The sequence below is a fragment of the Uloborus diversus genome, chromosome 3 (assembly GCF_026930045.1).
Source record: "Uloborus diversus isolate 005 chromosome 3, Udiv.v.3.1, whole genome shotgun sequence".
NCBI lineage: Eukaryota > Metazoa > Arthropoda > Arachnida > Araneae > Uloboridae > Uloborus > Uloborus diversus.
This window is the reverse complement of record NC_072733.1, coordinates 52,507,702-52,651,880: the sequence shown is the minus strand read 5'-3', so window position 1 is coordinate 52,651,880 and position 144,179 is coordinate 52,507,702. Positions and strand designations below refer to the sequence as shown.

The following is a 144,179-nucleotide window of genomic DNA, read 5'->3' as shown; positions in this document are numbered from 1 at the left end:
CCAGTACCCCATCAGGAAGTTTCAACGCCATCAAACGAACATTTAAGATTCTATCACATTTTTTCGGTTTTAGTAGGATCTAAGTAAAAAAAAACATGAGCAATTTCTTTTTTTTTTTTCGTCCGTCGTGGATTGTATTATTCATTTTGTTGTAGGTATCATGATTCCCTACATTTTGAAGGTTTTGTTTCTGATTTTTAATGCTGTAAAACTGTGGTCTTGTCGATGTGACTGGCTTGCAAAACCAAAATGGCGTACCTTTGTACCCAAGGACACATAACCATGTGTACCCACGGACGGCAATTTTTAGTCTCCTTCGGTCAAACCTGTGTTTTTTGGCATTGTGAAGTACCTAAAAATGGTGCCTTGTCAACAACGTCCGAAATTTGATTTTAACAATCATGATGAATTTGAAGTAAGTCTTGACGATATAGTGTTCAAGTAACCCCCACCTGTTGTAGGATCTACAGACCGTCAATCCCACCTGCTTTCATTTGAAGTCGACTTTTCTAGATTTTTGTTGATTTAATCTAAACTGAGTTTTTTGTAATGGGTTAATTTTGGTTAAAGATTTCAATTGGCATATAAATTGAAGTTATTACGTAGGTACATAGAAAGCCAAACTATCATGAATCTAGTATTTTTTTTTAGTCATATTAATTATTCATAGCATCATTAACTCTATTAAGAGCAAGAACTTTTCTAAAGAGTTCACTGATGTTAAAAAGTAAGGAAAATTCAAAAAAAGGAAAAAAAAAACCTTCGATTCATTTACAAAGTTTAATTTCTGTTGGATATTTTATTTAATGTTATTTTCAATGGATGTTTGAAGTATTTCAATTTAAAATGGCTTTTGAAAATGAATTGAGTATAATATACTTCCTCAGACATATATATATATATATATATATATATATATATATATATATATATATATATATATATATATATATATATATATATATATATATATATATATATATATAATGTTTATGGGTACAAAAGCACCTGTTCGCGAGATGAACGGGGGTGTTGTACCCACGGACAAAAAAGATGGTTTTTAAGAACATTTTTTTTTTTTGAAGTTGAAAGCTTTGAGATTTTGAAAAAAATTTGGCCTGACAAAAAATTGCCAAATTAGATGATAAGTTGTAGATTCTGCCAGAAAATTTTTCCGATCGATTATCCATTTCTCGAGACCAGCAAAAATTGAAACGTAAATTTTGTCCATGGGTACAGCAGCTTCCCCTACCTTTTGAACGTTTGTATTGTGTTTAAGTATAGATTTTAAAATATGTCTACTGACTATCTCTGTAAAATGTGGAGCTCTGGACTTCTTGTAATCTCATCATATCATAACATGTCATTACATTTCACAGGTTTTAATAAGGATATTGACACAAACAAATGAAGTAGTAAATGTTCGTGGGCAAGTAAAAATGCCTGCTTCTGTCAGAAATCTGGATGCAAAAGAACAACGACACTACGGGTAAACCTTGCGAAATTGCATAAACTTGTTTCGGGGTTACAGAAAATCCCTACATCGGTGCAAAAGTTGTGAGCCTTGGGATATAAGTATTAGGAAGATAATATTAGTTTTATTTCGATTAATTATATCTCAAAGCTAAAATTTAAAAAAATGGAGATTCTCTGTATAACCCCGAAACACTCGCACGCAATACATTTTGCAATATTGTGCTTACAACGGCAGCTTTTCTCAAACTTTTTTTTTTCCTTCAGATTCTTTGATAAGCATGGAATTCAAAATGAAGACATGAATACTAATTCTGCTTAAAGGTATTTGTGCTTTTAAACATTCCCCTAAGAATATATTGTAAATTCTTATCAGCTATTTATGTGGGGGTTTTGTGACAATAGTATTGGATCTTTCTGAAACTAATACTTAGCCGTAGGAAAAGCGGAGAAATTCCTATTATTCTTTTGCACACTCTCAGACTGTTTCTCACATCAGCAACAAAGCTTGAGGCAATTTTTAAGTGTCTTTAGCAATACTCTTTCAATGAAACTCTTTGAAGTGACCCGACAACTAGTCCCTTAAGTAGAGGGATTTCAAGCTTTCAGCATACATAGACAGTCCGCATTAAATAACGATTAAAAGCTACCAATAAAAAGGTAAGTATTGCCACAGCATCAACCAAAAAAATAGAATATTATTTAATGAGTAGAGACCTTAAATTACGTCTCAAAGATTCAGTATTTAATGCTATCAGTTTGACACACACACACGTTCCAAGACTATTGAAAGAAACAGTACCTATTTTTTCGGCATCTTTTCGTCATTGCACCAACTACTTGCAAGTTTCTAAAATGTAATACTTTAAATTTTAGAATTGTTTTTCTTTTTAAAATTATTTTTGGAAAGATTTAATCCGATATTTCACTTTTCGTGTAGGTACATTCTCCAACTGGAGAAATTGTACTTAATAATTCAGTTACTGTTTTAATTGCCATGTGAACTGGATAGCACGACTTCAAAAAATAAAAGAAAGTCAGAAAGAAAGAGAAAAAGAAAAGAAAACAGAAAAAATGTAATTTAAATGCTATTTAATTTAAAATGTAATTTAAAGGGCATTTGTATGTATAATACATATCTTCTATATTAAAAATTGATCAAGAAAAGAATGTTTTTAATTTGAAGAAAACTGATTTATGTTTTTTGAATGTTTTTTCCTCTACGTTTGAAGCATACTTTAAATTTAACCACAAATCATGAGGTAGCGTGATTGAGGAATACTATGCATACAAAATTGACTTTTTTGAATGTAACGTTTGATACTCAGTCCCAAACTTGACATATTTTCTGGACAGCCAAATCAGGAATTATATCCTGTTCAGGTGAACTTAGTTTTTATGAAGTTTTAGTTAGAATAACATAGCGCAAAAACTATGAGAAAAAAAAAGAAAAACGTGGAAAGAAAAAGACTTTCAGAACAAATTGAAGCACTTGGTAAAATTCGGAGAAGATTTGTTTTTTAAGAATGCAAACCTATTCTTAAGGATTGTAGGTGTTTAATGGTTTTGAAGGATCATACGAGCCTCATGATTAGCTTGAAAGCTTTCCTAAATATATTAAAGGGAATTGAACTTTAGAAAAATAGCTGCAAAATGATATTAACCAGTTTTATTACTTAGATAAACAAGATCTTGTCAGAAGCAATACTACAGTGGAACCTCTATTAACTGAGGAAATCGGAACTGGACCTTTCTCTGTAAATGAAATTTCCGGGTAAAGGAGAACTTAAAAATAGTTGTTAGGATATCGAAAAAACACAAAGTCTGCATTTAAACTTGTACAAAAAGTAACCACTTGTTAAAAAGTAACCACTGATGAGATTTTTATTACATTCGTTCGTGTCATCCAAGTCAGAAAATGTGTGCTGTTAAAACTGCGGGTTGAATATGGCACCTTTTAGGGTGAAACGCTGTTGCATCAGCAGTAGGTGCCATTTGGCTCCCTATGGCACCCTTTTTAACAGTAATGGTAATCTAACTAGACGTGAGACAGTAGCTTTTAACTTTATTGTGTTTAACTAACAATAAACTAATAGTTAGTATATTATTAACACAAATACATAGTTACTAAATAAAACAATAATTTCCTTTCAGATTCAACCGCTTTAGAGCCGAATAGGATTAGTTAGAAATGTTTAGTGTTTTAAAAATTTACAGATTTGGTCGGTTAAAAAAAAGAAAAGATATATAATTGCATAAATAATTTTTCGGTGCCTGCAGTGGTATTGGCTTTCCCTGATGACATTAAAATGATAGTGTCTATGAAAGCCGACGCCGACGTCAGTTAAACGCGGTTCCGGTTAAAAGCGTGTCGGATAATCGAGATTCTATTGTATTTTCAGCAAAAAGGTGAACTTATTAAGCATTGAACTCGTTTGAAAAAGTCGCTGTACATGTTGCCACGATTTCCCAAGATACTGTTAAGTGAAAGAAATCTTCCAGCGGCTTTGGATGCTTCACACTAATAAGTAAAGAGAGCCTGCTCGTTTTCACTTTTCAAATTATTCAATAATATTTTTGATTCATTAAACTGAAATTCGAGTTACAAATCTTTAGATGATATGACTCAGTTTTTGAGTTTATTCGCATCGTGTTTTTATATTCTAGTGAAAAACATTATTCATTCTTCCTTTGATTTTCCGACCAAACCATGGAGATGGAAAAGAAAGAATGAAGACGAGTTCATTTCCTAGGCATTTTTGCTTTCAAGATCAGTTGTTTATTACCAAGAGGTCAGTGTTGCATAGCTGACTGTATGCTTAAATTCCAGCTTTGTCATGTAAACTACAGTCTGAGAAACAAAACACTAGATTCCACTTTAAATGGACGAAAAAATAAAATTCAAACACACCGACTCAACTGTGTTGGCAATTTACGGAGTTCTTAATGAAATATATTCTTATTTCAAGGGAATCTGTCTAGATAAACTTAAGTTAAAAGAGGAAGTCTGCAACTTAAAAATGTATTGTCTAAATGCGCCTTTTGTGTGTGTGTGTGTGAAAACAAGGAATTCATTTTCAAAACAAATATTTCAGACGTAAATTTTTTCCTCCTCTTTCAGTCTTTTGTAGTCTAAGAATGTAAACGAATTCAAGCATCTTTAGACTTATGACTAGCTTTATTTATGTCATTTTATCTGAAATATTTCAGTTGTTGCATAAATTGTGCGTTAAAGTGGCACAAATGCAAATATGCATTGAAAAGTAGACGAAAAATTATTCTTTCAGTTAAGTAGCCTTAACAAGTACTTGAATAATTTTATGTTCAACCCAGTAACTGCTGGTGCTATATATCAATAAATAGGTTTTAATAATTCCCACTATAATATAGGTATTGTTATAAATAATCATCGCAGCACCTAATGTTTATTTTGAAATCTTCACAGGTTGGTATTTACACTTAGCATTTTGTATGTTTTTCATAAAATACAAACACTTTTGTTTTTTCAGAATATCGTGTTCTCCTACATGCATTTTTTTTTTTTTTTTTGCCCTTCAATTCGGGCAACGCAAAGGTTTTGTCAAAAATAGAATGTTTTAGTAAAATCCCTTTAACAGCCGAACTTGCTTGATTTAAATGTTCACACATTTGTTAAAATTTAAGCTATTATTGACCAAAAAAAAAAAAAGAAAACAAAATAAATGTTTTTATTTGAATTTTACCAAATATTTATTGCTGTCAACCCCGCTTAATCAAATATCGTCGATTCTAGGAACTATTATTAGATTAAGCGGGGAAATTTTCTTTACCTTTCTCAATTAAAAACTTTTTTCTTAAAACATAAGAATAATAAATCAATAGCTATATCAATAAAATAATGTTTTTCGTAAAAAGTTTTTTTTTAAACAAGCTAAAAAACAGCAAAATAGTTTAATAAATGAACATTACAAAAAAGTATGAATTTGAGTTATAAAATTTTTGTTTTGGAACCTTCCTTCAGTATACTTTTTTTTTTTTTTTTTTTTGAAAAATTTCACTATAGTGGATCTTGTTCAAGAATTTTTTGGGAACATGTTTCTAGCTCTTTTTTTTCTCTTCTCATCTGCCGTGTTTTTCATTTAATATCTAATAATTTATTATCGTCTGAAATGTGTATATTTCTTTGCGTTATTTCATTTAGTATCGACTGCATTATCTATTGTTTTTTTTTTTGTTTTTTTTTGCAATGGCAACGTCAAAAGAAATTAGATAGAATATTGAAAATGTTTGGATGGAATATGAAAGTTGTTTCCTTGCCCGTTGTTGGCGAAAAATATTATTTTATATTTTTAAGTCAATAATTGTTCTTACTTAATTTCATTCTAATTTATTCAAAACTTTTCACAGCAAAAATATTTGCGAAAGCTGATCAATAATATTCGATTGTCTGGGAAAATTATTCAATTAAGCGAGGATCTTTAACATTGCGTCTATGTGAAAATATTCGGTTCCAAGAGGTTTTAGTCGTACAAGCTGGGTATTTGTTTATCCGTTACCCGATTAAGCGGGGCCGATTACCTACATTAAAACCTTTTTTTTTTTTTTTTAAACTTTAAGGGGTTTCAATACCTTAAAAATGATGCAACGATCAAAGAATTTTTTATTGCTTATTTCAAAACTAAAAACTATTCTGAACACAGGGGAAAAGTTTCATTTCTTTAGTTCAAATATTTAAAAAGTTACGAGTGGTTTTAGGCCATGCTCGCTATGCAAAAGAAAAACTTAAAATTGCTTTTTCTCGATGATGGTTTTTTTGTGTTTTCATGTCATCAGAATCCCTAAGGATTTTTTTCTATTAAAGATAGAGCTTTAAAGTAATACTTTTCGCAATCGGGATAACATATTTGACAAAACTGTGCATTGGATAAGCATTTTATAAATTACTCAAATGTTTAGAGAATGTTAAACCTTTAAAAACCAATTTTTTTAAAAAACTTTGATTTTTTATATAATTAATCACAGAATTTTTTCTAATAAACTCATAAGCAAATGAATGCACAGCTTTTTAGAGATGATTATAGTGATCGTTTAGCAAAAAAAAATTTTTAAATTAGTGCAAAAATAAAAAAGCCTTAGGGATTTTAAAAAATTGAAATTTTTCTCAATTTTTTGAACTTTTAAAAAATGTAGGCAGTATTTTTGAATTTCGAAAATAAATTATTGATTACGAAACAAGTATGCATGTTATGGTTTCAAAAAAATATAAAATTTATTTAAATTTTAAAAAAATGCTTGAAAGGTACTGTGACCCCTTAAATAAGTAACAGTTCACTGTTCAAAAGGTATTTTTAGTAGCAAAAACAAGTATGGTGGCTAAAACTATTTTTTTTTTAATTTTCCAATTTAAATTTTCAATATGAAAAATAAAACTGAATAGTCTTACATGCAATATACCGACAGCTCGGTTATCACATCCAAAGACTGCAGTTTCGTCCTTGCTATGTGCTCATCAGTCTGGAATAGGGAATCAGCTTCAAGCAGTTGACATCTGTCTCTAGCTCTGTTATTCACGGTTCCAGACAGATGAGTTCATAACAAGGACGAAACTGCAGTTCCTGGATGTGATATCTGGGGTGTCGGTATATTGCCTTATCTCTGACTCTGCCTTATTCCTGGCTTTAGGACGGTAATTTACTGTTAAAAATGAACAGTCTTACCAAATAATTTCATAAAGTCGTCTATTTTAAGGAATTATTACAACGAAGCTTTCAAAGATATTTTTCCCCCTCAACGTAATAGTTTAACTATGAGCTTTCAAATACAATAAACTCCCGACTGTCGGTGATCGGATTACCCACAGGTCATTTCACATTCCTTTTTTTTTTACTATTCGCTTTTATAGTTACAAATATTGTTTTCATCCTATGTTAGTAGATGCAATGTAGCAATGTTTTTAGCTATAATATAAATGTATGTGTGATTGTTATTCATTATTTTTTAGCTATTGTATACACTAATATCGTTTTTATCTATTATTCGGATTATCTAAGGTTTTGCGCTTATCCGCGGTTACCATGTCACCCTATTCCGCAGCTAATTGGGAGTTTACTGTTGTATATTTTATATTTTATTTATCGCCGAAGATATGTAAATCGGACAAAAAATTACTGTTGGGCTATTTCACGGAAAAACGGAGATTTTGTCCCGCACGGCAGCTCATATATTTAACTCAAAATAATAATTTAAAATTATAAAATTATTCTTTTTCAATGAAATATATGAGCTGTCCCGTGCGGGATAAAACTGCGACTTTTCCTGAAATGGCGCGGTGGTCAAAAACTGTATTTTATCTTTACAGCTTGGGTAGTATAATGTTTAGGTCTGGTTCTTATGCTCCTTATCGTTTGGGTGATACAATTGAAAGTAATGTTCAATAGTAATAACACTATATATTTTTTGAATTATACTTAACTTATTTTGTGACAGTGCATTAATTTAAAAAAAAATGAATGAGCTTTAAGGTCAAGTGGGATAAAATGACCATAATTGTTGTTAATTTCAACACTTGCTTTGTTATACTTCTATAACTACAAAAAAAATTTGCGTTTTTTTTTTTGGGTTTTTTTTTTTTAAATATCTAACATTACACTCTCGGAGAGAAGCTACAATTTTTATTCACTTCATTTTGAACCAGAAAACTGTTTAACCTGCGCTTTTTTGACTTGCGTTCATGATAATTTTACCGTGTGAATAAATATAGATTAAGTAAATTAAATAAAAGTCAATAAAAACATCTGAAAAACAAATAACAGAAATATTGTTGAACATTTTTATGTATAAAATTGTAATTTAATTGGAACATAAGAAATTTACTAAGTTCTCATCGGTTGAATATTGGCTCATCCAGGTTAGGCTAATTTTACTTTCACTTTTATCTTCATAAACATATTCTGGAAACATATTTCTTCCCCAATGGATATTTAACGAGCTTTTTAAAGCAAAATATGTTTTTTTTTTCTTTTTTTGTTTTACAAAATTGGACACACAGAAGTTAGAAACAACTTTTCTTTATTGTACTCTACCCATATCCCATAACTAGTAGATAAATTGTCTGAAGTACATGGTGTTTACAGTTAGAATTTTTTTTCTTGAATCGTTTTCTAAACTGTAGCAGAGGTTTTTTTTTTTTTTTTTTTTTTGGCCACAACCATCAAACAACGGCATTTTTTTTCTTTCCCTTTATTTTACATACTTTTTGAAGTCTTGCAACCATAGCTCCTATCAGCGAAACCTGCACTTGTTCGTAAGCATTTATGTTTTGTTTTCAAATTCCTCAAGGCAATTTTCATTCTATGGAACTCTAGAGGAGACATTGTTAAAATAATAGCCAACTTCCATTCGGTACGTAACAAATGAACTAGTTGTTTCGGAAACAAGTCCCATTTATTGAAATTAGTTTTCACTGGCGCCTTCGCAGTTGAAGAAAAGTGTCTTAAAACACGTGCACTATTAGATTTGCTTTTATGCTTCAGCTAATGGTAGAAATTGGAGAGACTATACGTATTCAAATTCTGGTTATAACTCGACCTTGAAACCCTTTGTAGTTTTAGAGGGAAAAAGTTTCTGGTTCCGCTGGCTAGGAGGTTTCTGAGATTGGCTGCTTCGAAAACATATCCCTTAAATAACACGCCAAAATATAATCGCTGCAAATCATGGCTTCTAGGTCATCCAAGCATGGATGTTTGATTTTCCAAGCCGGGTCAAAAACTTGAAACTGCCGCCCTTACCCATCTTCCTTCAAGTTTTTATATCGAATTTCAACGAGAAAAAAGCAGAAGTAGGGTGAATTTTTCGCCCCCCAAGGGCCCTGGCTTGCTACTCTCTAGATCCAGTTGTTTTTCAAAAATAAGGTAAACAACTGAACTGCTTTGAAACACTGTGCAATAATACTATGATCAATTTACTTTACTTTACTTAAATTGGTTCAAAACAAAACATAAAATTAATTTAGCTTAGTAATATATTACATATTTATAAATATGAGAAGCTTATGGAATATGAAGTTACTTGAAATTTTGACTGAGAAAAGAGATGAAGATAAGTAAATTTCATAATATCGCAGGCAAATCAAACATAGTCATAAATATAATTATCTTATGCTAAAATATTGCCAAAAAAAAAAAAAAAACAGCTTGAAAATAAAATATTTCTTATATGACGGTAAATTAAAAAAAAAAATCATTATGCCAAAAACACAATAAATTTCAGTTACTGCTTGTTGTTTGTAGATTTCATTTTATCTCACCTGACGAAATGCAATAAGATCGTACTATATTATTTTTAATGCTATTCTTATGCGTGCGCAATCACATGTCTAATCATAGTTCAACTGCTGCTCTTCAACACGAATTTATTCTTTATAATTTAATCAATTATTTTTTTCACGCTTAAACATTTTTTAGCAACTACAATATTGTTATTGCATAGATTAAGAGCCGTTATTTTCAATTCATTACACAAGCAACATATATCAGAGTTAATTAAAGTTACGTACAATCTCTTGTAAAGTTCCGAGGTTTTTTTTATTTCTACTTAGCAGTTTTGTTTTACTATAATATCACGTGTTGTTTTGATGTAGTATGAGAACCTGAAGTTTGAAACTTTCGAAACACACGTGCAATAAAACATTAAAAAACATTGGTCTAACCAAAGGAACTGTGGCTACTAAACTAAATCAATCAGTAAGCTCAATTCCCTAGAAGATCAATTTCGCATAGCTGAATTTTTAAAGAAATAGTTCAGTTTTCAATTTATAAAAATTCTTTATCAAATAGCATCCAAAACGATATAGTTTCGTGATATTTTTTTAAACGCAGTTTTCTTTACTTAGCTTTAAATGAAAAAAAAAAGTATTTTAAACGTACTTATAGGAAAAAAAAAAAGCTATTTCAGGTTCTCCACAACATCTCCCGCAGAAATCCATTTCTTTATAATTGGCATTATTATTTCGAGGAATCTTCACAGCATAAAAACCCACTCATATAAGCACTGAAGACATCCTAAAAATGATACTCGCCTTTCCTAAATAAAACAATAACACGTTTAGATTAACTACTCCAATGCATCCCAAGACGTTGGTCCAAATTTCATGCATAAAAATGATACTGTTTGAATTCTAAAAGCTCAACCGCACAAGTCAGCAAAGTCTTTTCATTTTTATTTTCTATATCACCGCAATAAAAAGTACGCAATCAACGAACCCAACTTTTGCATTCAACAAATTTATATTCGTATATTAAAATGGTCGTAAAAACTTGATAGAATATTGGGCACCGGTGTCCATGTCTTTCTCATATAATTACATGTGAACAATTAGGCAAAAAACAGAAGTAAAATTCTGCGGAACAAAAGAATCGAAACAGGTGGAGATGAGAATTCAGTTGAGAGCTTTCTTTGTTTCGGGCTCGGCTTTGTTTATTAGATATTTTTCTTTCTTTCTTTTATTGTTCGTGCACTAAAAAAAATGATAAGCTGGTTTTTCTACAGATTTTTTCTCACAGGTTATCAGCAGAACAAAGTGTTCCCCATCACCTTGAAGATCGCTTGTATTACATATACATTATCTTCGCTTTTCGGTTTCGAGAATTTTTTCCCCACCTTTCGGCAGATAAGTTTTGTTTCTTCAAGCAGTTGAAATTGTCGTCGAAAAGGCTTCGGAGAAGTTCGATACTGGATTCATTTGTTTATATATATATATATATATATATATATATATAAATATATATATATATATATATATATATATATATATATATATATATATATATATATATATATATATATATATATATATATATATATATATATATATATATATATATATATATATATATATATATATATATATATAAATGAGTTTCTAAAATCGTATTTACTGCTGATCCTGGTCGTAAAAACAGATCCTCCAGAGAGCCTGTAGACTCTTATTTAGCTGGAGGAGAAAAAAAAAAAAAAAAACTAAAATTTTTTAAGGGGAAAAAATCTTAAGAATGTCAGCTAATGAAGATTCGTACCATATTTTCTGGTATGTAATCCACAGGAAGCATGTATTTGTAGAAAGATATTTTTAAGCATTTTCTCGACGCCAATTTGGATTTTATACGATGAATCTAATGTCAGTTTACATTGCAGACTATTTATTTTAAATTTTTAATCTGCGCCACAAATTACTGAAAAAAATTCTGCTTCTGGACTGCTGATATGAAAAAATAGAATAATCATTTCTTGACATGAAGGAAAGTATATTTTTCAATTTAAAAACATCTGGCTGATTGATTTTAGATAAGGTATTTTTGAGGAAAGGAAAGAAACAGGCCTGTCATTTTGAATTTTGCAATGGGGGGGGGGGGGGGGGGTGGCAACGCATGTACACTCATTGTAAATTTTATTGGAAAAAAAACACGTCCACTTACAAGTAAAAACTTTAATTTTTTAAATCCATGGGGGGGCAATTGATTCCCCCCTCTCGAAACGCATAAACGACGGGGATGGAGACAAATAATTAACACAGAAAAATTATGTAACAAAGAGTTAAGTAAGCAAAAACATAGGCGGAAAACATACGTCAAGCCATAGGAAGTAAGTAGTCATAATAATCTGTGCTATCAACCATTGCTTATGCAAAAACACATAGAGAGAAGAACAATACTGCTTCCTCAAATAAATGGAATAAAATAGTAAAGAACTAACTAGCACAAAATACATTTTCCTTTTAAAAAGCAGAAAATGGAATAAATAAATAGGATAAAAAATAAAGAAAAGAAAGAAAGACAATAAGTACAGAAAAAAATGAAAGTAAAAAAGAAGCTATTTAATTCATTATTCAAAAATAAATAAATAAATAAATAAAAATTAATAATAATAATAAATGATAATAATAAATAAACAAATAGATAAAAGAAATAAAAATAAAAATCAGCAGCTAAATTTGCTTTCTTTTTTTATATTCATTATTTCTACGACAAAGTTACGGTTATAGCAGATTTTCAACGTCTGTCTTTGACTTTAAACAGCGCCTATTTAGTACTATATGGTTTACAGCTTTAAATTAAAAAGAAAATTTCAATAATTTAATAATATTAGTGTAAATATATGAGTTGGAACGGAATATGTCTGAATAATATTGTAATGTGAGAATAAATCATTCATGACTAATGTTGTTCATTTTTTGATGAAAACAAAATTAACAACAAGTCTACATAGAGAGGATTCTATGACAAACACTCAAGCCCTTTCTTCTGTATCTACTCTATGTTTCAGTTCATTCTATGCCCCATTCAAAAAAAAAGAAAAGAAAAGAAAAGAAAAGAAGAAGAAAATGAAAAATAAAACGCACACTCAAACAAAAAAAGAAAAAAACCCTGGAATTTTGATATTGTTTTTTTCGCATAATATTTTAATATTATTAGTAGTAAACATAAGTTCATGCGAAATATGTCTGAATAATATGGTTTTAGAGAATAAATCATCCATTGTCAACAATGTTTAGGTTGAAAACAAAAACTGTGTCTGCATACAGCGAAATGTATGAGAAAACCCCGACAAACCAAATCATATCATATCTATTCCATGTTCTAGTGTACATATCCATCCTTTTACCTTATTTCTAAAAACAGACAGAGAAATAGGAAAAAAGCATAACTAGGGCAAAATGAGGCAGTTTTTCTTTTTTTGATGAACATTTTTAATAACGCCCCTTTTTTTTATTTGCGGCCTTTGCCTAACTTGAACATGAAACAGAAATGAAAAAATCATCCTTGAAATGAAACATTTTGCAATTATTAAATATTACCTTACTATTAGTAATTATAACATTTTTAAAATTTTAATCAGTGTATACTATTAAAAATATGTTTGCTTATACAAATAAACTACTTACAAGTTGTCAGTTAAGTTGATTTGGGACGTTATTTTAATTTTTACAAAGCTGTATCGAAAATCTTGAAAGAAAAAGTTGCAGGGAATCAAAGAGTTAATAAATATTTAACATTTTCACACATCTCAGCAACTCTAATAACGAAGATAAATAATAGGACTACAGAATCTTAGCGTATTCAATTCAATTTAATTGGAAGAAAAAAGAGGAAAAATATAATAAATCATTTATGACTACTTGCATACATTATGTTACAAAAATTTAAAATATAATCAAGAAATTGCAAATTTAAATACGAAATGAAGTTGCCGAAGATAACTAAAGAAAATAACATATGTGTGCTCATGTAGACACGCCTTCTTTACAGAACTCTAGCTATGTTATGCTGTTAAAGAAGAAAGAATTGTCTGTAATCTTTCTCTCTGTCACCAAGCAATTGTAACATTTGAACACCAATGGAGCTAATATTAGTTAATTGCATTCTTTTTAGTTTAAATGAGTTGTTTGAGCTTTGCGAACACTTTTTTCCATATCTAATTGCAGACATTTAATGAAGATTGATCTAATTCATTAGCGATACTTCTAACGTGAATTGATAGATGCGTTTTATCAATAAAGAGCGCATTTTTTTCTCATTAATTTATAAATAAAATGAAAATTCATAACAAAATCAAAAAGTTATCGCTTTCTTCCAAAGAAGACTACTCTCTACGAATTTAAGGGGTTAGAAAACTGTTGAGTGAGTGTGTGTATGAGTGCATAAACAAGACTGCATCAGACAAAATACAAAACTGAACTTTTTCCAGTCATCAAGTAAATAGTAAATTTTAAAGTTGCGACAATCTTACTTAAGCAACAAATGTTTAAAAAGGAAAATCATTATTTTTTAAATAATACGCCATAAAAAGTGTTACTTCGATGATATTTTTCAGTCATCCAAATAAGTTAAAAATAATCAGTTAAAATTTTGAAAATGATCTAAAAGTAATGGGGTTGCAAATGTCTCGTAGTCAAGGGTTTTGTCTTGAATGTACTGCACTTCAACTCAGGGGCGCCCCGAATTGAAACTTTTGGGAGGGTGGATAGTCTCAATTGTCGAATAGGACCCCGAATTTCGCCGAAAGATGATAATTTTGACAAATGAAACAACAAATTTTGCTGAATAGAACACCAAATTTTGGGGAATGGAACTCCAAATTTCGCCGAATGTTAATAGTTTTTCCGAATAGAACTGCAAATTTTGCCGAATCGTCAGATAAAATTTACCGAATAAGGACCAGTGACCTGCCGTGAAACTTCCATAGTATTATTGATGCATGATGTATGACTTTCAGGAGAAAACGTTGACCAACTGTAGAAGCAAGTTTCATGTAAAGTTGTGTTCTACCAAAATATAAGAAGATCCTGCAGCTGTTGTCCGTGAAAATGAAACTATCCTGAAGGAAAAACTGATGGCATTCTCAAATGGATGTATTCAAGGTGTGTGTATCTGATTTATTAGCTCGATCTGTGGATTTTACGGACTTCCACTCCATTCACTACTTGGCGAACCAAGTAGCCATCGTGATATTTGAAGATCTTCAGAGTCCAGACAGGCAGACTAGTTGCCCCTGGCACTGGATCTGCGTCCATCGACCGCTCTAGCAAGTTGCTGAGCATTCCTGGTTAATAACGGCCGGGGGTGGCTGCTTCCTCAGTAGCTGTTCTACCCCACCCACCCCACCGCACTATATTCACTCGCTGACGGTGCTACAACATAATTACCCCCTTAGGGGGGTTTTTCTCCTTTCTCTCTTCTCGCATTAGCTACTGCGCACGTCTGTCCTTTCTTGTTCAGCTTTCTTAGGATAGATAAGTTAAACAATTTAGCCATCTCCTCAAATCAATATTTTTTCCACGGTGGAAAGAACGTCTAAGTGTGCAAAATGAACGAAGGGAAAGAATAAACTGCAGACAAAATAAAAACAAAATCTAATTGCGTGCTCCGTAGGGGCGAGTTTTCAGAGCGCATCTGAGAGGTGCAAATGTGATTAAAATGCTTCATCTATATTTCGAAATCAACACAACAATATTGGGGAAGATACAACAATGACAAATCCTATACTAATTATACTTTTGAAGCACTATGGCAAGTTGGCAAGTCTAATTTGGTTTCCAGTTTGCGAAATTGCAACCAGTCAATTTCAAGTCGAGTCAAACACTGCCGCGGGCAGGCAAACAGTAGCTGCAAATGTTTAATTTTTCAACCTTTTTGTCATCTATTGTACGATAGCTTTATTGTACAAGGTTTCCACTGAAAAACAGGGGCAAAAAAAAAAAAAAAAAAAAAAAAAAAAAAGAACGTCAAATTCCAGCATTTCCCTATTGTTAGGATTGAATCCAAAATGCATTTCTTCAAATATCTTGAAAACTCATTTCTGCAGATACTGCCGTTTACTTGCCCACGGCAGAATAAGTCAGTAGGCTAGTACAAGGGAAAATGACGAAGTAAAGTAAAAGAAGGAAGTTTTTTACTTCTTCGAAAATAAGAGTGTAGTAAAAGTAAGATCAAGAATTTTTATTTGAAATATACAAAAAAAAAAAAAAAGGTAATTAAGATAGAGACGGAATTGTAAAGATGGAGCATTGCATGGTTGAACTCAAGTAAAACTGTTCAAGGTACAATCTTCCAATCCGACTGTTATGTTAAAGTTAATCAGTAATATACTTTCATTAATTTAAATATATGTTGGCACACGTAGGGAAGCATTAACTCATCTTTGATGAAACCAAAATAGTCCTCAACAAAGATAGTTCTTTCTTAAGTTTGTCAGCCGTACCAAATCCACATTCATCTACTTTTCTCACTTCAGAAGAAACTTTTTGTCTTCTTCTTTTGTCTTTTTTTTTTTTATTACAAAAACAGACGCAAGGTCTTTGTTTATACACTACATTTTTAGGCAAATGATTTAGAAGACTAAAGTTTTAGAACAGTTACTTCAATTTTGCCCTTTACTTAAGCGAAAACACAATGTCCCTTTGTCAAAATGCATGCTACAGTCAAATTTTGCTGTAAAGGCAGTTAAAGGCATATTAGCCGCAACCCCTAGCTAATTAAGAAATAACTGAATACGCAGACTATAAACTACATTCAAACTAAAGAGTTAAATTTTAATACTTATGAGAAATTACATCACGTTCATAACAAAAATATTACGCGATGCGTACTTGCTACGCTCTGTTGCGATTTCTGTAAAAATTATTCATCATTTATAATAAAATATTTTCAAACAAAATAAGAACCGACTTCAAAAAGCAACTAGCAACTAAAAAGTCAAAAATAACTGATTACACTACGTACAATTTCCTACCCAAACGTATATATTAAATTTTTACAATTCCAGTACAAAAATCAACTAAACTAAACATCCAATTATAAAATAAACACTTATTTTAATTACTATACGATGAATTATTTTAATACCTAACTAATTATATACGATCTCTTAATTTTTAATAAACATTTGAAGTCGGGGCCTACCTAACGTAGCTGAGTAGGTTTAGTTTTAAAAACTTTCGTGTTTTGTTAAATTAGTGTTTAACTCAGGATTTGGTGAGTTGTCAGTTACGTTTTGGTAAAGGTTTATAGGAAAAATAAATCTATATATAAATCTCCATTTATTAAATACGAAAAGCAACGCCAGTGCTGGGTGCTAAAAGGGCGAATAAAACGACAATTTTGAGAAATAAAAAAAAAGCTTGTAATGTGGGAACTATATTTTATTTAAAATGCAGACAGAATCGATTCTTATACATTCAATTGGGAAAACTCGGTGACTGTTTTCACAAATATTATGCTTTACTCTAGCTATTTGTAAAATCTACCTATTATATTTTACTTTATTTTCCCCTTTTTTCAAAATGTTAGTTTCCTACTGTCACGCACGCTGTTTACAAAACAACGTGTTTTCAAACCAAAGCGAAGCATTTAAGTCGTTATGCTGTTGTGGGCAAGTCAATGGCATTATCTCCAAAAAAAAAAAAAAAGCTTTGAGACATTCAAAGAAACGCCAGTTTGATTTAATACAAACATCAACAAAATATTGAAGTTTCTAGTTAATACGCCAGCAAAAAAAAAAGTTTTATTTTCAGTGGAAATCAAATTGGCATGTTTCCACAACAAAACTAAAGTAAGATAACTACTCTATCTCAAAATAATAGCCACAAAAAGTAAAATTAGCGTAACTCGAGAGAAAGACAATTTTTGCAATATTTATTTGAAAACTAATTGTTGTTTTCCTCTATTATTTTGCAAGGCATTTCCTCTTCTTTTGCTCAACAACCAGTGAAAGTTTCGTTTGATTTTACGTTTCAGTTTCGCGTTTCAATATCGTTTTTGTGTCATAAACACAGTTGTGTTCGTTGCTTATTTTTAAAGATAAAGTGTAGCTGAAGAAAAAAAAGAGAGAGGGAGAGAGAAAAGAAAAGTTGTAGATACTGCCATTTACTTGCCCAGGGCAGTATAGGCATAGACATCACACCTTTTTTTCAACATTCTTCACCCCTCCTCCCTTTGTCACAAAGTGTCTCACTTCGCGCTTTTTTTCATAAACATATTGTTATAAAAACCTGAGATGTCACACTTCTTACTCCCTCTCCATCCCCCTTGTCACAAACTCACAATTTCACGACCTCATCCCTAAAGCGTGATATCATTTGTAGAGGGCCCCTTATGAAAAAAGAGCAAGGTCAAAAATATTTTGTGTGGCAAAAGACACTTCGCACCATACTCAAGGAGTTTACATAACTCATGACTTATACATTTGGCCAAAAAAAGAAAAAAAAAAAAAAAGAAAAACTAGTAAGTAGTCCAAATATCACACGATGAAGAAGCATTATTAGTTCAACATATAATTAGGTTTAAAACAGAATAGAGATCTTAGGCCGTAACAGTTAGAAACTAACTCTCCATTTTTTTTCGGAATCGTACGTTGTGCTTTCCAACGACTAAATAAAAGAAGGGGAGAGCAGAACATATCTCCAGCAGGGGTGTCCACCTGGGGGGAGGGGGTTCATGGCGCAGACTGCGCCATTAAAATTGGGGGGGGGGGGTTGTTTTGGGTCTTTTTTTTTTCATTTTAGGTCGGCTCTTGCTTTTGGAATATTTAGAGGGTGTGCCATTGATCGTAGGGGGGGGGGGGGGGGGGGGGGAGGGGGTACGCCTGTCTCCAATACAGAGTCCGACTATCTAAAAGTGAGGCCCTAGGCCCACAATGCTTTAGGGGAATCCCTATCTTTTCTATCACTTCAAGTCAATGCACAATAATGTTTAATATTTACTTAAAAGAGGAATTTTTATTATTTTCACAAAAATACATGATTCTTTAATGCTATGCATAAGTTTTTTTAGAATTCGGGGCCATTAAGGAAGATGGGCCCCGAGTCTCGGGTCTAGTTGGCCTGTGCCTTAATCAGGCCCTGCTCCAGTGAGGATGTTGAGCTACTTTCTTGTACGTTTTACCCCATGCTACTTCTGCATGAGCGCTCCGGCTACTTGAATGGCAGATGTGAGCTTTTATTGCATTGAATTAAATGCATTAATCTTTAAACTGTTTAATTTGGCAATCTGCAAAAAATTTCCGGTCGTTTAATAAATTCTGCATCTTCTGAATTGTAATACACTCCTTACGCAAATATCACTACGATTGTCGGTTTTAAGTTACAAGGGACTATTTTTTAAAGCGCAAAAACTCGATTTTTAAATTTTGAGCCAGACTTTTGAAGTTCAGGGAAAATTTAGGGATTGCATACCTAGCTCTGGTCTTCCAAACATCTCCATCGGCCAAAAAGAATAATCTCCCTTTTTTATCCCTTTAGGATATTTTGATTATTCCCCCCCGCCCTTTTTCCATGAACATTCTGCTATTTTCAGTCGAAATAATACAAACAAAAAATCGCTAACATATTGCACCAGAAAACCTTCTACATTTCCACGAAAATGCCATTATTCCCGTTAATTTGACCTGCTTGTAAAGTTAACGATTCCCCAAACATTTAATGAGAAAAAGAGGTTACGCCTGCATATATCTCATTTTATATATATAATGCATTTTCAAAGTGGGGGAAAGGAGATTCGAGAACTGAATAGATTCCCCCCCTTCACCTGTTTCCCCATTTCTTTTATTCTCAATATGTGATGAAGCATGTCCAATCTTCTAGTTTCTTAACAGGGAATAGCGTTTAACAAGACCTAGCTATGATTTTAAACGTTTATTAAATTTTAAAGTATACAGTAAAGTCTCGACTTACGCGAGGGATGCGTTTCAAAACCCCTAAAGAAATTTCGCGTTGTGGAAAAGGGTATGTATACGAGTTTTTTTTTTATAAACATACCCAATTATTTTAGTATTTGTAAGCACTCCTCAAACTGTTTTAAACCATTTCTTAACAAAATAATCACATTTTTTACATAAAAAACTGAATTTTTACTGTATTTAAAAAACAAAAAGTTGTATTATTCAGCATAAAATGTTGTTACGATGCACAAAATCAATGATTAATGAGAACAAGACACATAATAAAACAGTGCAGTTCATACAGTATGTAGTTATAAAATGCTGCTCAATGATAGCACTGTATAGTGTATAGTAGATACAGTATTTATATTTATATCTTAAAACGAAGAAGATGATGCTTTATGCAGTGGGATCAGATCGTTATCAGTCTTCTTCTGGAAATCAGGGGAATCATTTACTGTCCCTATAGAAGATTCACTCATACCTGATTGCCGTAATACCTTCGACGTACTTTTTAGTTGTTCATGTACATCGATAATTTTTACCTTTTCCTTAATTGCCCGAACCCTTCTTTTTTTCTCTATCTTCACAACTTTTGATAAAACAGCGCGCTTAGGTGTCATTATATTTCATTAATTTTCACAGTGGCGGATGGGGCAACATGAACCGGCCCTGGCATTTACAGGCCAGCCGGCCCCCTTAAGACTTGCTCCTTGAAGAGGAGACGCTCCCACCGTCCTTTAGTTTTTTTTTTTTTTTTCAGATATAAAAGATAGAGCGGATATACATCTTCTAGTTTTAGTAGGGAGTCACCATTAGAATTTGAGTATTCAAATTAGGAGAACTGCGTTTACGAATGTGGAGAATAAGAATCAATAATACGAACACCTGCATAGTAAAAATTAATATTCTTGCTGATGATGGGAGGTTCAGGGGCACTCCCCCGGAAAATTTTCAAAGTTATAGCTTCAAAAACGCATTGTTAGACTTTTTAAATGATCTTGGGCGATGTTTGCGGGAGGGGGTATTTGGAGAATTCCCCCAAAACTTTTTCAAAATCAGAGCTCTAAAACGTATGCGTAAGCATTGTTTTGAAACACTAGGGGGGGGAGGCGTTCAGGAATTCTTTCAGGGCAAAATTTCTCAATTGAAGTTCCCAAAGTGCCAATTTAGGTGACAATTGACGATCTTTGGGGGGAGAGCTATTTTTTTTGAAATTGAAGTTCTTCAAAAAGTTTGTTACCTATCAATTGCCTCCCCCCCCTCTCCTAAAGTCAGTATCTGAAGGTCTTATGTGCAATAACGATTGATGAGGAACTTTTCACGCGATATCGTGTGAAAAGAGAACGTATAATTTTGATGAACGTCTTTAAACTATCTTTGACAATGTTAATGAGAGCAAAGATCCGGTGTCCTCCCCTCCCCTCCGGGAATTTTTTTTCAATTAGTTGTCTTAAAAATGCATTCTAGGTGATCTTAGGTAATGTTTGGGAGAGAAGAGACTCGAAGGTGCTCTCCAAGAATTTTTTCATAATTGAAATCTAAAGAAAGGGATTGTAGGTCTTCTTTGATAACGTAAAGGGGACCGACAATTCTGGGAAACTTAAGCTTAAAAAACGTTATTTCATCGACTTTCAATGACGTGAGGGCGAGGAATTTTAGGGACATATTTTGGAATTGAATCCCATGAAACGAAATTTGAGAGAACCTTTAGTGATGCTGGCGAGCGTGTAAGGAACAAAAAATTTTCTAAGTTAGCTTTTAAAACGCAATTTTTGTCGATCTTCGGTAATGTTAGTGGGTGAAGCTGTTCGGGGACATTCATTCGGTAATTTTTCGAAATTTGAATTCTAAAACGCAGTCGTAGATGATATTTGCTGATGTTACCAAGGGTTCAGGGGCTCTTCTCAGAAATCTTTTCGGGATTGAAGTCCTAAAAAAGAAATTTCACACTACCTTTGGTGATACAAGAGGGAGGAGAGATTCGATGACCTCTGAAAAATTTCTTAATTGTAGTCCTAAAAAGTAAATTTTAAATGATCCTTAAAGATGGGGTGGAGGCACTTCTGCAGGGGATTTGGGTGATCACTCTCCTGGAAGCTTTTCGAATTTGAAGTCCTAAATACGAATTGTAGGCCATCTTTGATAACGATAGGCGATATGAGATGGGACTGGGTTCCGATTTAGAAACTTCCCCTGCACTCTTTCAAAATAGAAGTTTTAAACACGTTTCTAATCTACCTTGGAGGTGTAAAATGAAGGGTAAAGGCTAAAGAATGTCTCTCCCTTCCGCATTCTTTGCTAAGTCTCTATCTTTTTATTAAATTATTGATACAAATGTTATGGAAAAACCTCCCCCAGTATATCTTTTCCGAGATCATTTTAGTTCTTTGATTTTTTTCATAGTGAAATTTTCAATTTCCAACCTGATGTTTGAAGTTGTTTGAAAATAAAGAGTTTGAGATTCGTTAAAATATTTTTTAACATTTTGGACCGATGTGGTTACTTTTCAGGGACACCAGATCTTCTTCCAACATAATTTTACTTTAAATATCCTCCAGCTAGAATATCTTAGTAAAGTTTTATTTTACTTTCGTCTTATACATTCAAACACTTAGTATTCATTACGTTACAATGCTTTAAACCTCCCTTACTGCATTTTAACTTTTTTTCTATTTAAAACATGCTTCGGCGGCCCCTATGAAACCGCCATTATTATCCAGCTATTTTCATTCATTGTATTTAATTAAAACTTCTCACAGGGTTTTACTATGTACTGAATACTTTTTTGGTTGATTTTTTTTTAATTTGTCAGAATGTCTCGAAAAATTTCAGCTGCCTTTAGTTAAGTAAATTATAATAAAGAACCGTGGATGTTCCTAAATAATATTTAAAGGTTTAATATTCAAGGGTTGCATTTTCTTTCAAAATTTTGTTGAGAAAATATTTTTTGTCACGGGAATTCTACTTGGTATTTTGTTACTTCTATTTAATTTTTTTTAAATACTGAGAAGGTTTTCTTTCTTTTTTACTTTGTTCATCCCTAAATTAAAATTGGCAGCCACGGTTCTACGCCACCCCTGCCCTTACGTGTTCATTGTCCCCTACGGACTATTATTACAGGCAGCTGTTAGGGCCTTAGAAGGTCCTGGACAGTTATGCAACAAAGTTATCTTATCGGCCGATCGATGAATTTACAGACACACAGTAAAGCATCTTATTTGCTCACAGCAGAGCATTTTTTAAGGAATTTTTACTAGGCGACACAAGTTTATCATAAGAGTAAAAATTATTGAGAAGGTTACAGCCTTTTTCTCAACAAATGTATGCATAATCGTCGTCTCAAAGTGGTATTTCTGTAAGTACTGTTTGTTCTGTGGCAGCTGTATAGGATTTCTGATTTAAAAGGAAGCCGATATGAACAAACCTTAAGCATAGTATTAACTCCGCCCCGGAAATTTTTCGAAATTTTTAGTTTTGAAAACGCATTTTAGACGATCTTTGGTAATGTTAGGATTGAAGAGGTTCGGTGTCGCTCACCTGTCTATTTTTCGAACTTGTAGCTCTAATGCAGTTTTAGGCGATCTTTTTGATGATGTTAGAGTGAGGAAAGATTTGACGGTCCATATCCCAGGAAATTTTTCTTGATTTGTAATCTTAGAAATGCATTCTAATTGTCTTTCGTAATACTCTGCGCTCCGGTGCGACTCCCTCCCCACGCCCGTTTTTCGAAATTGAAACGTTCAAAACGCAAACATTATGTCCAATAATGTTCAGAGGAGGGTGGTTCGGGGGTTGTCCAGCGGATTTTTTTCTGCAATTGTAGTGCTAAAAACGGAGTTCAATGCGCTCTTTTTGTGATGTGACGTGGAGGAGTGATTTTAGGGCCCGCAACAAGAAATTTTTCTAATTTGCAGTCTTAAAGATGCATTCTACTTGTCTTTGATAACGGTAGGGGAGAAGAGGTTTGGAGCACTCCCTCGGAAATTGTAGCTTAAAAAAATAAAAGATTAAAAAACTGAAACCCGACTACGGCAAAAAAAAAAAAAAAAAAAAAAAAAAAAAAAAAAAAAAAAAAAACCCCTAAAAGATAAGAAACAAGGTAGGTGCTGTCTAATATCATCGTCCTATTGAGTAAACCAGTAATTTGATAGGTTAGATACTCCTATTTATTCAGTTCTATTGAAATCCTCTGTCACTTTCACATTAATAACATTATAATTCAATTCAAATGCCGTTGTCGTGCGTTCTCAACTGCAGTGCTACTAGACCGCACGACTACGGTATATGAATTGAATTATAATGTTATTAATGCGAAAGTGACAGAGGATTTCAATAGAACTAAATAAATAGGAACATCTAACCTAGCAAATTACTGGTTTTACTCAATAGGACGATGATATTAAACAGCACCTACCTTGTTTCTTATCTTTTAGGTTTTTTTGCCGTAGTCGTGATTCAGTTTTTTAATCTTTTATTTTATTTAAATATTTTCCGTTTTAATCTAAGATGGAAAAAAATAATAGCGTGAGTAATTTACGGTAAGCATTTTAGTTTGATATACAAGAATGGTAAACTTAATTTATTGCTATTACATGAAGCTGATGGAAAATTTAAACAACAAAAGATTGATTTTACTTAATAAGACTATAATAGTAATCAACACCAAACTTGTTTCTTACCCTTTGATCCCTTAGTCGGGTTATTAATAAATTTATTTAAAACCCACGCTAAAAAAATCCTTTAAAATCGAGTTTAACAAGGTAAAATCAACTTCTCCTATTGTTGAAGTCGATTGATAGCGTACGTTACATGGGCCACAATACCGAATCAATTGACACCTTATTCATGAAAGTCGGATAAATAGTTTAGGTGCTACAGTGGAACATACACAAATACAAAGACTGCTAATTTTTTTAAAAAAGCAAATAAATCGTCTCATGCTACATTTGAAGTTGGTTAAAATATAGCCTATGTTACTCGGGCTATAATAGGGAATCGATTGACACCTTATTTATCAAAATCGGATGAATAGTTTAGGCACTACGGTGGATAATACGTAAGTACAAAAACATACATAGACTGCTAAAATTATAACCCTTCCTTTTGGCTTCGCCGTAGCCGGGTGAAAAACAGAAAAATGTTCCGCCAAAAGTCATTAACGTTTCTGAAACGGTTCTTGAAACTTTTTAAAGAATTGGGAAATCTCCTCTGTTAAAGCCAGCCATGTCTCGGGAACCTTCGAGAAGAATGTGGTAGTTGGATTTTAATTAATTAATTAGAACCTCGCCGCTCCACCAACACAGCTCCAGAAGCATTAAAGCAGACACGACAGAACTGCAAGTAAGAACTAAGCATACTCCTGGCAAAGCTGAAGCGATCCTTGACTAATTCGCTCTTACCGATACATTAGTCAGTCTGGACAGACAGTAATCATGGTAAAGTCGACACACTTAATAAACAAGCTCAGTCAGTCTTTAAACTGGTAGCGAAAAAATATATTTCACAGCAGTGAAAAGTCTACATTCGTGTAGGTTTTGGTAATTCAGGAAACTGTTTGACAAATATATTCGACTTGACAAATATATTGACAAATAGATTCAGGACTGTAAGTGTCAAAAGTAGCCTATTTTAGCCGGGTTACAATTAAAAAACAAAATAGGATGAATAGTTTTGACGCTGCGGTGAAACAACCGTAAATACAAACATACATAGACTGCTAAAATCATAACCCTTTCTTTTGACTTTGCCGTAGTCGGGTGAAAACGAATAATACAATAGTTTGAGCACTATATACCTGCAAGCAAGCATCTTAGTTTGAAACACATGAAAGATAAATTAAATTACAGTGTTATTACCTTAAACTGGTAGACAACTTAGTTTACAAAAGATTGCTCTTACTTAATAAGAATATAATAATAATCAGAAAAAAATTGAAAAAAAAAAAAAAAAAGAGTGCAAACAGGAGGGGGGGGGGGGGGGTCCGTTTTCCCGCATTTCCAAACAGTGGCGAGAAATGGGGTAAAACGGTTGTCTTATTTGGTTTTGGATCAAAAAGCCATTTTACATAAGAATCTGCAGAAATTGTGTCAGAAGCATTTTTCATGCCTCCCAATCTAATTAATTTGCTCACAATGAAAAACTTAACCTTAACATTAAACAATTCTTTAGTTTTGAGAAATATGCGAAAACCTAAATATCGCAAAGGAACAAAAGTTTTTTTTTTTTTTGATAGTTATGTTCGACTTCATTATTTACGTCAGTCAATTCAAATTGATTAAAAAAAAAAAACCCCTTTAATATAAAAAGAACATATATTCAGAAAAAGAAAGTTCTATGTAGAAAATTACAATCTTTAGACCTCGAGGTAAATAAATCCATTACAACAAGTTTTAAAAAAGTACGGAATACTAAAAAGCGAATTAAAAAATTAAAACAATAATGGTAATAAATAAAGAAAAAGTAAAATGAATAAAAACTTTACAGAAAAAAATAAGAGAAAAATAATAATAATAAAAACAAGTAGACACAGAAAAAAGAAGATAAACAACGCGCGTACTCCGCTAGTACTGAAAGGGGTTTGTTTACTGTCTCTACACAGAATCAGCTGTTAAAAAACCCTCCCACCCGCAAAATTTTCTCTCCCACTACAATCACTGACCTTCAAGTGACCTGTGCTCCTGAAAAAGCTTCATGAGGCAGCCATTCGCAACTATCCCCGCTAGCCCGCAGGGAAGATCTACGAATTCTTACAAGCATGTGCCTAAAAGCGGAAAATCAAGTGAAAATACGGGGGTCGTCTCTACGCTACATTTGTCGTAAAACACATTTTACATTAAAAAAAGGGGGACCCTAATACTTAAATTTTATTTTTCCATCATGTCAGTGTGTGTGGGGGGGGGGGGGATCTATTCAGACTCATTCTATTCACCAAATTCCAAGCCACGCTTACTCTTTTGAACACTAGGTGGCAGGGCTGCACGGGGTCACTCAAAGCTTCTGGCGGAAGTCTTATTTGTATTGCTTCTTACGACGAATTGCTCTGTTTACGTATCTGTAATTTGATTGAATTTTTTAAATTAATCATGAATTTCAAAGGCGCAAAATTTTCGTAAAAAGAGGGGATGTTGTTCTGCTTTCGGGTACAGCATGAGGACAGGAGCAAATAAGATGTCAGAAATAAAGATGTTCAAATTTCTAAAGGTCCTTATCGTCGAATCAAAGCCAATGCTTTAAAGCGAAAGGATTGAATCTTAATGAATATTATGTAGTAAACACACTTTGTGCGAGGTATTTATGAGCTGGAAACATTCACCTTAATTTCATCAGCTTTGTATTTTTACTGTAATGTGTGAAGATCTATATTGATCTATATTAAATTGATTATTAGAAAAACTCAACCTGAACAATTTTTTATTTGCTTCCTGCAAAGCTGAAAGTTTCCAGTGTTTTGACGGGTTTCAAACAATTTGATTTGTGTGATTAAAATAAAGAACCACTATTCATTACATCATGAGAAAAAAACTTCCCATAGCTCGAATTATCAATAACTCGAACCATTTAGCCCGTCTCTTGGGACTTCGAGTTATTGACGAGTTATTAGGCGCTCTAATTGTAAACAAATTTAGATATTCGACAATCGGTAAACAAACACATTAATTAAAGTTATAGTATAGTATCATAGTACAGCTATTGGTATTACATTCAAAGCAATTTTAACGCAGGAGAAAGCACTCGGAGATTAAATTTAAATTTTGTTATCTTTCAATTTTTTTTTATGCCTATCAATCTTGCTACAGAAGCAAGTTGATTAAACAAAAAAAAAAAGTGTTGAACAAATATGTAATAAAATATATTAAATATCAAACATGAGAATTAGGTAGCAACTGTAATAAGTGTGTGTGAACTGAAAAGCTACAACAGGAGAATTGATTGAATATGACACCAAAACTCCCTACTGTCATAGCCATTCTGTGTGAACACAGTGCAGAAAAGCTTCCATCTTTGAAAAAATAGCTTCAACTTAAGAATAGGAATTACAATTCACAACGTACTTGCAATCAGTAGATTTGTGATTCTTGAAAGCAGACTTTGTATCAACTTTATTTCTGTTTAGGAGGTATTCATAAATGCTTATCATTGAAATCGCGGTAATGATCGACAAACGAAGACTCTTTTTTTTTTCTTATTTCTGTATTTAAAGGATCAGGAAAATCAGATCCGTTGATCGACATTTTTTGAGAATAGCAAAGCCTATTATACTCATTTCATGCATTAAAATACGCAAAAGACATGATTCTACCTAGAACTGAAAGAAAACAAAATTGCCTGAACACTGTAAACATCAATCGTTAGCAATAGATTCGCCATCCATCTACTAAAGGATCGGTAAGGTCACAGCCATTGAAAAATAATTTTTAACAATAACTAAGTTTGTCTTTCTTATTTAATGCATTGAAATACGCAGAAGACATTATTCTGCTTTTTAAAGAAGCACAGCAAAATCGCTTTCGCTATGAACACCTATCTCTAGCAATGGAGATTGGCGCTTAACCGGAAATAAGACTCGCTACTTCCGGTCTACGTCAGTGGTTTGTTTGCTTATTTAGGATATTTGGTGAATATTAAAAACTCGTTTTTTGCTGGTGATTGCATCACATATCACACAAACACAAATATATTCAACAAAATTAGTTGAGACAAAGGAAAAACTTTAAAATCCGGACGTTTTGTCCAGCCTGCTCAGAAAACTGGACGTTATGTCCTAGCTGTCCAAAAATGTGGACGTTCTGTCCTTGGACCTTTTGTCCGTCGGACATTATGTCTGTTGGACGTTATGTCCGCTGGACGTTATGTCCGTCGGACGTTTTGTCCCTCGGATGTTTTGTCCGTTGGACGTTTTGGGCATGGATGTTATGTCCGTGGACGTTATGGATCTGGACGTTATGTCCGGTTCCCATAATGAATACCTAAATTGTTCTTTACCTAATAATGTTTTTTCCGTAGAATGGTTACAGATTTTGTTATATTTATTTGAAACCCGTGCTAAAAAGAGAAATGAATGAAATTGGTTAAAATCAGGATGCATTAGTTTAAATCAAATTTTCCTATTGCTGAAGTCTGCAAAAATCTAGCCTATGTTACCCGGGTCTCAATTACGAAACGAATGACACCTTATTTATCAAAATCGGCCAATCTTGAACGATGCTGGCGAAAAGGAGAGGTGGGGGACCCTCCCCTGGAAACTTGTACAAGTTTTTTTTAAACTCAGTTTGTAGACGATCTTTGGTAATATTAACAAGAAGAGTGGTTTGGAAGATCCCATATTAAAAAGAATAATTACATAGACTAGCATATAAAGCCAGTTTTGTTACTATTTCTAAAACATTTATGATGGCCGGATTTAGACTTAACGGGGCCTTAAGTTATTTCAGGTATGGGGCCCTTTTTGTAATCCGGACCACTTTGTCGGTGGTGAAAGAGGAAATGCTAAAGTGTTTTTTTTTTTTTTTTGTTTTTTTTTAAATGACTATTATTACTTTTTTTTGCTCTATATTTGTCTTTTCCCCTGAGACACATAAAGTTATGCATTATTTTCTTTCTTCCTTCCTTTCTTTTTTTTCTTTCTTTTTTTTTGTGTGTGTTTTTTTAATGTGTGTTTGCCCTCCTTTTTGGATTTCCCTTAAGAAGGGGAATAGCATCGAGAGAATGATGCAGGGCTCCCAATTTAGGGGTTCCCCCAGAGGGAATTTTGGAAAAAAAAATATATATAGTAAAATTCTGCAGTTTGAAGCCATATAAAGGAAGATTGGAATCAAAAATATTCGGGGGAAAAGTAGGCAAACAAAACTTTTTTAAATTATGTACTCTTGCAAGTTGAGATAAAACACAGTAAAAATTTTTTAGGGGTCGACACATCGATGAGGCAGTCGACAGAGAAATAGAGCGAGGGAGGAGAAAGGATAATGCATTGTTACTTGCGCTCATGGACTTTCGATACAGCTAGTTTTTAATCATCTCTGCAACCTATCTACAAATTGCTTTAAAATAAATAGGGTACAACACTTAGAGAATAGGTAGCAAGAGAGTAATATACTGCCCATTTGAACAATTCATAATTTATACTCTTAGTAAGAAATAAAATTGAAGCATACTTTGACGAACATACATTGAAGCACACACTGAATTTAACATATTTTGGCACTCCTCCCCCTTATCAACTCCAATTTGTTAGAAATTTTAAAATTCAAGGCTTGTAGCCACATTTTTGCAAAATTTCAAGCATTTGAAAATGAAATTGATTTTTTTCAAGTATATTTCCATTTTTTTTAGGAACGACAATACACAACTTTTCGTTATAAGCAATAGCTTTCAACTAAAATGTAAATCCGGCCCTGGAAATGATAGTATAAATAACAAAGTCTCCAAAACATTTTTACAAATTAAAAGCGGTAACGGATAACTAAAGTAAAAGTTTTAGAAATAAGTAAATTTTTTTACGAAGGGGTGCTAATCGATTGCTTAGTCTGGCGCCAATCCACAAGGCCGATCCACAAGGGAAGAAAAAGAAGGCTTTCGTCATGTACCAGTCGACAGTTTTTTTTTTTTTTTTTTTAAGAAGGCAAGGGTTTTCCTGAGATTTTTACGAAGATTTGAAATCCGTTTACAAAAATGAGTGAACCAATTTTAGATTTTCCAGTGTCGCAAAGTGGTTTGATTTCGCATCTTCTAGGCGACAGATTTTTTTCACTAGTTTTTTTTAAGGAAGAAATTTTTTTTTTTTTTTGTACTATTCAATTGAAAGATTTAATGCGGCCCAAACCGAGGCGGCCCACCGGGCATTTGCCCGGCTGCCCGCCGGCCCCATCCGCCACTGAATTTTCATATTTAGAATGAAAAAAAAAATGAATGGAAAACGCAGAGTAAGTAATTATTTGTATACACTAATAAAGCGATGTGTAGACTAGTACATTTTGGGAACTTCCACTCTCAGTGGTAAAGGGATGGAAATCCATTCATGAAACCAATACTTTTATGAGTTAGCCAATAACGAAGACAATATGTACGCCCCACGATTCCCTTCCGAAATTTTTCGTGTCGCGGGCGAAGAATTCACTTTAGGTCTGAAATTCGTTACTCCTGAAAATTTCTCGTTATAACCATTTCGCGTAAGTCGAATCGTGTGGTAGTGCGAGTCCACCGGATGATGCAGATTTAGTGCGTTAAAGGATGAAGCTAACGTAAGGATGTTAAAAAGTTAAAAATTCAAAGAGCAAGAAACAAAACATGTTGCTCTTACATGTTTATTTAGTCACCAAAGGAAGATTTATTTATCTATAGAGGAAATACGAACATAAACACATATCAAGAACTCTTGCAAAATGCAGAGCATCATGAATTCTGTACTCAAGAATAATTATTTGAAAATTGTTTTAACTAAATATATTAAGATTTTTTTGTGACCTTTTTCGGCATTTTTAATTATTTTTTTTAATGTTAATTATTTATCTTTCAAAACTATGATATTTTCTATTTAATAATTAAATAAACATATACTTTTAATCTTTAAAGCAAAAATATTTTAATACCATCAAGAGTTTTGTGTTATGTTCTGATGATTTTTGGGCACACATTCCATATTATTTGAGCTAACGACCCGTTAATTTTACCCAATATAACTACGCATCTCGAAAAATGTAAAAAGTGGCTGAGAAAAACGAGGTAACAAGGAGTGCAAAATTGGAAAAACGTATTGGAAAAGCGTCGAAGCTCTCACAGTGAAGTATTAAGAGATGTGATCTTAAGCAATTATTTTTGAGAACAGTAAATGATTGCTTAAGTGATACCGTGAAAAGAACTGATACCAATCAATTGTGAGTTTTTCAGGGAATGTTAGGAAGTTTAGAATAACTGAAAATTGAAAAAAAAAAAAAAGTAAAAGAAAGGATACGAAGAGAAAGAAAGAAAAAAAAAAGAAAAACCTTAATAACAAAAAGTATTATGTCATAATACTTTTTTTTAAAGCTTTATGTTATAAAAGTTCTAAGAGAAACTTGCAAAAATATATTGTCACTGCCAACTGTGTTAAGTCTAAAAATAATTAATGACTGCAGTTTTGCCACCTGATGTATTATCTCTTAATGTATGCTGTTCCTACAAAGTACAGCGCAATTTCATATGATAAATTAATATTTATGCATGGTTCAAGTTATTATCTAGTGCGAAACTATTTCTTTCAATATGATATGCATATCCGTCTTGGGTTGAAATGCTGAATATAATACAGGGAAACAAAAAATAGAGGGTTTATTTTGAATGGTTGAGAATTCCAAAGCGACTACTTTTAGTATTCTAACTTAGAAAGTTGGAATAATAAAATTCAGCATTCTGGGATTAGGATCATGTAAGCTTAGTAACACTGTAACAAAAATTTTAGCTATGAATTTGAATTTAAAAAAAAGCCAGGTAAAGTTTTGTTCATACTTCACGTCTTTTATTATGGGATACCACAAAAATGACATTAGAAAACAAGTGTTTGCATTTCATAAATTAACCATACTCACTTCAAACAAATAATACTCTTGTTTTAGATTATTAACAAATCTATATGAACTTATTTGAGGCATTTTTGACACCTAACTAACTGCACCCCTAGTTTATCTGAAGATGACCTTGCGCAATGAACACACACGGCACCATTTTCATCTTTATTTTCACATTTCCATATTTTGCTTTCTGAAGAAAAATAAAGTTGCTTTGTCCAATAATGCTTATTTCGCTGTATATTGTACCCTACTCCATGCTGCACATGCAATAACTGTACTTGAAATCGACTAAATACTGCAGAAAACACGCAGTTAAAGTTAATTTCATCATATAAGAACATTGCAACCTGCTTACTGCGGCACTATTAAAAAAAAATCGGCATTGTGAAACAAGCAAGCACATATCGTCGGCGTCAAGCTAAACCAACGAATATGAAAAATGACACTTTTCAGGAGAGCTAAGAAACTGAATATAATTTTAATTTTTAGAGCTAACTTTAAGAGTAAAAAAAAAAAAATATTGCTTGAAATAACCAACCAGTATTTTTTTTTTTTTTTTGAGAACTACGGCAAACATCGAATTTGAAAAACGCGATTTTTCACATTCGTTAGTTTAGCATGGGGCCGACGATATCACCTCCACAGCTGCAGCTCAAGCCAATGCTTCAGGCCATAACACAAATTATCAAATCATAGACACCTAGTTCTAACATTATCCATCGATGTCGAATGCATGAATATAGAAATACTTATTTGCCTTAGATTAGGAAGCGCCGTCATGGTGATTTTACTCTACCAGTTATTATCATCAGTGGCGGATCCAGGGGGGGGGAGGAGGCTAAGGGGGCTCTACCCCCCCCCCCCTTGAGGTCCGAACTTACACTAGATAAAATTGAAGTTTCAGAAACTTTAAATACTGCAATAGATTTGCGAATTTAAATATGCATTACATTTAAATATAACTACTATATATAGAGGCATATTTATAGAAGAGGGTAGGGGCTAGGAAACTGTAGCCTCTCCCATTCTCTTATTTGGTCAAAATTTAAAACAGATTAAAATGTGATTTGCAATGGAATGGAAAGGCTTGGAGGAAATAATTCCGTTCCGCAATATGTTTTTTTTTCAATCTGAAAGTTATAACTTTTAAACTAAACCAGTAATATATATTTAACTTCGTCCCCAGGTTAAGGGGTTGTAGCCCCCCTCCCCTTTCCTCCATGAGGTCAGAAATAACTCTAAACAAAACTGAAATTTCAGAGGTTTCAAATACTTCAACACTTTTGTAAATGTAAATATGCATTATGTTTAAATAAATATATTCATTGTGGCGTATTACTAGTAAGTTGGGGGGGGGGGGGGTGGCTAAAGGAACTGTAGCTCCTTCTCTCATTCGGTCAAAACGTACAACAGATTACAATGTTATTTGCAACAGTATGGGAAGGCTTGGAGTAAATAGCTTCGTCCTGGTGCTATCAAGGTTTGTTAATCTGAAGTTATCAGTTTCAAATTCACAGTTATATATTTTACTTCGTTCTCAGGCTAATGGGGCTATAGACCCTCCCCCTCCCAATGGGGTCAGAACTTGCACTGGATAAAACTGAATTTTCGGAGATTTTAAATACAGAAATACTATTATAAAGAGAGCCTGAAACTGCTTTTAGGCTTCTAATTTCGGAAAATTTTGTTTCGTGAGCCCCCGCTTCCCCCTAAGGTCATCAAAGATTACTTAAAATTGCATTTTTAGTACACTATTTTCGAATATTTCTGGAGAAAATTTTCTAGCTTTTTTTTTTCAATTTACATAATATTCAACCTTTTTTTTTGTTCAAACATAGAATGAAATTTTATTTTGACGTCTCAATTTCAAACTACTTCAGGTGTGAAACTGCTACTATGTATATTTATCGTCGCCTAGGTGAGCTTCAAAATATGTTTTTAGGACGGAGAAGGGCTCCCGAATATTCTTCCCCTAACAATACCATTAAAAAAGCTTAATATTGCTTTTCTAGCTTTAATGTAGAAATTTTGAAGGGACAATCCTCAAACACTGTGACTAAAAAAGATTTATTTTTAGACCTTCAAGCTTAAAACATTTTCTTTGGAAACAACCCATTCCTCAAAATGTAAATTAAAATTGTGTTTTTCAGAACTTCAATATCAAAACATTTCAGAAAACAGCCCCCGAACCCCAACTCGTCTTCTAGCATCGTTCAAGAGAGCCTGAAATGCGTTTTAAAGACTTCGATTTCAAAAAAGTTCTGGAGAAGATCTCCGAAAACTCACTCTTTTCCTAATATTACTTTAAAATATAGAACAAATTGTGTCTTTGAAACTTCAATTTCTAAATTTAGCCGAAGAAGATACCTAAATTCTTCTCAACACGCTTAACGTTTTTAAACAGAGCCAAAAATTACTCTTCTAAGACTTCAACATTTATAAATTTCCGGAGGGTCCCCTCGAGCACCTCCTCCCTAGTATCAACACAGATAGCTTTAAATTTCGTTTTAGAAAATTCCTCGGGAGAATCCCCGAACCTTTTTTCTTCACATGCAACCTAAAAATGACTTTTTGAAAGAGATTTCGGGAGGGAAGAAGGCCGATAGAGTCAATAGGAGGCAGGGGGTCCTCTTTCCTCTATCTTTCCCAAACCTAAACCTTAAGTCACATCTTTAGGACCTCAACTTTGAAAAAATTCCGGAATAAAGACATGACATCACTTTCGCGACGTAAGGAGATCCACCTAACGTTGACGAAGATGGCGTACAGTTGAAATTTTTTCGACTTTTAGGGTCAAAAAACTTTCAGAGACAGCCCGTGAACTTTTTCCATTTACCAAAAGAAACGCCACCAAGGACAGCCTTTTGAAGACTTAGTTGTTAAAATAATTTCATAGAGAGCCTCTAAAAATTCTCATTTTCTAAACTTAACCAATTATCGACTAAAATTGCGTCTTTTAGACTTCACAGACGAAACTTTTCCAGAAAGGGTCTCCGAACCCTCTTCATTTCCTAAACGCCACCAGTTAGAGCTTAAATTGGAGTGTTCAATGTCGAAAGACTTCCAGGGGAGAGCCACCTAGTAACGTAAATTCACCAAAAGTTGTGTAAAACTCCTTCTTAAAGACTCCAATTTTGAAATTTTTTCAAAGTAAATCACCAAAGAATTCTCCTAGCGTCCTCAAAGATAGTCTATAATCGTGATTTCCCGAGTTCAACAGGGAAAAACTTTCAGAGAGAGCCCCTGGACCAGGCCCGGATCTACAAATTTTTGGCCCCTCTGCAACAAAATATCTAGGACCCTTCCCAGAGGCCAGCAGTGTATATTTGCAATATAAGTCTTAACGCTAGATTTTTTTTCAATTTTCTTCATTCTATTTCTTACACCGTTGGGTCCCTTAAGGACGTGCCCCCCCCCCCCCCTGCGCGGGGGGAGGGCACGTTGCAGGGTCTGCGGGACGTAGATCCGGGTCTGTCCCGGACCATCACAGATTGCATAAAATTGCGTTTTTAACCTTTTATTTGTGCAAATTTCTGGAAAGAGCATTCGATTCCCTAGTATATTTAAAGCAAGCTTGAAATCCACTATAGTAAGGGAAAATACTCGGGAAGGAACCTCAACCCCATATCACTTAACTTTACCGCCAAAACGTTCCGAAATTTCTTCGGGAGTATCCTGACCCCCTTCACACATACATCTCTTTTTACAACCTTTCTCTAGCAATAGCTTGGGTATAATGTTTATACCCTAGCTCTTATCTTTTTTTTTCGATAGGGAGCCACACCATGTTTGCACCCCTTTTTCTGTTATGCGAGTGTATTTTTATCTACCAATGTGATACTCAGCTTTATAAGAAGTTTTTGCCTGAGCATGGTTACTCCAGACTCATGAGCATAAAGCTAGAATGCACATGCAATCGCTGGAAGCTGTAACTGACATTTTTGGTGCATGCTTGCAATTCCATCTTAGCTCTGGTCATGGGGCGGTAATTTGTAGCTTTATGTCCAACAGAGGTGCATGTAATGTTTTCAGACCTTTAAAATGTTCGCAAAATTATTCATATTCTTATACTATACTATATAAGTTTATTTCAAGTAAAAAACCGTATTTAAAGTCCTAAATTTTTCGGGGGAGGGATCCCTTGTAGATAAAATTTCATATTGTTTAAACAAGGGTGTATGTGCCTTTAAGAGCGATGCCCCCCCCCCCCCACCGAGATTGAGATTATCCTCAAAAACGACGAAAAAGACCCTCTGAAATGGTGACTCCCTACTTAGACCGAGATGTTTTTTCAAGGAAAACTGAAATACTGAAATCAAAGCTCCCTAAGGGTTGTTTTTCCTTCAGAGTTTGGCTTCCGTTTAAGCGTGATGACCAAATTACAGGTTTTACAATATTACTTATTTCAAAGTATCCACACAAAGAAAGACTTGTTAGTTTTTTCGTGCTAAATCTAAATATAGCGTGCAAGTAATGCTAGAGTTAAGCCAACATAGCAACATTTGATAAAGATCCAGTCAAAAACACATAATTAGAGCACACGATCAAACAAGCCGAAAAGGTATGATCTTTCATTTGTAAATCGTGATGCTATGAAAAAGGAAGGTTTTGGATGTTCATATAATTGCATACTGGTAATATAAAATTAAAACTAAAGCTTCAACTCTGACTTTGAAGACGTTTATGACTTATTTTTATGTGGAAGCATCAGGAATAATTTCGATCAATTTGATTCAATTTGTAAGGAAACGAAGATTTTTTTAACATTATTTTTGTAAGAATTGCGTTCACATGGCTCAATGCGGAATAGGATTGTACATACAACGCTCTTGTAAACAGAACACCGCCATTTTTGAACTTACGTCAGTCTGGCTTTGAGGTACAGATTTAACCATTTAATGTGGTTATAATATTTTAACGACACGAGAATTACTTTATTAACAATTTGAAAATAAGTGAGACATTTTTCAACCCCATATTTTTTATTAAGAAATTACTACTTGAAATTACAAATTATAAAAATAATGAAATAGTATTTTCCGTGATATCTTTTGCAGATTTAAAATTTACATAAATTATAGATACATTTTATTTTACTTCTACCATAAAGTACTGCAATGTTTTACGTACACACTTCAAAAATTTTAAAATTCAAATCCCATCAGGAAGTTTCTGTATTACGAAAAAGACAAGAATACCGAGTGGATGGATTTGCTACGGTACTGTTTTATAAAGTAGAAAACCCCAACTAGCAATTTAATACGGCTCGCGTGTCTACTCTTTTACAACTTCATTACAAAAAAAAAAAAAAAACACACACTTTCAAATAGGAGTTCGCAATCCTGATATATATTATGCGTTTTAAACAAAGATCGTCTTCAGTAGATATATTCATAATTTTGTAATCAAGAAATTACGACTTACAAAATATTCAAATTGTGAAAATGATAAAATGCGATTTTCCGCGATGTCTTTTGCTGCTTTAAAATTTACATAAACTATACATTTAATTTTACCTCTACCGTAAAGTACTGCAATGTTTTACATGCAATTTTCAAAAATTTTAAAACTCAATTCCCATCATGAAGTTTCCGTAATATTACGAAAAGGACAAGAATACCGAGTGGATGGATTTGCTACGGTACAGTTTTATAAAGTAGAAAACCCCACCCAGCAATTTAATACAGCTCGTGTCTATTCTTATACAACTTCATTACAAAAATCGGAAAACATACTTTCGGGTAGGAGTTCGCAATATTGATATATATCACATATGTGTTTTAAACAAAGATCGTCTTCAGTAGATAAACGGTTTTTTCCTTTCCCCTTTACGGAAAGCTTAGATGAATCTACGTAAAAGGCGTATAAATAATCTCGTCTTTCATTCGCAACACGTCTTCACGTAGTATGGGAGAAGATGAAAGCTGATATGCATCATCATCGTCATTTATTCTAATGAAGCGGCTACATGATTTAATTTATCACCTTATACCCACCCTCTATTTGGTTACATTTTGTTTTTGTAATTAGCTATGGCGCAAAGTCGGTTTAATTGAGAACCTTACAGCTAACACCGCGGTGTTACTACGAAATCACGAATCTACATACATAAAAATTGAAGGGGAGAACTTGGCGCAACATGAGTGTTGACACAAAAATATACCCGATAAAACACAAAGCAAATGAATGCTAAAAACCAATATTTATAATGTTTACATGAACATTGATGAAAGAGGAATGCAGCTTACCGGAAACATATATTTTCCCAAGAAATACACCAGGTGAAATGCATTATTCATGAAAATGAATGTTAGAAAAATATATTAATCATAAATATTGATGGACGGAGCTTATCAGAAGCAAATATTTTCACGAAAAATACAACAAATAAAACTAATTATGTAAGCAAATGAATGCAAAAAAAAAACAAAAAAAAACAATATTTATAATGTTAGCATGACCGTTGATGAATGGAGCTTAACGAAAACAAATATTTCCAAAAAAAAATGCACTAGGTGAAGTAAATGCACAATTCAAGAAGATGAATGTTAGAAACCTATAAACATGTTCACATTCACATTGATGGATGGTGCTTATCAGAAATAAATATTTTTTACAAAAAATACAGTAAGTGAAATTAATTATTCAAATTAATGATTGCTACAAACCAATATTCATTATGGTTATATAGACATTGAGAAACAACCAAACCCCGCCTATTCCCACAAACAAATACGTCAGATAAAATGCATTATTCTAGTAAATTCATACTTGCAGTATACTTAATGTATTTTATTTCGTAGGGTATCTAATTACATATAAAGTTAAAAAAAAAAAAAAAAAAAAAAACCTATGCTAATAACAGTTGTGCTCAGATCTAATTTTTCTTAAAAGCCTCCAACAAACTAATAAATGCTTTTAAAACGTTTTTACCCAAGACTCTTTTAACAAAAGGACTCATATCATGATTCGGCTTTAAAGTTGCTAATTACCAATAATTACACTTCTGGTGTGTTTTGTAGTAACATCATTTTTTTCTGAAATAATTACGTTTTTCTCTGACAAAAGAGAAAAAATATGTTTTCAATTTGCTTTTTTTTTAATAGTATAAAAAACACAAGGAGTAGGATGTATAACTGCATGCACTCAAATTTGAGTTTTCTTGTACTATACAAGCAGTAAAAATACAGTCGGACCTCCATATATCGAAGTAGCAAATTGCCGGAAAAAATTCGATATGTAGAAATTTCGATATATAGAAGCGATCTTAGTTTATCTTAAAAATCTTCTAAAACATTAAAATAAAAGCTAATTTTCGTGCATCAAACCCAATTTCTAATTTATACGAGCATCGCATTAAATGAAAGTTAATAATTGAAAAATTAACAGAAATTAAATTTTTGCGCCTTCATACATCTTTATTCTTTGGCAATTCTACTTGATCCGCAACATGAGGGGATTTCCGTTTTGACAATGTAATCGAGAGAAAAGTAAAAAATCAATCTATTTAACTTGAATGATTTTCACTGAAGCTAAAAAGACTAGGAAAGATAATCAACAGACAAAAGGGATAACTTGAAACTGATTTGACAGTGTTAATGGTTACAACTAAGATTTGAAATAAACTTGAGGAAATTTAAGAACTCCAGAACGGAACAACGACTCATCTACACACCCCTCAACCCCAGATTCCTTATGAGTTTCATAGCAACCGTAAGTAAACAAAATTTTCTCCCCTAACCTTCATTTTTCATGAGACAGTCTAAAGTGGAAAAAAAATCTACGAATGTCTGGAAATTTTTTTCGATATATAGAGATTTTTTCGATATATAGAAACACTTTTTCAATGTAATGAACATGGAAATTTCCTGGGATTTCGATACATTGAAAATTTCGATATGTGGAAGTTCGATATACGGGGGTTCGACTGTATGTGTGAAAATGGACATTTTCATTTTTGAATTTCTTACTCATTTCGTGGAGGGTCAAGACCTCCTAGACTCTCTTCTTGGCCACGCCACTGGAGATGTTTTACCGGAATGCGAAAGTTACCGAGGAAATACTCGTAGATGAAAGTTGTTATTAAGTACTAGTAAAGTAACTTAATTCAACAAACCAGCGTTATATATACATAAAAATTGACGGAGAGAAACAAAGCTTACAAGGAAGTGGTTGTTGCCCCAAATATGCTTGAGAGGAAAAGTGTTTTTGAAGTAAATGACTACAAAACAATATTTTTCAACAAGAAAAATTATGAATGAGAGTTTCCTTTGAAATAAACGTAGAACTCAAGTGATTATGATGAAAAGCTCTTTCTTATCTCAGCAGTAAAAAAATCTCAGCTAAGCAATTCAAAAGGAAATACAGTGATAAAAAAAGTATGGTACAGGAAATATTTATTGTAATAAACGAGCTGTTAATGATATCTGGTTTTAAAACACCATTTAATTCCCGCAGTTTTCAGGGGAATGATCTTACTTTAACTGAAAGGGGAAGGTGATCGTTTCATTGCACACAAAGTCACAAAAGAAGTATTTATTAAAAATATCCATGTCTAAATTTTTAAATAGCAGAAATATAAAAGCTATCAAAAAAAAAAAAAAAGCTTGCTATGGAATATTTACTATAAAATGATAAAATGAACGTTCAAAGCTTTAAAATGTATAAAAAGTGAATACAACAATTATTTAACAATGTGAGTAGTAGTCAGAGATTACATTTTAGATTTCAGTATTAAATAATGTTCAGTGCTTTCATTTTCATTAAATTCTGATGAATATCTAATGATAAGTACAGAAAAGTATTTGTTGCCTCAAATAATGACATAGTTAGAGAAAAAACTACATTAAAAAATTAGAAGGGACAGAGAACGAGAAATAATAAAATGGATTGCAAAAAATGCATTTTTGATTTCTAAAATCGTCGGCAAGAAGTTGGTATTCCGGAGAGAGGGGGTCAAAGATCATTTTCATTAAATTTTGAGCGATTAAGAAATTGTGTTTCAGAAATTACTAGTATGATAAATTTCAGGATACCTTCTGTGACAATCATGATTTACCACACCTGCCTTCTACTGCGTTTCACCCTCCATGCAAGAGGTACCTCTATCCCAGCGGCCGCTTTTTCTACCTCTCACTGTTTCGACCACTTGTAACTGCAACCTTACAGTTAAGGCTCTTCTAAACCTCTCCGTAAAATCGTAAAATCTTACTCGGAGAAATCGCAGAATCTGTGGCAACACAAGGGGTGTATCTGGGAGGGTCTAACTCGATTTTTTTTGCACTTCTAATTGGTCTGATTTCATGATGGACAGCGTCAATCATTGAGTTGTTGAAAGGACAGTCGTAAATCTAAGCTGTCCCCATCAGTACTCCTTTGCGGTCGGACAAGGGCAGAGAGCTAAAAGAAGGATTCTGTTCCAAAACATGTCCCCCTCCCCCCTCCGGCCTGTTTCTCACCACGACAACAGATCGGCGTAGCGGAAAGAACTCACGAGTATGAGGGTGAAGAAAAAAGAATCCAATAGGGAAGTTTTCGATTTTTCAATTTTATTTTTATATGATAGAGTAACATGTATGAACATCATAGGTGAAAAAAATTTTGCGATACGATAAGTAGTTTTTTTTAAATTAATTTTTAAAGTTCAAGCTCTTGTGACGTCAAATGGCATAGGAAGTGACGTCATCCCCTCTTCCGATAGGGGAGAAGCGAAGGTCACGCATTCGACTTCGAAGACGAAACGTAAAAGGCTTTCTCCTCGCATTTAACTCCTCGCGTTTCTGGAACATTATAAACCTCTCATCCTCTCGAAAATATTCGAATATCTCATTGGTGTTACTTGAGGAAGATTATTTATATTGTGCTTTAACGAATCCGGCCTCCATAGTGTGTTCAAAAGGATTATTGAATTTCTAAAAAATATAAATATCAGCGCGCTCAAAATGTCCCTAGCGAAAACAAGGGATCTTCGGCGGAAGGCTGCCCATTCGCGCCCTGTGACGTAGGCTCGTGACGTTTCAGAAGCGCGCACTTTTGCGCGTGGATTTTTAAAAATTCATTAAAAATCAACCACGGTGTTTTAAAATTCGGCGATGGTGAATTTTTTAGTTTTGAGGGTCAATTAACAATATCCAATAGCCAAAATATGAACATTTAATAGGTTGCAACTTCCCTATTCTCCTATTCCATTCTACCACCCTTCTCACTTTTACTTGAAAACTTTGGAACCGCGGGACAATTCTCCACATTTACTCTTCGAATCGAATTCTGTATTTGTTTTGCAATTCATGGGCGACATAATCCTCATTTTTTAAAAATTTGTTTTATATTTATTCGTTCAGTTCATTCATTTATGTATTTTTCAATATATAATTGAGGGGGAGGGGGCGAGCGGAACACTGATGATCTTTATAACTTTATCAATAAAAGATTGCTTTGCTTTTTACAGAAATTTCTGAAACTATTTTTGAAAAGAAAAGCAAAACAATCATAGAAAAATGTCGAAGAACTTCTGCGGATGTCGGTGTGAGCATGAAATAAGAACATTTGGTAGTTGTGTAGTTAGGTTTGCTGATTGTTAGTTTGATGAATGTTACAATTAATAAAAAAGCAAAAAGAGTAAATCTTTCGTAAACACTCACGCCCTGTACAAGGATTTTCTGTGCAGTTTTTAATTGTTTTGTCTATGATTTTCTGCGCATCAAAAGAGGAAAGAAAGAAACTGACGAATCTGCATGTTGGCACGATAGAAAACAGGAAGAGAAAAAAAAAAAATGCTGTTGTCTTGTTAGTGATCAGAAGGATACCATATTACCAGTGGCGCACAGGAATTTTTTAAGGGGAGGGTCCAAGGTCGAAAGTCTCATTCCATTAATACGCCGTCAAACATATTGATTTGATTTTATTGATTCCCGAGAACAAAAACAGTAAAAAATAAGCTAATGAATAAATAATTAGCGTTAAGTAAATAAATAACCAGAAATTAAATAATTTACGCTTTTATTTTTCTCATAATTAAAAAATGAATTCAAGTTCAAAGGATCTCATTTTAATCTGTAATCACAAAACTAAAAACATAGTTATTACTGTGTATTCATTTATAATCCCCATTCTTCTTCTCACAGGCTAAGTGCACAATATTTTAAAAAATCTCTTAACATGAGGGTTTTATTTTTTCACGTATTAAAACAGAAGTTATTGTTACCTTTGTTTGAAATTATTTCACGCACAAAATACATAGAATCGTAATCAGTCGGGGGAAAAAGCAAGACCTAAGGGAGGGGTCCTGACCTCCTGGACCCTTGTGTGCGCCACTGATAAATACCCACTAAGGCTTTCATTATTTATACACGTGTACTGATCATGTTCAATCTCGAGAATTATAGGAAAAAATAGATTGCAAAAGACACAAAATTAAATAAGCATTATTCGAAAGTGGAGACAGTGAGGAACTCAATTATGTGCCGAAGTAATTATCACTATGAGGAACTTTCTTGTTCCCATTCGATGTAGGCAAACGAGGTGGGGAAACAAAGTGCAAAAGGTGAGAAAAAATTATACATGAAATCAAATGAATTGATATCGTTCCATTTTGAGTATTGGAGGAAAACAAAATAATATGAAAAGTCAAAATGCATGATCGGGGAAAAAACGTAGTGAGGTACTAAATTACCTGCTAATGAGAATATCACCATACTGAACTTTCTTGTTCGGAGTCTAATTTCTTTTCGATGTAGTTGTGACAATTGATAAATTGTCCCTGCAAAAATAAACTTTATGTAACATGAAAAGAGTTCGAAAAATGCACTGTAAATTGCGAAAGTAGAGTTCTTTAATTGTGAGCGTGCTCAAATGGCCAAGATGAAAGTTCAACTAATGATACTTCTTGAACTATCGAGAATTATTTTGATTTGAAATGCTGCAGACATCATTGCTTTGTTAATTCTTTGAAAAAATATCTCCGCTTATGGCTTCAAAGGGATACCTGGGATGAAATAAGCACGACTTTATACATGAAATTAAATGAATCAAATATGCTCCTGTTCCATCTTGAGTATTGGAGGCAAACAAAATAATATGAAAATTCAAAAAAAAAAAAAAAAAAGAGCAAGGAAAAAGGGTACTGTGGCCCTAAATTACTGTGACAGTATCACCATATTGAACTTTCTTGTTCGCAGTCTCATTTCTTTTCATGCAGTCACGATGATCGACAAATTCGCATTGCAAAAATAAACTTTATGTAACCTGAAAAGAGTTCGGAAAATGCATTGTAAATTGTGAATAGAGTTCTTTGATTGTGAGCATGCACAAAACGAAAGTTCAGCTAATGATACTTCTTGAACTATCGAGAATTATTTTGATAGGAAGTGCTGCAGGCGTCATTGCTTTGTTGATTCTTTGAAAAATTACTTCCACTTGGGGTTTTAAATAGCTATCTGGCGGAAAAAATGCATCACTTTATACATGAAATTGAATGAATCAAATATGATCCTGTTCCACCTTGAGTATTGGAGGAAAACAAAATAATATGAAAATTCCAAAAACATTCATCGGAGAAAAAAGATTGTGAGGTACTAAATCACTTGTTGATGGCTGTATCACCACACTCAACTTTCTTTGTTCGCAGTCTCATTTCTTTTTCACGCAGTTGCGAAGATAGACAAATTCGCTTTGCAAAAATCAACTTTATGTAACATCAAAAGAGTTCGGAAAATGCATTGTAAATTGTGAATAGAGTTCTTTGATTATGAGCATGCGCAAATGATCAAGACGAAAGTAAAAGTAATGATAATTCTTGAAATATGTACAATCTCCAAAGGAGAAGCATTTTGATACGAGGTGCTGCATTCATCATGACCCCTTTGTTGATTCTTAGAAAAAATACTTTCACCTGTGGCTCTATCAAGTCACAGGGGAGGAAAAAAAATGCATGAAAGTGTGAGGTCGTGAGGCTCACGACGACGCCAGAGTCAAAAAGGCGCCTTTCACTACCAATCAAAAATGTATTAAATGGGGGGGAATCTCTCCAACCAAAGAAGGAAAAAGAACTTTTCATTATATTCAGGGCCCGCTCAGCCCAAGGTGATGCCCAGGCCCTGGAAAAATTTGGTGCCCCCTCTCACAGGAATATCTGCAATTTTTTTATGTGGAAGTTTTCAAAAACGGAAAGAAATAAAGAAATTTACCCCCATTTTGGTGCTCCTAAAATTGTGGTGCCCAGGTCCATGGACCTACCAGACCGTGAGTTCATCAGGCCCTGATTATATATCCTATGGTGGCGGAGAAATTACACTGCTCACTGAAACAAGCAATCCTCTCGCTGCCTATCTAAAATGAAAAATTATTGCCATGTTGTGTGTCTAAACATGCTTTTCAAGAGTGCAATCTTTTACACTGAAATCACGTGATGCTAGTTAATGCATACATCAGCATTTTTCTTCTTCGTGTGGAGGCGTGAATGCTGTTTAGGGTTAATAGTACACGAAGCTGAGCATATGAGACGCGAGAAATTTTCTATTCTTCATTTTGGATCTTGAGGAGACTATGTTGTACTATAATTTGTGCAATATGTCTTTTTGAGATTTTTAATTATTGCTCGCTTAAATTCGACTATTTCATGTTATCATATAAAAATCATTGTAAGTATATTTGCATATATTTTACTTGTGCGTAATATTGGTATATTGTAGACTACAATTTTGGCTAACTTTTTAGTTTCAAAAAGTAACGACTTGACCATAATTACTCGATTCCTCTTCCCCTCCTTTTTCTTTAACAATTTGTCTGTCAGAAAAAGAGCTTTGGACAATGTATTTGTTTTAAATATCATATTCAATGCCTTCCGTATTTTAGAATTGTTAATATTTAAAATATTTTCTTTTTCCTAAACGCATTAGCATATCAGAGGAGCTACTGAACTCGAAATAAGTTCGAGATATGAAGTGAAACTGTAATCACACACGTGCACTGTAATCCAAAATTAAATACACATTTTTGCATTTTTTTCATAATAAATTAAATGCCAAACGTATTTTTTTCTACGTCATATTGGTCTACAAAACGTCAATCCAGCTGTTAACTATATTTTCGCCGAATGCCACTGCATAAAGGCGCTCAAAAGACATTTGCACAACGGCGCTGATCAGGCTTGGCGCGGGCTTGAGTAGAGCTCTTTGATCTTGGTTATGCGCAAATGATTAAGACAAAAGTTCAAGCAATGACAATTCTTGAAATATGTATATGAATCTTCGAACGAGAAGACTCACATTTTTTTCCCATTATAAGATGCAGTAATTTACACAGATTCTTTAAACAAAATAACTTCTACATTCAAACGGTGTACTTCTATTAAAACAGCATTGAAAAATATATCACCTAAATAATTTCAAAAACTTATCGAAGAACTGAATACAGAAAAAAAAGTGTTTTCTTTTTAGAACGGATGTCGAGTCACATAGATACAAGACCAACACACAAAACGACAAAGAATGAATGGTCATCAGCAGGGATCCAGTTTATTGCCTGCCGAGAGGCAGAGGGGAAAAGCGGAGAAGCAGCCAAAGACCCTGGGGGAAAAGAGAAAGTGGTCCCTCAAAGTGGGGTGTGGGGGGAAATGGGTGTGGTCTGGTGGAAGGCGTGTTTTTCGCAGTTTTTCAGAATTTTTCGAAAATAAGGCTTTACTCCGTGGAGAATATCAATCGAACAAATTGTCTCAGAAACAAACTCAAAATATGTTTTTAAAGAGAAATGTTCAATCTCTTGCGCTCCTTTTTCCGTTTTTCCATATCATTTTTCAAACGTGTGAAAATAGTCGTTTAAAGTTTTAAAATGTTATTAAAAAATTTCAAAATAACTACAGAAAAAATAATAAAGCGCATCTCTAGTTCTGTGTCATAGCCATCGTTTAAAACAAACCGCATGAAAATATTCCAGTAATTTCTCGTGTTATGCTTTGAATAGGTAGCAGATTTTCCCGTAGAAAAAGCATTAGCGTCGAAAACCAAGATGGACGGTATAGAAGAGCCTTAAGCTAAACATTCCGGCATGGCTTGATTTTTCATTCAAAAAGGAGTTCGTGGAATTTATGCAAGAATGTACATAGTTTGCAAGGTTTTCCTCGACTCCCCAGCACTTTTTAGTTTTCGGGAGTCATGCACACAAATTGGTGACTTTTTCAAGTTTTTCTGCTGAAAAAAAAAGCATTTCAATATTGCAAAAACTCCAGATAATGAGGTGCAAAAAATACCTTGGAAATCGTTTACAATACCTCCCCTCTTTCCTCAACGCCTAAACTACTAGAAAACGTTTGAAAATGGGCATTAGTAAAACTTATCCGTGCACATAGCTATCTCGTCCGATTAAAAATTTTCTCAAATTTAATTAAAAATGCTGTAAAAGATGAGTGCAGAAGGTTAATTTGCTAATATATTTAACATTTAAATTAACTGACATGAACAGCTAAAATTTTAAGAAAAGCAGCTCGCAAGGTTTCCTGACTTTTGCGAATTTTACCGTCTAAATTACCTAATGTCGACAGTCCATTGTCATTCGAAATGTTTTAAATCAATATTCAGAAAAAAAATGAATTGCTCGATTCAACTGGTTTGGAATTTCAGAGAGGGCATGACAAAACAATCGTAAAGTCTATGTAGTGTGAGATATAAGAAAAGTTAAAAACAGTGTTCCGCGCAAAATTACCGATATTTATGCGGTAGAATCAAAAATGGGAGAGGAGTACAAGCAGATGCAATTGGACTTTGAAATGCATAAAAAATCCGGATTAACGCCGTTAAACGTTAGCAAGTATGCTCCCCTATCCGATAGCCGATTTTTTTTTTGTGGACAGAAGAATTTAGGAAATGTTCATGTGTCAAGATTATAGGAAGAAAGTTGTTTAGCATTAGTGAATGGCGACTTCAATGAAAATAATGGTAGACAAAAAATGAAAATTGGTTGCATTTGGCGACTGGCGACCACGAATTTCGAGTTCTACTAAGTAGGGTGAACTGTGTTCCAAAATATTTTTCGATTTTTTTAGTACAAAGTATGCATTAATACATTCGAACCAACTCGAAATCAACAAAACCGAGAATAGATCTCAAAACTAAAAAAAAAAAGAAACATGGTTTGAATTCTGGTATTATGATACTGAAATAGCTTGACATACCCTTTCTTCTTTTTAACATCAGTATTTTAAACCAGTCCTACTGAGACCAAAATAATAATAATGTGATTTTTTTAGCAAAAAATAAACAAGCAAATGCAAGAGAGCAGATGTAATTTATCACAACAATTCATACCTAACATTTTAATCCTTCATAAAAGGTTTCTGGAATAGTTAAACAAACTAATTGCAGAAAGAAAACAAACCCTTTATTTGTACAGAAGGAAAAACCAAGTTTTGATTATAGGGGAGGGTGGCCCAAAGCGGGAAGGTTTCTGAAGAATGCTCGAAAATTGTAGTTTTTGGATTTTTATCGCAACAATTTCGGCTTTCTTTCCTAGCAAGGTTCTTGAACTTCAAAATAAAAATTGATTTTTATATTATTTCAAACCTAATATTTATTTGTTATCAATTTTTAAACATTTGAAAACCCGCTTTGCCCTACCAGGGAACCCAAAACGGGTAAGCTTAACTAATTGTGGTTCGGTACATTTGCCAATCAAATATGAAGTTATAAATGATTAAAATAGTTGACTAGCTACCTGCCATTATATAAAAAAATATATAAAACAGTTGTACTCATACAATTAAAAGTCAGAACATCTGTTTATAAAACATAAAGAAATAACTGATTAAATTAATAGACTAATTAATTGCCATCCTAAAAAATGCTTTTTAAAAGTCATACTTATCCTATTGAAATCGAAAATCTAAGTCAACACACGAATCAAGAAATTATAAGTAAGTTCATGATTAAATCCTATACCCACTTTGCCCAAAAGCACGTTTATATTTCAATAATTATAACCTTAAATTTAAAAAAGAAACGAACGAAATGATTATCGTAGTTTGTAGGTGGAAAGCTGGTCTTCGACTAATCAGAAGTTACAAAACCTCATTTCTTTTAGAAATGTATCTTTTTTTTTTTTTTTTTTGAGCCTGGTCGCGCCATGCCACTTCACTGCTTCTTCGCTGGGACTGATAAAAACTCAGGGGGTGTTCATGCAAACACGACATACGTATGCATCGCCGCTTACAAATCATGGAGGGGGGAGGGGGCATACGAAGGCTTACCCACTTTGGGCGCTTTTTACTTACAATATTTTTTTTTTTTTTTTGTAACCTATTTATGATATGATTTTTTGTTTCTAAAAACTCTTAGACTATTTTATAGCTATTATGTAGAAACACATAAAGTATTTACAGCAAAAAGAAAAGTGGGAAGAGTTGGCATTTATTTATTTTATGTGAGAGTTACCAGTGAATATTTTCTTTAAACGCAGCATCACTGGTTTTTGTTCTTGAGAGTTCTTCGGCATTTGAGAATGCCTAGCTACATAGTATTTAATAAACAGGATGTATATATCGTAGGAAAGTCAAAAAATGATTTACATTGCCGATAAACGATAATTTTTCTACAACAGCAATTTTCTCAAACAGTCTGCCTGGAAATTTTGGAGCGTATTCATGCAAGAATGCGTAAAAAACAAACAATTCAGAATGCTGTAAAAAAAAAAAAAAAAAAAAAAAAAAAAAAAAAAAAAAAAAAACGCTCGGTCGAAAAAGGTTAGCAACAGTTAACGTTTACAGTGAAACTCCAGATTTTAAGAACCTCGGCTACTTCCAATGATCATTAAGACGCGCAGCTTCCATCAGTTTAACTTGGTTAAGAAGCTGTTCTTGTTAGAAGAAAGAATAAAAAATAGAAAAAGAATGATGATAATAATAATAATATCGTTCTTGTGTGAGCTGATCATTAGGGGGAAGAAAGGGTTAGTGACGTCTACTTTCTGAACCCGATGATTAAGTTCAAAAGCGATGGTGGCTTCTAATTGAACCAATTATCGAACTATCTACTGCTCATCGAGAATCAGGGTGCCTCAATGGAAACTGCTTTTTCACAAGCTGAGCTGGGGGGAGGGAGAGCATGACTTTGGTCATGATTGCCCTTTAATAATGGTCCGTGAGTTCGCATACATTATCATGACCATAACTGCTACCATGAAATAAATGGCATCTGATCTTTATTTAGACGGACCTAAAGCACGATAACGTGGACAGTAGAAGGTCGATGTGCTACCTATGGTAGGTTGTCTATCACTAGTTGGACACAAGAAGTTGCCATTTAATTTTAATAAACAATGCACAATATGTAAAATTTTCAGAATCTAACTCCACACATGCGTTGTTATGCAAAACTGATCAAACTTGACCTGCAGGATCTTAGTAGGGACTTCACTACCACACACAGTCAAACATCCCCGCGATCCAATAAGTCAAGTTTGATCAGCTTTGCAAAATAACATCTGTTGTAGACGAAAACACGACTTGTTCAGGTCCGTCTGGGGATAAACAGCTCACGATAATACTTTTTTGAGTTGATAGTAACATACGGATCGTCTTGCGCAAGAAAGAACTGACCAAGTTCAATTATTAATCTCATAATTATTTTGTTGCGTTATTATTCATAACAGTCTTAACAGAAAAAATATTTATTCACATCAAAGCAATAAACTCATGACCAAATAAATGAAAACCTAAAAGTAAAAAAAGGAAAATAAATAAACTACTGTCGATAGATTTTTGAAGAAATACTCATTTTCTTCCAATTACGAATTAATAAGACAATCTGTCACATTAAGCAACAAAAAGTTTTTAAATTGTATTCAAAATTATTTCACTGAACAATTTCAAATAATTTTCCAATGCATATTTCAGTATTTATTTATATTGTATTATAAAAAAACAGACTACACGTTTCCGTTGGGTGAAATAATCTTTGCTCTTTTAGTTACTAATCTCTTAATTACGGTAAAAAAATTTATCTTATTAATATTTCCTCAATAATAATATGATCTTATTATTTTAGGAATTGTAATAAGAAGCATGTAAAATTTTGGAATCTTTTTAAAGAATAGGTTTAACATTTATCATTAGATTACTAAGTCCGACGATCAAGTCAACTATTTTAGGGCAGTCAAATGCCGTAATAGCGATATCCGTTACAGCAAAAATACCGTTTAGGTGAGGACTTTTTCATCCCAAACTCAAACTACATAGTAGCAATGTCAAAATTCGTTGTTTGCGGTATAACGAAATTCTCGTTATAGCAAAATGATTTCTCTGGTCCCCAGGACTTCGTTGAAACGGGATTCGACAGTTGTTTATAAAACCGAACTGACTTTTAAAGTCCCAGAAAATCGTCACCTCAACTTTTTGCTTATCCCACTTCGACTTGATTGTTGTCGTCCATTTTTAAGACTACCAGGCATTGAAAATCAAACAATAGACATTTTAATTTCAGTTTCAAGTGGAAAACACATGAGAATTTCGGAAGCAACTTTTCGAAGAAAAAAGTGAGTGTTGTAAATTAGTGGTTTTCAACCTTTTCACTACCGAGGACCACTTGGTACCCTTTCTAAATCTAAGCGGATCACATACGATAGAAATAATATGCTTTCACAGCAATTATATTAGGTGAAATGAGATTCTCTTTATTAAGTGTAATTATAACTATAAAAATGATATAGATTAATTTTTACTAGCTGTTCGCGGAACACATGAAAATTTGCTCGCAGATCACTAGTGGTACGTGGACCACATGTTGTGAATTCCTGTTGTAAACCATAAAATGCGTCTAAAAGTGATTCATAACAAAAGGAAATTACAGTACAACTTCGATTTAACGATACCCGATATAATGCTTTCCTCAATTTAACGATATCTTTGATTTAACGATAAATTTTTCCAGTCAACTGAAAATCGCTAAATCGGGGTTATACTGTATATATTTCTACGAAAGGCATACGCATATTATAATTCCAGACATTTTTACATTCATAACATGAGATATAACAACGTTACAGCACAGAATTGCAGATTCCATTTGTGTAGTAAGCTGCAATTTTGTGCGATAAAGCGTTGTTACATCTTATTTTACTATTCAAGTAAAGGTTCAATTCTAATATCGCATTCATTTTCGATGTTTCAAATTGTAGACCTCTTTTTTTTTTCTAGTATCTTTAAAGAATAATACTTATAAAGGTATGTAAGATGATTCAATATTATTAAAATTTTAAACTGCATATGTTCAGAAAATTTTAAAGGTTTGAAGCTAAATATATTTTGACAAAATAAGAAAGAAAAGAAAACAGCAATACTTCATTACTTACAATCAAAGTTTTATAATAGAAAGAATAAATTGTTTTTTTAAGCCATAAATTTAATTGTATGAACTGAAAACCAATATCATTTGTGAAATACATGTTCAAGAAAAAATAAATAGATAATGCTGTTTCATGATATGTTGTTATTTAAAGAATGGAGAAATTGTCGCTTTTTATAGAAGAATTTGTTCTGTATTTATCTAAGAATGATCAAAGAATGAAAAATGCAAAACACATTGATAGACGTTGATGTTTCAAATTCAAATTTCCGTATAGATTATTCTAAAGCTCAGATTGTAAGAAAATTGCAGTCCGTTGTGTGTGGACCTTTTTGCTTGCTTTTTAATATTATGACTAATGTTTCATATAGAATAATTTTGATATTCTTTCGCAACACTATTTTATATATTGTTAGTATTCCCATATTGTTTCGTTTAATAGTTTTATAATAATACACGCGTGGTATTATTATAAATATGAAAAGTACTTAGCCATTATGATTAATTTTTGATTTCTTTAAATTCTTGAGCACGATAATGGCTTTAATTTTTTTTTTCAAAAGAACTCAACGCGTTTTCAAGAAATATTTAGAGCATGAATGAATTTGTTCTAAGGAATGTATTACATTAGCAGTAAGAAATATATTGAACTTCTGAAAATAGTATTAATGTACTGATAGTACGTATTCATGGATACTAAAATCTTCAGCTGACACAATAAATTTCTCCAGAGTTGATAAAGCACATTGCAAGGGAGTGTGGGTTAAATTGAAAAAATGGGAATAGTAAAATATGTCACTCAGTTTACCGTACTACCTATACCTATCCGGCGATATTTCAACAATATTATAAAGCATTAAATTTAATTTAGTCAAAAAATGTATGCGTTTTTTGACCAAGATATATGATCATGCAAATCTTTCACAAAATTTGTTAATCATGTTGTATTTTTTAACAATACATTAAAAATAATGTTTCTTATCGTAAAAAGATTAAGTTTTTGCGATAAACATTTTAAATAAATATTGAAGTCAACTGATATGTTGATATGTAATGCAGTGTTTATTTATTATTAGTGCAGTGTTTATTTAATATTAAACTTGTTTTGATTTTGATTAACTAATACAATTTGATGTGTGGAGCATAGTGAAATAGTTTGTTTCACTTATTTACTCATTCATTCATTAAACCATTTCCGTATTTCCGTACTCATTCATTAATTAATTCTTTTACACTCCTTCATTTATTCAATCGCTTTATTTTCTTATTCATTCAACATTTCAGTCACTCATTACTTTAATCATTTAATTGTTTTATTATTTTTTAATGTACTCATTCATTTGAATGAAAATATTTTTAATAATCAAATAGAAAGTGTTTCATTAGAAAAATATTTTAATTATCCCTTTGTCCAAAGAGATTGTGTAATCTAATAGCTTGTGCAGATATTCAAAATATTATAACAAAGTAATATGTGAAGAGAAGAAACATACTAGATACTATCAAAAATTTTAATGTTTTAATATATATTTACGAAAAAAAAAGTATAATAACTCCATGCTAAAGGGTTCTATGGGATCGAATCGACCCAAAAACCTCTCTCCGACTGCATTCCTGATCCTCAAAGGTTTTACCAACAATATTACAGACTATACAAAATTACTGCCAATGATTCATAACTGAATAATTTGCGTAAGACCTGGAACTGTTGTAGATTCAAATGAAAATTTCTAATAGATGACAGCTTGAGACTGAAACGGCCTAGATAGTTTCAAGAAGATTTACTTCTTTTGTCTTATGTAGACAATTTCTAATGTTTTACAGATAAATGAATAAAGGGAAAAAAAGAGGAAGAAAAGTTCAGAAAGAGGACCTCTGATATTTAGATACGGATTTCAAGATTTTGACCAATCTTTTTTTTTTCTTTGAAATTTCTTAGCACCATAGAAAAAAATTACAAATACTAGTACATATACATAGTTAAATAAAAAAACGTATTATTTTCGGGAATTATAACTGATAACTTTTATGCAGTTTCCCTAGAATTTATTTCGCTGAGATAAATAACATTTTATGTTTAATTGCAAGGAGTCCACAATTCCTTCGTCAATACAACTTTAACTTATTATTTTCGGTCAAAAAATTATTTTGAAACGCTATTGTCATTAATAACTTGTGGTTTTAACAGACAATAAGTTCGAATTGGGAAGTAGACTTTTGTATGAAGTTCGCCTCAAAAAGAAAGTTGGTATCGACAAACCTATGGCTGCAGTAATAACCTCTTCTTGAGCTCGTGCTGCAATTTGGCAATTACTTTTTTTTCTCTCAAAGCTTCAGACGAGTTTTTTGAAGTTGCTGCAAAGCCAAGCACCCGAAACAGGTCTTTTGGTGACTTCTATTCGTCTGGTATTGTGTCCACAAAGAGAAATGTAGGAATGTTGCTCACAAAAGATATTTGCCACCTCTGTGATAGATTATCTAGCTTCCAGTCTTTTAACAGCACGCAAACGTTGTGTTCAATCTTTGTCTTATGAATCATGCTAGAGGCAGATGTCTATTTTTATTTTCCGCAAAATTGACAAATACTGCGATGCAAACTTTAGTTTAGCAAAGTATCAATTCTAACAAACTTTAGTCGCATATTCAGCGCAAGTAAAATCAGTTCTCGAACAAATAACATCTGAAATCTCCGTTATTTTATTTTCTGTGAAACTACATAAAGAGTTACTAGTATTACTCCAAAAATGAGAAAGGGGGGGGGGGAAGGGTAACATTTATTTTATGTAATAAAATATTTATTTTATTATATAAAAGAAATATTAGTTCAAAAAATTAGTAATTTATTTCAATGACGCATCATTATTTGTTTGCTTTTCCTCCCTCAATTTAGTTATATTAACAGTAGATCTAACCTTAGCGGTATCAAACGTTTCATGATTATTAACTCCATTAAATGATAGACCATCTATAGTGAATCATAGTGACAGCAATAATATATTTTCTATACATTACTTCCACAAAAAAATAAAAAAATGAATAATAATAATAATAAAGGGTTAAAAAATAAGTAAAATTGAAACAAAGCAATCAGTTCAAATCGTAATTTACTCCGCGTGAAACCACATTTATTTTAATGCTTCGTGCTCAAAAACAAAATTAGGGAAAATCATGCAAAATTGAAAATAACAATAATAATAATAATAAAAATAATAATAATAATTTTTAACTTTTACTGCAACTAAAATCTTACAAGACTTGAAAATAAAAATTTTTGTCGTGAAAGAAAATGTCCCTTCTTTTGCTTACAAATGCACACATATGCAAAAATAAAAAGGAATCTAAGTAAAACATTTTTAAAACTTGGCAGTAGATATGATTTCAGAATCTAAAGAACTCAATGTCTAAGAGATTTGAAGAATTATGTTACCATGTGAACTATACTTACGTTTTAATGCTTTAAATACACATATGTATATGTAACTTTAAAAAAAATGTACTAAAATTGCGTTCGAAAAACTTATTGAAAATATTCATCTTGGTAGCATCCCTGTTTGGCTTCAGCATAAATATATACCAACAACTAGCTAATTCAACGCTACCATTAAGACTACGTCACTCAAATTTTGATAAACATGGCATGAAACAGGAAGATCTTAAGAAATATCTTGTGCAACCCTGACGTGATCCTTGTTTAAAAACAATACAGACAAATCAGAAAATAAAAACAGTGATTAGAACGAAGAACTTTAAATGTGGATGAGCCAGTTAAATGCCACTCCTATCTGGCTAGCTCTTTTATGGCGGAAATAAAAGGCATCAAGCAAAGAACTCCTTGAGGGCAATCCAAACCATAGTTTACAATATTGGAAGATCTAAATGGATGAAGAGAGAGAGAATGAGAGAGAGGAAACGAACTACTCTTTTAAAAATTCTTCATTTTTTTTTTTTTTTGGGAGGCAAGGCCCTGAGAAGGGTGTGCCATGAATCATGGTCAGTGTTACTAAGTCCAATACAGCTCGTCAACTTGGCTGATTTTGTCCTCAGGGTTACCACACTACAATCGCCAAGCCCTCTTACTTCATTTAACTGTCATTGACATATCGACTGATGTATAAAACTTCCTGGACTTAATAAGTATGGCTAAGCAAAATCTTGTCAGCCAGAGGATTGAAAAGGGAATAATGGGGAAGAAGGCCAATGATGCATCATATCTGGAGTGTAATTGATTACAACGCAATTCGTTTTGTACATTAGTTTAATAGGAATGAAATTTCCAGTGAAACGGAGCTCATTTAAATAACTTGTGGCTGAGGCAAGTCGCGTAGCTCTTATTAAAGAAGAAAATTAGTATCTCTTACGCTTGGTTTGAAAAGCTGTTAAGATTTTAATGGATTGAAATCTTTATTTTTTATTGATAGCTCTTGAATTTACATTCATGAACCAGAAAAATGAAAGTAGGTATATTTAAACAAAATGCGAGACAGTGGAACATGATGGATAATTAGAATACAAAATGAATACCCTATCTTAAATTACATTTTTCAAAATGTATCTCACTGAACGATTGGACAATCTATTTGGATGAATTTGAAATCCAAAATTGATGAAATAGTTGAAAGATGTTGCCGTTACTCTATCTGCACATTTTTCGTTATAATATCATTAGTTGCAGTCATTAAATCTTGAAGCGTGAAAATAAAAATAAGTTCAGTAAGTTTTTATAAAAACGAAAGAAATTTAAATGTATCTACACACAACAAAAAAGATGCATGTTGTAAATAATAATACGTACAAAAATTTCAAAACTAAGTTTTTTTAGCATACATGCTTCAAAATATTAAGTATGAATGTACAGTGGTCTGACCAGAGGATATTTGGGTCCGTTAACGGACCCTTCACAAAAATGCGATCAACCAAAACGGACCTTTCACAAAATCTCGATCTACCAAAGCAGACCCTTCACAAAATTCTGATAAACAAGAACGGATCTTTCACAAATTGTTTACTGAAAGAGCAAATCTGAAAGCAAAATAAGGCATATTTCCCATGTATGAAGTGTATAAAACGGATAATTTTTGGAACCTTTTTTAAAGTCAAATTAGACGGATCAGCTTATACAACATCTGCTAATTTTGCTAAGAAAAAAAAATCGGCACTCTTGTGATGCGCCTGCAAGTGATAAATAATTGCTACTGCCAAATAAATATAATGCTTGTTGTTTATTTCTTAGAAAGAAATGAACAGTTGAAAATAAGTTTGGTTTTAAATAATTTTGTTTGTTTGTTTTATCACAGCTAATTAGCAGCGGTGTTGTTGTAAACTTTTTTGAAAAGGCGGTTGGTAAGCACTTTTCTCCCGCTCATGATTTAATAAACAATAATAATAATATATATCAGTGAAATGAACTTAGAACTGCAAAGGGATAGTAAGGGTGGGGAAAAAAATATGATCGCTTCAGATGGGCTTACCAACTTCAAAATTATCGCCACTTAGCGTCTGGCGTTAAACCTTTACAATGACTTGATTGGAAAATATTCTCATCATTTTACCAGCTTGTCAATATTTGCGTTTTTACGGTACCGTGCGATGTTTAACTGTTATTTTGGGAGAAAGTTATATGGGTTTGATTTTTCGATGCTAACTAGGATGATTAACTTGAAATAAACACTTTTACTTACCGATTTTTTTTCTTTAGATGTCTACATTTTGAAAAATGTAATCTTTTAACATCCGATATGAAAATTATATTTTGTTCTTTTTTCAAGCTAACTTCGCTTTATTAGAATGCAAATAAATGAAAAGTCTTTTTTTTTAAATATAACGCTCACTTCAAGTTTTTAAAGCAAAATTTCATTTTCTTTTATGAGTCAAAAATTAAAATGCTGAATTAGTGGCTTGTTTTTTTTTTTTTTTTTTTTGCTTCAACTGTGTCCACAGATATTAATGATATGTTTATCATAGGACTCTAAAATGCAATTTTAAATAATTTTATCAAAAATACTTCTTTTATGAGCCGCTTTTTATACTTTTGATGCCTTCATTTTGAGAATTGCGATCTCTTTGCATCCGCTATGGGAATCCGATCTTTCGAATTTTTGATGTTCAATACGCTTTGTTTAGAGGTAAACAAAATCTCTTTTTATTTTTGTTAAAATCACGGAATTTAAGTGTTTTAAAAGAAATTCTGTGCTTTTTAAGAGTGTCTTAGGTCAAAAAGTTAAATGCTGAACACCTTGTCTGATTTTTTTTTTCTTTTTTTGTTACAATTATTTTAAATACTGTACAGAAATATTTCTAGTATAATTTAACATAACGTAAAATGGTAGATAAATATTGATACTTGAGAGAGCGATGCCCCCCCCCCCCCCCGCGCCAAATACTAGAAAAACACCCCAGAATGATATTCTCAACATAGAAGAGGAAAACACTCAACTTAAGTTTAAATGATACAGTGTGCCCACTATAAATTCTAAAATTTCGTTTTAACAAAAAAAAAAAAAACTTTTTTTTTTGCAAATTTATTTGATTTTTCACAAAATTAATTCACTTTTCACAAAGTTATTTGATTTTTCACAAAAAACTGACACTGTGAAAAATCCTGGACAGACCCCTGATGTATTTTCGACTGGATTTGGAACTAAAGCAAGGTAACAAAATATGGATACGTTTGCACTATAGGCTAACGTTTATAGATAAACAGTTTCCAAATTATTTTTGTATTAACAGTTAATATGTATCGTTCATGAACGAACGAATCTAAAAGATCGACTCCCGAAAATGAACGATATTTATTTTATTTCTTTCTGCCTCTTTTTTCGTTATTATTATTATTATTATTATTATTATTATTATTATTATTATATGTCTTTTGGCATTACTTGTTTCGCCGCCAATTTATATGACGTTACTAATTTGACAAGTGAAAACCAACTAACGTTCGTTACGAATACTGTTGATGATGAACAAGATTTTAAGAATTATGCCAATAAGTCTGGCAAAAACTTTCAACAAGATTTTTGTAAACTTCAGTAGTAAATGTACTTCATAGTATAAAAGTACCAACACGATACAAAGTTAGGAAAATTATAAATGCTTGTTAATTTATTTAAAGAAAAAACACAAACTAAATTATTTTAAAATGCGGGGATATCAATTGATAGCGCATGGATTATTTCAATATGCACTATATTTTATCATCGAATGAAGTTTGAAGGTAAGTAAATGAAAAAAAATTGGACTGCCTATGAAAAATTAGAATTTTAAACAAGAAAATATAAAGCAGGACGTACATGTATTCATTAAAAAACCGATTTTTAAAAATATATAAACATTCCTTTAAAGAGATCCCTTGAATTAAGGACTTTTAAACTTATGTATTTTGAAAACCTCTGTATTTTGAAGAAGAATTTTTTCTCCAGCAAATACATGCTTTGACTCGTAATGATAAATTAAAAAAAAATAAATATCAGATATGAAAACAATAAATATCAGATATGCAAAAAATATTTTAGAAAAATTTAACACCATGCTTATACAATTTATTTCATAGTCATTAAGAAATAATAGAGGCATTTTGAATATTTATACTAAAGATATCAACTTATCCTCCGGATTTTGACAAAATTATCACTTCTCCTTTGTAGTAATAGCTCGTTGTATTTTTCGAATTTTTTATTTTTATTTAATTTAATTTATTTCTTAATTTATTTTTGTTAATACTCACTTTAATCACTTTGCAATGTATAGAAAATTAGATGAATTAGAGAATTTTTATACAAAATAAGCTTTGGTGAATTTTAAATTACTTATGATGAAATGAGATTAATTTTATTGAATTTACTACTTCTATGCTAAATGAATTGATACGAATTACAGCAAATTTTATTTTAATTTTTTTCACCAAGATGGCGGTGAATTACAGTTTACGTCACACTGATATGTTCTAAATACGTAAACTAATTTTAAGCACACATTCTAAACCATCAATAATTCTTCTAAAAACTTTTATGAGTGAAGCATTTAATTTTTTTGTAATATTTTTATCCGTTTACATCTAAATACAAATGCAATATTAGTAAAGAAAATTTCATTTTATTACAGTTTAAAATCATGCTGTTTTATATAACACTTCAATTAATCAAATTTGAAATGAAAAGAAAATCGGCTATAAATCAAAATCCGCCAGTTCGTTTTGGTACTATTCAAGCATCTCTCTTCTATTACTTTTTACTGAGAAAAAATAGTTTGAAATTGGTTTAATCTGTAATCACACTACTAGTTCAACATTTCACTAAGACAATGGTGTTATTAGTAAAAGCATCATTGCAACGGTTATCACTAATATGATGGTTGCAGCTCAATGTTGACTAGTTTTAACCAACTGTTAATGAAAAGAAACTTCTAACCACTCAATAAACTAGCACTAAAACTTTAAGCCCACTATAAAGTAAAGAAATTCATAAAGTAGAAGATTATAAAAAAAAAATTAATAAGCTCTAATACCTTTATAATGACTCCAACTCCACACTTACGAAGTTTGTGAAGTATATTCATTGCGGAGATCAGTTTCGCAAGTCTTCCGTTCCGCTTTTGCGGTCGTACACTTTTGGAAGGCTCCGCTTAGAATAAATATAAATTTTAAATAGCTTATGGGATTGAAAACCCTGCGTAATGATTGAAAGCAAAATATTGTTCATGTCCCATTCATTACGTGTTACAAAAAGGTTCAAAGTCAACCAAAAATAAGTTACCGAATTCAGTCAAACAGCAAGTTATCAGTAATAGAATGATGTTTCGATGCAGAAAAATCACGCTAAGTTTTTAATAAAGTTGCAGAGCTCCTACTAGGAAGCAAACTCGATCAACCAATAAAATCGAAGTTTGGATATAAACCTACAATTTCTCCCTAATTTCACCAAATTTATGCATTGATGTTTATATTTGTTCAACCAAAAAGAAAAAAAAACTTGAAGGTCGCTGAATTCTATCAATTAGTAAATAAACAGTAAACGAATGACATTTTTCAGCAGAAAAATTGTGCGTGACGTTTTCAATAAAATTGCAGTTACCGTGCCAGGATTCTAAAAACTTTATATTAGTATGAAACTACAACCTTTCCCGAATTTCACTAGAGTAATCCATTGATGTTTATCAAATGGGTTGTTCAGTCAGAAAGAACTTGAAATAATGCACCGAAGAGGGAAACTATTTGAAATTTGCAATAATAAAAGAGAAAGGCACGATGTAATTAACACTGAGAAGGGGACGAAAATGCCTAGCATGGTAATTCGGCTGATTGTAATTCTGAGCATATTATCAGGAATTGAATTACCAATTTCCAGGACAAAAGTTGCACGTGAAATTTTCAATAAATTTGCAGTGCTCCTCTTAAGAACCATACTCGATGAGTTAATAAAATCGAAGTTTAGTTTCGTTCCCCGAATTTCAGCAGAGTGATACATTGATGTTTATCAAATGGATTGTTCAGTTATAAAGAATTTGAAATAATGCACGGAAGAGAGAAACTATTTGAGATTTGCAATAATAAAATTGAAAGGCAGGATGTAATTACCACTGACAAGGGGACGAAAATGCCTAGCATGGGAATTTGATGGCTGATTGGAATTCTGAGCAAGTTATCGGAAATTGAATGACCATTTTCCCGCAGAAAAGTTGCGCATGAAGTTTGCAATAAGTTGCAGTGCTCGTCCTAAGAACCATGCTCGATGAGTTAATAAAATCGGAAGTTTAGTTTCGTTCCCCGAATATCACCAGAGTGATACACTGATGTTTATCAAATGGATTGTTCAATCAAGAAGAACTCCAAACAATGCACCGAAGAACGAAACTATTTGAGATTTGCAATAAGAAAACGGAAGGGCAGGTTGTAATAAACGCTGACAAGGGGGCAAAAATGCCAAGCATGGGAACTCAGCTGATTGGAATTCTGAGCATGGCTCAGGAGGGGGAGGAAAAAAGAGGGTGGACTTAGACACATGAGGGTCACAGGTTAGAGGAGAAACGGCCTGAATGTATTTTCTTTTCATTCGCAGCAAAACTGTGATTGTTTCGTTCGGCATCATGTTGACGCATTGTTAACAGCATCTGCGCATTCTTGACACGGCCGGATGAATTAGGGGGAAAACGAGTACAAAATGCACCACGCTCCAATCATGGAACTTTTTGTTAACAAAAATATAGAAAACATGCCGCTCGCGCTTTGTTAAAAGTGGCATTTAAACTTCCACAAGACTACGGGCATTAAGGTGGATTTTATTCCCATCAGGTTCAATGGTAATGTGAATAAAGCATGTCATAATGATTTAAAACGACAGTTTTATGATTTTAATTTCTGCAAACAAGCTAGTGGATAGGAAATTATGTTGCATAGAAGGTGTGTAAAATCTTTACAAGTTTTACTTTAAGTTCTTTCGATCTCGACGTGATAAGAAAAACGAAAGATTAAACAAATCATGCTTAAACAGTAAGTAAGTTTCAAATTTCTAAACGTAGATATTTGCACTAATGATTAACTCTCAATAAATTATTAATGTTTAATTAAAACAACAGATAACATTATGGGGCTGTCTACAAATGACGTCACGCTTAAAAGGGGGAAGGGGGTTCGAAAATTGCGAAAATTTGTGACAATGGGAGAGAGGGGGTGACAAGAAGTGTGACATTTAGCATTTTTGTAAGAAAATGTTGATGAAGAATAACGTAATATTATGACAAAGGGGGAGGGGGTATGGTGAAGTATGACACATTGTGACAAAAGGGGGGGGGTCAAAAATGTTGAAAAAGTGTACCCTCATTTATGGACAGCCAGAAACACGCTTTAACACTATAAAATTTAGAAATAATGATCATAAATGAAGAACTTGGTAATAAAAATGCAGTATGACCGAAAAAGAATTTCGTAAAAACAACATGATTTTGGCATGATCTTAATTTCTGCTTCTTATTTCGATCAATGTCTGCTGTGTGTTTGTGCACAGGCTGTCACACCACTCAAAATTCAGGTTAAAAGGTAGCGGAAAACATAAGAGTTTTATCATTGCAAAAGTATCCTTAGTTTCTTTATCAAAAAACATTTCATTATGTTTATCCGAAGTGTGCTCTTCAAAGGCCTACTCAAATTTATGTTTGAATGGCTATGAACTTAATAGTCTACCGTAGATTTATTACAGGAATATAATATTTAATCTTAAGCATTAAATATAATCAATAACTCGTTCTCAAAATTTATGGAACAACTCATTCTTTAAAAACTAATTGCCTCAGCCGATGAAGCTGTCCAACATGAAAATAGTGCAATAAATTAACCATAATAAGTCTACCGATTAAACATTTCAATGATCAAAAAAATATATATATATCTTATAAATTCAATTAAATTAAGTCATCACATCTAACATATTTTTTAACGTTTCTTGTCAAGTGTAAACATGTATTGACACACAAACATACGAATTTGTGAATGACATTTTATGCATAGTATTTATAGGATAGTTATGCATCTGCGTTATCATAAAATATAAATTACTGTCAGATAACAAATATGAGAAATTGAAGTAGATTTACAACATGCCGCGTAACCTTTAAACCATTCAAAGTTTATTGTGGTTGTTAATACGTCGTGTCATATGTTTTTACAATCCGTGTTTTAGGTTTGACGTTTTCCTAACATTGATGTTTTTGTGTTTGATGTTTTTTGGTCGAAAAATGATTATCCAAAAATAAAAAACGTAAAAGAAATCAAACGATCATGTTTATGAAAATACAGTTTTGGTGAAAAAAAAAGCTTCACAATTAATTAATGACCACGACTTCCATATACCGTTGGAAAAAGTTTTCTATAATTAATTCTCTAAAGAATTAGACTTCCATTAGAAAAAAAGTTAACAAGTCTTTTTTCCAGTACTAAGTGTAAACTAGAATTTTGAGCGTTATTATAGCCTTCTCGCATTAAGTCGTTGATTTCATCTGGTAAAGTATTTATAATTTAACTTAAAATATATTATCTACTGTTACTCACGCATATAACGAAAGCAAACAAACTTTTTAAATCTTTGAATATGTTTTGCGATTTTAACATATTGTGTACGTTTTTCTTTGTTGGAAATAAATTTATCATAACAAATATTAAATTGTATGATGCTTTTTTTCCCATATTATCTAGTAATAAAAATATTTCTTATTTCTCTGATTTGTTCACGTTGATCACTAAAAATTTCAGTTTATTTATTTTTTTTTAATTATTCAGCGGGAAAGTTAAAAATTGTTACGAAATTATCTCTATATTTTTTTTAATGTTTCAATGCTTTATATATTTAAAATATGAATCAGTTACTAATTCTTTTGTATCACTTAACTTGAAAATAAGGTATTTTAAATTATTCATTATTGTTATTATTATTATTAATAATACAGCTGTGAATTCACTTCTCATATCAAAGCATCTCTCATATTTCATTTTGTATAATTTTATCTATAAAAAGTTCGATGTTAAAAAGTATCAATGTTTCAAAACATCGATGATTTTTGGTTACTGTATCGATACCATCGATGTTTCAATTTTTAACATCGATTTTCTAAAGCATTGATATTTTGCTTCAATAGACATCCAACTTTTTGCCGGTTATCTTTTCATTCATTAGCTTCTTTTTTCTTTTCTTTTTTCCATTGAAAAAAGGGGTTCCTTATAAACCCGAAACATGTGTCTGTAATTCATATTGCTTTTTGAGCAGATTTAACGTAACAATAACTTTAACTTGCTGCACAAAAGTAAAAAGATTATTTGTTAAACAAACAGGTTTTAAATAACGAAAACATAGCGTCATAAACATTCTAAAATACATAATAACTCGTATTAAAGTGAATTTTCAAACCTACGATGTTTCAGGGGTTTTTTTTTAATTTTTTTTTTTATTTATTCCTATTTTTTCAAACATACAGTAAAGAAATTATCGAATTCAATCAACATTCACGCAGAATCAACTACGCTACAAACAGTAAATAACTCAAAATCGATTGTATTCACAACATTACTCAACACTAAATAACTGATACTGCAGTATCATATAAACGACTTTGATTTTAAATTGAAGTTTAAACTTTAGATTAAATAATGAAACCATGAATGTTATATTTGCTTTTTGAAGTTTGAAATTAGGATTTTGGTTTGATTACAGTGGAAATTCGGATAATTGGGACTCTTCTGTAACTCGAATAGCTTGATAAGAGCTTTTGACTTACGCCTGTTACCAGTAGCGGATTTCAGGGGGGGCAGGGAGCCCGTGCCCCCCAAAAGGATGAATTAATTTCACTATTTTATTTATTACTTTTTACTTGACCTTTCTTATGCATTTTTTTACATAGTTAATTAAACAGAACACAAAACATGCACAGCATATTTCGAATAAAAGCATTTTTGTTTGCTAAAGAAGTATTACTCGAGTCAGAGGCTCAGAATTGCAGAATACATTTAACTCACGGTTATCGAATTCAAGGGACCGTATTAACGCGATTCATCAACTAATTCATCTTTGAAGGAATCAATAATTAATATATGTTTTTTAATGTGTAGACGCCCCTAAAAGAGTCATTTTGATCCAGGAACCTATTTGCGAAGTAATAGATTTCTTTTTCAGCTTATAAAAAATGCAAAATGAAAGAAATCATATGGTAGTTTCTTGGAAAAACCATGACTATTAATGCAAAAGGCATGTAGTAACAATATGTTATTTCAACTGTATCATAGCTTTAAGAACAAATCAGCAACTGTTTAGACATTCACACAAAAACAGTTTCTGAATTCTTCAGTAAAACTCATATGTTATAAAGTTATGATTTTCTATATAAATTAATTTAAAAAACAAACTCAAGTGAGGTATGGGTTTATTTAATAACCTTGCCTCGTGTTATAATCATTATGACTGTGTTCCTAATAAAAGCCGATCATTGTCTAGCATCTCTGTGATATTATATTGGATTTAGTATTTGAATGGCTTGAAACGTTAAAGATGTTTTCCGTTCACATTCAAAGCACATTAGTGCATAATGTTCATGAACTTAGAAGTAGATTCATTGACCTGAAGGAATCCTGACAAAAAAAAAAAAAAAAAATAATAAAAAAAAATTAAATAAATAAAAGAAACGTGCACTTTTTTAAATAAAGTCATTTAAACTTTGCTATGAAACATTGAAGGTGGTGGGAGGGGGGGCTATTCAATTTCCCGTGCCAACTCTCCAAAAGATTTTTCTGTATCCTCCCTTGCCTCTTACGATAGTCATGTTATTGTTAAAAAGTGAACAGCAAAACTTTATAAAAATAATGTTTTGCATAAGATATCGAGGGTTGAATACTACAAATAAGTAATTACAATTCGTTGTTTATTTTTCATTCTGCTTCGGGTAAAACTCAACAAAGGATCATTTCACGTCAAATCGCCTAAATTAAGTAGTCGGCGGTGCCGTCATGTCTCCGATTTTTTCCATTATTTTTTTACGAATAGATATCTATGAGAAAAGCCCAAATTATCTTTTTTAGAATTTTTGAATAAAAATTACGCTTTGGAGAATTTTTTCAAAAATTCGATTTTTGATCATTTTTCGGAGTCACCGTTTTTGCATAAATTCAGAAAATCTCTCTAATTTCTTGATTTTTCAACCAGTTAAGCTGAATTTGATATCAATTTCAAGCTAATATTTTTCTCTTTCAGCGTGAATGACAGAAAGTATTCTACGAACAGTTGGGTGTTAACACTCTTTATCTAAAGTCATTTTTTATGTTTTTTCAATTGGGAGATTAAATAAGTTAAATCTCCGGAGTAACTACTACGATCTGCATCAATTTTTTTCGCCGCGTATTTAAATCATTATCTTGCTATGTAGAAAAAAGTAGAAGGGTGTTTTTTGTTGCTTTGAAATAAAAGAATAAAGTTTGTTTTGCAGAAAATAAAAGTTTTCTATTACTTTAAATCCCTTTTAAGCTTAAAAAATGCCAAAAACTTTTCAGAACAATTAATACTGAACTCTCAAAGGATTTGTATCAATAGTTAATCGCTGAAAAGTTGTTTACTTTTGAAAAGAATTGTGCAAAAACCTCCGTTTCAGACTTCGCAAAAATAAATATATTAATTTAAAAAAAACACTTTTGATTGAAAATGTACTAAATATTAAGAATAATAATTTGAAGAACAGTATAAAAATATTTTTAATGCAATTATTTTGCTTTTTTTTTTTTTTTGACATTAAAGGATGGAAAAAAAAATACTGTTGAAAACTTTTTATAGCATAATCTTGTTTGAATTACGTTACACTTAACAATGAAGTTCCACATTTACAGTAAGTACTCCACAACTCCAGATTTCTCTGAAGAAGATTATTTTTGCTGATTGAAGTATATTTTTAAACCTCTTTGAAACTTCTTGATAGAAATTCGGACTTTTTCATCTTCTGATATACAAAGGAAATAGTAATTTTTTTTAAAGAATGCAGTCCACACACGCATGCCTTTCATTTCACATTTTACAATCGACGAAAGCTATGTGTCGATTAACTTTCAAAGCGAAAGAAGAATGATGCGTATTGCATTAGATTGTAAGAGCGGAAGATCATTGTCAGGTGTTACGTAATCTAAACAAATTTAGGCTATGAAAACTTTTCAACAGTAATTATTCTTCCCCCCCCCCCCGTCTTTTATTTTCAAAAAAAAAAAAAGAAAGAAAACGAAAAAGCTAAATAATGCCATTACAAATATTTTTTATACTATTCTTCAAATTATTATTCTTAATATTTAGTACACTTTCAATCAAAATTGTTTTATTTATTTATTTATTTTTGCGAAGTCTGAAACGGAGGTTTTTGCACAATTCTTTTCAAAAGTAAACAATTTTTTAGCGATTAACTATTGATAGAAATCCTTTGAGAGCCCAGTATTAATTGTTCTGAAAAGTATTTGGCCCTTTTTAAGCCTAAAACGGATTTAATGTAATAAAAAACTTGTATTTTCTGCAAAACAAACTTTATTTTTTTTATTTCAAAACAACAAAATACATCCTTCTACTTTTTTTTCTACATAGCAAGAGAATGATCTAAATATGCTACAAAAAAAAATTTGACGCAGATCGTAGGGGTACTCCGGAGATATAACTTATTTAATCTCCCAATTGAAAAAACATAAAAACTGACTTTAGATAAAGAGTGGCAACGCCCAACTGTTCGTAGAATACTTTCTGTCGTTCACACTGAAACAGAAAAATATTAGCTTGAAATTGCTACAAAATTCAGCTTAATTGGTTGAAAAACCAAAAAATTAGAGAGATTTTTTGAATTCATGCCAAAACGGTGCCTCCGAAAAATGATCAAAAATCGAATTTTGAAAAAATTCTCCAAATGTAATTTTCATTCAAAAAAATCTAAAAAAAAATTAATTTGGACTTTTCTCATAAATATCTGTTCATAAAAAAAATAATGGACAAAATCTGAGGCATGACGGCACATGGCATTAGGCGATTTCACGTGAAATGACCCCAAAGGGATATTTTTTCATGATTTTTGGACAATGTGAAGACGTTATTTAAGTGTTATTGATCTACCATTTCTAAATTTCATTTAATTATATTAGAAGTATTTATGTCTTCTTTCGAAAACAAATTATCAACAAAGGTAAAACCATCCATTTTTTCTCCAAATTTGAGGTTTCATATCAGTGACGCCCAGAGGCGTAACTTGGCCAAGTAAAGTGGAGGGCAAGCTTTTTTTTCAAGGGAAATTTATTTGATTCATATTCTGCCATCCAACTAAAATAATGAAAAAGATTACTTTTCCGAAAAATTAATGAATAAATTTAGGAAATCATAATAACGTTTTACGCAATGTATGTTATTCAGTTTAAACAGAACAGAGCTACAGAGAGTATTGTGCACTTACAACCTATGCCCCCCTGAACCAAAGTCACACTATTCTTTTTCAGTGACGCGACCAGAAAAATATTTCTTTTTGGGGTGACGGACACATTGAGAAAGGGAAAAAAAGTAGATCGGATAGGAAAAGGGGGTCCTGGGGCTCGCCCCCGGAAAAACTTTGAAGTTTGTAGCTTTAAAAACGCAATTTTAGACTTTCTTCGTTGATGTTCTGGGAACAAAAGGTACACGGGTCTCAGCGGAATTTCTAGAAATTAAAGTTTTAAAAACGTGATTATAGGCCATATTTATTGGCGTTAGGGTTACGGATGGAGCTCAAGGACTGTCCCCGATCGATTTCTTTTTTAATAGATCGAATTCAGTTCCTCCTCCCCCCTGCTTTCGACAATGAAGTTTCAAAAAGGGAATTTTAGACAAACGTTGAGCATTTTACGGGAAGGAGGTTCTGAAGCTCTTCCCTTGTTAAGTTTTCAAAATTATGATGCTAAAAACTAAAGCAATGCTTTATATTTAGGGGCTATTCCAGTTAAAATGTTTGAAAGTGTAGTTTAAAAACCTAAATGCTTATCATGTTGGAGGAAGGAGGTATAGGCACCCTTGCCCGAATATTTTCTGAAATTCAAGTCTTAAAAACGCCATTGTAAGGCCATATTTTGTAATATTAAGGCCAGTAATTTTTCAAAATTAAAGCTCTGAAAACGCAATTTTAAGCGATTTTTGATGTTGTTCGGTGATTGGGGTATTTCCCCTGGAAAATTCGCGAAATTGAAGACCTGAAAATGAAATTTAAGATGCTCCATAATGCTTCCGTTGTATGAGGGGGGAGGAGGGGTCTTCAGTGGAGCAGTATTTTGAATACTTTCCTATTTTCAGACGAACTAGAAAAAAAAAGAGAAGAAATAGAACGAGGAAGGGAAGGGGGGGGGGAATTAGCTGATAACAAGCTGTTACTTTTAAATATTTTTAATTCAAAGATTTATTTTTAAAAGAAATTAAGATCTTTCCCTCATTACTATTAATTTCTAAAAACTACTTTGTTTTCCAAAGACGTGTTCTTTTCTTCTCAACATCTTATCCGCGTTATGCGGAAGAAATGCAAAATATTCCAGATGAGGTTGAGAATTGTTTGAAATGTTTCCAAACGTTACGCAAAGATGTTCTAAGGACAATAAAGGCTGACTTATTCTTGGAAATACGACGTGAAATACTAATAGTTAAAGGGCTGTCAAAATTTTCCAGTACGGTAATATAATCAATTTTCTGGTATTAAAATGTCATGTATATATTAAACAACTTAAATAAATTCATTAATTGATAATATATTCATTTTTATTACGAATAGTTAATTATTTACTGCAACATATGATATCTCTCGAAAAATATTTAGGCACTTGTTAAATTTCCTCGGAAAAAATTTATTTCATTTCAAAATTCAAAAATATTTTTTGGTTGTGTTAACAAAAGTACAAAGAATATTTGAGGGAATTTACAGGAATTTATCTTAATTACACGATTAAAAAAAAAAAAAAAGTAGAGCGGTCTCTGAGACCTCACGTTCCCTGTTATGTTTTACTTTTTCACCTCCCCTGTTACGGGTTAAAAGTAAATTTCGCTCTTAGAAAAACTTCGGAAATGCAATCTGTCTTCTCTTTCTCGAAACCCTCGTTTTTTTGGGCATGTAATCCTAATTTACTTACTAACTTTAGTAACTTGGATAACATGCCTACATATATTGGGAGGTTCATCATCACTTTAGGATCAGGTGCACGGGCCTCTTCTGGGCTTCAGATTGCGCCACTGTGGTGCAGTTTAAAAACAGATAAACTATAGGTTGAAACTACTAATTGGTGGTTGAAGACAAGGATACAGCTTTCGCATATAATTCATAATAACTGCATTGGTAATATGCGAATTACATTTTATTATCGTTTGAAAATAAGGTATAGATCATTTGATAAACCATTTAAAAAAATCCTTTGCTACTGCCCATGGCTCAAAAAAAGTAGGGGGGCACTTTCCCCCCTAGTTTACGCCTATGGGAATGTGACCTTCAAAAAATTTTCCTTATTCGGCAAATTATATCTGGCGATTCGGCAAAATCATCATCATCCGGCAAAATTTCTAGTTCTCTTCGGCAAAATCATCATCATTCGGCGGAATTTAATAGTTTCATTCGACCAAATTTTTAATTCCATTAATCAAATTGAGAATTTCTGACCTCCCAAAAATTAAAGTTCGGGCTGTTTCTTAGCTGTAGAATTCAGCCGGTGATATGAAATTAGCATAAAATGACGAAGGATAATATTACGATAGTGAAATTATTTTTTTAAAAGAAGGTAGTCATAAAAATTGAAGAATTGGTGTGAAAGCGTGGTCATCAAATTAAAGTTTTCAATTCCTTAATACGACCAACGAATACACATTTTAAGCCGTCTTAAAATACACAACAATTCCTTCTGGAATTTTCACTTTTTCTTAGAAATGATGCGGAAATTATTCCATTCCCTCCACTTTTACTCTCAATTTTGCGCCAGCTCTTAATAACAGTGCGCTGCATCCTAATTTGATTACAGCATACGACAATATACAAAGGAATTAAAATGCGAAAATGTAAGCTTAGAAATATTCTATTCTACCCTTTTCCCTTGAAAATAATTCTCTTGGAAGAGCAATTTTCACATGCATAGAACTTTCACGTGGTTTGCTTTTTTCAACATCACTGGTTTCTTTTCATCAAACTCTACTAGATTTCTTATTTCACAAATGTGGACTACACACAACTGGAAATACATAAAAGAGCAACCGGCGACGAGCAAAGGAAAATCTCAACTCGCGCCCAGAAATTGCGCTTTTGAAAGCGCTAAAGAAAACTGGCACACGAGCAGCATTCTTTTGTGAGTTAATTAACATAGCTAATGAACTAGCGAATAGCTCTGCTTGATTGGTCGAGCGGCTGTAAGAGTGCAATGTTCTTGACGCTCAACCAATTGACACTAAGCTACTAGGGAGGAAAACAACAGAAGGAGCAAATATGGCTTTATCGTGACATTTCTTCGGCGATGTTTTTCTTTCTACGCCGCAAGATGGCTTGAGGCGACGGGGTGAAACTTACACTCCCCTCTATTCGAAGCCGTAATTGCAAATAAAAATAGTAGCTGCGTAAGGTGGACGGCGTTATTATTCTTTAGATTTTGATAGCTGTGATCACTCTTGAAGAAGCACACATCTAATCTTTATTTTTCCAAACGGTTAATTTTACAAAAAAAAAGTTTGAATTTTGAGGTCTTGAATTTTTTTTTTTTAATTATGTTTCTCGCAATCACAAATTACGATAGGACCCTACCCGTTGAGTTTTTTTGTTTCCACTAATCAGGGGCTGCTCATCCCCTCCAAGTCCAATGGCGCAATTCCTACCCCCCCCCCCAAAAAAAAATCTCAACAATCTTTCCATTTTTTATTTTTAGCTCTCTTTTTTACCCGACTGCTTGTGCGCGACGCAAAGGAGGGTAATGTGTTTTTCAGTCTAAGTATGTATGTCCGTTTCTATGTATCGTTCTACAGGCTAAACGCCTTGGTCAATTTTGGCAATTCTTACGTCAATCGATTTGTCTTAACCTTGGGAGTGTCACTAAACACGTGACAGTAATCAAAAGTACCATTTCAAAAACCAGTTGCCATTTTGTCAGTTTGGGATCGGTGCACGCTGGGTGTCGCACGCTACCTGCGTGCGACAAATGCAGGTAGTTTTCACTGCCTGAATTTTTTGTTTACTAAGTCTACTAATTGGGGTCTCCGTGGCCGAGTGGTCTAAGCGATTGCTTCTCCCACTAGAGGTGGTGGGTCAAGACACCCTCGCTCCGGATGTACTTTCCCCTATTTCTGATGTAAATTCTTTCATGTGTTCTTCATATGTACTCTGTACTGTAATAAAAAAATATATCATGCGTAACGAGGAAAGACACTCAGATTGTAGTCCTCATCAAAATAAACCCGTGCAATAAGCACCAAAAGAAAGAAAGCCTACTAATTCGATTTTCATCTCCCTAACATGTTGCTTTTTTTTTTTTTTTGCCTTGATTCAAGGGACTGAGTTTCGCGACGTGTACTTTCTTGAGAGGCGTTTTTAGTTTTGCTAGAAAGATTTGACTGACGACGTTTCCGATTTCGCGTCATCATGAGTTATACAGGCTGTTTATAAAGCTGTGCTGTGGTTGACTTAAGTTCGTGCATTTTTGCCGAAGGTCTACGTCAAGCACATGTAGCTTTAAGCCGAGTTAGGTCCCTAGAGGGACTAGTTATCAGTAGTTTAGACTAAAGCCCTCGATCCGTCTCTTAAGTGGCGACACGCTCCAGCGTCCGCCATTTTGTGTCGTTCCGCAACTTTCTCCCTATCTCAATAGTAGAAAAGTACAGAGTTTCGCTCATTGAAAAGTATCTTTTTATCAACGAATGTTTGCAGGTTTTTATGTGTAACTTATGTAACTGACAATATACGTACAAAAATGTTGAATTTTATCTTAGTAAAATGTATTTTTTATTATTAAACCGCATATTAGTAAAAATGTGTTTCGAAGGAATTTTCGATATTTTTAAGAGTTTTTTTTTTTTTTTTTAGCACAAAGACCTTCTGAGTTACAAATTACCTGAAGTGTTTTGAATATGTGATTTATTATTAGAAATTTGGTGTAGTAGAAAAGTAGTGAGCTAAATTATAACTATGTTATAAATTGTTTGTAACTTGAGCAAGAGTTTGAATTTATTCATGTAAAGCAGTATCATTTATGTTACTAATGTGTGTAGTTTTCTTATGAAAAATTATTCACATCTAAAAAATTGCAAAATTTTTTTTTGCCTTAACTAATAAGGTTTTATTTTCAGCAGGACTCCTCCCTTTTTTTTTTTTTTTTTTTTTTTGCATTTTACCAAACTTGCTTGTTTCTCATGACGATTTTACGTTAAAAAATGCCTTTCATTCAAACCAGATTTTTAAAATACTACTAGTTCTTAAAAAATCAAAAATCAACAAACTCATAATAAAGTGTTTTAACCAGTTTTAAATCAATATTAAAAAATAATAATAATAATTGAATCATTTGATACCAATAGGAATTCAAATAAAAGAGTGCAGATTACATCTTTGACGAACTGTTATAAATTGCTATAATGAATTTTAATAAATCAACAGACACTAGAATAAATCATATTTTTTTTTTTATTGAAAAATTTTCACGTCGAAGTAATAATTAAACAAAAACAGCATTTTTCCGGACAAAAAAAAAAAAAAAAAAAAAAAAAAACTTCAGATAATTGTATAAATTGGCTTGAGTTATATGTTACTGCAATCTCAAAGAAGCTTAATTTTTTTTAATAAATAATTTCACATTTTTAATATCTTGAGATTTTAGCACAAAATAGATAAATAATAAACTTGGCAACACACTGAAACTCATGGCTATGACACAATTAAAAGCAAAACTATGTTTTCTTAAAATAATTTTGCTACAGTTATTGAGACATTTTGAAACTAACTAAACAATAGAAAATTTACATTAGAAATAAAATAATTAGCATATTTAAATTTTCACGGCCTTGTTCTCTTAAACTCAGAACTATCAGTTTTGAAAACAGGGCAAATATTTTACCGCTGCTAGCAATTTATTAGGTGCCGTTACATAGTTAAGCTTTACAATATTTGAAGGAACTATATATGATTTTAGGGAATACCCTTATCATACCATAAAAATCAACAAACTATCAGACAACTATCCTATCCAGCCACAGTTTTCTTCTTCCTTCATTTCTTTTACCCATAGGTAAACGATACAACTTGTGACCCGATTTTGAACTATTGGAACATCCAAATGCACTACACCAAGGCATTTTCACATTTAAGATAGCTTTTGATGAAAATTACGAATAGCAAAGAGAAAATATCTAGTATTCCGCAAAGTGAAATCACACAGGCAGCGACACAAAATGGCGGACTGAACCCACGTGATTGCCCACCTCCAATCGCAGTAGGAAGCGGCACCACTTAAGAGACGGATACAGTGCTTTAGTTTAGACTAGCGACCCCAGGGATTATACTAAGAGATGCGACACAGGCTGAAATAGCGTTTCTGCGCATACTTCCGAGTCGAAAAAACCGTCCAACTCGAATTGGCGAGGGCATCAGCGCCTGGCGCGTTATCGCTTGTTTGGCGCAGAGCAGCCAGTTTCACGCGGTCAAGAATGAATATTCCACTCTTAATTTTGCCGTTTATGTATCATATCTTTTTTTTTTTTTCAGGGATTTATATATTTGGGACAAGAGGTATTTCACAATATTGCTCTTTAGTCCTTCGAAATAAATCTTCGGCTGGACCGAATTTACCTATAAGCTAAACAAGCTATAGCTTAGCCCCCCCCCCCCAGTTTTGTTTTGTTGGGGCCCCTTACTCCAGACAAATTGCATGATTCGTTCCTAAAAAAAATTGAAAAGTACTTGAAAAGCCAGTTCCTAAGGCATTTAATTACAATAAACAAGCAATCTGCTCAATAAATTTAGTTATGAGAGTAGTTAAATCTAAAACAGCTGAATTTTGAATTTTTTTTGCCATACATTTTGCTTTGTTACAGTCTAATGAATGAAATATATTTTAAACACTACGCAAATCAAATCTTGTTAAAGGTTTATAAAAAATTTTAATAATAATATTGAGGCAAACCTAGCACGGCAGCGCTGCGTAGGCTTCACAATGTTGCGAGGTTATGTTTACGACCCCAACCATAGAACTTTTTATACATGTATTAAACACATTTAACATATTAAAAATTCATTAATATCAATATATGATATTTTAAATAAATTTCAGTGATGAATTAAGTTTCAACTACTTAAGTTTCAACTATATTTTTTTTTTTTTACAGGAGCATCATTTTGAGTTCAAGCACATTAGCTTTTAATATCGTATGAGGAAGAAATCCGTAGAACTGAATTACAACGAAAATCGTTTCTTCGCTCAATTAAAATTAAATTCAGTAAAAGAAAAATTGAGTGCATTATTTGTGCAAGTCATTTCAAAAAATTTCTACTTAAAAAAAATATATTTTTTTTACAAATTTTTATTTAGTAAAAAATTATTATATGATTTTAATTGGTGATAAAACTAATTATGGCAGTGATAATACTAAAAGTTTAAAATGCGCTGACGAAAACGATTTGCTTCCACCGGGAATTAGTCCAGTTGCATACTTAGGGTAAAAGACCCTCCGTGGGAAATTTCGTGAGGAAATTGTGAGACCAATTCTAATGCATTCCTTATGGCCTATATAACTATGCCTCACCGGGTGTTTTGCTTGAATTTGTGTCAGACGGCCTGTGTGACGTCATTAATCCAAGCTGGCGGCTGCACTAGATATTGATGAAAATTTTCGGTTTTGACTCATTTTTAAGGCATATTATGAAATATTTTCAACTTTTATTATATATCTAATATTTGAATACTATTATATTTCAAATTTAAAAACAAATTACCTGTATAAAATAAATTATTTATTTTGTTATTTTTTATTTTCGATACAGATTTTATGAACTTTTTTAGTTAACAATAGCAGTTAAAAATACTTTGGAAAGCTTGTACAGTAAAAATCAAATTTATTATTCCAAAAAACCTGTAAAATTATTTGCATACACGTGTTTTTGGGGTTATAAGAAGCATTTTTTTTTAATGTAGAAAAAATTTACAACTTCCGTTACTTAATATCGGAAGCAATGACAATTTTATTATTTACATTTTTTGTGCTTTAAGTAATGAACAAATTATTTAAACTCTGATTTTAATTCAAAAATATAGATTTAAAAGCAAACAAACAGGTCTTACTTAAAGTGTCATCAATATCGCTTTGTTGGCTGTGCTTTTCACCTAAGTCCTCATCACCTCCACACATACAAAGTATTGCATTTGCATGAAACAATGCATTTGCCTTTTACGCTGCTGATCGAACTAATTTCAAGATGGATTCAGGTGCACAAGGAAGTGCACATAACTGAAGCATAGAAGGTTTCTTTCATTCGGGTGCTACTGGTCAGCAAGACGCCACTTTAATACCTGTTAATTCGCTCTTAAAATATATGGCGACAAAAGATGCTCTTGTAGGAGGCAAAATTTCATTTTGAGCTTACTGCTTGGAAAAGATGAACCAACGAAGTTCTCCAATATCTGAAATCTTGTTCAGCGGCATATACAAGGAGCAAATAAATCCTTCAACAGCAACTTTATCATTTGCATTAAATTCTTCGGTTGACCCCAGATGACTCAGAGCATCAAGAGTATTTTTGTCTGCCATCTTATAAATTTTTCAAAAAGATGGTTTCCCTTAGCAAGTGAACCTGTTGTATCACATCCTGATAGAGCATGGAGTCCTAATTTTCCTTGAGTTTTTTCTGGTCCTAATGCTGTCATAATGCCTTTAATATCTCTCTTTGTGTTTTCTTCTCTTTTAATGATTCCCCATATGCTGAACATTTGAGCTTACTTGTCTTTGCAATTTTATAGGACGTTATTTCAGTCAGGGACTGAGGTAATGTCGAAAAGGAACGGGATGCTGAAGGTATGGTAAGAGAAAGGGGAATTTGTCTATCCGAGTCTTTTTTCTGTTGATAAAGTACCATTACAATGCCATGCAAGTACCCTTCCCATAAGATGTGTCTTCAAGGAAATCAATGTTATCTGCAACACAAAATAAAAATCTTGCCTTTTTCAAATCAGGAGGAATATACATCCCGTCACTATCATCCATACGGCTTATTAACCCATTTGCTATCTATGTTTACAAACGTAGAACTTTAGCACAATCAATCGAAACACCTAGTTTATGTAAAAAATCAGTTATATATTTGCTTCGGGTAACAGAGTACATAGTAAGGCCAACACCAACTTGCAAAAGCATATCTCGGGCGTGTCGATGAAGTTTCTTTCGAAGCTTGGTACGGAGACAGTATTTTATACATGAATATGTGTGATAGTCTTTTAGCTTTATTCAGCACGATATTGTCCTGCAACTCAGAAATAGAATTAATTTCGAATTTTCTGTTGCAGCACCATTTAAAAAAACTGATCAACTTCGACTGGAACGGCATCAACTACCTGATTATGTTTAAAAGATCCTGTAAATGTCCATCTCTGATCAGATGAAACTGCTTTGCGTAAAATGTTTGCAGCTTCAAAGATAGTTCTCATGTTTTTTCCAATGTCTATAAAATAATCTCCTGCATTAGAGATAGGGTAATATCTGCAGTTTCCTTTAAAGATACGCTTTGCGACTCATTTACACTTTTTGGGTTACTAAATATAGCGTCATCAATTTCTTCTTGAATGAGATTTTTAATTTCTTTTCGCGTTTTATTTTTTCCTAAATTTTTATTTGCAGTTGACTGATAATTCGTTTCAAGTTCTGCTATTGTAGTAACATTTCCCTGAACAAGAAAATCATTTAATGCTCACAGGAATTCTACGTCTGTTGCTTTATTAGAAATAATGTCTTGTGACTTTGTTACTACATCAGGATCGCAATTTTTTGTAAAACATTAAATACATGTTTTGCACAGCAGTATTTGTGGTGTAAAATGTTCTTTGCATGAGGGTCTCCTGGATCTGTACAGTCACTGAGTTTAATTTTGAAAGTTTAATTTTTTGAAATTTCAATGGCTTTTTTTTAATTGCTAACCTGCAGAATCTTTTTTATCGCCACCAATGGTTTTCTTACACCGCCTTTTCCGAGGCAGAAAAAACACTTAATTTTGTCACCAACGACAATTTTGGATCTCGTTGTGTGTAGCCTACAACATTGTCTTCATGAATGGAAAGAGAACAATATTGTTTATTCTTATCCATTTCGTGAAATCTATTACTTCTCTCAATGCTTGCTTTATGAGTGCACTTCTCTTAGCATCCTGCATGCCATGATGCGATTTTCATTTTTCAATTCTTCTACGATCACATTCGTTAATCTTTCAGTAAGTAATGTATATACTCTTTGTCATTCCATTCTACTCTCTTCTTGATACATAACCAATGGGTTTAACTAATGGGCACTTCTTCTTAATCTGACAAAAAATACATAGTTTATAATTAATTTGTAGCCTTGCTTTTTTCGAAGATGGAGGCAAAAAAACTTGTAAATGAGTTTCTGGGAGAGAAGACATCGTGAATAAAATAACAGTGATAAGTTAAGTAAAAAATAAGCGTACTTGAAGATTTGCAGACTATTTACCAACGAACCGAGAAACAATACTTTCTCTACACAGAAGCTTTCTCTTCTATTCTCCCTACCAATTCCTTAAGAGCACCCCCAATGTACGATATTCATATCCGGTCAAAGAGTTTAGGGGGTCAAGGGGTATACAGGTTATTAGAATTCTGTCAAACGATTATACAGTCAAACCTCGTTAAAACGAACTCAAAGGGACCTTCAAAGTGAATTTGTCTCAACAATAGCTCGTTTTATCCGAAATACAATAGTGTTAGGTGTGTTAAGTGATTTTTAACAGAAGGACGGGGATCGCAAATGTAGTTCGCTTTAGCAGTAGTTCGTTATAATCGTGTTCGAATTAACGAGGCTCGACTGTACTAATGTTTAGTGATCTTAGCCTTAAAATTAAAAGTATTTTTAACTGCGAAAGTTCACCCCAGGAACTTTTAAAACAGCTAATTCTGAGAGCCAAAGTGAAAAAAAAAAGATTTATCAGAATTTTTTTTAAATGAGTTAATAAACAAAAAAATTAAATATTTTGTTTTTAATTTATAATAAGAAGATGAATAGAATATTAATCAAGTAAATTCAAAAGAAAATTATCACAAAATACCCAAAAATTGACTTATAATTGCAAAAACTCATTAAAGCCGCCATCTTGGATTGATGACGTCATACAGGCCGTCTGACACAAATTCAAGCAAAACACCCGGTGAGGCATAGTTACACAGACCATAAGGAATATATTAAAGTTGGTCTCACAATTTCCTCACGAAATTTCCCACGGAATGTAGTATGCCCCCCTACTAAATCGAAGCGACGCCCTCCCTACCTCTAAGCGCGTCCCTTATCCACCATGCTACATAGCCTCGAAAACTGAGGAACTAAGTAATATTCATATACGATACAGCAAGCATCGTGTTTCCAAAAATAAATATCGAAATTATCAGATATCATGATAATTTCAAAATAAACGTCGGATTTATATGTATTAATATAGCAGCAAACCCTGCGAAAACAGGAGGAAATAAAAAGAAGTAAAATGTTTTTAGAATGTAGAAGCCAATTGATTCAAAAGTTCACGCTATCAGATTCAAAAATTAAAAAAAAGGTCAAATGTACACTTGCTAATGGTTTTAAAGCCAACAACTTTATTATATAAATCACGTAAAAGAGAATCCTTCAATTATTCAGCTTTGTTTGTAAATACAAACTTTTTAACATTGAGTACAGTAACCTGATTGGCGCGTGTTCAAATCCCGAATGTCGCCAAAGCATGATCGGAAAATCCAGCATTAAAACTAATATTACAGGAAAGAAAACACTATGAATTTCGAAAGAAAGTAAGTTAACACATTAAAGTATATCCTAAATGTATTGGTTTGCCATCAAAATCGAAAATATCGCTTAGGATACAAGAAACAAAACCTTGAACGTAAGCCTGGCAAAACAAAACAATTTTTCAGAAATTCCTGGGTAAATTTTCTCCTTAGTGAAGGCAAGATATAGGTAACCAACACATCAAAGAATGTAAAACCAAAAATCAAATTGCATAGTTTTCCGTATTTTGAAAGGAATCCACCTTTTTTTCTTTGAGCGCGTGTTGCGCGCAATGCAAATCCTATGGACGGGAACTTGAGCGTTGGACGGTTTTTGCCAGTGACCAATCAGCGCGCAGTACGCCTGTGTCGCATCTCTCAGTATAAAGGGTCGCTAGTTTAGACCACCGCGAGTTACTTAATAAACTTCACGATATAAACTCTCTCAATAAAGTGACAATATTGCGAAATGTACCGTCTTATAATCATAATAACTAAGTCAATGAAAATTAACTAAAAAGTGTAAAATAAAAAATTATTAAATAAAAACAAAAACCCGACTGCATAAAAAGAAAAAAAAAAAAAACTAAAACGAAAATGTATAAGCCCAGTAGTTTAGAATGTATTAAGTACTACTAAATAACTACACCGTTGAAATAGTTTTATAACCGTACACACATAACACAAAGCACAAATTCAAAAGCAGAATAGAAGAATCAACAGTCGGGCCCATTCAAATTTTACAGGGTTCTTGAATCAGAAAGGAATGGGCCCCGACTGTTGATCCTTCTGTTCTGCTTTTGCATTTATGATTTGTCTTATCTGTGTACGGTTATAAAACTATTACAACGGTGTAGTTATTTAGTAGTACTTAATACATTTTAAACTACTGGGCTTATACATTTTCTTTTTAGCTTTTTTGGTTTTTATGCAGTCGGGGTTTTTGTTTTTATTTAATAATTTTTTATTTCATTTTATTATTTTTTAAAAATATTTTTCATTTATTTATTTATTTATTTTTAATTATTATTATTATTCTTATTATTTTATTAGGAAAGTTCTGTGCTACGCCAATGACATGCATACACACGCACACACACACAAACTAAATAAATAAATGAAATAAAATATAAACAGAATAAAATAAAATAAAAAATTTAACTTAAAAATAAATCAATAACTAAATTTAAACGAATAAAAAAAATGAAAATCCCCCCCCCCCTAAAAAAAAGTTTTGATGGCGCAATTTGCGCCATAATACTCCGCTGTGAACACCCCTGCCACTAATGTCTTTTATCGTAATCACAATTTAAATGCAAGAAATCAAATTTCTAATGAATACCAGGGGCTGGATGTTGGATGTTGTGTACTGGATACTGTTTTCGCGTAAAAAAGATTGTAAAGTCGAGATGGTCGTTTATAAATATTTCGATTCCGCGGCCCATAGACGCCACCGCCCAAGAAAAGGACATGCTCGCGGAGGCACGTGGACCTGGGGGCATGGACGCCCATTGATTTTCCCTATCGCACGAAAGAACTGAGTTTTTAATTGTAGTTGTCGATGTTCAAAGCTGAAACTCCTTGCACTTACGGGGGGAGGGGGGAGTCACACGGTATTTTTTTGATATCGCAGAAAGGAAAAAAAAATAGCGCCTAGTTTCCCGCCTTCGCTATTATTACTACTATTATTATTATTATTTTGGCAAAAATATTTTTCATTTTTAGGAATTGATTTTTAAGAAATAAATACGGTTGAAAAAACTAGCAACGAATTTGTTGCTCATGTTAAAATAAGTGGAATCGATTAGGAACTTAATTAGACCTTTGGTAAGTCAAAAAATAAAATGATTCATCAATTTGTTTGAAATTTTCCTCAATTGGAAGAAGACAAGAATCAAGCGTAATTTTAAGCATATCTTGATGGAAAAATCTTTTTCACCGTTAATTTCACCAAACAGCATTGAATTCGTCAATATAAAAGAAGAACCAAATGAAAACATTGATATATTATTATTCTTATTATTATTATTATTATTTTTTTAATTATTATTATTATATTCATTATTATTATTATTATTATTACTATTATATTTATTATTATTATTATTATTATTATTATTATTATTATTATTATTATTATTATTGAGTTATAATTATCAAGTCAATTTCATCAATAAATGCATCAATTTCAAATTAATTTCCTCTTTTGTTTTTGCTTCAAATTGTTCTCAAATTGTAGTAGATGCCTTTCACTGATGTACCTAAATGAATTTTGTTAACTTGCAGTGGATAAAAGCATGATTGTTAATTTTTTATCTAGTATTTTACTGAGCCTTTTGCAATACTTCACTCATCGTTAAGGTATGTTCGAGGGGTCTACAGACCAAAATAATTCACACTAATTTTTAAATTAGTATCATCGATAAATATTAACTAAATTCTACAATAGTCTACAAAACAAAACTCATTTAGGACCAATAAAGAAGAGGATGTCTCGTTTGCTCGGAATTAATTGTTTTGCAGTTAGTGAGTTAGTATAGCTATCAAAAGGTAAAAGACAGATATTACATTGTTAAAATTGTTTGAAGAAATTGTTCAATATTAAAAGCACCACTAAATTACCTGTCAACGAATGATTGTCTAGACCAAAAGAAATTTATTTGTCTAGACGATAAATGCTGTTAAGAGGGAAAAACTTCTTTCACGAAACAAAGACTTGTAAAAAATGCATCAATGCTCAACCTGCAACCTGCGACACATGCTGCATGCGGCCTGCCAAGATTTTCGATCAAGTCGAAAAAAGGTAACATTAGCTTAGTATTGCCCTAAAATGAAGGGAATAGAGGTTAACCACTGTCGGCATTGCATTTTATCATTCCAGGAAGTATAAAAAAAGAAAAAAACAGCATCAACAAGTATTAAACTTATTTTGAATACCAAATTATTTTTGTCAATACTAGACGCCAAACAGGATTATATGAATTATAGGAACAACATCAACATAAGATAAGGCTGCATATCAATTCACAAAAGTAAAGTCTATCTTGTAAAAGTAAAATGTATGGTGAGCTGTTAAATGGCCGTGAACATGTGACTTTGTGTTAAATAGGCCGTGGGAATAAGTTTTGTTTTATTTTATCTTGTAGAAAATTATTTCTTCTAGTGGTAATTTCTGCGTAAAGTAGAGATGCAAAAAGTAAGGGGGAGGGAGACAGTAAACCCATAATTTTTTGGGAAGGGAATTTTGAAAAAAAAAAAAAAAAAGTGTACTTTTTTCCCCATCGGAGTGATATTTCTTTTATATTTTTTTATGACATGCATTGAAATTGCTCATTAACGTATCATTTTTGAGCTGAATAAGTACAATAAATCAAACTTTTTCAAGCACAAGTTTAGCATGTACAATTTAATGAAAAAAAAAAAAAAATGTAATGACCGATGGTCACCAACTTTTTTGGTTTTTACATGGTCATTGACCATAGGGAAATAATTTCCAACTCCGCTCAAAAAAGCTACCCACAATAACAACGTAACAAAATTTAAAGACCTCATGAATTTGATTTCCAAAACAAGTATGAATGATTAAAAAGAACAAATTAGGTATAACATTTTAAAGTGCAACTATTTGTTGTCAATCATATGTTAGAAATAGAAATGATAAATCTTAAAATCAATTCAGCAAAAACTTTCAGTCAAAGTTGCTTTTTTAAAATTCAAAAAAAAAAAAAAAAAGAAGAAGAATCATATACAAGAATGTTTCTCCTCTGAATTACGTGATAAGAAATTTAGTTCGAGGAGTTTAAAACTATAATATGCATTTGCACAAAACATTTCTCCTTATTTTTGTTCTCTCATTGTGAAAAAAAAAGTTTCTTTCCATCAAAGTTTCTAACTTTCCCAAATCACGCATTGTAAAAAAAAAAGGTTTCTTTCCATCAAAGTTTCTAACTTTCCCAAAATTTTGTTCCCGCTTCTTGAAACTCCTGTTTTTTTTGTTTTTTTTTTTCCCGCATCTCTAGTTTCCAGGATATCTGCATCCAACTTTTGAATTGTAATGCTAACGCTACTCGATTGGCTCTCCACCGGCGAACTATGCGAGATTTGTCACAGGTGTTGAATTCGTTCAAGCTACGAAAACCCGTTTAGTGACTCGAATCTTGATAACCTTTTCTGAAACTCTGCCCAATTAACGTTTACCCTTCACTCACCGAAGACACATATTCTTGTTGCTTCTCTTCTTGCTTCTGCCCCCCCCCCCTCTCGCAAGATGGGAGACTCTTGAAGAAGGACAAGCTCTCGTGACAAAATTGGACTTCGCTGTGGGTGGGAGGGAAGAATGACAGGATATGACATTGACATTGATTCTGTGTCCCATTTTGTAATTAACAGTCGGAAAGTTTTATGAAAGAAAACTAAATTTCTCTAAATATAATGTTTGCAGGAACGATTTTGTTTCGTGTTTACTTCAATGTCATTTTATTTAAATGAATGTTCAACCTTATTTTACTACAATTCATTAACGAAGTTCTAGAGCTCAGATGTACCTCGATGGGAAATCAGAGATCCCTGTGACCTCCCAAACATTTCCTTATTCGGCAAATTTTGTCTGTCGATTCGGCAAAAATGTCACAATTCTGCAAAAGCTGGAATTTTATTCGGCAAAAATATCATTATTCGCAGAGATTTGGAGTTCCATTCGGTAAATTGAGAATTTCCGCCCGCCCAAAAATTTAAATTTGGGCACCCTTGCTAGAGCTGTTTCAGCTATGCAGTCAAAACAGCAAACAACAGTTCAAAGGATCCTCTTCGTCAGAGTGATATGCTAAACAATCAACTGCTGAAGTATGAATGAATGAAAACAATAAAAGCGAATTATTTTGTGTAAATTACAGAACGTAAAAAAGATGAAACAAAATAAAACTAAGATTAAAAATTGGCATTTAACGTAATGAGGGCCTTTGAGGGTTTGAACCCCAAACGATCGTAAAGTTTTGTTGCAAAATTGCGTTCGAAGGAAAATAAAAAGCAGATATAACTCATTTGCCTTCTAAAAAAGTTTCATTAATCTCCACAACGGAAATAAAATCCGATTTCCATAGCGGATGCAAAAGGATCGCCTTTCTTAAAATGTTGGTATCCGGACATCTGAGGCATGTTGGACCCAAGCCCCATTCATTTAGCGAATACATAGCTAAGGCGGAAGGAAGCGGCTCTTGAGAAAATGAAGCCACCCACATGGGGAGGGGGGGGGGAATTAGGCCGAGTAAAATGGAAACACCTCCTTCACAATTAACGCATAATTCTGCAGATTAAGGAGAGTCCAGCAGCTCTGCATCCATGGTAACAGGACTCTTGGATTTACGAACTTAATTAGCACGTTCTCTTCATATACTCGCTAGCTATGCAAAATACAATCCCTTTCAAGTACGAGTCCAATGCTATTCTAGGCTACCTAGCCACGGCAGTTTAGAAAAGCAGCATATAAATCAACTATTTTGAACAAAATAATTTTGAACAAGGTTAAAGTGATTTAAACGCACCCTGATTTCACCTTTTCCCACCGTTCTGATAGTTGAGGAATTACTGCAGTTTAAGTCTTTAATGAATGATTAGTTTAAACTATATAAAATTATATGTGAGCATTTATTTGTTTCCCATTATAGTTTAAGAGTTAAGCTAAAATAAAGAAAATGTCAAAAATTTTTATCGTGAATTTTTTTTTGGAAAGTTTGCTCCGATACATAAGTTAGATTCCGTATTTTTCGTTTCATAAGTGAGTGTTATGGTAATTACATGTATTTCAAGGAAAGTTGATAAAGTTTAAAACTCGTATAAGAGAGAGCGAGCGATCGTTTGATAAGTGTTGCAGTTTTCGATAGCGATCCAAAATTCGGCATATATTCTAGTGTATGTTAAAGTAGTTCAATTTTATTCCTCGAGTCACTTTTTTTTAATTTTTTTTCTCTTACGTCTAATACTTGAGAGGGATTTATTTATTGATTTATTTTTGCAATAGCTTCTTAAAGTTCACGTGTTAAATTAGAAAGATTTATTATTATGTTGTCAAGAAGCTACAATTTCAATTAATGTTTTTGACACTGCCATTTTCATTTCCAAACCCGATTTAGGACTCCATGCTCTATTTATTTTAATTGTGTAGTCAAACGAAGTTAGCGTCTGAACCAGTGGCTCTTAAATAGTGCAAAGCGCCTTCGTAGAGGTCGCAATATCCGTAAGGGAGAAGCGCGGGCATAACGAAATTAGTTTTAAAAAACTGAAAAAAAATTTACAGAAAAAAAGCAAAACTATATTATCTATATTATGTGATAATAAATTGTATAACACATATTAACCCTGAAACTATGTGCTTGTAATAAAAAGATTTCATCACATTTTCTATTCATATCATCATATTTTCTATTTTAATAATTATTTTTTGAAAACCAATCAATATTACATCTTTATTTTACCGTTATTATTTGTTATATTTTACACAATAATGGTGTTAGTTGGAGTGAAATTTCGATGTCTCGTTCTGCTGCACTAAGCGGAAAAGTATCTGTATCTGAGTTCAAGATGAGAAACTGCGGTTTAAAGTTGTGTGCGCCTCCATGTATTTGATGCAGATGCAATTTTTTCAGATTTCTTTTAAACAATCCCATTCACAAATGACCATAAAATATTGTATTTAGGTAACATATGTGACAAAGAATGACTTGGTGACCGTAATTTAACTTTAATAGAAAGTGTAGATATACGACTTTTGTGCTTAGCACGGCAGCGTTAATGGAATTCAAGTTGATGGCATGAAAGCAGTAAAATAATACAAAAATAAGAAACGAACTTTTGTGCAGCGCAAAAGTAAATCCATAAACATAACACTTAGTTTTTTAACAAACAAATGTGATAATTAAGGTTTCATGAATGGGTGTATTTTCAGTTATTTAGCTAAAGAATTGAGTCTATTATTTAGAACAAAAAACAAATACAATATTATTTGTGTCATTATTTTGTGCTTAAAGCAAAGAGGGAATGAATGAATGACATGGCGAACAAAATTATGATTGAAAACTTGGTCGCGAGTACTAAGAGGTTGAGAATCGCTGGTCTACACTGTTAGAAGCAGGGGTTCCAGACGAGTGAATATATTCCCTCTAAGGTGAGTGCCTGAAGGTGCAATACTAGTCAGGAAATAGAGCAGAGGAGCCGAAACAGCATTAAATGACGGAAAGACTCATTGCGCATGCGCTTTTGCCTAAGACATACATTCAAACACCTCAATATGGTGGACAAACGATGATTGCGTTTGTGTGTCTTTCACATTGAATGAAGTACACTATTGGATTAAAACACAACTTTTCTAGGATTAATTATCCGAAATTACAAGTACAGCTTTTGATCACTTTGTAGCTTTTAGGGCTTTCAAACATAGTTAAAGTGTTTAAAAGTGCATTTATTGCTTTTCAGTTACCGTTACTGTCTACCGTGAAATTTCCATCATTTAAAACGCTACTAAAAATATCTCTCAATATTTTCTTGAGTACTCGATAAGCAGCTTTTATTAATCACCAAAAAAAAAAAAAAAAACACACCTGAAAAAGGTTATCAGTTTATCAACAAGTGAGAACCTTAATAAAAATTATTCTTGTTGTTCGCTTAATGTTCGCAACCAGAATAAATCACATTAAGATGGTAATCACAGGCCGTTGATTCGATTCCAGTTTTTATGTAACCTGGATAGGACGGAAAAATTAAACAACATTTGAGTGAATGTTTGCGTATTTGATACATGCAATATATATCTAAAGTAAATTGTTTCCAACAAACTCCAAAATTATATTTATCGCAAATTTTAAAGATAAACTAAAAGCTTTTGAAAGTGAACAAAAATTGAAGTAGATGAGAAATATTCGCAACAGAAAAGATTAATTATAATGCAAAAGGGCTTTGTTGACATTTTACAGCATACAACTGCCTTAACCGCATAACCTTTCTCTTCGTGGTAAAATCTAAATATACTCCTTCACTCTTTTCACGTTATTTAATTTTTTTTTTTTTTTTTTTTTGCTAAGCGAAGAAAAATATTTAATTCCTTTCTCAAACCTCAGAAACGGAATGTGGTTGGCATTTCAAGGGGGAAACACTGAATAGTACCATTTTTGTGCTATCGTCTGTTTTTTAAAACTCCTTTCAACTAATTTCAGACGTTTTCCCCTAATTTTACAAATTACTACCTTCACGGAAAGGAGCTGTGTTTATTTTCCACTTCCACGACTGAGAACCTGTTTGAGACTTGTAGCCACAGCCCTTTCAGCTTTGCATTTTTAATGCTTTACATTGAAATGTTTTTTAGAAATTAATTTATCATTGCCTGAATAAGTGCCAGAAGAAAATACTGCAAATTATTTTTGCCTACATTTCCGCTTTATATTTCTGAGAATCGGTTAAATTGAATGAAACTAAAAGTTATTTGACCTACAAGAAAACATTTTCCAATCAGTAATAAATAACTCACATAATAGAAAAGTGCTATGAATCAAAACAAAATTTGTGTTTGCAAAAAATTTAGAGACCTAAAATAAGGAGTGAGAATGAAGAAATAAACAAAGGTGAATGAACAAAGGTTTAATGACACAATGCTTACCTAATACAACACCACGTACAACAACGCCACAAGTCAAAAATTGTCGATTTCGAGTTATATACAAGTCCTGCTGCATTTTTATTAGTTCTATTAAATGCAAAACAACCACGAACGAAAAAAAAATCTTATTTTTGAGATGTATCCGCTTGTTACTATAAGCATTTAAGCTAAGGGGCATTACATTTAAATTGATTTTTCTCGAAAAGTAGTTTTTGCAGATGTGGCAGTGTTGCACTATAGGCGTGAGATATTTGAGAATTCAAACACTAGTACGTTAATTTGAAAGGGACTCTAGATGAGTTCCTAAGAAAAAAAGCTGTAACTGAGTTGCAAGAACAAAGGCTTAAACCACGTTTTTTGGCAAATTTTCAGGTGTAATACACTATATTTTCAGTACATTTGGAACACTTAAACTCAGAAAAAGGCTACCAGCTGCCTGAATGTGCACTGAAATGTATTCGGAATGCTCTGTTAGAAAGAGATGTGCTCTGAATCAGTTCTGAATAGATGCCGCTCAGGGATATTTGTTAAATTTAATCTAGGAAACACATTTTAAAACAGCCTGGAAACACATTCGTGCTCGATTGTGAAATTATCGCTTTTTTTCGTACTAATATAATTTCAACAGCTTTAACTACCTGTATTTCTCAACACGATGCTGCTAGAAATGTTGTTGAAATGAATTGATGTTGGTTGGTGTCGCGATTCGCGACTACCGTCAGATAGGTTGGCCGATTGACAGCTGCCCCTCGAAATTGATTAGCAAATGGGACATAATCAAAGGAGTGTTCCTTACGTGTTAAATTTTGCTATAAAGTGTTGTGAAAGAAGATTCGTGTGTCTGTGTTCAAAAAATGTTCTCAAATGCATCCTCAAAAATGTTTTTAAAAAGCCTTCTGTACCAAATAAGTGTTCTGAAAAGTGTTTTCCGATGTATTTTGAAAATTGTTTCAAAAAGTTCTTCAAAATTTTCTAAAAAAGGGGACAAGTGTTAGTGCTCAAAACGTGTCTGAAGATTTGCAGTGTAGCATTAGTTCAGGGCTGGAAAAATAATCCACAGTTGGTGTCTTTGATATAGGATTGAGATAATAATCGTAAAGCATAATCAGAAAGAATTTCAGCAAAAAAATTTATTTAACATGCAAAAATTAAGTAATACAGTAGAGAAACATGAAGAGTGGAAAAAGAGAAGAAAAAAAATCCACAGCAGTATATTCTTGAAATCCTTCTTGTTTTCGTTTTGGACGAAAGCTCAAAACCACAAATACATAAGTATATATTTACTCAAAACTTCGGACAAAATATCCTCAGGTTTCACTCTTTCTTTAGCAACAAAGACCACCGCTAGAAGATCATCAGTCTTTTTGACCTCGACAGAAGGGGGCCTCCCAAGTCCTACCAACTGCCTATTAAGTCGTGCTAGAACACTGAGGATTCCACCCTGAGTGCGCACCCATGAAGTCGTTCAGGTTCGTTGCAAATGTGTTTCAGTCAGGGGACGAACTGCACTACAAGGGCTCACTAGTGTCGGTAAGTTAGTAATTAGAAAGTAGCGGGCATGAAATCCAACCCCTTGAAAGAAAGTATGCGACTTTGTGACGCCAAAAGTTCCGTTTTTGCAGACTTTCAAAAGGGAAGAAAGTACTGGAAGAAACCTCCATGAAAGTGATATAATGACTTTAAAACATAATTTTTTTTAAGATTGTGTGCATCTGATGAGAAGTCCAGACCGATTTGTGTTCCAAATTCCTCAATAATTTCCGTCGTTGAATTAAATACATGGTCCAAGTAGTATATCAAAAGGGGAAAACGGATTTTTTTTAGGAAGGACTTTTGATCCCAGAAAGCAAAACAAGCTTACCAGTTTCGGTAAGCCGTTTTTTTTTTTTTTTTTGGCAAGCAAAATTTTCCAACAGCGGAAAGAAATGAAAATTTTAGTTTTGGTTTTAACTTTTTCCCTTAACGATTTCAATTTTTATGCTTTCCTACGTAAGAAATGCAAACTACGTAAGCTCTTCCCTAAAATTTTACGTGAAATACAATTTAACAAAAATTATAGCTACCTTTGAACTGAATTAAATAAACAGCAATTTTTATTGGATTTCAGTAAATGTTTAACTGAGTAATTTGGATGTTTAATATTTCTATAACAGTATTAAGCAAAGCGAATATCGTTTATAATATCTAATGATGTAAACAAAAATTGCTTAATTTGGGACACCAACCACAAATTTAAACTGTTGCTCAAAAAAAAAAAAAAAAAAAAAAAACAAGAATATTTTCAGCTTTTATTCAACGTTACCTAAGGAACAAATATATATATATATATATATATATATATATATCAAAATAGCTTTAATTTCTTATATATCAACATACAAATTGACTCAAATTGTTCCACTACAATCTATGATAAAAGACGTGAATTCAATTTCACAGTTAACAGTTTACAAGATTTTTCCTCCTGCCTAAGTAAAAAGGTTTTTATTGGCATTATTGTTTCGCAAGCTATCAGAATTAAAAGAATTTGCAATACCATTTCTGCATTTAAGCAATAATTTTCAGTACTCAAAAACTTACTTTTTAATAATAACTTCCCTAAAAATCTAGTTGAAAACATCTGCTTAAGTATAGCCTTCGATGAACATTTCGCTTCCTTTGAAACTGTTTAACTGTGTAAATGTATGATACAACCGTGACAAACCATTTTTTTATGAATCACCGTGGTGGATGAATTTTACACGTGCGAAACAGGCGACTCGGTATGTCTATGGACCGATTTCGGGATATGTTTTTATGTTTTTAATGTTTTGTTGACAAATGGATTGTTTTTTTTTTATCAGGCTGAACAATGGATTGGATTTGTTTACGCGGATTTCAAGGTAAGACAATTTTGTTATTGGCAGGTACTGTCCCGTGGAAGGCTAATTATCGGAACTTGTTTTCCTAATTAGTCGAGGCGAAACCCCCTGCTTTTAGTTTTAGGTTTGGGCTCTAGTTTATTGTTTTTAGCTTAGCAAGTGGTGCGTTTGCCCATTGTTACTCTATATTACATGTACTGGAGCTTAAACATTCTCTTCTAGTTTATAGTTAAAATTTTGGTCTTTTGACCATAATTAATGAATCCTCCACGGCTGATGAGCTCTGGATTCACTCTTTTTCTATTCCTACTTAATAGCTGTTTGCATTTTTCCTTTTTATCATCATTTGTTATTTATAATTTGTTTAATATTTGTAATTCTGTTTGCTTAATTTTATATATATATATATATATATATATATATATATATATATATATATATATATATATATATATATATATATATATATATATATATATATATATATATATATATTTATATATATATATATATTATAGAGAAATTACAAAACAATTTCTAAACGCCTTAAGAAAATAGTGAAAATGATGAAGTTTGTTTACTATCAAAATTCCTAATAATGCTCCCCAAAGGTCCGGGTTTAGAATCCCAAAATTCTCTTGTTAATTCCCATCGCTCAAAAGCTGAGGGCTTTGCATCTATAGGTCTGTGACGGTTGGGTCGTTTAATCAGGAAGAAAATAAAAGAAAAAATGAAAGAAACTTCACAAATTAAATTATAAGAGAAACTACGGATGCCTAATTTGTCTTCAAGGTGAAATTATTACTTCTGAATGATTCGACAATGTAGAATAGGTACATGAAAAAGCAGACTTGCTATCTAGTAACAACAAATAACCATTAACTTAAATAATCAATTAGCCAACGTATTTTGGATAATTGATTATTTTAATTTTTAGCACAAAGGTATTTATTCGTTATCCATTAACTGTCACTTTGTTCACTGATAAAATGTTGCTGTTTTTAAAAGAATTTTACAGATAAGTATATCAGGTGCCTGTTAAAAAGATGTGTGTGGGAAGGAAAAAAGTTACACATGCAGATAAGTTGCAAACGAATCATTAAAATACTTTCTATATGATCCGAGTTTTTGAAAGTCAAGGCATAAAAGTGATTCCTAAATGTTTAGTTTAATTAATTTTTACAATGTTCACAAGCTTCAGATTTCGTTTCCTGAAAAATATCTTTTAACAAGTACATTTCAACTTGTTTCCTTTCAATCCATCGATCATTTTCAATCTCATGTATTTTTTAAACACTCAACAAGGCTCAGTCCAAGAACTGGCACATATACATCATTTATCTGCTATGTCTCTTTTATTTTGCCTAAACAAAGTAGTTTTTTGAATAAATGAGCTAATTAAAACTAATTTGAATGTATAAACAGAATCGTCGGTTAGATTTTGAATGAGTTATTTAATTAATTTATGCAACATTTCCTTCTTCAGCAATTTTCGTGAAATAAATAATTACACTATCGTGCAGAAGTAACTTTTATAAAATCTATCACTAAATAATATATGTTGAAATTTGCTATCTGAAAAAGCTATGGTACTTGGATTGCGAAGAGATAAAATTCTGACCTGAAATTGACATTCTGGCATAAAAATGAGTTCAATTTTAAATCATGAAACTTTACGACGGTATTTGAAGAGCTTGTTATCAAAAGGCGTCAAGTCAAAATTTTCGAAAATTGAACTGACGGAGAAAAATATATCTAACAATTTTACAACAAGTAGATTTTCCAAACAAAGTTTTTCTGTACTGAAAACAGAAGGTGAAATTCTTTTTTGTACCCTTGAGAAGCATTGAAATAATAAATTACACTGCAAATCAAAACATTTGCTTAGAAAAAATGTAATGAGGGTGTTCTTGAAAGATACTATTTTTAATACACTTATGGTGTTCCTAGAATGTCGAACATAGACTTGATATTGACAATGCACAACAAAATTGTTCATTGCTGGCATTTAAAAAAAAAAAAAAAAAAGAAACAGAAAAAGAGATTTAGTATTTCAACGAAATATTCTTGGTACCGCCCCTTAAAGATTTAATTTTGTAAAAAGAACTTTAAGTCAGTTTGTACTTAGTAAGAAGATGAGATTAGATAAAAAGTAAAATCTAATTTTTAAAGTCATGGAATATTTGAAAACACAAGTGTACTTTATTAAATTTCTTAATTTTACAAAACAAACTGAACTGAACTGAACAAAATTATGTTTTTTTTTCCGAAAAAAAAAGGAGTAAGATTTTATAATTATCTTTTATACTGACCAGCGAGCACGATTTAAAAAAATTGTTGAAGTAAATCATCCGCCTAAAAAAGCAAAAGTTAAAAAGCCACGTTCTTTTAGTATATTTAAAAAAAAATGTTTAGGAAATAAAACATCCGCTTCTGAACTAGCCTCACCATTTTAAAGCACCCATGTTCTTGCAATATAATTTTTTTAATTGTGTATGACGTAATCAAATACTTCTGAGTAAGTCTCGTCATTTGCAAGCAGTCAGTCTATTCCCTAATATAAGCGAAAAATACACGCGTTCTTTCAATATAATGTTTTAAATATGTACGAAGTAAATCATTCGCTTCTGAATGAGCTCCACCATTTCCAAGCAGTCACCTATCTCCTAATGTAAGCGAAAAATACCAGCATTCTTGCAATATATATTTTTTAAAATTGTGTATGAAGTAAATCAGCAGCTTTTGAATGAGCCTCATCATTCCCAAGAAGTCAGCCTGTCTCCTAATATAAGCGAAAAATAACCACGTTCTTTCTATGTACGTATTTTTTTTTTAAATTGTATGTGAAGTACATCAGCCGCGTCTGAATGAGCCTCACCATTTCTAAAAGCAGTCAGCCTATCTCCTAATAAGCGAAAATCGAAAAATACCCGCGTTCTTTCAAAGGGAACTTTTTCTTGAAGGGGAGTGGAAACCGGTTTTCCGTTTGGCCCCAAAACAGTGACAAGTAGAGAAACGTATGCCCCCTGAAAAACAGACAAACAAGAAGAGGTTCTCAGCCTAATGCCGGCCGTCTCCAAGATGGCCTCTACGTCATCAAGATAGCTGGTTGGTGTTGCACTTTATTTCGGGATTGTAAGGCCAAAGATTCTTCGGGTAGTCTCACATCAGAGTGTTATCTGGGTAGTTGCCCTCCTTCGTTTTCCGATATCTAGAAAGTTTAGCATTTTTCTCTTTCGAGAATGACTCTTTTTCATGCTTGAAAGAAAAGATGGTTCAAATAAATAAACTCTGAGATGCCATAATAGGCTTGGATAGCTTCTTAGAAGTGATATGACAATGTGGGGATCCAAGATCCAGTAGGATTTCTACAGCGGGAGAGATGTACCTAAATTTTCTTCTTGCGGAAAAGTCAATGAACAAATGTTCAATTGAGATTATTTATTTCAGTTATTTATAATTGTGTTTCAATCTGATAATGTTAACGAATATTTTTTTCAAAGAAAAATGTGATGCATTATTTTCAAAGAGGATAAATATTTCGCATGGACATATTTTGTAAATTTGCTCAGATCCAGATCCGAGCAACATCAACGGTAATCCTAAAACTGCGTTTAAGCCAAATTTTAGACGAATTATTTTAGTAGAACGCAATTAAGTTTGTTGTAGTTTTAGAATGCACAATAATAAACAACATCCGTTAAACATTATTATTTTAACGTTTTTAATATTTAAATGGAAAAAAAAAAATGGATAAGAAACACTATGCAAGAACCACGGGCATTAGTTGTAAGTGATTAAGTAATGGCGTTATTGCATTAATTATACCTCACAACAAACATAATGAGTTTTTCATTGGACATTATTTTTATTAGAAACTACATTTGAAAGTATTTCTGGATAAACATAATTTCCTACAGTTTAAATTTAAATAATTTTAGAGTCCTATTAACGAATTTTATTAAAAAAAAAAGCCTAACTTTTCTTTAGCCTCATAAATTATTAGTAGATATTATGATTTTTAATGAGATGGGAAATAGGAAAAATTATCAATTGCTCTTTATGGAACTAACTAAAACTTTGTTTTATCTATCATATTCTTCATATTTTTACCAAAGCAACATGCTTAATGAAAACAATTTTGCAAAACATACTCTTTCATCCCTCAAAGATTTTTTTTAATCTAAAATTTCGCATTTTAATAATAAAAGAAATAATTTAAGAACTACAAAGAAAGAAAAAAATGCGCGAATAATCAATAAATAAGCCAACACGCACTAAGCATACCTAATGAAAACATTTAATTATAAAAAAGAACAAATTATTAATCCTTATTGTTGTTTGAAACATTTTTTTCAAAATAAATGACTTTTTTATGTTATTTCAATAGGTTCAAAGATTTAGTTAAGATTTAATTCAAAAGTTTTTTTTTTCATTCAAAGGTAACTGAAAGCGCGCAAGAATTGATCATTTTCAATTTCATTCGGCACGCTTATGAAATTACCGATGCCTGTGAGCATGTGCATGTTGTTTTGTGATATCAATTTAACGCGATAAACCATTTTACAATTAGATCGACACACTTGAATCAAAGAAGTTCACGCTCTCTTGCGTTTCGTCACATTAGTGTGTTGTTACTAACTTTCGAAAATGCTGTACAAAGCCAACAGGCATTAAGCACTGAACCAAATAAGTTACGAAAACCCTAAATTGCATAAAATAGTCAATATTTATTCTTTATTGTTATCCAATACCATATTTGTTCACTATAAATTCACTGTATTAGAAGTATTTAAATAACTTGAAAAAAATTTAGTTTGTTGAAGCATTTCCACATATTTATTGAGTATAAATCCACTCTATTAAAAGTATTTAAACTGTTTGTAAAAAAAAAAAAAAAATTCAGGACTGAATCCAGGAGTGCCCCCCCCCCCCCCAACAAAAACCGAAAGTGCACAAGAATTAGTCATTTACAATTTTATTCGGCATGCTTACAAATTTGCACATGCCTGTGAGCAGGTGTACGTTGTTTAGTAATATCGATGCAACAAGATAAACCATATCGCAATCAGATCGAAAGACTGGAATCAAAGAGGTTCGCTTGCGTTTTGTCATGGAGGTAGTTTATCGACGACGATAAAAACAAAGACTAGTTAAAGAGATGCGCAGCTACTGTTTATAGATAAAAGCATCATCAGTCAGTGTCAAGCACAAATTCTAATGACCATTTGTAACGCCTAACCACTTTGGCCCCAGATGCATTTTTCATATTCTCTTTTGAAATAGCGCGTTCAGATATCCATGTTCTGGTTTCTGTGTCTTAAGCCACCTGTACAACCGAAAGGTTAAGGTTAGGGCATCCTATATAGGAGAAGTTAGTAAGCAATAGTGTAGTCCGTCACGACTTCTGTGTTCGAATCTACTGAAGATCATAGAACAAGGTGAGTATTCCAGCTACTTTCTTCTAAGAGCAAACCCCAAGTAGCACAAAACTACGTAACTTCTTGTCTAGTTCTTCTGATCAAGCCTGATAGCCACAGTAGCGGGTCACGACTAGAGATTGAAAAATTTCTTCTATCAGAAACCCCTTCAACATTCCAGAGGTTAACTAAATGATCGTTTCTCTTCCTTTTTTCCTTTCAATGAGGAATGGGAGGGGGATTGTAATTATACCGCTTCGCTCGTTCTCCACTGAATAATGAAACTTGCTGAACAGTCGAGGCCGATTATAACATTATGAACAAAACTATGGTGTTGAAACCGTTTTTTTTTTTGAGTTACAGGATTTTCGAAACTATGAATGTCCATGCCACCAATGTCGAAATACGGCGGAAAAAATAATCTTTTGGTGACAGTCAAGATTTGCTCTTATATCAGCTTTGGTAGTAACAATGACACAATCCTATAATTTAGCTTCAGTCTCGAATTACAATTCGTGCAGAAAGGAACTATTTCGAAATGTACCTTCTTTACCAATATACAACGTAAACGATGAAATCTATATTATGTACAGTTAAATCCTGTTACAACGAACTTCAAGAGACCGCATATTTTTTTTTCGTTGTAACGGAAATTTCTCTGTATTGGTATTCGCTATAACGGAATTCACTGTGTATATATATATATATATATATATATATATATATATATATATATATATATATATATATATATATATATATATATATATATATATATATATATATCATATCTTACGTGCCTTAGATATTATATCTCAGAGTTTAGAGGAACATTCACTGTAGCATGGACTTCTGGAAAATTCTTTTTCTGAAAGACCTAGTAGTTAAGTTAAGGTATTATTAGTTCATTAAGCACTCGGGTCAGCGAAAATTTCGTAAGCGGCTCAAATTTTAGAAATTAGTCATACTGCTAAAATTTAATCCGACCAATTGTCTTTTAAATCATTTTTGGTCATTTTTTTCAATTTGTTTTACAGTAAACTCATTAGGATACCAAGTTAGTTCTCTCAATCTATTTTAATTATTTTCTTTCTTTCTGTTTTTCACTTTTCTTTTTTCTTTCTTTTATTCTTTGCAATGATTCACCTTAAAGTTTTTCATTAAACGCTTTTGCTCAACTATTTATTTCAGTGAAAAAATGAGGGTTTCTGATCACTCACCCTAACGCTTAAACTAGACACTTTTGTTCAGTCGCCCGTCCTTGATTCAGAAAATGTGTCTGTTATGTCAGAAAGTTAAAAGCAAATCAAATGTTTAAAATCATCTATGTTTCATGAAACATTTTTTTTTATAATGCAAAATGCATTGAAAAAACATTAAAGTACGTTCACTCGCAAACATCAACTGGGAAAAGCACAATACGTATGTTTCCTCTATACTAAATGAAATTCAAGATGGTTCTTGGTGTAAATGCACTGGTCCAACCTTTCTTTTGCCCAAGTAAATGAGCATTTTAAAATTTCAACTACGGGATGGATAAAACCCAAATATTATAAGGTTCGAAAATTCCTCACAAAGATTAGGAACTTTTCAATTGTTGGAGGTTTAAATAAGAACGTTAAACAATTTCTTACGTTATTAGTTCCTACACTGTTTCTTTTAAATAGAATTGACATTGATGGATTAGGTAACCTAAGAATTTTACAGGGAAAATGAATGGTTGATCACTGCGGAAAAGAGAAAATTGTATTTCTTGGTAATTCCTCAATAATTTGGACATCACATAGTCAACAACATCTTGCAAAGAATTTTGATTACGTATTCTAAAGCAATTTTTATTTCGGAATTTAATAAGATACTTATATATATTTAAAAAAAACAGCCAGAACGTTCCAGCAATACCATCCAAAAAGATTAAGTAATACCTCAACAAGTCATTCGTCTCCGATTTCAAAAAAAAAAAAAAGGATAAAGAGAAAAACAATGATAAAATAAAATAAAATAAGGATAATCAATCAAGATCGATTATCGAGGTTTTTTTTCCCTTACAGCTGAATTGTAAAGTATTTTTTCCGCCTATCACTTTTACTTTCAGCTTGAAAGCTATATGATGATCCATAATGGAAGATAAAAATTGTAATATTGAAGCAAGATTTGACTGCCGCGTAGTTTTGGTAACAACGCTGTTTTTCCAAAAACACGGAGATCGTTATCCCGCGAGATTGTTGTGTCAGTTTAATTCAAAATGAGCATTAGTCTAACGGTAATTACTATTAAAAAATGGCCCGGTAAAAAGTAAGAAGAATATTCAAAACTTTTTCGGTTTCTATCAAGAAAGGATTTCATGTTCGTTTGAAAATCAAATTGGAGTTCCAACGACTTGAGCTGTATTTCACACGTCATCCCCTTTTTAGGGGATAAACTACCATTTATAACGGATTCAGTGGAAAGAATAACTTTTCAGAGGGGTTATCCTTTTCACACCCTTTTATTATAAGCGCTGGGTCCCAAATTACATAACCAGAGCAAACGTAGATTCCTAAATGGCGTAAAAACGATAAGCGTAGATTCTTAATTGATGTAAAAGAGGATTTAGCGCAGATTACTCAATGACAAAAAAAAAAAAAAAAAAAGAATGCTATTTGCAAAGCGCTTTCTTAAGTTCACAATAAGGGTGTTATGCCAATACCACAAGCATTCAACACCATGACAACTCTAAATTCTACGTACATTCTCTCATGTGCTTTTCCTCTCGTCTTCAACATGACGACACGGTGATCATACCACCTGCGGTTGTGGCACGTGTCGTGCAAATTCATGTAATTTAGCTGCTAAAAATGCATCAGTTTCGCTCATATTCCATTTCATCATGTTGATGATAAAAAGAAAGAGAAAGGCATGACTGTGAACATTGTTTAAGGTAAGTTGCTTGATATTAGTAGGGTTAAGAAAATTCAAGTTGAATCAGATTTGTCATTAGGGTCACCGATATTTACCCTTATACCACAATGTAATTTCAAAACCCTTGACTTATAACATAAGCTCTTCAGTTGTGAAGCTAAACATGGGTATCCGGAAGACCACGACGATAAGTAAACTAACAGTAACTGAAATAATTACTCAAATAAAAATAAATGAAAATTATTTGTACACCTTATAAAGAAGTATAATGTAGAAACATGAAGTCATATACATATTTGCTATCACTCAATATAAGTGGAACGATATTTATAGTATTTCAGGTGAAATCAGTTAGGTAACAACTGCTTAAAAATGAAAATAATATAAAAAGCCTTACCTTTAATATACATGTTCCTATGCTTTCATTTTCTGCTACAGATACGTTGTAAAAGCTCTGATCAAAAATTGGCTCATTGTCGTTGACATCACTTATTGTCACAACTAACGTAGCACTGGATGACAAAGGTGGTGTGCCACTATCTGTAGCTACAACAGTTATCTGTGGTATCGGATTAGTCTCACAATCAATGTGGGTGCGAGTAGTGATTAAACCGGTACGACTATCAATTTGAAACCAATGAGAGTTGGTTTCAGGGGTATCTTTGATAGAATATGAAACAACTGAGTTGTTTCCTTCATCACGATCTATAGCTGAGAGCTGAAACACGGACGTACCAGGATCAGCAACCTCTAACACGTTCGCGTAGTACATTGTGTGGTCAAATTCTGGTGCGTTGTCATTTGTATCAGTAACACACAGCTCAAATGTGCGAGATGTATTTAGAGGTGGATTTCCTTGATCTGTTGCTGTGACAACCATTGTATAATTAGGTTTTACTTCTCTATCTAAGGGATGCGAAACAATAACTAAATATATGATATTGTCTTGTGTGGTTAATCCAAAGTATCCATCTCCACCTTGGAGTGTTACATTTACGTTGGCGTACTCTTCTTTTGAATCGGGATCATTTACACTAATTCTGGCAACAAATTCCCCCGGTCGAGCATCTTCTGAGATTTTAGGAGAAGCATCTTCACTCAGAAATATTAAATTTATTGTAGGTTGGTTGTCGTTCACGTCGGTGACTCGAATTGAAACAAAGGCTGTAGTTTCTAAAGGTTGAACGCCACTGTCCCGAGCTACTACCACCAGCTCGTGAACATCCTTTGATTCAAAATCCAATGGTTTATTGACAGAAATCACTCCCATTTTCGGATCAATTGTGAATTTGTTTTCCCGATCGCTTTGGCGACGATTGATTGAATACGTTATGCGACCGTTTTCCCCCGTATCCGTGTCAGTTGCAAACACCCTCAAAACACTAGTAAAAACCGTGGCATTCTCAGCAATGGTAGCAAAATATCGACTTTGATTGAAAATTGGTTGATTGTCATTCACATCCTGTATCGTGACATTGACTGTCATGGAGCCTTTTAGAGGAGGGGTTCCTCCATCATAAGCTTCAATTAGAAGGCTGTAAAACGGAGTGGTTTCTCGATCTAAGAAGCCATTAATTTGCAGATCTAGATACAATACATCATCTCGTTCTCGATGAGACGACAAACGAAAAACGTTGTTCGTATTTCCAGAAACTATTTCATATCTCTGAGTATTGAAAATACCTAAATCACGGTCTTTAGCAGGATTCAGAGTTCTCTTCATATCACGAGGAGTGTTTTCTGGAAATTCGATCGTCATGAATGGTGTTGAAAATTTTGGTGCATTGTCGTTCTCATCTCGCACGATTATCTCCACTCGAACATTTTCGCCACTTAGAGGGATTGCCACAAAAGAATAGTAGCTCTTTTCTTCGCGATCCAATACAATGCGGCTTCTGATTTCTCCAGTAGATTCATCAATCTCAAGATCAGAATCAACTGCACTACCAGGAACAGGAACTATTAAATATGGAGGAGGGGGTGGCGGTTTGGGACTGTTAGGACTTTTGTGACCAATATAGCCAATAGTAGTGTCCACACCGAGGCCTTCTGATATTTCAAATTCTTTAAGATATTCTGTTAAACCTACTTTGCATTGAGATAAAAGTATAGTCAACGTTAGGCTTAAAATCAACACACTTCTCCGCCTAACTATGTAAGCCATGCTGACTCACTCTTAGTTATTGAATTAGTAATTAAACATGAATCCAGCAGCTGTTTTCATACTAATAGAAAATGCTTCACTATATTGTCTAATTGCCACACAAGATAAAGGACTAAATTTGCAGGAGGACATCTTATCTTTGCTTTGACTTGTGCATGAACTTCAAGCCATGGTGGTAATGAATTCCTGCAATGAAAAGGAGACAAAAATCAGTGTTGCTATTCCAGAAATTTATATTATACAACCCTAATTCAAAATAATTGAATATCACAACTGTTTGAACAAAACTTGTCCCTGAGTCGGGAAAAATGAATGCATGCAAATTAAAAAGAGTAAAACACATTATTCATGAATGGGTAAACCAAATTTAACAACTTCGCAGACATTATTTTAACAACTTATGGATCATTAACACATCGAAAAATTATACGAATTTTTTATATAGGTCAAAAAATTAGAATAATCAATTCATTCAATGTGAATTAAAAAAAAGTAGCGAAAATATTTACATGCCTGTTAACCGAAAGTTTGTCACAGGTATGAAGCTTGATGCCCGAATAATTTTACACCATTTTAAAAGCCTTTTCTTGCTCATAATGGGTCTTTAAGGGGATAAATAGGAAAAAAACGAAGAACGTAATATATCAATGCTTAAAGTTAAAAAAAAAAATCGAACTCAATTCAAATGATCGTTTTACAATCTGCGGTACATAAATTTTTAAAGGGATATAGAAAGACGGACAAACTAAAAAGCAACCAAAGTTAATGAACTAGAAAAATTGTAACGATTGGCAGACATGAACCCAAATTAAAGGAATCGTCCAAAATAATCGTTGAAAAATGCTTCTTATGTCCATTAGTGTTGGAATGAAACGATAGTTTGCGTGTCCATGCCAACTACACTTGGACAGTTGCAAAAATCGTAGTTTCAATTGCGGATGTTACGAATTAAAACCAAAGATAAACATGAATCAGAAACGTGCACGACTCTCCAATAGCAAAGATAAACTCACACAGGGACAACAAGGTTATAAAAGTATTGTAGTCAGTGATGAACCTTTCTTTGAAATATCTGTGATATAAAAAAGTGTTCGGGTTTGACGTGTAAAACGTAAGGCGTAAGAGAAATCTTGTGTAAGACGTTCCCTCAAATTTAAGACATCTTTTATGGTATGTGGGTGCATGAGGGCTGCTGGAATTGGGCAATTGTATGTATCTTAAAATAAAACAATGTGTAATTTCCGCTGTTTATCAAGAATACTGCATGATACTTCATCGAAGGCACCACAGTGACACATTTAGTGGCACATTTATCTTTCATCAAGATTCTACTCCGTGTCACATCTTTATATCGACTCTTAGATTTTAAATAAAAAAGGGGGGGGGGATTTCGATATTAAACTGGTCAAATAATTCTACCGATCTAAATACGATCAAAAACTTGTGGCACCGTCAAATCTAAAGAAAGCGGTTCAAAACTAGTGTCCGGCAATTAAGTTGAACTCGTTGCCGCATTGAAGAGGGTATGGAAATAGTGTCAGAAGCGATGAATGAAAATAGGTGGTAAAATCCGTATGTGAAAGGATTAAAGAATTTTAATTCCAACAAAAAATGACACATTCAAGTATTGATACCACTTTTTTTGAAAATGTTTTTACCATTTTAATTTGAATATTCTAATTTTTTGACTCAATGTAAACCTTCATCACTATAAACTTTTGGATTATTCTATCTAATATTATTTTTTAACATAAAGTATATTTGAAATGAAATATTCAGTTTAAGGTCTAAGAAAGGTGACACACTCATCTAAATACCTAATTTGCACTTATATTTGGTTAGAATAAACTCTTTTTAAAAAAGTGAAAAATATTCTATTATTTTGAATTTGGGTTGTATTTCTTAGATAATATAATATATGGATTACATTAAAATAAAGTAAACAAAAAGATTTATTTGTGCTAACTCTCCTGGTGGCAATATCGCCTAATCGATGATAAACACCACACAGGAGATAAAATATATTCATGTTTGCTACCACAAGTGAGCTAAATATTTGTCCAAAAAGTGTTTGCTTTTATGTGCCTTTTTTTCTTAATTAAATGCAGTGATTATTTGACGTTGATTTAGTACTTTTACTGAAAATAAACAATTTATGGCAGAGTACATTTTAAAGTGCAATATTAAAGTTTTAATAAGGTACAAATACTTTATATGAAACCAAAAATATTTATTAAGCACCTAACACTCTCAGTTATTTACATTGCTTTAATAGTTTTGCCTATAAATAATTTGGGTGGAGCAATGTTCTAAAAATTCTTACTACTCAGAACAAAAGACTAAACTACATTTCATTGATTCAATTTACTGATATTGCTAAAACTAATGAATGAATATTTACGTGCTTTAATGGTACGTGACTTATAACTTAGTTCCATATGTCTGATATTAAATTACTTAATTTTTCAGAAATTAAGAGTGCATGTGTGTAACAGTATTTTTGTGGTTACAAGAAAAATGTCAGAATTAGGACAAACAGTCACGTGTTGATATCTGCTGTTTATTTATGCAAGATATTTAGTACACGACATAAAACTGGCAACATGAAAAACATAAATAAATTGAATTAATTAATAAGTGTTGGTTGCTATGAGTAAATATTTAACGTATATGTTTTAATGTCTAAGTATTTTTACGGAACCAAATTAATAAATCTAATATTGTTAGAAACCCAAGAGCAGGTTCTTACATGCAATAAATAGCCCGTGATTACTTCAGAGAAATTCTTAACTGAGAATTAAGGGGTTTTCATTATTACTACTCAGACATTTTTTTTTACATGACTTTCACTTTCTTCATCTCTAAACTACATAGCTAAGGGTAAGCAATGTAAAAAATTCTAACACGCAGCACCATTTCTTAAGCTAAAAATCATTTACATTTAAGAAATGTTTCAATCGAGATCCTGTAGTATTCAATACTTGGTAGTTACGAAAGTTTACCGTCCGCTTAACTAGTAACGAGAATTTTATTTTCATGGGTATGTATTTTGAATTCAGTGCAAAGGAAAGCAAAAGTTCATGCAGTACATAATATCACGCCATTGTACAAGTTGAAAATTCTTTTATTATCAATTATTAGGTCAAAAAAAAAAAAGAGCTATGAATATGTATAAATTTAGGCAACTAATGCAACAAATTCATGTCCCTACGCAATTCTAAATACGTCAGGTCCTTTCTAAAACGTTGGTCAAGATTACTGTTAGTCGTCAACAATGAAGAATAAAATGGACTTTGTTAGATAATTGTATATTAAATATCTAAAGAAAAAAAAAATTAAATAAATAAAGTAGCTTCTTTGTGCTTTTTTTCGTCAGCAAAGATATAATATTAATAAAAGTTGATCGTATGTGACTATCTGTGTCATAGTATTTTATTTCCATTTGTATGTGTTTTTAATTCAGTGCAAAGGAAAGCAAAAGTTCATGCAGTACATAATATCACGCCATTGTACAAGTTGAACATTTTTTATCATCAATTATTAGGACAAAAAAAAAGAAGCCATGAATATGTATAAATTTAAGCAATTAATGGAACACTTCCATGTCCCTTCGCAATCCTAAATGCGTCAGGTCCCCGCTGAAACGTTGGTCGAGATTATTGTTTGTCGTCAAAAATGAAGGCTAAAATGGACTTCGTAAGGCAATTGTATATTAAAGATTTTTTTTAAAAAAAAGGTAAATAAAGTAGCTTCTTCGTTCTTTTTTTTTTTTTTTTTTCGTCGGCAAAGATATGAACTAATGCTCGTCACTACTTATAAGAGCAAAGTACGTTATAAGAGCACTTAACACGTATTTATAAATATTCTTATGAAAGTAACTTTCATATCGGTAGGAATCGAGAGCATTTGAAATAACTAAGTAATTACACAAGAAAGCTTTTAAGATTCAATGTCCATTTAAAAATGAACAGGATCGCATCAATAAAAAAATATACATTACCAATAGGTAAAAAAAAAAAAAAAACATAAATAATATTAACGTCTGATAAGACCTACATGACTAGACTGTCGCTTTAGGCTCAAAATAAAACAAAATCGCCAAATCAAAAGGGACCATGGAGTAGCTTTGGAAGAAAGACGAGTGGAGAAGAATACAGGTTTTGTGCCTCAAGGTGATAACACTTGAAGCCGTTTGTCTAAGATCTCACAGAAAATACTTTTCAGCAAATGCCGTAGAATTTTTTGACAGTTCTTGGGATCATCAGAAGCATATTTTATTTTAAAGCATGGATGAAAGAAAGAAGTTGATAATCGAACTAATTAATTTGTTTCTTTTTTTTTTTGAGTATCATATTTTATTATGTGTGAAAGTCGGTTTGCATTGCTAATTATCATGTGTAAAATGTTAATTTGGCTTTTATGTATAATTATATTAATAGCGAGACTATTAAGAGAGCAGTTTAAATTTAACATGAGACAATAATAAGTTTATGATAATTACAGCGTTAATAAACAATACAAAGTAATAATATTACTACTATTAATGAATACAATTAGCGGTTGGAATACCGAATACCGGTATTTTAAGCTGTTACGTAATTTCCCAATCCCGGTATCAGTGGAAATAAAAAAAAAAAACTGGTATTTCGCTATATCAGCATATAATCAATATTTTTTAGTTTTCAAGTTTTACTTACAAGATATCTACTGTTATTTTAAATCTGCATTTCTTTTTAGATGAGACTTTACCCAAATCAATCAATTTTTGTAAAAATTTAGCTTCAAGAGCACGAACTAATAGAACTTAGTAACAATTCACTAGATGCAGTATGTTTCGTACTGTTATTGAGTTTTTATTATAACATTTGTTCCTTCATTTTATATTTGCTGACAATTAATTTATGTATCTAATGCACTTGTTGCATAAACTTATGAAATATTGCAACGAAACAAGTATGTTTAATACTTTTCTGAGAAATTTTTAATACCGGTACTAATACCGTTATTCCGGCGTACGTATTTACTTTTTTTTTTTTTTTCATTCTTTTTTTCGCATTAATAGTGTGCTTATTTGTTATTCGATTATTCTGCCCTATTTAAAGCTTTGAATCAAAATTGTGAATTTTCTGGAAAAGGATTTCCAGTTTTCAAGGTTGAAACCATCCTGCCTAATTAAAGATTGTATGAAAATTTTGCCGTCAAGTCAAATTTATCACTCCCATAACAGCATAAGTAGAATTATAGTAGCTGTCATTTCTTGGAGAAAACCATAATCCGAGTTTTAAACGAAAGAAATGAAATTTTAGGCAATAACTGTCCTGAAGAAGGCTCGCTAAGTCCTATTACAGAAAAACTATTCAGGTTTCACTAAACAATGAAATGCTTTTGACATAACAAGGAAAGCTGCAACGTTGATGGTAATATTCATGTTTTCAAAAGAATTTTATAAAGATTTCAAAATTGTTTGTTCGGATCAAAGATTTTCTATGAAAAATGGTAGACCGCAGTTGATCATGATGTGAATGAGCTTAAAAATAACAGAATATTTAATTGATTAATTGGAAATACACTCAAACCTGTTTCTGAGCAGTAGACAGCGACCGGATAAAAAAATCGCTGAAAATTACCCTATAATTAAGCACTCGTTTTAAAGATAAGTTAGTTAATTGAGTCCTAATTTGATTGAAATTTTCATTTACCGCACAAAAAAAAAAAAAAAAAAAAGACCACACAAAAGCACGTTTGAGTGTGTGTTAACATATTCAAAATATCATTATAAAGAATGACCTCAGTTTTAAATATATGTTCCGACTGGTTCTGTATTTCATTACGAATGTTTATAATTTTGAAAATGCTACAATTCTGGTACAGAGAAAGAGTTTTAAAGAGTCTACATGACCATTATTAGATATCTAACGAATAATGATGCACCTTCGAACTATTTTTTATACTCGTAGGAAGATTTATACATTGTTTTACACCAACTTTAAGAATTCTCTTGTTAAATATTTAACAAATAATTTGCTACAACTTCTAATTATTGCGCATAATCATTCGAATAATTTACGCATCATTTTATATCAACTGTTGCGTAAAAGTAAGGTGTATAATGTTTTTATAAAATCTTTATAAAAATGCTACCTACTTACGACGGTCGGTAAGAAGGTTGAACTCATGCTTTGTACATGCATCGAAAACATAACACATACTAGTTTTTAAAAAAAAGAAAAAGAAGGCTGCTTTAGAAAAGAATGATAATAACTCCACGAATTCATTAATACTTAAAACCCTTCATCAGGTCTATTATTAAGGATGAAGATTATGTTGGCGTAGTTCGAGTTGATTTCGGTTGAGAATCTATTAGGAATGGCAGCCAAAAGTGGCAGCCATTCTGAATAAATTGGTTTGATGGTTGAAGCGTGATGGCCGAGTACAGGTATCTCTAATAGAGATCGCGGTGTGGAAAGAAAAAAATTCGTGCTAGTAGCCACCTTAATGGGCTGACCTTGCCCTTGCAAGCACCCGGCTACGTCTGCCCTCACGAGCCCCTTGGATGCAGCGTCCTAAAGAGGCCGTCTAGCCCGATCTTGGCAAAAGCATCTGTGGGAATAGCCAACGGCCTGAGAGATGGAGGGATAGCAATAGTAAAAGGCTTCTTTCTAATACCTTCTACGTTACTCACTAGTATCACGTCCAGATATATCCAGCATTACCAGTAAAACGAATGCCGATTTTCAAAGCATCAGAAATTTTGCTCAAGGAACAATGAACTCTGAACAGCGGTCTTTAATTAAATAAAGGACGTTGAATCGCAACTCTAACGACGAAATTATTATTTTGGGTGAGAACCAATCCAATAAAGCATTTCTGAGAAAGGTTGGGCGAGTTATACGTCAGTCCATACAAAGTAAAAAGAAGTAACTTCCTGATGCGTGAAAAATCGAAAAAAATGCTTTTGTAACAAGCAGGAGAACTGAACATATTTCTAAACAAAGATATTAAAAGGACAATTATCATATGCTATTCATTATTTTATCGTAATTAAGTTAAGAATTTTTGTTTACCGAAAAAGTAACTATTTTTAGAATGAAGAATAAATTAGTTTTACTGCAATTTGTGTATGTACATTAAAGAAAGGGTACATATTATTCAATAAAAAATAATTATATGGAATAGTAATATGCCATGTTGAATTCTCGTTTTATTTTAGAGTGGCAGAGGGGAGGTACTGGTCTAAAAATATTGATAACTGGAGCTTCTCCGAATTAAACTAGCGTGCTAATCAATATTTTAGTTTGCTTTCTTGTTTAGTTTTGCTCCAAAGTCGAATTCCTGAAAATAAAATCGAAGAACAAAAACTATCTCAGAATATTTTTTTTTTTAACAAACGCGATGTTCTGTTCAACACACTCCAATATTGAAATGATTTGAAAACCACGACGCACCAACGATGCATGATCAATATCACCTACCACGGTGTGCCAAAATTAAACAAAAAGTTTATAGTTCCAAGCTAAGATGTCCAGTGCCGTGTCTTCAGCGCATATTAACCAACTGCCTCTTATTCTAAACCATGCTGTGCCTTGGCAATGGCAATCCTAAGGCATCATGCTAAAACGTAGGGAATGGTGAAACAAAGTACTTAAAATGTTTAACCACAGTTGTTTAGGAACTCAGTGTGCCATCAAATGTGCCATGGCAATGGCAATCCTGAGGCATCATACTAAAAGGTAGGGAATGGTGAAATAAAGTACTTAAATTTCCTAAAGAACTGTTACAGTTCTTTAGGAAATCCGTGTGCCATCGAATGTGCCATGGTGATGGCAATCCAAAGGCTTGACGCTAAACGGTAGGGAATGATGAAGCAAGTACATACTTAAAATGTTAAACCACAGTTCTTTAGGAAATCAGTAGAAGTATTTTTATAAACAAAATCATGTAGTTTAGGGGAAATATCCGTAACGCCTAAAACTGCCATATTGCTAAATCCTTTCAAACAACAAACGTTATGGGAATCGATCACAATACCAGTACTATAGCTTCATTAAAGCGCTAGCTCCCTATACCGCAATTAAATTTTAAATGAAAATGCAGCAATTGTTTTTAAAAACTACCTTAGTTCTTCCAACATTTTCAATAAATAAATAAATAATATATATATACACTGGAATGCAAAAATTAAGGACGAGACGGTTTTTTCAATATAACTTTGTACAAAAGCTTTCCAAATCAACACATTTAATACCGTAAGATCCCCAATACGTAAGGACATGTGTAATGTAAGCAACACTTACTAAAAGAGAAATCAGAGGGATAAAAAGAAGCTTTATTGAAAAAGTAGCATGGAGCGCAATGCGACTGAAGGCTGAAACATCCCTGTGATGGGTGTCCAGCAAGAAACATCCGGTCTTTAGTAGGGGATATGATCTCCCCCGACTGCTAGGCAGGTTTCACAGCGTCTGCCCTTGCTGAGAATGAGGGTGTCAATGAGTTGTTGAGGCATTGCTGCCCATTCGTCTTGCAGCGCCAATCGAAGCTCCCGAATCGTTACTGGTGGTAAGGTACGAGCTGCCAAGCGTCTGCCTAGAAAATCCCATACATGCTCGATGGGATTGAGATCCGGAGATCGTGCCGGTTAATCCATACGTTCAATATCCTCACTCTCTAAGAGCTGTTCGGCAGCTACTGTGCGATGACATGGTGCATTGTCGTCCATGAAAAGTAACTGCGGACCCTTAGCGTCTCTAAAACACGCACATATGGAAGAAGAATCTCGTTACAATAACGGGTCCCGTTGACTGAACCTGCGTCGAAGATGTGAAGGTCTGTACGACTACCAAGCATGATGCCTCCCCAAACGAGAACACCGCGACCTCCATACCTGTCCCTTTCAATGATCTTCGAGGGAGGATTGCGGCTTCCCCGCTCTCTCCAGATGGGTATGCGATGAGAATCGCTACTCATACTGAATCTGCTCTCATCTGTAAAGAGTACTCGTCCCCATTTATTATCTCTCCAGTTCCGGTGTTCCCGGCACCACAGAGAACGCCTTCTCCGATGGGCAGGTGTTAGAGGTACACACCGTATAGGGCGTCGTGCAAACAGACCACCACCGTGCAGTCTTCTGGCCACGGTAAAACGCGATATCGGTCGTCCAGTCGCCTGTGTCGTGTGTCCAGCGATTTCTCCCGCTGTCTGCCGCCTGTTTCTTCTGGTCTGTAAGACAATATACCGGTCATCTGCGGGTGTGGTTCCTCGTGGACGACCACTACTGAACCCCCGGATAGCTGTTCCTGTAGTTTGAAATTGTCTCCAAAGTCGTGAAACGATGCAGTGAGCAATTCCGAACTCTGCAGCCACACTTGTCACACTGCGGCTTTCCTCCAACTTCCCAATGATTCGACCTCGGGTAAAAGCATCCAGATGTCGTCTAACAGATTGATTATTCGCCATTTCTGGCTGAGGCAGCAACTCGGTGTGATTTTAACTGCTATACGGCGTGCAATCTCTTTGCCAGAAATACTGATCTTACACCGACAACATGCTTCATACTACTCAGACACTCCCCCATTACGTCTGCCTGCATATCTGCGCATGTGCTACCGTCCATCACCTTACTTAATCTCCTGATTGGTCTTTCTGTCCGCTCTGCCTCTTCGTTCAGCTGATATGCTAATTTTTCGACTTCGTCCTTAATTTTTGCCTACCAGTGTATATATATATATATATTAGGGTGGTCCTTATTTTTGAAGTTGTAGATATTTTGCACGACGCCCCCTCAATTTGTTCCATTATACAAATAAATGATCCATGCAAAATTTTAAATCAATCCATGAATATTAACACGTGCCCCTAGGGCCCCCTTTTTTGAGTTTTAAAGAAAAAATTGCGGATTTTCTCATATTTATGTAAAAATATTCCTAGGCTTCATATTTAAAGTAATTTTGAACCTCAATAGATGTTGCTACTTCCAGACCAACCATTCTCTCACTTTTATTCTGTAAACTTTTACATATTACATAGGGTACATGTACACCAATGGCCTTGGGACATGCATACCGCTATTCGCGCTCGTTTCAAACCAAGCGGCAGGGGAACATTTCTTTCCACCAACATGGACACAAGGGATTCTAAAGGTCATTAATGCATGGTCTAGGCCATTAATGAATGATTTTTGACAGCAACAAATTGCCTCCTCCATGCTTTGGGGGGTGTTGACTTAGAAAATTTTCCGTGTATGTAATAGGTGTGGCAAATAGGATCGCTAGGTTTTCATGCTATAATTATAAGTAATGACAATTATATTTTAATTCGCTGTTCTTTAGTTATATACTTAAATGTTTATGCATTCTTATAATTTAAATTTTGAAAAATCCTTGATTACCCTACCATAAAAATAAACTCTATTTTCCATATCTAAAATATAAATTTTAAAAAATTCCAGATCGGAAATAATGTAAAAATCTATACTTTAAACTGTCTTCTATTTCAGTAAATAGTCCTTTATTATCATCAAATTCCTCTTGCAATTCACAAGATTTATAACCCGAAATGGGTATCTATCCTAACCTATTGAACCGTTTTTTCTATATCTGGTCTACCACAACGCAAAAAATCTTGACAACTATTGAGATCTGCTCGCATTTCATCAATGAGGGACAAAGATGCTGCTCATTTATTAACAGCCTATGTAGATGCAGTAAATTTAAGTCCAAATAACCTCATGATCAATCGGACATTCCTTAAGAGAGCAAGAGAAAATCTTCGAGAGGTAAAATCAGATTTCATGAATTTAAATTTAGATTTTTTAGTTATTCCCTGGGATACAAAGCTACATCCAGATGTACCAGGAAAAAAACGCCGATAGGCTTACCATGATAGCTTCAGGTTCCAATGTTGAACAGCTATTCAGAATTTCTGAGATATTTCTTCAGCTGTATATGATATCTTAGATGATTGCTCTTTATTGCTAACTGTTCAAGCTTTAGTGTTTTATACAGCGGCTTACAATACCTGCCGTATAAATTGTGCATGTAATTTTTTAGAGCAAAAGCTGAACGGTGATATATTGCATTTGTATTGCTATCATCATGAACTTGAAATCGTACTGCAGAATGTCTTTAAAGAAGTTCTTGCCTTTCTTAGTTCTAGACTCGATATTTCATTATTTAAGCGCTTCAAAATTCAAAAATTACACATACCACTTAAATTCTAAAAGAAGAATTTGATGACATATTATTGTTCATAGAAAGCGGAATTAAGAAATATTACAGAGAATTCTCATAACGTGTAATAATATTTCTTGGTGAAGTCCTCCCTCCTACAGGGATATGTTTTCGGCAACCTGGATCTTATCCCTGACCCAGACGGGTGGCAAAAGGAATTTCTTGTTTGAAAATTTATATATTTAGGAAGCAATTTAAATTGACACTACATGAAGAGATTGCCCGTAAATGCTGTTTTACAGTTAAATGTTGTATGAAGATAGATTTTTTTTCGCAGCAACCCATTCTAGGCCTTTTAAATTATAATAAAGTCTAGTGTCTAAAAAACCTGCAGCGTACAAAATGATGACAAACATGCAGCAGAAGCAGTGATTGAAAAATTCATAAATCACTTATGGTACTTAGGGGATGAACTAGTAGCTTTGTCTGTATTGGTTGAAGGAATTAACTTTGAAGATAGGAAAAACCTACTTCAAAAAAAAAAAAAAAAGCTTGCTTAATAGGAAGACGAGTTTGATGACTGTATAAAAAATTTCAAATTAACAGTAGATGATTTGGAATACTTTCTTAGTAAAGATCTTCCTCTTTATAGAATCAATTACAAGTCAATAACATTGTTTGGTAAGTTATAAACACCAAAAGATGTTTTCCTATTTGATCCTGATTCATGGCAAAATGAAGGAAGCTATTTAAAGGGAAGAGATATCGTTAAAATGCTGAAAGTATTGATTGTTACAACTGAAAGAGGAGCACAATTAATCGAATAATTTCACAATCAATTTACCAAATATGAGTCACAAAAGCAATTTAGTATTTTATAGACACTCCAAGACTATCGGAAAAAATTGCACACGATTGAGATACATTGAGAAAAGCGTACGATTAAGGTACAGTTTCTAAAGCAATATTTCATTCTTATTCAATGTAAAATCTTTAGACGATATGAAGTAATTAAAAAGATTAATTTTAGTGCTACCTCGCTGCAAAAATATTTTGCAAACATAGGAGAAACGATGTACGGGGTCTGAAGTAAAAACTCGAAGATTTGTGCGAAAATTATCAAAAGTGTTAAAGTTCAACGTCCTAGGGGCACGCATTGACCGATCGAGTTAAATTTTGCACCGATTACTTTTTATTACAGTGTCACAAAACTAGGGGGCGTCACTTGTTGAATTCCGAATTTTTTTTTCCCATATAAATAAGGACCACCCTAATATATATATATATATATATATATATATATATATATATATATAGTTCAAAATTTGACTTCAGAATGGAATTTCTATGTAAATTTGACGGAAAAAGCTGTTTTTGTATTATATGGAGGTGTATAGATGGAGCAAATGAATTATAGTTTTATATTTCCTAGGGTTTGAATAGAAAGGCTTTTTTTTATTCGTAACTTTTATCGTATAGGGATAGGGGGAGGTGATGTACCTTCGTGCCCGTTTTGGAAAATAGTTTCTAAAATCCTATTTACTTTTCCAATTTTTTAATGTCAGTATCTTTTACTATTATTGTTTTACCATCCCAGTTTTTTCCGAATCTGAATCAGCTAATTTGAAAACAAGAGAAGTGATCGCGGTACAGGCAAGACGAGAACATACTGAAAAGGTATTCGTTACAGGCTTTGGAAATTTTTCACAATGCGCGTATAGAGAGTTGAAGTACGTCCATTAGACAAGCGTAATTTTTATGAAGTAGACCTATTCAAAAATAATTGGATTCAATTTACTCGTGCTACCATTGCAGAAACTGAATCAATATTAGAAAAAAAAGTTTCAAGTCAAATAAGTCAATACCTTCCATTTCTTAACTGGCAGGTGGAGAAAAATTCGCATCGATATAGTTTTTACCCCACACGACGTGAAATTGAATACTGGACTTACATTTGTGTTTCGTTACTATTACAAATAAAATACTGCGAATATTTATTGCTCTTAGATTTCTATCTTCGTCTGCAGCGAAGCGTGCACCAAACGTCAACGTAGCATTCTAACCGCAGATCTACACCGGAAACACACCACCTCTGTCTACCTGTATAATCAGACTTCTCTTCGTTTCTTCCCGTGATAGGTGTGTAATTTGGAAGATGGCTCAAAAGTGGAATCATTCATCGATGCCTCCAAAAATACTAGCCCCTCCTCAATAAAGGAAGGAGGGAAAAAAAAACAACACAAATCTACTTCATGCGGATTCTGGTTCTCAGATAACCACGAATATGCTAGGAACAAAGACATTGCAATGTTAAATCTGGCATTTAAGGCAGATCTGCAGTATATAATTAGAGAGGTAACGATTTCATGAACGCAACTACTGTCTGGGCAGCTCTCAAGCGAATCTGGATGTAATAGATGGGTACGAGGCAAAACTAAAAGTCTTAGTGTAAGGGGGAGATTTTTAATTAAACTTGAGCATTGTGGTAAAATTCAAGACAAAGAGCAACAATAATAAGTCCATATTAAGCCTGTTCTTAAATTAAGTAATTATAAAAGTATATTAAGACAAAACGAGCGTCGTAATTCAATTAAACGTTTAGGATAGGTAATTTAACAGAAACATTGGTGAACATATTTAACCTGGTTCTAGTTGAGTAGCGAACACCGAAGATGATACGCAAAGAACTGCAGAGTAATTACTTTCTTTATAAAAACTGCGTTTAATAAGGTTTGCAAAGAAAATTGCGTTTTTACAACATCCGAAGTTGATTTTAATTGTAAGATTTTGAAGCTAACTTTTGATAAATCAGCCTTTGAACTCAAAATTCAAGTTCTAAAAGATTTAGTTGATGTGAATGCGGAGAAAAGTGACGGATAGTTATTTAAAACAGACCAACTTTCATTGAAATAGCAAATGATTTGATTTTGTTTCTACCCGTATACTGAAATCAGTAGGAATGTCATTTAAATATATTTTTTACAAGATATGTACTTACGGCATCTTTGAACTGTAAGCGTTCTATAGTAGGCGTATGTGGGGCAAAGTAAAATGGTTATGACGGGGTATTTTCAAAATGAACAAATCGGAAATTTGTTTTCAAACTTACAGTACATAAAGAAAGAACATTGTATTTTATAATAAAACTTGCGTTGAAACAGTATCTTGTATTTTTTGCAGTAAATTTGAGTATTAAAAAAAAAGGAAGATTTACACTTTTTTTCCATGGGGCAAAGTGAAAAATAAAATATTTTTCCCATGAAATATTTTGTATTCGATTATAAAACGTATTTTTGAGCTAAAGAATCAGTAAATAAAAGGCTGAATGAATAAGAAAAAAAAGTGAATGAATAAATAAATAAGAATGATTATTAATAAATAAAAAATAATTACTAAGTGGAGGAATGTAAATAAATTAATTAATACGTAATTAGTACATAAAGAAAGAAAATTGCATTTTATAATAACATTTGCGTTGAAACAGTATTTTTTAGTTTTGGCAGTAAATTTGAGTCTTCAAAAAAAAAAAAAAAAAAGTGGAAAATTGTCACTTTTCCTCCATGGAACAAAGTGAAAAATAAAATATTCTTCTAATGAAATATTTTTTATTCGATTATAAAACATATTTTTGATCAAAATAATCAGTAAATAAAAGGTTGAATGAATAAATGAAAGTATAATGAAAAATAAACGAATAATTAAATTAATAAATCAATTAACATAAGAAGAAAAATAAATGAGCGAGTAAAAGGATGAATGAATACGAAAATAAGCGAATGAATGAATAAATAAGTGAATTACTAAATGAAGGAATGTAAATGAATTAATTAATAAATGAAAACGTTAGTGATTTATATTAAATGGTTGAGTGAGTAAATGAAACAAACTATTTCACTTTGACCCATCCACTTTGCCCCGTATGTACTTGACTAATTGCACAATTTATTTAAAATACAAATAAGCTTAATATTAACTAAATTACTACTGCATTGAATATTAGGAGGTCTCAATTAATATTTAAAATGCTCATAACAATAACGTTATGATTTTATAGTAACAAAAATAATTTTTGACTCACAACAAAATATTACAACATGATTATAATTTTTTAAAAATTGTCTGTATTACCAAATGCTTTAATCCTGGTCGGTATTTTTTTCCTGACTGGAATAGCCTACATATGGTACTATATAGTTAAAATGATACCAGATAGGTGGAGCAAAAAGCAGAGAAAATATTTCACTATTTCACTTTGCCCTGCTATTACACTTTGCCTCATGTTCCCCTAATTAATATTACCAATTGCATTGGAATTTTAAACCTTACCGAAAGTTCTGAAGATTGGTATTCAGTTCAGGATGATTGTTTCAAATATTGTAACTTTTTCTTTTCAAACTTAGACATCACTGCACTGGTTTCCTTTAATATGCAATTTTCTCCCGTTATTTATAACTTAGCAATGCATTATATGAAGGAAGCCACAGTAGACCAGCCCTCACTGTTGCCTCCTAAACATTTACTTGTTCGGCAAATTTAGAGACAGTTTTACACTTTTGCATTTTTTTAGTAATGCTAATGCTTCTTTAAACTAGATATAGATATGTATGTATTCTCGTATATTTCATCATTTAGTAAAATTCGAAAATGCCCTTGGTGTCTTTGAACGCCGCATTTTAAGGGCCATCATTGGAGGAAAGGGGGTTGATGGTATTTGGCACAGGCGCTCTAATTGAGAGCTGTTTCGTGCTTTTAAAGATCCTGATGTGGTAGAATTAATAAAAATTCAAAGATTCAAATGGGTTCCACGAATGGGGGGAACCCATCAATTCAAATGGGGGGCCACGATATGAGATTAAATTAAGAACGATCAACAACCAACATTTTTTTGGCTGAACCGGAACTTCCATAGACTACCTTTTCTACCATAAGAGGAAAAAATTGGCAACCCATGGCCAAAATAAGAAAGGTCTGGGTCTAAAAGAAAATTCTGGGAAGGCCAGGCCCCACCTCTTCCACTGAGGAAGGAAGTAAAATTCGAAGTATCATTCGGTAAATTGAAAAATTTCCCCTTACGTCACGGGATACTTTCTGATTTGGACAATTCGCTTGATTTAGATTTGATTTGTATTTTTAGGCATTCGCCTTCAAAGAATATATTTAATTTTTATATCAGCAAAGTTTGTTTGAGACTCATCTTGACGAGTTGATAAGTATTACAAAAACGACATTATTTCCAAGTTCCACTTAATGAATCATGTACAAGTCTGTTAATGCACAGTTAACCTGATGTTTTTGTCTATATCCAAAGTATAAAATAAGTTAGCTAATTATTTTTCGCGAATCAACACAACTAATGCCAATATTTCAATAAATAGTGCTTTCTTTTCACATTAGTCAATATCACCCTTGAATTAATACCGGTTTGACACTTTACACTTTATCAAACCTAATGATCATGTAAATATGTACCTGAGAGATAAAGAGCACTATATCAGTATTTTCCAAACCACGACTTGAGTCCCAATTCACTCAATCTTTTATATTATACTTTATTCAGAGGCATAAATCATTATGGGTTTTAATAACAAATTTGCGATTATCAGCTCAGAAATGACAATCCACTATACAAATCATCACAAAAAAAAATAAATAAATAAATAAAATAAATAAATAAAAAATTAACTCATCCCCTGATTTTTTTTTTTTTTTTTTTTTTGTGACACAGCAACCTCCCAGGATCAGAAATATTCAGAAAATTTCTATGTTTTGTCTTTAAAGCATAGTAAAGCAATGATCCGTTCAATTAGTCAAGAAAATTTCAAAGCTTAAATTTATTTTTGAAATCAAGTGAAACGTCTACGAAAACGCACAATTACATTTCAACAATAGAAAGACTCTTTGCAAGTTTGTGTGCGCTTTACAGAATAGGAAAAAAAATTATTAATTTTTTTTTTGTATTGGAAATCTTAGTTAGAAATCAATATTCCCGCATAGTTTTAGAAGAAGAAATATTTTTCAATAAAAATCAGTTCCTTGCCGCACTATACCATTCTTCCGGATAGACAGCTTGAGAATTTCCAACACTCAAATATCACTAAGTAACGCTACTAAATGAAACATAAGTAACCAACACTAATCTTTTAAAAGAGGGGTTTCCGTCGAAAATGTGTAAAGGTGCAGCAGAATGATTAATCGAAAGCAAAGATGATGACTTGAAGAACGTTAAGATCTTTGCCTTCCTCAAATCAGAAAAGGCATAAGACAATTAATAGCCCCTATGCGTCCCGCAGGCCGTACCAACATTTAAGCGATTCCTTCGTTCATATGTTCCAACAGGCGAGAAAAAAATACAAGCAAAATATTTAATTTAAAACAGCTCACTTCTGCTCAGAGAAACCGCTTGTGCTGGCCTATCCATCAAAATCTGTCCCGCCCACATTTTTCATTAGGTGCTCATGTTTCCAGAAACGATGGAGCAAACAAATCGCAAAGCAATACCCTCGATCCTTCGAAGCAGACCTTTATTTTAATTACTGTTTCTATTAAACTTTCCGTAGACATGCATAGCGGGAGTAAGTGAACTTTTATTGAAGGTCAGACAGATTAAGTTTTATTTTAGCTACTAGCAAAGAAGCTTATTTATATTATACTCATTAATATCACAGCTTAAAGACGAGTCGCGCGCGCTTTTAAGCAGCTGCTTCTACTCGTAATTCGTAGCGTCGCGGATGTGGTATCGAGTGACTTATGGTTCACAATCATAGATATTGCTGGAGTATGACTTATGATTTACAATCAGACATCTTGCGCTCGAGTTTGACTTATGGTTTACCGTCAGAGATCTTGCTAGAGTTCGTCTTATTGTTTCCATTCAGAGATATTGCTCGAGTTTGAATTATGGTTTACAATCAGAGATATTGCGCTCGAGTTTGTCTTATGGTTTACCGTCAGAGATATTGCCAGACTTTGACTTATAGTTAACAATCAGGGATACTGCTAAAGCTTGACTTATGGATTACAATCAGGGATATTTTTAGGGTTTCACTTATGGTTTGGTGTCACAGATATTGCTTGAGTTTGACTTAGTTTGCAATCAGAGATATTGCTAGAGTATGACTTATGGCGTAAAACGAGATACATTGCTCAAATATGACTTATGGCTTAAAATCAGATAAATTGATAGAGTTTTTTTTATGGCGTGGAAATACTCCTGGAGGTTTTAAAGAAAAGTGAAGTTTATTTTGGAGAAGTGAGCTATGCAAATGCGATTTAAACCGTAATAGTGATAAGTTCCATAAAAAATAGCTTTTTAAGGATAAGATAGAAAATTCGGAAAGAAGAAAAGATGCGTACTATTTTGATTTTTTAACCTTCAGAATGTTTGACATTTTGAATTTGAAAAATTGAAAAACATTCTAATGTGTAATATTTTTACATTTCCTCTTTTCAAGATGTTAAATATTTATTTTAGATATCAAGATTGTAAATGCGATTGACTATATTTTAGAAGCGTATTTTCGATTTTTAGTGCTTGAGTCATGCAAGTAGGGGCGTTAAAAATATATCTGCTTGCAATGAAAAATAGGTTTCAAAAGTTCCTGAACGTAAACATACACATTCAAAAATTTAAGAGTGCTGTTGATATCTGCAAATAGACAAATATCTTCATATAAATCTTACAATGCCAGCACCAATGAGTGAAATAAGTTTTTGAATGTTTTGCATTTTTCCGTTTTTTCTTTCTTTTTTTCTTTCTTTATTTTTAACTAGTGGTACCCGCACAGCTTTGCCCGTAGTAGAAAATTAAAAGGTCATTTGGTTCGCCTGTATATTTACAAATAATGAATGGTGAATTTCTCGCCAATTGGCTATGTTCATTTGCTCGCCCATTTTACGATTCCACGTTATGATAACTTCGTAATTTAGTCTTTCACAATGTGATAAATTTGGTCGGTAAAATGTTCTTAAAATTAGAATATAAAAAGAACAAAATCGAATTTTCGAAAAATCGCTTCGAGGTGCACACCCCCATGCTACACACTGATTGTGTACCAAGTTTCATGAAAATCGACCAAAAGGTTTAGACGCTGTTCGCGTCACAGAAATCCAGATATCCCGACAGAGAGACTTTGAGCTTTATTATTCGTAAAGATAGCGGATTACATTTCTCATACATTCTGCGTTCTCCGTAAATAAAAAACACTTTAAAATATTTCGGTCAAAGCTATTTAAAAACAAAAGAACTTATTTTTGGGAACATAAATATTTTTTTTAGAACTCGATGTTTGAACCAGTAGCAAATAACAGCTACTCTTTCTTGATACTTTCAGACGTTTTAGTAATAATGCAACATGTAAGCTAAAAATTAGATTTTTATGTCATGAGAACCGTTTATTTCAAAATTCAAATGAAAGAAGAAAAAAAATTTTCTTTTTTGTTCGTAACATAACGAAGTGTCATCATGTTGGAATTATAGAATGGATAACGAAAATCCAGTTGAAAACAACAGAAAAATAAAGCAATCTTGGATCGAGGTCTTATTTATGCTTTTCTCCTATTAAAACTTAGAAGTCATCAGTTTAAAAGAAACTTGCGGTTCGTTTTACAGATTAATCTCAAGAAGCTCATCGAAATGTCATATTTTAGAAAGTAAACAATTTAAGAATGGACTCTGTTTATGTGACGTCACTGTGGGTAGGCGAAAAGGGGGCACATGTGAACATTTTGTTTCATTTCTTTATTTTTCAAAAAATATTATCAATTTCTCAACGCAAAAGTGGCATGTATTTTTTTTTTTTTGGGATTTTTTAAAAAAATATTTTTTTACTTTATGGTATTTTTAAAAAACGTCTGCAGTTTTTCACTTGGGCCCCTAGAGGGGGACACATGTGAACAGTCCTGGAGCACATATGAACAGTGGTAAGAAATGCAGGAGAAGCATCATATTTTAAAGGAAAATTCTTCAATACGAAGCATATACCTGAATAAGAAACACGTTGAAGGGTTTGTAACCTATATTGCGTCAGTTATTGTAGTTATTGTTTCAATAAGAAAATATTTTTCCCGAATATATAACTGCGCACTGACAAATTTTGAAGCCTCGTAATCTGTTCTGATCACTGAATAGACTAGACAAAAACTTGTATGACTAAATAATACAAAGAATGTTTTGTATGTCAGGGTTACTCTATACATATTTTGCTTTTAAGCTTCATGCACAGTTTGACAATGCATTTTGAAATGATTTAGAACTTCAGTTTCTAATTAAATGAAAATATTTTGTGTCTTTTTATTTCCTGTAAGTATTATATAACACTAAATTATGGATCAAATATTTAGTGACAAAAAATAAAAAAATAAATATTTATACATTTATGTTTATTAATATTAATAACAATTGACAATAAATTTACAAACTGATTATAGAAAAATAATAATTATAAATATTTACATATTTTTTAACACTTACAATATCCTACACTAATAATAATACTAAGGAGAGCGGCTATGGGAACTGTTCACTTGTGCCCCTAGATGTTGTGTTCACAAGTTCCCCATCGTCTACTTAAAAGCTAATTCGCAAAAAGACAAAAAGAAAAGGAATTTTTAGTTTAATAAAAAAAATTAAACATTATCATAAATTTACTTGAATGTTCATACAATGGTTCGTAATAGTTAGATTTAAATTAGTAGTTAGTTTTAAAAATGTTATCACGTGCAGAAGACAGCGATAAAAAAATGTTCACACCTGCGAAAACAAAGAAGTGGCCACTACAGAAACATAAAATGGCTCATGGCTCTAAATGTTTGTCCATGAGGTACAACTGGCACTGTCCTTAATTCAAAATTTTTCCAGATTTTTTGCTTGAAGTGATCTTAGTAAAACATACCATGTTCACATGTGCCCCGCGTTCACATGAGTCCCCTTTTCCCCTACATGAAATTGTTAGCATAAACTTAGAAAATAGAGTTTTCATCTTCCGTTGTCTACCAACACTGGCATTTCTTGCAGCTCATAAACTCTCTTTTTTATGTATGAAAGATTTCCAGAAATGTTTTGAACAAAAAATGAACGACTCATTTGGAGCGAAATTCATTTCAGTTATCCCTTTTCTCAGCAAATTATTGTAAGTACGAATTAAACCTGCACTTTCAGAACGTATAGATACCAGTGAATATACAATAAAACGATATTCTTTAGTGCTATAAAGTTATCACTAACATTGGTTATTGAATCAAAATACCAGTAAACGAAATAGTAAATTAACCATTGCTGCACCTCGTGTATAGTTCAGTGAGAACGCAGAAACAAAAGCAGAAGAACACGGCTATTGCTTTAGGATTGCTTTTGGAAACAGGGATGAAAACAGCCCAAAAGCAAAAAAGAAGAAAGTATATGCGGCTTAAAATGTGAACATATAATTTTGCGTAATATTAAGAAAAATATATCCTATTGATACTATAAATATTAATCGATTGTTTTTTTTAAACTTGAGTAGAAGTGCTACACATCTATATAAATAAAACAGTGAATATGTGTGTATGTTCCCTACACAAATCCAGTTTACGGCGGATCGCGGACAAATTTGGAGGGGAGGTAATTGGGCACCCAAAAAGGAACGTAGGGGGGTTTTCAAACGCCAAGAAAGTACCAAACCGTTCAAATTTAATTTTTAAGAACCGAAAATGGCATTAAATGGCTCTTTCTACCCAAAATAATTATCCGACCAGTTCAAATTTAGTGTCATTCAAAAGCCAGCGAAAAATACCCTTAGAGTTCACTCAGTTTCTACGTATTCCCCTCTCCCCCCCCCCCCCCAAAAAAAAAAAATAAGGCTGTAAAATCACCGGCAAAAAATTAAAAAGCATTTTTAAGCCTAATGGAACTCTTTTTTCAAATCAGAAAACTATCGTTTGCGTGTCTCATTTTAAATTAGCTTTCAGAAGGTTGCTACATTTTTTTCTCAGCTGTGACTAAATAAAATTTTGTTTTTGTTTCGAGGTAAAAATTTCCTCTTTTGATTATTTTTTTAGCAATTTATCTTCTTTCTTTTTTTAAGGATTTTGTTGTACACTGTAAAAAAATTCCGAAACGTTACTGGTTATCTCCGTGGAACGTTTCGGGATTTCAGAGGTTTTCACCTATTTCCCCGAAAAATCAAGTATCTTCGCAAAAAAGTTTCCTGAATTGCTAAATGATGCACGAATGCAGGCATTTCACTGGTGTGAAAGATTTTTTTGCTACCAGTTTAAAGAATGACTGAGCATGTTTATAAGATGTATCGGCTTCAATTTGATCACGGCCCGTCCAGATTGACTGAACTCCCAACGGGAGCAAATAAGTCACTGGCTAGCTGCAGCCTTGCGAGGCAGGAATTGCAGGCAAGAAATATGGTTGGTTCTTGCTTGCAATTATTCGCGCAGCTTTGGCCATGGTCGCGGTAATGCTTCTGGAGCTTTCTTGGTAAACCAGGAAGGTTCTAATCAAACACATTAAACCTATTTAATTTTTGTAGAAGGTTCACGACTGGCTATAACAGGGGATATTTCCCAGCATTTCAGGAAGGTTACTTACTTGTATCGGAAAACGTTCCTTGGTTTTGTAAGAAATGTTACTGGTTGAAATTGGGCACATCAGCTGCCTATTATTTTCCAGGAACGTTTCTGAATCGTTTTTACAGTGTATTTATAGAGGATTACGTTTAACTAATTCGGGAATTTTTGATTCGCCGTTTTCTTTCTTTGAGAAAGATTATTTTGACGTTAAAGCGTCACTTGACATGACTTTTATTTTCGAGTTAGATTGTGCGAAGCCGGGCAATGCAGCTAGTTAATAAATAAAATAAGCTTGCATTTATTTAAGGTCTTAACAGATATTTCAATTCCATTTACCGCTTTCGATTTGCCACAACCACCCAAAAATCAGGAGAAATTATTTTTGTGACATCTGAAGCTATAAAGTTCTCATTTTATTTAACACTTAATACAAGCTGAATCATTAGACACCATATTTACAGAATAACATAATGATACTTTGATATTTACTGAAAAGATTCAGCTCTCTGTCGCACAATTTCTTCAAAAATGTACCTTTAAAAAAAAAAATTAAACTTGCATAAAAATGATTAAATGATGAATTGCTTAAAAATTATTAAAATTATAATTGTTTCTTGTGTTAGTCAAACTTCAAATTCATGGTAGAAGAATCAATAAATATTATTTTTATGAAAAAGTTTTCATTATTGAAATATGTTAAAAGAGTATTTTTATTGTTTATATTTGTACTATCAAAAATAAGGAATACAATAGGATTGGAAAAGACTTCAGAACTTGTATTTTTATTGGAGGCCTTTAATTAATATTACTTTATATATAAAGAAATTGTATTCCTAAATGCATTAAATCAGGAGAAATAATGTTTACAATGAAAAACATAATGATTTTCTCAAAGCCTATTTGCTCTATTTGTATAAATACAGACTGTATACAGTACTGTATACAGTATACTACTGTATACTGTGTGCAACCGTACAGTGAAATCTCGATTTTACATTTCTCAAGGAACTGGATTAAAAATACGTAAAATATGGGCGAACGTAAAATACGGGAATGGAAAAACGTTAAATGCGGGAAAAACGTAGATTCGGGGGATGTAAAATTAGGGTTTCAATGTACTGCACAACTACCAGATCAGATATTCGCACTCTGAATGTGGTCAAAACCATTCCTGGCACTAAAACATAATTCAACAACTCTAGGCACAAACGCAGTCGTTACAGAACTAATGTCAGAATAGGGGAAATTCTTCTTTAAAAAAAAAAAAAAAAAAAAAAAAAAAAAAAAAAAAAAACAGGTTTTATGTAAGTATTGAAGGGCGTTATGCGTCTGCGAAAGTGTAAAACCTAGACTAGACGAAAATATGATAGTAGTGAAGCATAAATGATCGTGACAGAAAAGAAGGTGGATGATTGACAGATTCATTATTCAGTTGGTGAACCGTAAATAAGATTCTAGAAAAAAAATTAGTTAAGATAGTGACTTGAGTGCAAAATTAAGCACTCCAAGGGCGTATGATGACTTTTAAAGTGCTTTAAAAGGGTAGGATTCTTTCATAAGTATAATTTTTGACTAATGAAGACAGATAACTAAGTGTACCCGTTTGCTTATTCAATAATTAAAGAAATGGATCTCTTTAGAATGATTTTGTCTTTCAGGAAAAGTATTGAAAATTGACAGAATAGAGTATTAAAAAAAAAAACTATTTGTGTTATGTTTTTTTTAAATTTAAATCTTATAATTGTAGAAACATTTTATCACATACGTATTATTATTACTTTTTAAAGGGGCTGTTCCACGGAAACGGTCATTTTTCCCGCACGTGACGCCTCATATATGTCATTAAAAATGATAATTTAAAATATTAATGAACAATTTTATTCTGCTTAACAAATTACAAACCTATGTGCAAAAAATTATGTGCAAAAAATCTTAAGCAAAAAAAATTTCGTCATTACCCGTTAAAATTATTTTTTTTTAAAATGAAATATATGAGTATACGTGTAAAGGGAATCAGTGGCGGGGGAATTAAAACATGTTCACTATCAAAAACAATTTCCTGTTTGTAATGCTTAGTTTCGATAATATTGGGCAAAAAAAAAGAAAACTTCAAAGAAAACATTTATCGCATTGGTTTCGAACAATTTGCACGTGTACGATAAATCAAAGCTATTTTTGGACAGTATGAAATTTTGCTGTAAACAGTAGTCTTAAGCATTAATTTGTGGAAAAAAATATTAAAACAAGTATTATTGTTTCATAGTTTTACATCGCAAACATTTTAACGGTTATTTTTCATTAACGACACTTTAAAAATAAAGAATAAAGCATCTAAAATTGAATGTGTAACTCAAGAATTAAATTAGTTCATAATATATGTCCAACATTCCTAGTATCATGCATTTATTAAACATTGTTGAATTTCCGATTCATGCTGATCTTAAAAGTTTAGTACATATTTATTCAGTGATTGAACTTTTGATTAATTACATTAAAATTTAATAATCAAATAAATAAATACATGATTTTTTAGCACTGGAATCTCAATGCAGTTAGTAATATAGGACAAATGTTTGATTGGCTGCTATTTTACGATGAAAATTTTTATTTTATTATGATTGTTTTTGTTTCTTCTACTGCTTTATTTATTTATTTCTCACTCATTTTTTGTGTTATATCGTGGATATTTAATAGTTACGTAAAACCCACGGAAACTAATTTAATAGTTTGCAATATAATGCTTATTATTCCAATACATTAAGATCCATACAGAATACAGATTAAAAATTCAATCTTTGATCATAATTTTACTACAATAAATAATAGAAAGTTATGTATAGATAATTTACTCATTTACTTATTTATGTATGCCTGTGTGCGTATTATGCTCTAAAAACAACTACTAATATTCTGCACAAAGATAGCCCTTGAAAATTTATAAACTAAATTCAGTTCTACACAAATTTTGCTTATGGTCTTTGCTAATACTTGGCATTTTTATCAGCAGATTGAAAAGAACACATAATTTTAAGGCAATTAGATGATGCTAAATAATTTACTTTCAAAGCAATGTAATAATGACTTTATTTCAAAAACGAGGAGCTATCTGCCCTAAATAGAGATGTGCTAAGCATAAAAGTACAGCAGTTCAAACTTATAGTAAGTTATTTTAACGAGATACTTTAAAGCATTTGATGTCACGTAATGTAGGAAGATACTGTACACAAAATACATATCGATGCAGATGTCAGTTTAGGAGTATAAGTCCAGGTTATATTATAGAACAAATTGCTTGCATAACCCATGATTTACTCATTTATCTAAAAGTTATATAATGGTTCACTGCCCGTATCTTTATAAGTATTCATCAATATCATTTCAGCAAAATACTTCAGCTTGTTTACAAAACAAACATTCTTAGCAGTTAAACAAAATGTAAATGCATTTGAAGTGTTTTACTTGTTTTGAAGAAGTGCGTACTTTGAAAATATTATTGTTTTTTCTTCCTTCACCCTTTTTTAACTTAACTATTAACTTATAATGCTGGGTTTTAGTAGGAATTCTTTTTATATCTGAGGAATAAACAAGAACATTTCATGAAAATTTAAAAATTTAAGAAACTTAGCTCATTTAGAACGATTACTGACCACAGCATTCAAACATGGAAAATATTTGCATCAATGAATCTACGTGAAAGCTTCAATTGTTGTATTTGATGTACCGTTTTTTTTTTTTTTTGGGGGGGGGGGGGGGAGGGAGGGAGTATTAAACTTATTACATTGCAAACCGAATAACGTTGGTTATGCTTTATTTTACTTGTGTATTTATTTATTTATTTGTAGTTTGTCGAATGTTGGAACGGAACGAAGTCAAAATGTTCAAAGTCGGTAACATAAAAAATTGATTCAAAATATTGCAGGTTTTTTTTTTTTTCAAAAACAAAAATTCATATCAACAAGACATTGGAAATAGCAGCAATGCTCATAAAAAAAAATCGCATTTCCAGAAATTTGCTACCAATTCGAACTGAAAAGTCGATTAAAAAAATGTAAAAAAACATGTAATAGATAAGAAGGAGTTCCAGCAGTAAAAATGAATTCCGCTTGTTAAATATTCCCCTAAAGTATATTTTCTTCCTAATTAATCACTGTGCACAAATCAATCGGGACTAAAATTATATTTTTCGTAGTATTTTAGGATAACTTAACAATTATTACTTCGTCGCAAACTACAACTCTAAGGGAAATGTGTATTTTTTATTCTTTTCATATGATGGTGGAATTTTCAAATTTATTAATTTAAAATTTTAATGCAGTTACTAATAATTTCTGCACTAATAATTTATCATTGTCAATTGTACGGAATACATAATTTTCCAATTTTCACAGGGCTTAGTCTGAGGTTAATTGGAAATGGAAAAAAAGTGGAAAGAAAGGGAAAAAAAGAAAAAGAAGAAGGTTTGTGAAGCACATTTTTCTTTCAGCTACAAAATAACGCGAAATCGATAACATTGGTATACTGTGTACAATACAGAAGCAAAACAAAGGTATGTGCTCCTATGCTATCAATGTAACAAAACTATGATGTCTATGTGGAGATGAGAGAGAAGTTGATATTCTTTTTATTGAAGAATATACAAGCACAGTTGAACCTCGTTTATCCGAACCGAGATTAATCAAAACTCTCCATTATCCAAAGCCGGTTTCTTCTTCAGTTTTTTTTTTTTTTTTTTTCACTTTCTACCATCATCCAAAATCCTTCATAACAAACACATGCATTTCACACAGGATTCCCTCTCGCAAGCTCAACTCTTGGTATGAGTGTACTCTTCCCCACTTTCAACCGTCTTTGGAAGGTCATACTGCTTAACACAATCGAATGTTGTTGCACCCTCTGATTATAAGCAAGTGCAAAGCAGCTATCCTCTTTTGTCATCTCAAGAACAGAGAAAATTTTCATTGCAGCAGAATTTGAAAAAGGGTAGGAATCACTTTGTGTTCAGTTTTTGTTTCAGATATTAATTTATTTTCGTTTATAACTTTAACTTATTCAACTGTTAAAATAGTCATAATAACAGCAATGAAGTTTTCATTGTTTGAATGAATACAAGTAACGTATGATTAAATTGAAAAAACAACGTAAAAACAGCACAAATTAACACGAAAATACAGCATATAGCTATTTCAAGGCTACAATGGATCCTCTTCATCAGTGCAAAAAGCACAAATAGAAAGTAGTGAGAGAACTCAAGTAAGGTAGTCCCACCATTGAATGTGAACACACCTGAACAAAAAAAATCTCGTTTTTTTTTTTTTTTAAATAAATGTCAACAAAAAAAAATGTCTTAGATATTAGGCAACAGTAACTTTTTCTATGCAAATTCTAAAACGAAAAGGACTGGAAAATTTTTTGTTGTTAGACAAGTTCATTTACTGGGTTACTGCACCACTTTTCCTTTAAACCACCGAGAAACCAGATGTAGAATTATAAAAGTTCCATCAGTTTTTTTAATTAACAACTACGCATATTTTAAAAAAAGTGTCTAATTTCATGCACCAAATGCAACAGTTTTTTAACGATATTATGAATTTTCAAAATGAAATTTTGTTTAAGTTTTCACGTCCTGTTACTCCCTATAACAGTGGAAAGTGCTTCTTTGAAATATGCAGCTACGCTCTGTATTGCACAGCGTCATTGCAAAATGACTTAAAATATACTTTCCACTATTTTGATAACACATGATACGCTTTTAGATAAAAAATAATAAACTGCGCTGCTATATTTCGAAATGCCTTTTCAAATTCACTTGGAATAATTTTTAAAAAGTTAATTTTCTTACCGTGCATTTCCTTGAATGGTTTAACTTTTTCAGACAATCGCACGTCAAAAAGTATCACAGTTGCTGTATATACTGTCTTTCGGAACCAAAAGGAAAATAATAAAAAAAAAATAAATAGAAAATTTGAAATTAAAAAAAATAATACAGATATTTTTTTTCACATTCCTAACGGCTGCAAAACACTTTTTTTTTTAAATCTCTGAATTGGATAAAATTTTCAGGTCTCCCTTTCATAGCATATTTTTTACTATAGCTCTCATCCAAAACGTAATGTTTTTTACGATTCCTCATTACATTTTTTCTTCTCTCCTTTATCCAAAATAAATGAATGCTTCCTAAGTGAGTATACGTAAAATAACATATAAATTATCCTTCGATAAATAGTGATAATTAATGATATGTTTATTAATGTTAAGTATTTAAATCTAATTCAAAATACCTGTTTTTACTTCTTATATTCTAGAAGTTTATAAAACTTAATTACTTGTATTGTGTGTACATCTGAGGCAAATTAGTAAGTAAAAAATGTTTTTGCAAGGGAAAACGATCAAACTGTTTTTTTGTCTGACTACAAAATATACATTTAATTATTTAAATATGTTACAAAATTTACTATAAAATGGCACACAAAATAAAAATTGCATAAAAAATTAACCATACGTTAAATAATATGATAAAAAAATGTTTGCCATTTGCAAATAATTTTTATGTTGATCAATACTTACAGTATTTTGGAAGACTTTGCTTTGACAATTGCGAATTTTGTGAAGGGTTCATTTTCTGACCCATGAGTACCAAGATCCCAGATTTTGAAAGTTCAATTTTCATGTTATGATTGTTCGTTAGCATTTGTTTATTTCAAGTAAATTTTATTATCTTTGGAATCAAGAACACACATTTGTTCTTTTTGTCTTAGAATAACTACCAAACTAATTCTAGTGTTTAAATGGGGAAAGCAGAAAGAAAAAAGTACAAAGCAAGGAGGTGGAGCGAAAAAAGAAAAACGTCATTTCGATTCTATGAATGATACTCTGCTTCTGCTTTACAATCTAGGCAACTTTTCAATCATGTTTAACTATCTAGAAAGAGAAAGGTATAAATCTTTCTCCAATAGTCTGGAATGTATAGTAGTACCCGCCCTTTTAAACCTATGCCATAACTGAATCAAAATAGTTAGCGCCATGAACGGCAGCCCCAAGTCATTGTCCGTTGATTTCTTGCACGCGTGGAATCCTGGGAACTAGATGCACGTACAAACGAGCTAATTATCCAGAGGCAGAGAAGCACACGCAACTTGTCAGGTGGACGGCAGAATGTTGCGCACCGTTTTAGCCTGACCTTGTCTGCGATTATTTAGAAGCCGGTCTTCCTTTTGCTGCTGAGGATTTTGCATCTTGTTTCTCTAGGAAGAATTTGGCTCCAAAGAAGGTCTTCAATCGCCAATGATGCCTTAAAAAATATCGCCAAAAATATTGAGCATGTTACATCAAATACCTTGTGGGCATTTGACGTCAAGTAGTCCCGGTCAACAAAGAAAGTTACCTGAATATGAGTAGAAAGCAAGGAGCCAATGTTAGGAAACTCTTCACGTTTTCCTTTTTTCGTTGCTCGGATTGCTGTAAACTACTTGGAACATAAACGATACAAATTATTGATGTTCCGATTACAAACTTTTCAAAGGGTGGCGTTTTGTAGGTCACAAACTTGCAAATTTGCTACATACCTTTATTTTAAGGATACAGAAAATCTCTTGCTCTTTTGGTACAAAATATCTTTCTTTTTTCTCTGTCACTTTCTCCTTTTTTCTCACTTTTTTAAATTTTCATTGCTGCCTACTAAGTGCTGAAAAACAGGTCCTTTAAAGCCTCAGCTTTAATAACGTTTGTCATTTACGTAATTTTGTGCTTAAAAAGCAGGGCTGTAGAGTCGGAGTTGGACTGATTTTGGGGTAAAGGTGTCTGAGTCGAGAGTCGAAGATTTGAAACATCAAGATTCGGAGTTGGTCCATTTTCTGTCTAAGTCCGCAACTATACCAGTGCTTTCGGAGTCGGAGTCAGAGTTGGACCTGATTTTTGGGGTAAAAGAGTCGGAGTCGGAGTCTCTACAATTTGGGGAGTCGGAGTCGGTCATTTTTCCTGCGACTCCGTAGCTCTGTTAAAAATGAGCCGATTCCTTCTAGAGTCATTATGTTGTGCTAGCCGTGGTATCAAGTGCCTAGTATATAATAAAACACTCGTTACAAACAAAGAATCTTAATTTTTTTTTATCGCTCACTTTTCTCCAAATGTTTGGGGAGATTTTCATGAGTGAAAAAACTAACTTTCTAAAAATGAAATAGAAGATGGTAGACACAAAAAGAAAAGTGTACTACTGTAAAAAACACTTATCTGCCTTATTTGCAGGAGGCTTTAACTTTCGCGAGCACGCCATTATCACGAGAATTTTAGGCTCGCGAAATATTTTTTCCCCCGACTTTCGATTCTGTTCATATAAAATTCGCGAAATCACCGATATCTTCATTTTCGTGAAAGTTACGGTTCACGAAAATTAGTACTTTTACAGTATTTTTATTTGTACCATTTTGAATGTTTGTTTTTCTGCGCTTAAAAATGAAAAAAAAAATCATTGCAATATTTTTTTTATTTGAAATACAAAGCGTGAAAAAAAAAACTCAAATAAATTTTTAACACGCAATTCCGATTTTTCAATAAGTGAAATAAGCTCTGTAGAAGCGTTAAAGACAGCTCTGATACCAACTATAAAATAAAATTGAGCAAACGAATTTAATAGATGAAAATATAGGAGGAGCAGTTAGTGAAAAAAATTTTGCTTGGGGTCAAAATGACTCAGCCCATATTTCTAGTGTCCATTTCACTCCCAACTAAGATATGGTCAGCAAAATTTTTGAGGGATCTACGACGTATGCAGGGCCGCAGAGAGCCAAGGTGGGCCCATAGGTCAGTTCGTCACCCCCCTCCCCTAAAAAAAAAGAAAAGAAAAAAAAAAGAAGAAATGGGGGGGGGGGAGAGAAGAAATGAAAAAAAAGGAAGAAAAAAAATCTAGGCTGCTTACTAGAAAACAACTTACTCTGTTTCAAGTGCCGCAACAGTAAATACCAAAAGAGTAAATTTCAAATAACAATCATAATTTTAATTCAAATACTACTTGCTAGTTAATTCAAATGGGAAAAAACGACAACAGAAATTCACACATCAAAACCAAATTGTCATACATTGAAACTATGCGTATTCAATATTGAACTTATTTCAAAGGTACCTTCCTTGCTTTTTGGTTTGCGAAATGATTTATAGCTTCAACAAAGTTCAAGTTTCTTGAAATCTTGTTATCCAGTGCTAAAACTCCAAGACTAGCTGTCCCTTAAAATAAGAGTGTTTGATGAACAGGTAGCATTTTATCAATAATTAATCTTCGTTTATCATGTAAGTTGAAAAACTAAACCAAAGCTTTAAAATAAAATGGTCCCTTTTTACAATGCTAAGTCTAACGTCTGAAGACAACCCTTTGAAGAAGCTTCGATCTTGCTTTCTTTTATTAACGATCAAAGTCAGGCCCGGATCTACATATTTTGGGGGGGGAAAAAAAACCCTTGTCAAAAAAAATCGGGTGGGCCCCTTACCCACGAATTGGATATCCTCCTCCCTCCCTCAAAGTAACGATTTTTTGAAATTGGTGATTTTTTCGTACAAAAACCAATATTTTGTAACTTTTTACTCAACTAACGTATATACTGTGATTTCTAAATTAAAGGAAAGTTGCATTCCTGAAATAATTTAATGAAAACGTATTCGCAGAATCACTCTTAGATATTCATTGAGAAAACAGTGACATGTTTTTCACTATAGATATTTCAATTATATGTGAAATAAGTTTCAAACACGTATGCTCTTTGTTGAATAAAAAAAATACGTATAGCAATTTTTTCGACTTACATATGGAATATTCTAGACACTGAAAGAAATGGAATTCAAAAATAATTTACGGAGAAAAAAAAAATGGTGAAACAGTTCTAACAACTTAATTTTTCAATTAAATGCCAATAACAACTTTTCCAAGGAAACATTTCACTATAAATACTTCATTTTTCCACGAAATACAGATCATTTTTTAAAAGAAAACATCTTAAGTCATTTTGACCGTGCTAAATTCTTCCCCTCGCAGAAAAAAAAAGAGAAAAGTTGCTAATGCTTAACAAAATGTCTTTTTGAAGAGCTGCTTTGAGAATTGTATCCGGACACGTTTTTATCATTGGAAGTCCTTATTTTGGGTCCTCCTCTCCTAGTATTTTATTTTTGAAAGATTCAAAACTTTTCACGAGGCTTTTGCAGAAGAATGGATATTCTCAGTAAAGACAAAAATAAAATGCTGCAATAACTTACTTAAACGGAATAAATTTACTTCTAAAAGAATTTAAATGCAGTCGATGTTTTGTATTTTCAGACTTTCTCCGTACATTACGGTAATAAAGAAAATATACGATGTAACTAAAGGAACGTTATTTGGATTTCAGCTTAATTTTGATGCTCACCACGTTTTGAAAGGAAGCCCACGCAAGAATTCCCTTTCACAGTACTGAAACTTTTACGTAAACGTAATTATCTGTGACGGAATTTTTAGGACACTGCAGCAACAAAATATTCCCTAACAATTTCTTTTTACAATCAATACATTTAAATAACAGTATAATTTGAATGTTAAAAAACTGAATATTACACTAATAACTATGATGAAACATTTCAGTCAATCATAACAATGCTATTCATGATTTTACAACTTCAAACTGACATCCATATATAAACCCTATGTTTTGTTTTCTCCCGAAGATGAAACAAACTTATAACTACGATAAACACTCCAGTCAATCAAAACAATGCTAGGCTCTTGTTTTTTTCGTACTGATACATAATACCCTATTTTGCATTTTCTCACACAGATGAAACAAACATACAAATATGAAAAATATTTCAGTCAGTCAAAACAATGCTAAAATCATAACCCGTGAACTTTAAAGCTGATATATAAAAAACCTTATTTTTGATTTTCTCACGCAGATGAAACAAACTTATAACTATGATAAATATTTCAGCCAATCAAAACAAAGCTAGAATCGTGATTTTTTAACTTCAAAGTTACATATAAAAACCCTACTTTGCATTTTCTCAACAGATGAAACAAACTTATAACTGTAATAAAAATTTCAGTCAATCAAAACAATGCGAGACTCATGATTCTTGAACTTTAAACTGATATGTAAAAACCTTATTTTTGATTTTCTCACGCAGATGAGATAAACGTATAACTATGCTAAACATTTTAGACAATTAAAACAGTGCTAAAAATCATAATTTGTAAACTTCAGATTGATATTTTAAAACACTAATTTTGATTTTCTCACGTATGTGAGACAAACTAATAAGTTTTGCTCAGTAAAATCATTCGAGATCAAACGATAGTAAACCTGGGAAACATTGAAAAAAAAAAAAAAAAAAAAACTTTGGCATATTATACAAAAGGTTAAAAACAAATGTATCTTGTAATTAATTTACAGCGTATATAATGGTAACGAGTCAACTAATATTTATTTTTTTTACGCGTTACTTATTTTACCATATTAAAATTATTGATAAAACTTTTAAATTTATAAAAAATTAGTGCTAAAATTGAAGACCGTGCAAGAAGAGCACAGCTCCTCCTCTTGGCGACAGAAGAGCTGCAATACGTAACAATTATACATAGATAATATTATTTTTTAGTAAAGTATCATTGACAATGGCTTTATAAGGACAATTCTAAAGTATTAATAAATAAAATAATAAAATCCTTAAGAATGCATTTTTAAAACCTCCTTTTGTGTGTGTGTGTGTGTGTGTGTGCAAGCGTGTGATTTACAAAAGATTTAAAAATAGAGTAATCCTCTTCTAGCACAAAGGGTCTTAAACTGTACTCTCTTCAGGTTCTGATTATCGCGTTGACAACCTAATAATGAGAGCCACAAAATATTAGAAATATACAATTTTATTTTGATTTCTGTTTCATAACTTTGAACTGTTTATATATAGTTGAGAAGCTTTGAGAGATCCTTAAGTTACAACTAGTGATGTGGATCGGGTAAAGATCCAGCGGGTAGGTAAATATTTTTTTGGGTATTTACCCAAGGCTTGGGTAAATACCCAAAAAACTGGGTATTTTACAAAAAAAAAAATTTTGCAAAAACTGAATGGAATTTTTTTTTTTTAATCTAAATATGAAATAATTGGTTAAAACTGATACATACATATGTATTACACAGTTTTTATATAACATTATTTATTGAAAGACTTGATGAAATTATGAGAAAGAAACATATCGTGTGAACCAAAGAATCTTTCTTTTCAATGTCATAATTGGAGAAGTATAAGCAATTCAATGATGAACTTCGGGATTTCAAAATAACAATCTAGGTTAGTCATATCCAAAATGAGAAAAAAAAGAGGAAGTATGAGGGAAGAACTGAAGACTGAACTTGTTCATTATAGTGAAAGGACTGGAATATGGGGAAGGAAAATATTGTGGGAAGGATTAGAGAGTATGAATCCTTCGTTATGGTGGAGAAGTTTACTTGGAACCAGCATTATATAGTAGAAGTGACTGCGAATTTTAAGTACTCCTGTTTCATCTGCCGCTACTGAAAGAACTTTTAGTACTTTCAGTTGGATGCATAGCAAAAAAAGGAATCGTTTAACATCGGAAAGAGCAGCTAAGCTTACTTATTTAGCTTATAATTGGAAACTTCTAAATTGTGATGAATCGAACCAAAAGAAACAGAGACTCCAAATGCATACTACACCTGAAAATCAACAACCTAATACAAGTCAAGAAAGACTTGCCCAAGAAATAAAGATTATTTGTCCAATTCTTCTGACAGTTCTGACCCGGAGATCAACTTAGAAACATCTGAATCTGATTTAGATTAGTTTTAAACCACAACCTAAGAGCTTAAAACAATTACAGTTGTGATTGTTCTCAATTTTGTTTTTGCTTTCTGCATTTTCCCATTGTTAAATGTGGGGGGGGGGGGTTACCTCTCAAGAATTTAAATAATATCTGAAAACTAACTGTACAAAGGAGGTCAAAAGTATTCTAAAGTATACTTTTTGATATGAAGCAAAGCCGTGTAATAAACTTTTTTTTTCTTTCAAACATAATCACTTTTGAAAGATATAAATATCTTTGTGCTTAAAAATAAAAGCAAATAATACGTCATATGCTTTTTAATGTTGTATCATTTCCTATATATTATATTATATTTCCAGAGTTTAACACGCTTTTTTTCTATATACAAACATTGAATTTAAAATATTCTCTTGTTTAGTTTTGGTTCTAAACAATTTTATGCGTAACTTTTTGTCAGTTGAGACCAGGGGCGTGCACAGGGAGGGGGGGAGAGAAGGGACACCTGTTAGCCCTGGCGCGAGACTGAAGGGGGCCCAATATTTTTAAAACTAGGGGTGAAATATAAGGGTAAACAATATCGAGGGGGAGCCGGAAAAGTCATTTGTGACGGACCCAAATTTTCTGTGCACACCCCTGGCTGAGACAACTGTTATATATATATATATATATATATATATATATATATATATATATATATATAATATATATATATATATATATATATATATATATATAATATATATATATATTATATATATGTATGTATATATGTATATATATATTTTATATATATATATATATATATATATAGTATATATATATGTATATATATATATATATATATATATATATATATATATATATATATATATAGTATATATATGTATATATATATATATATATATATATATATATATATATATATATATATATATATATATATATATATATATATATATATATATATATATATATATATATATCCCTTCTATCAGATGAGAAAACTGTTACCACTTATAACGGCTTCTCGCTCATACTCTACGTATGTATATCTCTTTCTAATTAAGTTTGTTTTTAACTTATTCCTGTATTAAATCAGGAGTAAAAAAGGATTTGAATTTCCTTGTAGTGCTGTTTTGTAAAAATTAAATACAAACTTATTCGAATCAAAACATGAAGAATTAAAATGAGATGTCCGGATCTAGCTATTTCAAACTAAAAGTTTCCTTGATTAGGAGAATAATTGGGGAAGGGAAAGATTGGACCCAACAGGCACACATTTTCTCTTCACATCAAATTTCCTACTTATAAAGTTCCCCCATTTTTTTCTATAGTATTTTTTTAATTAATTTACTTTTTATTCTTTTAATTTTTTTAATTTTATTTTCTCTTATCGACGTTTTTGGTAGATTCTAAGCCTTCTTTTATGTTTTTTTATTCTTTTGTTATTGGAAAAGATACTAAAAAATAAACTGGTACCTCTCAGTAGTTCACAGTGTGCACTTATTTGAAAACATCTTTCTTACATGTTGTATTAGAAATGTACAATTAATTGAAAATCGTTAACAAACGAGTTTAGAAATCATAACGCAAAAAACAGGAAAAAAAAAAGAAAAGAAGCCAATCAAAACGTCCTAACCGATATTATACATTTTTTAAAGAAATGAGCAAGGTTTCACTTCTTTTATTCGTCTATTTCTCCTACAACCGAAATTCGGCAGGACGAGTCTGAACATAACGTAGAACTTATGTGGAAAAGTCACGCAATTCTCCCTTCTTTCATTTAATAAAGGAAATAGTAAAATACTTAAGGCTTTCATTCTAGCCGGTCATATGTCTTCAGTGGGTTAGAAAAGAAAGCAAGGGGAAAAAAATACAATGATCACTTTTACAGAGCAAAGATAGTATAGAAGCTTGAAAAAAAAAAAAGAACTGACATTTGTTATTAAATCGAACTCAGAGATGCACTCTCCTTTCGAGGTAAGGAATTTACAGAAAAAATGCTAAAGACATTTTTTTTTATCACTTCTGAATTAGCTTTCAGGATTTCAGGTGAGTGATCCAGTTTTCTTCTAAATAAAATTCTACATTAGTTGGGAGGAAACTTTCAGTACCATCTAATTATTGATTTTTTTTTTTTTTTTTTTGAGTATTCGGTAAAAAATATCTCATGTAAGTGTTTAATACAACTGGGTATGATAAATAAGGAAAACAAATAGTAGTACAGTGAAATCCTGTTACAACAAACTTTAAGGGTCCGCGGAATTGTCGTTCGTTGTAACAGGGAATTTCGTTATAACGGAATTCAAGCAATGTAATGGGAATTAAAACGGGACAGAACATTTATTTCGTTAAAATGGATATTTCATTGTGTTGGTATTCGCTGTAACGGGATTTCACTGCAGTACAGTAAAAGCTCGATTATCCAAAACTCTTTGTTAACCGAAATTAATTTTTAGTGAAATTGCTACCTGAAGTCTACGGTATTTCAAAATTAAATTGCAAGTAATTGTATGTACTACTCAGAGACCATTGTTTCGTTTTTTTTTTTTTTTTTTTAAATTAGTGAAAAGACTCCTTAAGATTTTTAGAAAAGTCGAATATAAGAGGAAACAATAAAAATCCTATTGGTGATTTATTCCAAAACAAAAAGCGAACTTATTAAAGATTAAATGGAAGATGGTACGATTTTGAATTTCAATATTTAGAATATTCGGAATTTTGCATTTAAAAAGATAACGAAAAATTCAAATGCAATATTTTAAAAGTTGTGTTTTTCTTACAAACATATTCCACGATGCTATTTTTTTAAAATCAAATGCAAAGCGTGAAAGTACGCTTGACTATATATTTGAGGTTACCAGCGTTTAATTCATTAGATTCGTGTTTTAATTGCTTTAGCTTCACTTTTCAAAAAGTGCTTTCGTAGTAAGAAATAATTTCGCGTAATTTAAAACATTGAAATTTTGACCTTTAGATACTAAACATTTCAGGCAATAACATGTTTTTCTATTTTTTAAACATATCCCGTTTCTCAGTAGAAAAAAAGGATAGAAAGATTGTATTTTCCCCTCGTATTTCAGTTTTAAAATGCACATCTTTAATTTTGGGTAACAGATGATCTTTTTTTTTTAAATTTGTGTTTAATGATGTATCAACCAAATCCCTGTAACTAAAATAGAACAATAAAACGGTAAAACTACTTAGAAAAGATGTTTATAATTATGAAATTCATTTCTTTCAAATATTTGGCTTTTACGTGATTAGCGAATATAAGGTTTTGCTTTTAATGAAATAGATAAATGTTTTGCTCCATATCCTCTGAAATAACCAATTTTGCAAAGCAACTCCCAAAACTTGAAATTTAGATCCCGAATCAAACCGGAAAGCCTCAGTTCAGGATTTAAATTGGATTTCTTGTTGAATTCATTAATAAAGATTGCGAATCTTGAATATTTTGATTGACAATTACTCAAACAAATTACTGGGAATCTCTATTTAAGATTATAAGGTTAAAAGAATCGGTGGCTTCTTTCAGTGCAGAATAATACTCCCTCTAGTTTGTAATGAATGTCTAAACGAAGAAGCTTTTTGCATAATTCGCCAGTTACATCCATTATTCAAAACTCTTCAAGTATTCTCTGTGTAATCAATTCGAATCAACCAGTGATTTCTTTTAAAACCGCAATTTTAAAGATTGATGTGTAAACTGCAATTCTTGATAGTTGTTGATAAAGCAGTTTAGAAATCACGCTAGCAATTCAGATTTATCTAAATGCATCTGTTCTTAGGGATAAGTTTCTTTTGACTTTTTGAGGAAAAAATAAAATAAGAGCAATGACCACGAGAATATCGTTATCGTTTCTACTCAAACATGTAAGCATGAAGAATTCAGCTTATAAAACTCTTATTTATTATTTATAAACAAATTCGAAGAAAAAAAATGAAATGAGTTGTTTTGCTTTCAGTAAAGAAAAATACAACTAAATGCGCTTATGTCTTTCCTCAAACTTTTGTCTATTACAACCTTAAAATATTACTTTTGATATAAAATATGCAGCTGTCACTTGTGGGAAAAAAATTTCTGGTTTTCTCTGGAATAGATCGCTATTAACATCTTTTTGAAACTAACAGTAAAAAAATAATTACTAGGAAACTTAAGTAGGGGAACATAGGGCAAAGTGAAATGGTGAAATATTTAATTTGCTTTTAGCTCCACCTATCAGGTATTATTTTAACAGTATAGTACCATCTGTAGTCTATTTTAGCCAGAAAAAAATACCGCCAAAGCATTAAAGCATTTGATAATACATGCAATTTTTAAAAAGTGATACTCATATTGTAACATTTTGTTGTAAGTAAAATATTATTTTTGTTACTATAAAATGATAAAGTTCTTGTTTTTACCATTTTAAACATTAATTGAGATCTCCTATTACTCAATGCGGTATTAATTTAGTTAATATTAAGCTTATGTGTTTTTTAAATAAATTGTACAATTAGTCTAGTACATACGGGGCAAAATGGATGGGGCAAAGTAAAAAAGTTTGTTTTCTTTACTCACTCAATCATTTAATATAAATCACTTACGTTTTCATTTAATAATTCACTTATATATTTATTCATTCATTCACTTATTTTATTATTCATTCATTTTTTTTACCCGCTCATTTATTTTTCTTCATATATTAATTGATTTATTCATTTAATTTTCCGTTTATTGTTTCATTATTCAACCTGTTATTTACTGTTTCCTTTGATCAAAACTATGTTTTATAATCGAATAGAAAATATTTCATGAGAAAAATATTTTATTTTTCCCTTTGCCCCATTAAAAAAAGTAAAAAATTTCCTTCTTCTTCTTTTTTTTTTTTTTTTTTTTGTAGACTTAAATTTACTGCAAAAAAGTAAAAAATTGTGTTTCGACGTAAGTTTTATAAAAAATAATCTTTCTTCATGTACTGTAATTTTCAAAACAAATTTCCAATTTGTTCATTTTGAAAAAAACCCAGTCATCTTAACTATTTCACTTTCCCTCACAGTCCCCAACATATTTTTTTTTTAAAAAATCAAGAATAAATAAAGGGGATTTTTTGTTACAATTAAGTAGTCTAAAACTGGTGCCTAAAAGTTTCCTGAACGTGACGAGTAAATATCATTAAATATATATATATATATAATATTGGTTTAACAAATCACAAAAGTACAGTAATTTTACTAGGTCACCAAATTTTTAACTTTTTCCCTTTAACAGTTTACATTCCATAAAAATATATGCAAAATTTTAATACATTTTTTTTCAAACGTGAGACGATGGAATAACTCTTGAAATGTTGACAAATGAGTTGCACTTAGCATATGAGAATTTTTTGTTACATGTGAGGAAAAGGGATAGTATATATCTTTGAAAATTGGTCTAGCATTATTCAGGGAAAAAATAACACGTAATGCAAATTTAATTCAATGTTCTCTACACGCATAAATAGTACAAAGCGATCGTAAATTAGAACTTTCAGGATTTCCCATTAGGGAATTATATTGTGGAGCAGATTTCGAAATAATATTCAAAAGTTAAATGCGCGAGTTGGTAAAGCAAGAACAATAGTTGATCTTTGTTGATATCAGTTAAGTAAGTCGTAATGAAGTCACTGTGCGCCATGATAG

At 32.3% G+C, this 144,179-nt stretch overlaps 1 protein-coding gene across 1 annotated transcript; it reads right to left on the bottom strand.

Annotated features, from left to right (window-relative positions):
* Nucleotides 1-100,602: 100,602 nt before the first annotated feature.
* Nucleotides 100,603-103,004, bottom strand: LOC129218743 (protein dachsous-like). Its single transcript, XM_054853066.1, has 2 exons — nucleotides 101,238-103,004; nucleotides 100,603-100,770 (listed from the first exon to the last, which is right to left on the bottom strand). The coding sequence occupies exons 1-2, from the start codon at nucleotides 103,002-103,004 to the stop codon at nucleotides 100,603-100,605; spliced, it is 1,935 nt and encodes a 644-aa protein (XP_054709041.1).
* Between the last annotated feature and the right edge of the window lie 41,175 nt (nucleotides 103,005-144,179).

Bases quoted from the DNA above. Each gene is read 5' to 3' on its own strand.
- LOC129218743 (XM_054853066.1), bottom strand. From the start codon at position 103,004: ATGGCTTACATAGTTAGGCGGAGAAGTGTGTTGATTTTAAGCCTAACG. The intron at 100,771-101,237 runs GTAAGGCTTTTT...ATGCATTTTTAG, and splicing joins TAGGAACATGTATATTAAAG to CAGCTAAATTACATGAATTT.